General features: G+C 40.0%; 1 protein-coding gene across 11 annotated transcripts; it reads right to left on the bottom strand.

The window, feature by feature from the left end:
• Nucleotides 1–40639: 40639 nt before the first annotated feature.
• TBC1D1 (TBC1 domain family member 1) lies at nucleotides 40640–142813 on the bottom strand. Of its 11 annotated transcripts, none has more exons than XM_048303788.1 (22): nucleotides 142722–142813; nucleotides 133978–134492; nucleotides 93417–93950; nucleotides 90268–90357; nucleotides 89189–89293; nucleotides 88425–88557; nucleotides 86924–87015; nucleotides 85203–85313; nucleotides 82080–82208; nucleotides 79909–79995; nucleotides 78541–78830; nucleotides 76723–76851; nucleotides 74271–74390; nucleotides 72971–73110; nucleotides 62308–62493; nucleotides 58051–58212; nucleotides 56050–56208; nucleotides 50745–50989; nucleotides 50144–50303; nucleotides 45748–45917; nucleotides 42888–43058; nucleotides 40640–42437 (listed from the first exon to the last, which is right to left on the bottom strand). In XM_048303788.1, exons 2-22 carry the CDS (start codon nucleotides 134392–134394, stop codon nucleotides 42237–42239), a joined length of 3831 nt encoding a protein of 1276 aa, XP_048159745.1. In that variant the 5' UTR covers nucleotides 134395–134492; nucleotides 142722–142813; the 3' UTR covers nucleotides 40640–42236. The 11 variants fall into 11 exon arrangements, with proteins under 11 accessions (XP_048159745.1, XP_048159746.1, XP_048159753.1 ...); XM_048303789.1 differs by lacking the exon at nucleotides 142722–142813 and adding an exon at nucleotides 142247–142317; XM_048303796.1 differs by lacking the exon at nucleotides 142722–142813 and adding an exon at nucleotides 142064–142159 and having other exon boundaries at nucleotides 76723–76881.
• Between the last annotated feature and the right edge of the window lie 1366 nt (nucleotides 142814–144179).

Below are 144179 nucleotides of genomic sequence, written 5' to 3'. Positions count from 1 at the left end.
ACACTGATGAGAATCTCCTGGAGTAAAAGGCTAAATATAGTATTAGTGAGCACAGACTGTAATAAAAAACATGCAAGTGCCAATATGGAAAAAATATGCTTGGGAACAACCAAAAAAGCTCCAAAAATCAATTACTTTTGCACTGGCTTTGCATGAACCAACTAATTTCTGAAAGCAGTCTAGCTACATTCAGGCAGTATTGCACTCAAGCTAATAAAGCTTTGCGAGAGGCATGATAATAGGATAGTGTATGCAAATTTAAATCACACTGGGTGAATTCATTATAGTGCACAGCAAAACCCCACATCTGCACATAAGTCCTTCCCTAAGTTTTAAAAGATGGTCTAAGTGTGGAATAAACTTTGTGCTGATCAACCACAGAGAGGTTTTTGTGTACCGTTATCATCGTGAGAGTTGTATTTTAGCTGGAAAATTCACATCACTTTAAGGATAAAGCACCCATCTTCTACTGAAATCTCAACATCTGGACAGTGCAGCAAGCCTCAGGGCTCTTATCTCGGCTTGACTTAGTGAGAAAAAGTGTTATCATATATCCTAGGAGTTGGACTGCATTCATGATCATATTCTTTCAAAAGCTGAGAAGCTGCCTATTTTAATATAGAGTGTGGAAGAACAAAGCAAATCTGGTTACAAAGTGGTAACATCAATGAAGGATTAAAAATGTTATTCAAGTTCATTACCTAGATAATAACTTATTTAGACTTATTTCAGTTTTGTATAAGGCCTGCAGCCATGGCCACTAGAAGCTCCTCACAAAATGTAAAGTTGTGTGTAATTTTAAAACTACCATCGTTTGAATTTATCAGTGACTACTGTGCATCCAGTTAGCAAGAATGAATGTGGGCAACTTAGAATTAAATATATAAATTCATATTTAAATTAGCAGATTTAAAAGGCCTGATCTTCACATGAAGAAACCTACTTCTGAAACAACTGATGTGGAATTGGTCCCTCAAAATCTCTCCCAGACCCCTCTTCAGGCAGGAAACAGTTGCCTCCTGGATTTTCAGCCTTCATTCATGGGTGAAAAAGGAGGATCAGAAAAGGAATGGGATCTTACTGTGTGGTCTGGCCTGAAGCATCTTTGTGCCCTGGTAATGAGTTCAGTTCTGTTAATGGAAATTGAAAGACTTTCAGTGACTTGAACAGTGATTATAACTCAAACATCAGGAAGAAATAATGAAACTATATTCTGAGAACTTATAAAGTATAGTTAAAGGACCTGTTAAGAGATACTCACCAAAAAAGCCAATGTTAATAACTAATTTTCAGTGATGTCAGTATAACCTGCTTTCTGATAGTCTGGAAATCTGTAAAAAAGGTTGATTAATTCTGCAAGATCTAGTGGTCATTGTATATTTAGTTTAGTGAAGAATATTTTTACGGAAAATACTGCATAGTTGTGCAAAAATAGGCTGTTCTGTGAATATGTACATTAAAAATGCATCCTTATTTCAGATTTTAACATTTTTTCATTTTATTGTTAAGGCATAAATGCATCGAAATAGATGTTAATTGATAATTCTTCAGTTTTATTCCTGACTTTATTAGGTTATGTAGACATGGTACTTAGGAACATGGCTTAATTGTGAACTTGGCAGTGATGGGTTAACAGTTGGATTTGATGATCTTTAGGGTCTTTTCCAACCTAAATGATTCTATGATTCTACCTTTGCCTTTACAGAAATGCCTGCTAAAACAGACCTGTCATCTAACTCTGATCACTAGTGAATGTTTCACAGAGAAACAACCCATTTCTACTTTGATTATTGGCTGTGAAGCAGTTTTGTGCTCACAGTATATACCTTTTCCCCTTTATGTAAATCTACCTATCATTTATTTGCTTTGTCTCTGGTAATGCTGTTAAAGCAAAAGATATCATATGCTTAGAAACATAGAGCCTCCTTGCTTAAGTTGACAGCCTTCCTATATGAGTTTAAAATCAATCCTTCCTCAAACTGAGGATTAGCCAGCTACACAATAATGATCAGTTTTGTAATACGTGAAATATGCATCCAATCTAATAACTAAAGTCTGCCTAAACAAAAGAATGTGTTCAAAAAGATTAGTGGATTATTGAAGGCTCACACAGTCTGATGCCACTTTTCATGCTCCTTGGACAGCTTTTAGCATGTCTCAGCTGCTGCCAGTCAACACGTGCTCTTTAAGCATGGAAAATAATGCAGGAGTTTATAGGAGAGCTGTGCTGATGCTTTGGATGAGATGGCTATTTGCTGAGTGGAGTCATAAAAGGCTTTTGTTTTTCATCAGAAGGATTTTCTACAAAGCCTGGGAGAGATCCTGTGCTTCAGTTAATACATACCCGGTTAATGCATATCATCCCCGTATAGCTACTGACTGCAGCAGGCTTAACCAGCAGATGATGGTGCACTCTCACAGTTCCTTGTCAGTCACTGTACACGCTGCTCTTCATTCAGACTTGCCTTAGAAGCTGCTTCCAGAGGGACAAGATGCTGTCCAGGGCTGGCAGCTCACAGCAGCACAGATAGTACTGCTCAGGGTACATGCCCTCAGCCAGGAAAAGAGAAGGGCTTGCAGTGTTAGGCTAGCAAATACATGGACCAAATGATCTCTCATGACAAAATTCATAAAATTTGGTATTTGTACTGGAGACCAGTAGAATTACAGTACTCCTGCCTTATGATGTGTGGATAGTTCTATTAGCACTGCATCTTCAACAGATTTGATATACTTGGAGAAGTGGATCAATAAGCTTCTAAGCAATGGCAACTGTCTACTTGGTGTGACACTATCACCCACAGCACACTCAGATGCTGAAATATTGATAGTTTTGACAAGAGGCTTTAAAGGTTTAAGTGGTACACTCTGCCCTGTATGATTCATCTGCCTAACCAATTTTGGGAATTCTGTGTGGGAATGTTGTGACTATTCAAAAATTATTGTCATTAAACTTGAATTCTTCTTTGAAACAGGTTTCTGAGGACTAGTGGTACACACTTTCCAGGAGTCAATTTTCCACAGGGCAGATATCTAACTTGTAAGCATTTCAGTTCATAAGACAAACCCCTGTCATCTCATGTGTGGTATCACTAATGGACAAAATGTGCCTGAGACAGGTGTAATCCCACAGAGACAGATTTGGATGTGTTTTCCTTGTCACATTTTGCTGTCTTTCTGTATTCTATGTACTACTGTAGGTAGCTGACATGCAGGTCAGTTGTCATTAACTTGTCTTGAAACTTCAGGGTCTCAATGTGTTGCACAGAACCTGAAGAATGCTTGCAGAAGTCCTTTGCAGATAATCTAAATTTAAAGCCACGACTGTTGCAATTTCAGTTTCAGCTCCTGTCCTGCAAACCACTGTTGCATCAGGTTATTGTGGGAATATTTTGCTTTATTTCTGTGCATGACCACTTTGTCAAACATGAGATTTATTTAAATATTGCCTAAAGTTTCTTTTAAGTATTGCTTTCCACATTATTGTTTATTAAGATCGGAAAAGAAATACAACCACTTCTGCCAATACAAGAATGGGCAGGCTGGAACACAGTTTATTCTGATGCTATCAAGTTCCTGCAAATCACTGAGTGATTACCAGCTCTCATGCTTTCTGTATGCTGCTTTGAAAAATTGACTTCTGAAAACCTGTTTTGCTTAGATTGCCACAATGTTTTTGAATCTTGATTTCAATGTCAATTTTTAAATTTTGTCTATCTGTCTCTCATAGATGACTGAGGCTGTGGGCAGATTTCTTTCCCTGTGACTATTGCTGTGGGACACTGGAGTCTGTAACAGGTACTGTTACACAGTCTTTCAGTTGTGCAGTGAATGGAAGAATACATTTCTGATACACCTGTGCAGTTTACACCATTCAAAACAGTGAGGCATTCACCATTGTTGTGCTTTTCATTTCCCTGCTCCAAAGTTCAGTAAGAGGAAAGATTGCCATTAATTTCTAACTCCAAACACTCTAATTATATTGGCCAGCTAATTACTGATTAGATAAGAAAGTAGTCTCTATTAGACACATGAAGGTGATCACCTCTTATCGCATCCCAGGCAAATGCTGCTCACTGTAAGTGCGTGCTCTGTTGTCACCATCTTTAGTTCTCCTCTTCTTTGTAAACCAGATACTTTGAGCACTGAGAAGGACAAGACATCATTAACTATGATGAAATGTTGGCCTTTCCTATTTTGAAATGTCTGAGAAAAATGCGTGAGGATGGGCACTACCTTGATCCTGGGAACATGAAGATTTCTCTCTTCCAGTGAGCATCTTTAAGCACTGTTGAAGGGGCCACCACTTCCCCTGGACTGTAACTGTGGGCTCATGGACCCTGGTGAAGGAGCAGCCAAAGGTTTTGGTGAGCCACGTGTGCACCAGGCAGCACACACTCTTCTTGTGGTCCCAGAGGAAACTTTGCTGCAGCTGGAAGGACACATAAAGCAAAAGATAGTCAGTCACCTCCTCCTGGCATGGCATCTCATGAGTTCAATGCTCAGTTCCTGCAGATTTTCCATGGATGATGGAAAGCAGGCTTTCTGCTGCAGCAGACGTTGGCCAAGCTGGCTGCTCAGGGAGGTGACTGCTTCAGCACAATCCCTGCAGGTGCATTGAGGTGTATTTATGCCCAGGTAGCCAGGATCAGAAAAGAGGTGGGAACACCGACAAATGTTATCATTCCCAGATGAAAACTGGTCTGTAACTCCAAGTGGAAAACACTCAGTCCCTATCTGACAGCTATGAACTTTGCACTTTTTTCATACACCTTTTTTTGTGTGTATGTGTGAAATACCTACATTTTTTTCTGTTAAAAGTTTGATTTGTTAAAAATACAATTTTCCATCAGAAGTAATAAATGATGGATATGTCCTTAACAGTCTTCTTTAAAACTGCATAGACCCAAATAAAACATTCCTTGTGGTATTAGTAGGCTAATGCAATATGCTATAAAGGTCATATTTATGAAAGGATGTTGTATACTGCATAGTCTTGGTGTTGGAAATTAGCCCAAGCCAACTCTTGCTACACTAATCTTTCCTTATGCCTTGTGCTCCCTGACTTCTGCTGGATACTGACAGTCAATAAATAATCATATTCCCTTAAGTAGAAAAGTATCTGCTGTAAAAGTCATGTTCCTTGATTTCTGTTGATAACATAGGAATAAGTCCTTTAGCAGGCAAAACTCTGGCTCAAGTAAAGTTCTCATTTCCTGGGCACAAACTACATAATGAAGCCATTAATTGTAGACTGCCACTGAAGGGAGTCAAACCTAGTTCGCTCAGAAGCCACCTACAAAACATAAGGTGAGATTAAAACAATATATTGTGAAACAAGGTGAGACTAAAACAATATCTTCTGAAAAGTCTTTGACTTTTCAACTACGAACAGTACTAATTACAGGAGGGGCAGAGAAGTAAAATAATAGCAGTTACCCTAATTATCTGTAGTCTCTATTTTGTGTTGGATGGATGCTTTAGATGTGCTTACTATCTGTTTGATTTCATTAATGATACTTCATAAATGATATGCAAATAAAGAATGCAGATGGGAATGATTTCAGACTAAGTATGAGAATTTTATTGCTGACTATCAAAGACCTTCTAAAATGCTAATTTTTTAGACGTAGTCCTTTGATCACTACAGATAGTGAATGTTAATCAAATAAAACTGACATTGTTCTTGTGCTTCTAAATGGGAAGTGAAAAGTAGTCTGCCAAATTTTAATTGTTCATTTAGGCTATACTACTATCACTTTGCAAATCTCAAAGCCTGGTATTAGAGAATATCCTTCTTAAGAATAATATATTTCTGGAGACATGCCTGAATATCACTGGCTTGAGAGCACAAGTATTCCTCACTTCTGAGAGCTAAATTAATACTTCCTCTGAGTGCTGCAGCAAGTTGCAGTGCTGGGTGTATTGTGGGTTTGCATAAGGCAAGACTGGACAGAATATCTCTAGGTGAGCTAGTAGGTGGGTGATGTGGACTGCCACACTCCTCTGACAGGCTGATGGCAAGGCTGGGGCATGGTTCCCCCAGCTTTCACAGCGCTCTTTAGGTTGCAGAAGTGAGGCCACCACAACATGCCACCCACCATCCCACTAAGCTTTGGCCACTATGGGCCTTGCAAATGCCTCCTTTTGACACTCAAATCATGTAGCCAGCCAAGTTATGGCTTACCTGGGAAAAAAAAAAGCAAAATAATTAGGAGGGAAAGGAAACACCCTTGTTGTCTTCTGCCTAACAATCCTCTGATGGGGGAACTATAACTTAGCACCAAAGTATTAAGAAGCCTTTTTGGTTAGGTACTAGGGGAAAATAATATACCCTGGAGGAAAAACATCACAAGAAAGAAGAACAGCACTTTTTTTCCCCTTTTCTTAGACTCAGGTCATGCATGTTTACATTGCTCAGGTGTTTACTGTACTGTAACTTAAACTCTACACTAAAACTGAAACAATTATGAGATACTGTTTGTAGAATACCTTCTAACATAGACTTTCAGGTATGAATCAAGATACTGAGGGGGAAAATGCTTGTTCATTCCATAAATATTAAGATTTTTTAAAACATCCTTCCGAATAAAGCTCTGATAAAACACTTCTATGAGCATTTTTATCTGGATTTCTCTTGTCTTTTTTAAACCTCAGTGATAAGCTTCTAACCTCCTTTAGATGGTTTAAGAAGGAATAAAAAACTTTGCAAATGCATAAACTTATGCAGTCCTGACTCTACATCCATACATCAGCCCTTCCCCATGTAAAAAAGAGAAACTTCTCAAAAGTGACCTGGAGAGGGGCTTATTGCTGAGAAAGTGCCACCACCATCTTCTGGGGTCAGCATGAAGTTCCTTTAGGAAGGGGCCAAGAGCCACTTCAATGGCTCTGGAGAAGAGGTTCTCTCTGTAAGCAGGTTGGGTGAGGGTGAAAGGCAGACACATGGTGCTACACCCCTTAAGGTGCTGAGAATGGCTTCCCCACCCTCCTGGCACCCAAGCATGCATGTGCCTCACAAGTCAGGAATCTCTGTCCTCAGGTAAGTTCCTGCCTTAGGCAGGGGCAGGGAGCAGTGGAGAGGGAGCAATGCCTTGCAAAGGCACTCGTACCTGAGCCCGGGGCTGCCTGAGAGGGAGGCAGCAGCCAGTGTTGGGAGGAGGGGCCACGAAATAGGAGAGGCAGGAAAATTCCAGAGGGTAAAAGTTATGTTGAGAAGATGCAGGGACACATGTGGAAAAGACTTGGGCATGGTTCTCCCAGAGGTTATTATTACTATTTATTAGTTCAAGAGCAAAGAGCAAAGGCTCTTCTGTGCCTCTTTTCTTATTTCAGTGTTAAAGAGCCACTATAAGCCAAATTAATCTTTAACAAAGAATACTTCCTCCTGTTTTTTGTGGGAACTCTATCCTAATGATGGTGGTGGCTGGATCTCCCCTGAGCAGGTACACAGAGGGAGGCATAAGTCTTTCTTTATCAACCTTAGTGATACAGCCAGCATAGTCTTTTGACATAGTGCCTGGCCTGCAATGTGCTAAGATGAAACACTCCACTTTCCTGGACCCCCTGTGTTTGCAGGAGTTCAGATCTTGCCAGATAAGCACAAGGGGAACTGGAATTTCATAGAATCACAGAATGGTTTAGATTGCAAGGGGCCTTAAAGATCATCAACCCTCCTGCTATGAGCAGGGAACCTTCCACTAGGGTTACTCAGAGCCCCATCCAGTCTAGTGTTCAACATCTCCAGGGATGGGGAGACCACAAACTCTCTGGGCAATATTTTACTTCAAAATGGAAGTGTAAAGCCTTTTCAGAGCCTTTAATTACAAAACAAAAGTTGCAAGCTTATCATCAGAAGTGGGCTCTAAACCATTTTTCACAAGGTAGACAGAACAGACTCCTCAGAGTCCCCCTGAGGTGCTGCTTCTCTGCACACACCATAGCAGGATTTCTCTGTCAGAGATTTTGTAGTCTTCAACCTGGAGAGGAGATTTTGAATTCTTCACATACACTGGCAAATTTTACAGTCAGAGTAGCTGCTTAAAGTAAGGTTGGAAAAATCCTTCTTTTGTGTGCAAAATATTATTCTGCCACATACACATATGCACAGACACATCTCCAGCCATGGGGTGGTTCATTAGTCCATTGAGCCAGGACAGCATGTGGACCATGGTTTATCACTGTTCTGACACCAGCATTTATTTCTTAACTGGCAGCAGTGTAAGTGAATGTAGTTTCTTGAAAGGCTTGGCATTCATACTGTCCTTGAAAAGTCCTTCATCAGCAGACAAAGGGTGGTGGGTCTGATGGAGCAGAGGAGGATACCTTTACTGCATTTGGATATGTGCCATGGAAAGCACCCATGTACCATCAGGGAAGTACCAGTGCTGGCCCTGGGGCACACTAGAAAGAAAGTGCTCTAGGGAGAGCAGAATCCAGGTATGAGTCACTGCAAATGCGTGCAATAGTGATCTGGTAAGAATACGGCTGAACATGGGATTATGTGTTTTTCCCTTAAACATCTACGTTAATAAAGATGTAATCTGCATTAGAATGGGAAAACATGTAATAGATAATTAGATTATAATTTTCAAATAAACCTTATTTTGACTTAATGCACTGTACCTTTTACTTGCTGCACTGTATTTTATTTAGGTAGTGTTTAAGATCTCCCATAACAGACCAGGCATCTCTTCTGTGCAAACACAAACTCACAAGATTCCCTGCTTGGGGTCTGGGCCATTTTTTTCTCCTGCATATTTTCTAGTACAGCCTCCAGGAAGCTCAAGATTATTATGAAGATATAAAATCTTAATTGGAAGCAAATTTCTGTTTCCTCTTTTATTTTACTGAAAAAACCAGTGTTGTAGAAATCCGTTACTCCTTTAACCATAATCTATAAATGCTTTTAATTACATCACCTTTCATGGTATGACATTAATTACAATTACTTAAAATGCTGTACATGGCTCAGGTATCACAGAGAACAGTTTCTCCTGAAGTGTTATCAATAAAAGCATACATGATAGAGCCACAGATTTATGGCAAATAAATACTAATTTTACTTTTGCTAGACATTACAAACATATTGAGGTGGTTAAAAAAATTTAAAAGTATTTGTTGAAGGAAATTTCCAATACAAAGAAAAATTTTTTCTCCACATTACCGTTTATGGATTGTGCCCCACACACGACTAGTGCTGGGCAGAAAGATGTAAATACACCTGAACTCTCTTGAATAGTGTGAATGTCTTTCCTTTCCTCGTGGATCAGGTTTAAACTGGGTATAATCAGGTTTTCTGTGAGAAAATAATTATAAGAACCATCTGTATATGGCCATTTGGAGGAAGTAAAATACTAAACTTGTTTTTCTTGGATATTAGTGACAGTAAGACCACTTTAAGTCTAATTAATGATAAAGAATGATATAATGGGAGTAATTTCTCCTAATCACAACCATCCTAAAATTAAAATAACAAATTATGAAAAATATCAAAATGATTCCTTCCAAGTAATGTCCAGTAAGAATATTTTTGAGATTTCCCTTTTGTGAACAGAAAACACTGGTTTTTGTGTTACAGTGCTTATAAAATGGGCAAAATTTTGATTTAATTGTTCATTTAGAAGCGGTCTTGGAAGCCATTTTCAAGCAGGTGTATTTCTGTGGATTATTCCCTCAGTGTTGTTCATGACATACGGCATTCCTAAATGTCACAAATCATCCTGGGACACCACATATTGTGCAGTGTAGATTATTTATTTTGCTAAGTCCAGGTTTTTCCTTCTTAGCTTTAGAATTTGGAAACAATCCCAAAGGTAATAGGGAAGTTTGAGAACCTTCTCTTAAATATGCCTCTTGGCTGGCTCCCTTTCCTGTTTTCTTGGCCTCTCCAGGGACACATAATCAGTGCTACTCATGCAGTCCTTATGAGGTTGCCTACAGGCCTTCTCAACTTCTTACATTTCAGCCAAAAAAAAAAAAAATTAGCAGACTGTTTTGAAAACTAGGCTTTTTCTTTTAATTCACAAAGTCTAGCTGCTTTGCAGTGCTGGATAATGAAGCTGCATGTGGCTGCTCCCAGCTCTCCCACACCTGCAATGTGAGGGGTTATAAATCAAATGCAGTAGTTTACCTTGCTTTGCTTCCAGCTGGGTCAACCTCCCCCCAAAACAAAATTCCAGAAAGCAAAGAGCCATAACAATTGGTTGCTGCACATAAATGCTTCTCTATCATTACATAAAGAACTTCATAATAATCATAAAAAGCTGGACTGGTTATTCAGGGATTTCACAACTGGAGATAAGGTATCTAGGTTTGTCTGCACTTGGATATTCCTTTCAGCTATTTACCTTTTCTTATGATTTTGGTATCAAAAGGGTTGGTTTTTTTTCCAGATCCCTTCATTTACTAAACCAAACACAGGCCGAAAGGCATCGATGAAGTCCAGAACAAGATTTGGATTGATTTATTTGTTTATAGTCAAGAGGGAGAATGAATGCTGAATTTCAGCAACAGCTACATGTTTACGTGAATTTGAATCTAGCAAAATGAATGGCTGTCTGCCAATTAAAAAATTCACCTCTCTTAAATCTTACAGGCTTAAAACTCATTTGTCAATAATCTTATTTTATTTATGAACATGTATTATAAAAGAAGAACCATCATTCTTTATGTTTCTGGCGATGTTTGGGTTTCAAAATCTCACCTCTTGCTTTTACAGCTGAAATAAGCACCCTTTGCCTGTTAGATGATGTCCTCTCACATTCTGCCCTTCACACCTTCTCCCCACTAACATTGTGCAATACGTATCTTGAAAAGGATCAGCTTTGCTTTGAATGGAGCAGAAAGCCTCCTGAAAAAGTAGTATGTGGTCAGGTAGTGAATGTGTTGCTACATAATGTATGCCAAAGAGCTGAATCAAAGACATTTAGCCCTTTTGCTAACTTATTAGGCACCTCCTAAGCAAGGCTTTGGGCTTTGATCTTCCAGCCTTAGTGGCCTTTTACTATTGTTTAATCTAATTATATCAAACTTCACTGGAGCCAACCAGAGTCCCCACACACTGATCATCAAAAAGTGAAAGCACTGTTTTAATTACACACATATTCCTATATGTGGCCAGGTGTCACAGGTCTGGTTGTCACATCCTTCTACTATCCCAGACTCCTCAGTGCAGGAGTCTTGTCAGCACCATCACTGTGAATGCCATGATCACAGTTCTGGATATGTAGAAGTGTTACAGAATAACATAAAATTTAATGGAGGGTGAGAGCCTTGGTCCAATACTGCCAGATGAGCATCCTTCTGATGGCACCCTGAGTTGAGATACACATGACAGTTCCTGAGGTAACTATGAACAGGGATTTTATATAGTCCCTGCAGAAGGATCCTGTATTCCTTCAGAGCTTGTTTTGTGCTGTCAAGCGACTCCACGAGGGAAGAAATAATCTCCCTAATGCTGTGTTGCCAAATAATGTTCAGCTCTGAAAAGAGAAAGCCATGAGGAGAGGAAGTCTCAGGTGCTGGGGTCCAGGGATATGGAGAGGGTGACTGGGAAGAATATCCTACACAACCCAGGGAGATGCTGCAGGCCCAGACAAAGATTAGCTTTGATTTGGGAGGGGGTGTTGTTATCCAGTGAAAAGGGCATCAGACATTATCAGGAGGTCTGTATTGCACATCATATGTGTTGTTGCCAAGTGCTGCTGCTGTCCTGCTGTGTATTTCCTTGGATCATCCCTCACACTTCTGTTTCCCATCCCAAAGTCAGACAATCTGATCTGGCTCTTAAGGCTCTCCTGATGCACTGATTCCAGAGCAGTCCTGACCCCCACCTATGCTTCCACAGCAAACAAGGGTGATTCATGCCCTTCTGAATTCACCTGTGATAAATGCGGACATTTACAATGCCTTTTTTTTTCTGTCCGTAATCAATTTCTTGCAGGAATAGAAGGGTTTATCAAATAAATAGACTGAGAGTAAAACAGAAAAAATAATTGATTTTCTGGATTTTTTGCTCGTGGTGGAATTTACAGCCATCAGAGAAGTGAGCACAAAAACTTATAGATTTTTTTTTTTTTAAGCTTTTAAGTAATTTTGCTGACACTATGTAGTATGGAAATCTTCACTGATTCAGGAATTCCTTTAAAGGTCTTAAGAAATTAGTAAGTTGAGCTGAACTGATGAGTCTGTTACACTCATAATATTGTTCATGGACACAGAGGAAGCATACCTTATATAAGTAAATCCAAAACTTGTTAGTATAATGGGAAATGTATCAATCTAATTATAGAACTATTATTAGTCTAGATCTAATTGTTACTGAAATAAAATAATAATTCTTTTAGACAAAATCTCAATTATAGTAATATGGTCAGTCCCTTTTCTCAGGCAGCCAGCAATAGGACAAGAGGACACAGTCTAAAGCTGCGCCAGGGGAGGTTTAGGTTGGACATTAGGAATTTCTGCACAGAAAAGGTGATTGTGCATTGGAATGGGCTGCCCAGGGAGGTGGTGGAGTCACCATCCCTGGAGGTGTTTAAGAAAAGACTGGATGTGGCACTCAGTGCCATGGTCTGGTTGACAGGGTGGTGTTTGGTCACAGGTTGGATTTGATGATCTCAAAGACCTTTTCCAACTTAATCAGTTCTGTGATTCTGTAATACAACTGAAATCATAACACACACAGTTTTTAGTAGATATCCTTTTTCTCAGGGTAATCGTCACCCTTGTACTGCACCTTTGAGTCCTGAAGTCAGCAGCTTTGGGCTACTGGAGAGGGTGACACAGTAAGTCATCAGCCTCTGAAGACCCTCTTTGGGAGGAAGATTGTATTGATGCAATTGGTTTCTTCCTCCTCCCTCTAGGATCCACCTGAGGTACTTTTGTTAGTTTGCTAACATACTTGCACACTTTTCTTTTTTTTTCTTTGGTCTACACTGTCACATTACATCAGAATTTTATATATATGATGCCTTCTACATGGGTGAGTTACTGTTTCTTTGTTCTGCTTTCCCTAAATCAGTTTAGTGCAGCTCTACACTTTATCATCCCACATCAGCCTTTCCCTGTGTCTCTGCTTCTCAGGGCCTCTGCTATTGTATCAGACCTGTGTTTTTTCTCAATCATTGTATTAGGGTTGTAAATATTTTATTCTACAGGAGACAGCTGCTTATTACTGCTACCAATATAAAACTGAGATTGTACCATGCAATGATAAACAAATAAATTATCTGTAGATACTGGGTTAGTTAGAAAAATTGCTGCTACAGCCAAACTGAGTAAAACAAAGCTGCATGCAGATGAAGGAGAGAGGAACCTGACAAGGCTCAGTCCCAAGGCTGTGCAAACTCACTGCAAAAGTGATGGCCTCTCTGTAGCAATGACGTGGCCACATTATGGAGTTACATGGTTGCCAAAGCCCTAAAGTCTTCTTCTCACCGGTAGTAACACTGTCCATCTCACTGCAGCAAGCAGTGCTTCTTATGCAGTTGTTTAGGTCAGAAGGCACCTCTGGACATCATCTGATCCAATGCCCAGCTCAAAGCAGGGCCAGCTTTAGTGGCCTTCAAAAAACAACAGTGGCTCTGCTCTTCAGGGCTATTCTTAACAGTGGCTTTTCTCACCGACTGAAATCCAAGGTGTGATACTGTTGTGGTTTAACCCCAGCTAGAAGCTAAGCACCACACAGTCACTCACATCCATCTCCCTTCCCTGGCCTGACGGGGGAAGAAATAGGAAGGGTGAAAGTGAGAAAACTTGTGGGCTGATACAAAAACAGTCTAATAATTAAAATAAAAACAATTGTAGTAATAATTTATAATAACAACAACAATATTAATAAATTGGGGGGGGGGGGGGGGGGCGGGGGGCCAGCAGGGCACAGTGGGAGGATAACAAAGAGATAGAAAAATAAAGCCCAAGAAAGTCAAGAGAAAAAAATTGAAACAATTCCTCATCTCCAATCAAATGATGCCCAGCCATTTCTCAAAGGGCAGTCCCCCCACCTACTTTATTGTTGAGCACGATGCTGTACAGTATGGAATATCCCTTTGGTCAGCTGTGTCCTCTCCCAGCTTTTTGTGTACTCCCAGCCTACTCACTGGTGGGGTGGTATGAGACTGGAGAAGGCCTTGGCTCTGTGTAAGCACTGCTCAGCAGGAACTAAAACATCCCTGTTATCAGCACTTCTCAGCACAAATCCAAAACACAGCCCCATACCAGCTACTGTGAAGAAAATTAATTCTATCCCAGCCAAAACCAGCACAGGTGCCGTAAAGTAAAGAAGCCAGAGTCAATGGGCTTAATTTTCTATATGAGATAAAGTAAACCCCTCAAGCATCCCCAAACTAGCACTCTCAAAACCAGGTCCTACTGAATAGTCGTAACTTTAAAATATTCTGAATTTTTAGAAGTTGAAAGAATTTCAACTTTTTAAATCAACTTTCTTTATGCTATATTGTTGGTCTAACATTATTTTAGTTGAGCAGGGTGGAGAAGTAGGAGCCTGGGCAAGGTATTGCTGGCACACCTTGCCAATCAATTAAGAGGCCTTATCTCTGATGACACTGCACCTATTCCTGTGCAGAGCTGGAATTCCTTGTGACATGGGGTTTCCCAGAGGCTGGAGTGTGTCTGCTTGGGTGGAGTGTGGAGCCCAGCAGCCTCGGGGAGAGCAGGGTGGGGGAAGTGAAAAAGGAAGTGGATACTGACCTTTTGCTTCCCGGGGCCCTTGGTGAGCTGGGAAGAAATCTGCCGGTGAAAGGTGATGTAAGTCCAGGATCACCAAAAGCAGCTGTATTTATATGCTTATCTTAGAAGTACATGTTTTAAAGGAATTTACTCAATGTGCCAATCTACTCAGATGGAAATAATCAGCAGAAGTAGTGGTGTTTTATTTAAACAGTCGGTTATATTTCATGGGGATTTATATGCTTAAATAAGTTATAGAGGGGTTATTTGAGTGAACCAGCCAGTGGCTTGATGGCAGAGCTGAAAAAGAGCAGAGAGAGGCATCCTGCAACCCTGCATATTGAGCTGACACTAGGCCAGCGTGCCCTTCTCACTGTCCCAAGGAGAGTACTCTGTATTTCGAAAAGGAAAGCGAGTTCAATGTGGCAAAAGTAAGATAAAGTTCAAAGTCTGTGAGTTGTAGTGGAGCAAATACAGTCTAGAAATATGTAAAAGGAGGGTGTCAAGAGGATGGAGCCAGGCTTTTCTCAGTGGTGCCCAGCAAGAGGACAAGAGGCAATGGGCAGAAGCTGATGCACAGGAAGTTCTGCCTGAATATGAGGAAGAACTTCTTCACTGTGTGGGTGACTGAGCACTGGAACAGATTGCCCAGAGAGGCTGTGGGGTCTCCCTCACTGGAGATATTCAAGAACCATCTGGACACAATCCTGTGCCTTGTGGTCTGGGATGACCCTGCTTGAGCAGGACCAAATGACCCTCTGTGGTCCCTTCCAACTTGACCTATTGTCATAGGTTAGCAAGCATAGTCCCGGAAGGGATGTCCTTGCTAAGGGGTGCTTACAGTTTCCTCTGGGAACTGAAAGAACCTATCAGCTGGCCAGTTTGAATATGGAGAATTCTCTAAGCCACTTAAAGTTGTGATCACCTCTGTGATCCACATTTAAGAATAGGCAAACTCCCCCTCCAAGCTCTCTCTCGTTTCCGGCGCTGGCACAGGTGGCTGCAGGGCCCGAGCAGGGCCCAGTGGGCCCGGCCAGGCCCTGCTTGGGCCAGGCTGGGCCGGGCCACGGCCATCCTGAAGCCATGGACCTGTTCCAGCCATGGAACCCCCCCCACTGCCTTGCTGTGGGCAGCCGGAGCGGCTCGGCTCTCCCCCCTCTCCACTGCGATAAGAAAAATTCAACATTCCAGCTGCAAAGCTGCAAGGCCGAGGTGAGATTAACCCTTTTATTGCTGTGAAGAGCTGAAAACCTGAGGGAAGAGAGAGAGGAGATGCTTAAAGCTGAAATTCTGTTGTGAAGCTATGATATATCAGAGCATCCCATTGTAATTTCATGAAGATATGGGGGGTGGAGTGTTCAACTCGTGAGCAAAAGCACCTGCACTGAGATAGGCAGATGCTGACGCAGCTGTAATTTCATGAGAAGTTTGGACAGGGAGAGATGAACCAGATGAGGACTTTTGCTCCAAACAGGAAAGGAGAAAACCTCAGTTCCTAGAGATGCTCCCAGAGATAGTCCTAACGATGAAGATGATGAAGACCCTTTGTTCCCAGGGAAGGAGAAGGGCCTCTGTTTTTGTTTCTGAACGGCTCAACCTTAAAATTGTACCCCAAAAAACTTCAAGAGTGGACCCTCGAAAGCAGTTGCGGGAAAAGCTGCAAGTCGGGGGAAAGGACTCACACGCAGGCAGAGAGACTCCTCTTCCTAAATGGACTGAACAATATTTGGAAGTGGGCGGCTGTCTCGTTGTGATAATGTTTTCATAGCATGAGCAAGAAGAGACTTCTCTTTCTAAATGGACTGAACAAGGTTATTATGGAAGTGGTAAACAGACTGAACATCTTAAGGGTTGTCTTTTTACATTGTCAGTGGGAGAAGGGAGGAAGGTGGGGGGAGGAGGAGAGTCCTGAAGGTGTGGTATAATTTTTTTTCTTCTTTTAGGTCTGTTAATAAACTTCTTTATATTCTTTCAAGTTTGGTGCCTGTTTTGCATTTCTCCTAATTCTTATCTCACAGCAGATAAACAGTAATGAGTATTTTGGACCAAACCACTACACCTATTTTGTGGTTCTGTGGTTCTGTGAAATTAATTTCAAGCAACAATAGCAGTTAATCATGCAAAGGATTTAGATGCCATGAGCTCTTCGTCTCTAATTTTTAAATAAAGTTCCCTGCTAAAAAACATAAAACCATTTGGAAAATAAGTCATTCAGGCAAGGCTTTGACCCATATTGTTTACAATGTAAAATGAAAACTTTCCTGATAAACAGTCTATAAATTGACCTATACATTTCCCTCGAGTGCCAAAGTGACGTAGTCACTATTTAATCTCAAATTAGTAATTAATCTGATGTTGTTTTGACTTGTGGCAGTTTTTCTTGTAATGTATCCCAATAATTGAAATTACCATGTTCTGGGTTACTACTTGTAATATTCCAGGAAGTGAAATTACTCCATTTCTCATTCCTGTTTTTTTTAAATGTAAAACATCAACCTTGTTCACTTCTTGTCCCTCATTATGTTCTTAAATTTTCCTATTTCAGACTTCCTGTAAGAAAAACAGTAATGAATAAACATAAGCTATCAGCTCTATGAAAATCAGCCTAAATCAAGTAAGTGTGTAGACTAAGTCCTGATTGATTTATGGTAATGGAGAAATTTTTCATAACTCCAAATTAATCTTTCTTCTTAACACAATTCTATGTTGTTGTATCCTTAAATGACCTGCTGGTAAATAATTGTATATATAACCAAGTTCTTAGTAAGTAAGATATTAGCCATAGACATGTTTCTCAGCTTTGGTCCTTAGCCAGTTTGTTCTCAATTGTCCAGTACCCCAAACTAGAGATGACTGACCAAAATGTTGATAGTAGACCAGATAACTGGTCCTAATGTTGCACCATGCAGTCATGTGCTGCCTTTAAAAATCTGGGATTTTTGTTGAAAATTATGTGCATATTCCCATATATATTTCCCCCCAAAGCCTTATCATTCCGCAAATACACTGATGCATCTTCTAAATACTTTTACTCACTTTTGACTGGACCACAATATGATTAAGTGGTTAGAGTTACTTGTGATTGTACCGCTGGACTGTGTGGATATGGGCTGAACAAGCATGGACTGAATTGAAGGGTAGCAAGAGTATGTAATGAGATTCAAGCTAGGAAAACCATGAGTTCATTTGACTGGGTTGGGCCCAAGATAGAGAGGGGTCAATTGATGGATGCTGATGGAGGGGAATTGTCGGAGTATAGAAAGGTGCAACTGGGCAATGTTAGCTCAGTGGGAGGGAGCTGTGGGCCTCGTCCCTTCGAGGCTTGGGTCCAGATTTGTAAAGACTGTTTTGTTTCATCCCCACCATTTATTCTACATGTATTTCTGAAAGCCTTTCCTTTATCACTGGAAGTGGTGATATATATCACACATTTGACTTGCAAAGTAATCACCCCCTTCTTTATGCCTGCCTTGCAGGGCTCTTCCACGAACAAGCTCAGCCATATCTGCTGATGATCTATTTGAGGAAAACCTTTCCCAGTCCCACCCTTCTGGGTGTTGATAGGGCAGCAAATTAAAAATTCAAAGCCTCTGGCATAGGTGTGGCTGTTTCAGATACAGCAGAAACTGAAGATACCTCCTCCTATCTTTCTTTGATGTTAATCAGTTATCAAGACATTGGCCGGTTCCAGCACTCTGTCTAAACCAATGATGTCATTTCTACGAGTAGGCTTGAAGCCCTTGGCAAACCAGCCCTGTTTGTTTCCTCAGTCCTTATGAGCTCCGTTATTGCTATTCCTTATTGAAATTCAAGGCCTTTGGAAATTCAGTTGATGTTAGAGCCAAACTCAGAACTCTGAAGCTCTCCCTTTCTGCACACCTCTTGGGGCAGGGACCAGAGCATAACTCCTGTGCTACAGCTGGCTTGCCTAAGCACCACAGGCAGCAGCTGAGTGACCAGGAACATTTTCTGGAGAGTCACCTTGTCCTTGGCTAAGACATAAAATCTCTGTAAGAGATTATTCAACAGAATGTGACTGTAGTTGAAATATCAAGAACAGACATGATTAGTGGGTCAAGAATCTCCGACTTTTCTCCCTTTTATTTTCTCAAAAAATGCTCATGCATTACACAGAAGTCCTAAAGCCACTTGAATCCACTCTCCATGGGAAAGAGCTTCTCACTTCATGCCTTGTCCAGTGCCACATAAGTTTTTTCAGGCATATGATTTTATAAATTAACATTTATCAATCAGTTCATCCTCTCTATTGCACAGTATTTTACCATGACTGAGACATGGAAATGAAGAAAATCCTGTCTAATTCATACTTGCTCAGAGACCCCACCTGCTCTTCAGTGACTCCCTCTATGCAGCTTTTTTTTTCATACGTGCTGTCAGTTTTATACCCAAGGTAGTGGGAGAGTGCTAGCATTCCTCTCTCAGGGCACAGTCACAGGAATTCCCAGGGTGCTTACTGCTCAGAAATGGCAGGCATGGCAGAGGCTTACACACAAGACCAAGATGGAAATAAATGGAAAACTTAACATAGCTATAAATAGGCAGAGCTATTATTTAAGCTTCCACGTACAGGAATTAGCTGCTTTAAGGAAGATCTTTGGTATGAAAATTCTCTAGAGAGGATAACTGGAGAGGCCCCAAATAATCTTATTTATGTTTGCCAAGTGACAAAAGCTAGTAGTTTGCTAGTAGTTTAAAGGGTATTGGTAAGGACACCAAAAAAATAACAAAACGTCCTTTGAAGTCTAGTAAATATAAGGAGATAAATAATTTCAGATTATCAAAGATACTATGGGCAACCCCGTCTCTATGGGGAGAGAACATTTTTCACAGTAGTCACTACTGAACCTAGCAGTAAGATCTAGTGATGTAAGACTGAAGCTAGAAAATTGCTATTGGAAATGAGGTACAAAATTTTAATTGTGAAATTGATTAAAAACTGGAGGACCTCATTGTGGGTTGGGACAGATTCTTCAGTGCCTGAAGTCTTTATATTAAGATTGAATGTCTCAGAAACCATTTTGTTATTTCCTCTTGAGATTACTGGACCTTATACAGGAATCACTGTGAGAAATTCTATGTTCTGTATTTTGTCAAAGGTGTCAACATGGTCCCTTTTGACCTTAACACCTGTGAAAAAAATCATAATAGAAATAAAAGCTGTAGCATTTTCCAGGATAGGACAAAGATTGAGAAAGCAACCCCCTCCAAAACAAACAATGTAATTACAATGGCAGAAGAAGGCAGGTGAATAAAGCAAACTGGATCCACCAAATGAAAACATGATGTTGCTGTAACACTACCTTCCTTCACTGATCTCACCCAGTCCAACATTCACATAAATCAGGCAGGGGTGTGCCTGAGAGGCATTAGTTCACTGAAGACATCTGACTCAGGTCAGAGACTGCATGATAAACTGGAGCATGGCTCCAGGCACTCGCCTTGGGATTGAGCAGCAACCTGCACTGATATATATGCCCTGCTGAAATGCATCCAGATGATTTGGTTCACCAGGTCAAAATGATACCAGCTTCTCACCCCACCCTGTGTCCCACCTGGCTCATCCATAAGCAAGGCTTACCATTCCTGCATGCTCCTGGTGGCATGGGGCTGAGGTAAGCCGGCAGAAGGCTGCTGGGCAGCTCTCTTACAGGCACATGCTCCATTTCACTCAAGGCAGCAAAGTACACACACACGTGGCATTTTCAGAAAATCTGCTCCCTAAGTCAACATGAAAATCCCCGCTGACGTCAGCAGACACGGGCATAGGCCGCTGCTCAGGGCTTTTACACTCATTCACCCGTCCTTGTAGGTGGCAGAGCAGGACACCCTGGCACCTACATGTTCATCAGTGTGACACTGGTGTGAGATGGCAACACAGAGATCAGAGCCAGCCCTCAGCTTTAGCAGGTCTCAGCTCACCCCCAAAACAGAGGTGTGGAACAAACCAGTCAGGAACCTGCCCAGCTTGAGGGAAGGTGACCTCCTACAAGGTGCTTACAGCCTGACCACACTGCCCCGATGGGAGGAGACAATTCCTGGGAGATTCCTGAGGGAGAAATGCCTCAGGAGAAGCTCAGGACCTTACCACTTAGAAAAATTAGGTGAAGATCCATTTGTCTTACTTCATATGATAGAAGTTCATTTTTACCAATAATTGAAATCCATTTTCATATATTTTCTTAATAAAGATACACAGTGAGCAGAGCCTTTTTCCTGTGAGCATCCCCTTACATTTCCTCTGCAGCCAGTCAATCCACATCCTTTAAATAAAAACATTGACAGGGCAGTTGCAACCAGCAGTGCCTTTACATGTGTTTTCTCACAGTGCACAGATCAAAACCTCTTTGCTAGAGCTAGCTTGGGCTGTTTAGGATGGAAAGAGTTGTTGGGATAAGTATATACTACAGCTCTACCTTGCATCTCCAGGCAGGCCATGCTCTCCTGTCCCTCCTCCCCTCACCTTTCTCATGTCCTGGGGAAGCCTCTCTGCCAGCCTCCTCTGCTCCCTCACCTGACCCAAATCCCCACCCTCCTTCCTTGACACGATGCCATATTCTATATCCAGTGCACATGTCCTTCCTTCCCCTTACACAACGGTGAGGGAGGAGCTGTGGTCTGGCTGCAGACATCCCAGGCTGGAAATGTCTCTGCAAAGCAAGCTTAGCTTGAGATGAATGCTGTAGCAGTACCTCAGGTAAAATCTGCTCTTCAGATGCGATGGTCCCTTGTGGTCACTTCTGGAAAGGCAGCCCCGTGTTTCTGAGGAACACCCACCCGGGTATTTGTGTGAAGAAGATCTGGCTGCTCTTACCCACACTGAGAGATAGCTCAGGGAAGTGGTGGCTCTCCCAGCCAGGACTTCTCATGCAGCTTCAGACTGTGACAAGGTGTGAAACCCAGTCCTGAGAGGGGCACTTAATGACAAAAATCATACACTTAAAAACCTTTCAGACTTCACAAAAATAAGAGCAGTCACTTAAGTTACTGGCATAGATTAACTCTGCTGATGGTCCCTGGAAATGCCTGCATGACCATCTTGTCAATGGGAAATACTCAAAGCAATTTCACCTGAAATCACCCTAAGACTAAAGAGGAAAAATAAGGACAGTGGGAGGTGCATTGGCAGATGGATGGGATGTAAGGAAGTTATCATAACTGTCTAACACTGGAGCATGAGAAAGCACCTTTATACGCAATAGTACAAAGAAATTTCAACACGTATGTGATGCATGCCAACCAGCATTGCAGCAGCTGGTACTGGCAGCCTGGCAAGGAGCGCTGTGAGACACTCAGTTTCTCTAATAATTAAGAGCTTGCTCCTGCCAGCTGCCAAGCATGCCCGTCTTCTGTCCCTTTCGGCTGAAGGTAAGGACAGTCATATCTGCATGACAAGAAGCTTCGGCAGGATGACAGGCTTTGAGGGCCAAAATTTCCTCAATAAGATTGCATTAAACATTTACATGTTAAAAAAAAAAAATCTGGGACTAAAATTAAAAATCAACAGCTCTGTCTACCAATACATAAAACTCATTTTCTTACCTTTCTCCTGATCTGAGTTTTTAAAATATGCTGAACTGTGGGAAGCTGTTCCAGCCCTGCATAATGAAAATGCAGTTTGTGGAACTGATGAATTGCAGCTTAGCTGTTAAGTACAGGACATCCAGCCTTTACTGCTGCCACAAACCAAGTTCTTGGCAAAATTTGGCAAAACCAGAAAATGTTATACATGAGTAGAAGGACATATCTTGATTAAATACCTGAAGGAGAAAGCTTATCTTTATATCATGCATGTTCTTGTCAAGAACAGTCTGGAGAATCTGAGACAACCAATGGATTCCTAATTTTGAAATTATGTCAAATTCAGAATACAAAAATAGTAATAGGATGGTAAGATCATGTTACGGTCATCTACTGTACAGAGCATCCCATGGTATTCAAATAAATACAAACATTTTATAATCCCTGAGAATACATTTGATCTGTGGAGAGTTGGATAGTTTAAGTTTCTGTTAATAGCCCAGAATGTTTTTTATGCTGCAATTGAGAAAGTTTTGAAGTAATTGAAAGCAGAGACTACTTTGAGATAAGTAGGTTTTTGAACACTCTTGCTACTTCTTCCATTCATTGACTGAGTAATATCATTTGGCTGGGATATGGTGAACATCAGTCAAAATCCTGGAAGACCTAGATTTCACAGGTGATATCTGAATCATTGACCAGACATGATGGCATGTGACTGCAGAGACTGACAACGGGAGGAAACTGAAACACACAAACTTACAAAGCAGGAAGCTGATAGAGCAGGGAAGATAAAAAGGATATTGAATAATGTAGCAAAACACACAGACTGCAGAAGTAGAGTCATTCAGGCTGAAAACTTTGTGAGTTTGGTCCTATGACATGAAAGGAGATAATAGTACTGGGACTGGAGGGGAACCAGTTGCTTTTACTGTTTCAAAGTGATGTGTAAATTAAGATTAATGGAGAAATAAACTTCAATTCTTAACAGAAATGTAAGGGAAATTTTATTGAACAGGTCAGAGACACTGGGAACCACAAAGGAACTGATGAGAATACTTCTAAACATTGCTATCCCTCCACATTGTAGACAGTAATGGATGGTTGGATGGATGACAAATGAGAGCACAGTATAGTACAAGGGAGACACATCAAAGCTACTATTAAAGAAAGTGGAAGTGGATTAGCTACTGTCTGAGGAAATCAGATATCAGAGCTAGCAGTTAAGCCATGGAGTGGAGTCTACAGGGAACAGAGAAAAAAGGAAGACCATAAAGGTTTGTGCTAAAGAAAATTAGTCTGGCTTGGAAAGACATCAAACAGCACTCTAAGAAAAAGATGAGTTATGGATCATCTCAGAGGCCCTAAGAGTCTCCTAGATAAGTAATATTAGGAGGAGACTTGTCCAGTATGCCTTTAGACAAGTCTCTGTGAATTGCATTGGAAAATGGAGCTCTGTTAAACAGGTGGCTTACATGTGTTCTCATGAGGGTGACACTTGACTGTGCACTGATGACACATTGCCTGCTTAATTGATATCTGGTTGAAATATATGGCAACTGTAATATAGGACATTAAAAAAACACAATTTTTATTTTTTTGCACTGTGCTACTACACTGCTGATGGCTGCTGATGTCCAAGGCAATTGTTGTGACACAGACACATTTCAACTTTTTCTTACCCTGTCACAGCAGTGACCTCACTCAGCTTTCTTCCCTTCTCTCCTCTCAATGACTCTCCTGTTTCTCACTTTGTTCTACACCAGCCAAATTTTTTTCTCAGTCACTTGTCTCCCCTTTACTTTAGCCACTGATTTCCCTCACTGCCTTTATATATATTTTGTTGTGACCGAAAGGCAGGAACCACGAAGTGGACTTCAAGTTATATGGAGAGGAGGAACAGACACAAGTGGGGACCAGACACAAGGATCTGTATCTTCACACATGTTTTGTGGAAAATACAAGTCACTTCCCTTCATGGAAGGACCAAGCTTCCCTCCTAGGAATCTGCAGCAGAAATTGCTCTCAGAGGAGAAGAGAAAGAAATGTTCTGTATTCAGTATTGACACAAAGTTAGCTAGTAATTAGTGGGGGTAAGCTAACCAAAAGAAACTATATAGAGCACACACATAGCTTTCATGTCAACAGCCTTGCAGAGTGATTGAACCATGCCTAGTGCTTATGAGTCCAGGAGACTATCCATCTAACCAAAATACAATCTTTCATTAGGCAGGCTACTGGAACTAGACAGATGTGGAATTATTGACATTTAGAAACTCATTTTCAGAGACAGGCATCAGCCAGCAAATGGGAAATATCTAAGCCAAAGAGACTATTGTAATGTGCAAAATAAATAATGCACACACTGAATTATTTATTAATTAATTAATGGTGTCATAAACAAACTTTTACTGCTTAGCCCTTCAAAAAGTGTAAACTCATCTAAGTAAAATCCAACTCAAGCTAAAAGGAAGGGAAAATTATTCTGGATACTGAAAGGAGTGAAGTAAAAAATCTTAAAGAGCATTTTTGCTAAACTTCCTACCTTTGGGTTCACAGAGACTGGAACTACCAAAATACCGATGAAAACAATATCTCTAGTGTAGTGATTTATCAAAATACTTCACAAAGTTCTTAACATACACTGTTAAGAACACAAGTTCCGCAATGTCATTTCCATCTACTTATCCTAATATCCACTCATCTTTAGTTGCCAGTGACTTCACTCATGGCTTATTAGCAGTTCCTGCTTCTAGAAGCTTTGCCAGTAAATTGGCAAAGAGTAGCAGTGGCACAAATATTTGTTCATGCAAACCTTTTTTCCTTTAAACACACTGTTACTAGAATGAGGTTCTACAAGGTGTACAGTTTTCTTACCTCAGAGCTGCTTACAGAGAGTTAAGCTCTCTATCTCCTTGTCTGCTAAAATCATAGTCCAACCCAGTCCCAATCCAGTCTCAAAGAGAAATATCCTTCAGCTCAATTTTTGGAATCATGACTTTTGGCTGAAAATGCTTTAGGGAGTTCTCACACTATTACAAACTCACACAGTGATGCAGGAAAAACATTAAAAGCCCTGAGGTGAAGTAGACCCAACCATTCTTTGACCCCACTGAAAGTAAGCTTGCCACATGAAGACTTAGCTGTTCTGTCAGTTTCCTTGGCTTATTCCTAACATATTTTCTGAGGAATAGCATGTGATGGAAAATAGTTTCTTCCTCCCACAAAACTACAAGACTTTGAAATCTTTCCTATCCTGAGTTGGCCCAAACCCAAGACTTTCTGAAGCAGTTTGCAGAAACCAAGAGATGCCTCACCAGTCAGAAGCCTGGTCTGAGGTGTTCAGCACTGATTGTCCTTCTCCCTGGGCTAGCAAGCCATTTGTTCCACCTGCCCCAAGGTGAAAGGAACCATTAATAAAGAAAAGAAACCATTATGTCTGCAAAATGAGCAATTTTCTATAACAAGCATAGGAGCTTTCACAGAAACCACCCAAAACACATTCCTAATCACTCCCCAACAGAGAAAACACTTGGGAAGGAAAACAGTGAGTGCTGTTCCCTTGGCCTGGAGCTGGCAGGGTATGTATCCAGCCTTGGGCTTTTTTCTCATCCCAGAGGAGGGCTCTAATCCCAACCAAACGGGATGTTGTGACCAGATAGCCTGTTTTGTCTCTACAAACACTTCTCTTTCTCTCCCTTAAAATAAAAGTGAAGAAAAAGAAAGGGAGAAGAGAAGAGAAGAGAAGAGAAGAGAAGAGAAGAGAAGAGAAGAGAAGAGAAGAGAAGAGAAGAGAAGAGAAAAAAGAAAAGAAAAGAAAGAAAAGAAAAAAAAGAAAAGAAAAGAAAAGAAAAGAAAAAAAAAGAAAAGAAAAAAGAAAAGAAAAGAAAAGAAAAGAAAAGAAAAGAAAAGAAAAGAAAAGAAAAGAAAAGAAAAGAAAAGAAAAGAAAAGAAAAGAGAAAAGAAAAGAAAAGAGAAAAGAAAAGAAAAGAAAAAAAGAAAAGATTAAAAGGATTTGTTCGATACATACACGTCCTAGTGAAAGATTCTCAAGCCTGACCAGAGCAGGCAATATCTGATGAAAAGCATTTGGCTGCAGAATTCATGACCAACTCTGTTTGAAAACTGCTATTCAGAGGTAGCTTTAACCACTGCCACCGCTCTCTCTGGACTCCTCAGTGTTTGCTTTTCCATTGCCCCTGGTAAATTTGCACAAGGGTTCAAGGTCTGCAGCCGTGCGTGCACCCTTTGCCAGCCTTATTTCTGTGACGTGTGCAGGAAGCTCCAGGGTGACCTTTGCAGTCGATTTCGGTCCCCGCCGCCGCCCCTGCCCTCGGAGCGGCCTCCCTGCCGCAGCCCCGGCCGGAGGAGCGGAGCCGGGACGCGCCGCCGGGAGCGGGATGCGGGATGTTGCCAAGTGACTGCCAATCTCATGAAGCAATGCGGAGCTGCTGGGGCTGCCTGACCCTCCGGGACAGTTTCTGTCACTTGGCTCGCAGCACGCAGCTCTGGGCGGATATGATTTCTTGGCTTTGCCCCCAGCACAGCCTTCCTGCCAATTTCTGTGCATTTGCATTCTGCCGGTGCTCCCAACAGAAAAGGCACTGCTCCCACCAACGCCAGCCACATCTGCTGGTGGGTCACAGTGGCCCAATTCACAGCAGAAACCTTCCGAAACTTCAGCCTCCCCTACCGCACCTTCTGCATCTGCCTTGAGGCATCCCGTGTGGTGATCTCTCCCAGGATAAGCCCCTGTTGCCTTTGCCCCTCTCCCAATGGCACATTGCCCAAGCCATCATGTCTATAAAAACTCCAGAAAAATAATTTTATAGTCTGTGTTATTTGCTGTTCTAAAGGTAAGGGGAACAGCAAAGGAAAAAAATTCTACTTAATTTTCAGATCCTTGATAACAAAAACTTTGTTGAGTCTACAACTAAAGTATTAGGGAAAGACCATCAACAAAAGAGGTTTCTTTGGATGAACAGGAAAATCTGCAGGAAAAAAAAAAGGAGAAAATTAGAGTGGGGTAAAATCAGACAACTAGAGCGAGATGAAATCCACAGTGGGATCAAGTGGTTGACAGTGGTTAAATTAAGAAGACATAGCTGAAGAAACACAGTGTTTAGGCTTGATTTTAGTTAGTAGATAAAAGTAAGTATGCATGGAAAGTAATCCAAACTCATTGTGCACCAGCTGCTCTGAGCGAGTGCAGCAAGGACAGCCCAGGCACTGGTACAAGTTGTACACAGCCCTAGGGCACAGTCTATCCACGAGTCACTTCTGGCTGCACTTCTTCACACTACAAAGACAAGCAATTACATGTGCTCTTGCTGTTGCTCATATCTTTTTTGGTTTTCTGTCTCTTCTTTCTTTTCCTTAAATTCTCAGTCTGTAACTTAAAAAAAGGATGACATCACTTAGTAGAATGTAATTAGCGTAAACAAGGGAAATTGAATTTACCAGGAAATCCTGGTTTTGCTCTAATGCTTCCTGCCTGTTCTGGATATTAGGCTCAAAAAGATCAGAGGGAGAGTACCTGTTCCATCATCAGTATGTTTCTCCTAAAAATCACTGGACATAAAATGTATGCATTTATTTTCCTATCCAGCACAGGTATTAACTCATATTCTTACTGACTGGCATCTAATGGCATCAAAAAGTCAACTTATAAGCACATGACATACATGGTTTAGTCCCTTCCAGTTCTTCTGCAGGTGGTTTGCCCCAATGGCCTACACCAGTTTCAGTAGTACTGTCCTGCTTCCTTAGCCCACCCTTTTCCAGTCCTGCTCACATTTCAAAGCACACAGATGCTACAGGTGAGGCATTCAGCTCAGCTTCATCTCCTTTACCTGCTGCAGGGGGTTCACCTTGCTGAAGAGGCTTAAAATAGGTGAAGCAGGGATGCACTGGGGATAGGAAGTGAGGGAGCAGTTTCTTGGCATCTTTTGTAGAAAAGTGTTGCATTGGGGTGCAGCTTGCAGCTGGCCAGCTGTGCTGCTTCAGTGACCCATGGAGACTTGGAATGTACCTACCTATCTCACACACCAGCGATGGGACTGCAAGCAGGTTCCCCTGTGCTGGTTTATGTATGGGCAGCAATGCAGAGCAGGAACAGAGAGCTCCGCTCCAGCTGCAGAGTTGTCCAGAAACAGGTGTTTAGCCCGTAGAAAGCCAAGACATGAGGTTATGTTAGGCCATGTTTCCTTTTCCAATTCCATGAACAGCCCAAGAAATTTTGTTCATGTCACCCTCTCCCTGCACTCAGCATGGTTGCCTGTAGAGAGGCAGCACAGGATTTCATCACACTTGTTCTCAGGCAAGGTGATCTCAGCTCTATCACTTTGCCTTTTCCAGAGGTGTTTCCTGCTTCACCTCACCATGTGTTTTGCTCTGCACAGACTATGGCAAGATGCATCCTCTCACCCACTCAGTCTGTCATGCTGTGCTCCAAGGTGGTGTCCCTCCAGGAAGAACAGGCAGTGACATGGGAGAGTAATCCAGGAGACCAGCCTGTTTCAATCAGTCTCAGTCATGCCCCAGTGGCTCTCACATGCTGATGCTTTTCTCAAGGTGCCCTCTGTTCTTAAGAGTTATTCTCCTCTGGATCTGCCACCCCTGCTCACACCAAAGACAAAGCGAGGGAATTTTGGAGGGCACTGCTCAACAAAGCTGGGCTCCTGCCATGCTGTGTTCCAGCCCTGCCCTGCTCACACATCCCTGGCCAGTCACGGTGTGCTCGCACCAGGCAAGGGGTGTTTGCTGTCCAGGGATGCCCTGCCCAGCCTCTCACTGCTCGCTGGTGCTGCATATGTTTCTCTTGTTGCATGGGAAAAAGCATTAGTGTCCTTGGGTGTTTTTTTAATAGAAATACATTAATTTGGACAAAGGAAGTTAATCACCTTTCATTAAAAATAGGGATGACTGCTCTGCAGATCTAGCAGCAATATATATCTGTGGTGATTTAATGTTAGGGCCCACTCTTGGAAGAACAGCTCAATATTCCAGCTTTGTAAAGGTTAAGGTACATGTCTGATCATGATCCATTTAGAGAATATAGTTCAGACATCTAATACATAACCAAAAGTGAAAGGTATTTCTTAAAGTCTTGGGTGGCAAGCACTGCTGCCTATCCCTGTATCCTAGCACTACCCACATTCCCCCCTGCCCAGCAAGAACTTTCAACATTTTCTGCTACTACAGGTCAGCTTCTTTGTCCTGTCTCTGCCACCACACTCTGCACTTTGACTAGTTTTCAGGGCTATTTCATGGTTGGAGTGTCTGAGTAGGGCTAAGAACTCTCCAGCACCTGTCTCCCTTCTGCCTCTGCTTTTGCAGAGCATGGTGAGCCCAAACAGAATCATTTAATCTCGTTATGTTTCCACTACTGTGCTTATAAAGACAGAAAAAATGGGACATCCTCTTCAAAGCACTTGAAAAATCTGCAGATGGAAAGTTCTGTAGAAGAGCGGAGAAATGGAATAATGCTTTCTAACTAGCTCTTTCCTAACAGAGATGTAAAATTGCTGAATTCTAATTTGAAATGATAAGTTGGAAACATGAATTTTTTTCTAGGTAAGATTTTTTTAGATTGTCGAATTGCAACACCCAGTATTAAATTTCAAAACATTGAAAGATTATGAGCATAACAAAATGCAATATGACACAAACATCTTACTCATGTCAACCTAAACAAAAAATTTGCATTTTCGATCTTTTTCTCTGCATGTGTCTACAAACTGAGCAGTGACCCAGCAGCTGTGCCATGTGTCAGTGATGTGAAATGGGTTCTGCCCCTCACACCTGACTCAGAAGAAAATTGTGAGGTCAAGTATTGCCTCACCTCTGGGAGTCTGACATCCAAGACTTTCTGATGCCCCAGAATTAGATAGGACAGCAAATTCAAATTAGGAAAAAAGCCAGAAAAAAAAGATTTTCCAGCTCTTTTGTGTGTTTTCTCTGGAAAAAGCACATTTAGGTTGCTCTGCTAATGCTCAGGCATGTGCATTGTGTAAGGTTGAGTGGGCCTCGTGGGTTACTGAGCTGTCACCAAGTATGAACAGAAATTTGTATTGTGTATAGAAGATGGGCTGCCCAGAGATTTTCTTAAGGGCTTGTTCTGCAAAGTATGTCAGAAGGGCTGCTCTCTCTCTGTGTCCACATGATTGCAACGTGAAGAAACTACTGCTCAGCACAGCTAGAGGCTCAAGAGGGTTGTAAAGGTCATAACAATATAATGTGAATCTTAAATTATCTTGTTAAGTTTCCTAGTAGCTGTTTGTGACAGAATATTGTGATAAAGTCAGCATATGTGCTGTGGTGTGGTGCAGACTGGGTAAGCAGGATGTACTCATCCTTCTTCTTGGTCTTTAGCCTTCAGTGGCAGTTTTGGCAGAGACCGCACCATTTAGCATCTTTAGAAATAACACCATGTCTGCCTTTTCAAACTAAGGTCTTTCTGACTTGTATGATTGCCACTCATTTGGGGACTGAAATAGACACAGCCACAAGAAGGTGTCTTTGGTGGGTAGGTCAGCAAAAGCAACCAGGGTAACCAGTGTGGAATGCATGGGATGCCTGGCCTTCCTTCAGTTCCAATTTTGCAGCTTCCTGCCTGCACAAATGAATATAATCTGAGCCCAGAAGGATATCAGATGTGTTAGTGTGAGCTCTGATTAAAACTATTACCTCTCATTATAAATGTTGCCTCTCTAGATAAGGCAGGGGCACAGAAACTGGCAATGGGACTGCCCTTAGAAGTGCCTGCAAAGACTTCCCTGAGTGTGAGATTCATCTCATGTCTCTTCAGAGTGGGATAAACCTGTTTCTCTGATTTAAAGCAAAACTGACAGTTATCCATTATTCCATCCAGCGAAGAATAAGGAATATGAACCCAAACTTGAAGCAGAGGCATTACATTTTTCTCTTCCAAACCAAATGGTGCCTTTCCATAACTGTATCAACAGCCATAACAATCTCTGTAGCCAAGGCTGGATTAATTCGTTAGCATCAATTAATGGAATCACAATGCAGAACTACCAAAATCAGGCATTACTACTTTAAATTGAACCACTGTTGAATTTTCCTGGGTGGTACATTTCTTAATCTCTTGTTACAAGTGAAAGGTGAAAAGTCTTTTTTTAAACTTCGCTTTATTACTAAAAATAAAACTAGCATGGATGAACTTTGAAGTATATGTAATAAGTCTCATGTGATCAGAGGATCCAGTGTTGACAGGGACTCTCTTACTTTACGTAAGTTAAATGATGATGTTCTCAGGCAGTGCTAGTGGAGAGCATGTTATTGTTTGCAAACAGCATAAATCTGCTTTTGATTTGTAACATTGGTGGATCACCTCTAAGAAACAGACTGAGCTAATTTTAGGTTAGTATTTGTAATACATCAGTTCAGATCTGTCAGCACATTAGTAAAATTTAATGTTAAGGATTCCACTGAATTTCATGACAAATCCTAATACAGAATCTGGAAACCTTGGGTTTCTAAGGTGGAAACTGTGTTTAGCTTTAACACTACATGCTATTTAAAGACTTATTAAAACATTTTCCAGAGCTGCACTGGCCTGAGATATTGCCTGGGAGCGAGCTTGCAGCTGTTTGCTTGCAGCACACACAGGAACTGTGTTTCTTCTTGTGGGGCAAGTTGGCGCCTTTTTGTTTCATAGTGGTTGTGTTTCGCTGAATGCAAATAAATAAATCATGTTTGTGTGACAAGGGCGGCCCTTTGGTCCCGAGTGCAGCCCACGTTCTCTGTGAGCAGTCAGGAACCTGTCTCCTGCTTTGTTATTTACTGCAGTGGAGCAGCACTGCTGGAAGCTGCCTGGCAGTGCTGGCCTGCGCTCTCCTGTCACAGCAGCAGCACCTCAGTGCTGCAGGGAGCGGGGCTGTGCCGAGCTGCAGGGCCTGCCCACAGCCGCCACTGCAGGTACACCGCGGTCCCTTGGCTGGATGTGGCAGCCTGGCCAAACCCAGCCCCAGGGAGAAGGTGAAGAGCGGCACAGCTGCTGTTTCGCCCTACATCCCGATGGAGCCAGGGAGGTTTTCTAGTAGCATTGCAGAAGGGGTTTTTTACTCTTCTGTCTCCATTGCCATAAAAGGAGAAGAGCACTTTTCTACTCCTCAGAAAAACTGTGGCTAAAAACAAATGAAGGATTTTGAGTCACTCAGTAACAACGATGGGTATCAGATAGCATAAAGCAAAGATCACTCCGCTTGTCTTGTGCATTCTCTGTCAATTGATTCATTGCTTTCAGACTTTTTCAAACTTGTTTCATGAACTAAGACTTCCATGATCCTAGTAATTATAGTACACACAAAGTTTTCATCAAAACCTTTTCAAACCAAAAATTATTTATAATAAACAGAGACTTTTTTCTTCTCCAAATCATCCAAAGATAATTTCTTGGACAAATCTCATGGCTTCCGCTTTCTTTTGGAGTTGTTGGTAAGGAAGCTCCTTTAAACACAAACTGTTTGAAACAACATTACCATCTAGTGGAGAATATGATCCAGCACTGATGTGAATTCCTTAATGCAGAAATATATACATTGTGTGACTGTTTCACAAATGCTGAATAAGGAGGTCAATTAGATATTAATTTTGAAAATCAATGCTTGAAGTTATGTGGCTGGTTTAACAGAGGAATAAAAGAGTCTTTGAGTCATACTGCAGGTCAGTAATACTAAAAATACAGGAAATCAGTATAAGAATCTCTGGATTAGTTTTAGTTCCATAAGATTTTCAGAAGGACACTTTGATATTCATTCTGACAAAGCAGCTAAATCTATATCTGGAAAAGAGATAACAAAATGCAATTACTCTCTCTCTATAAATTATGTAAAATTAGAGCCTGAATTCAATCAATATAAATCAAACCCGAACTCTCATCTTTCAGGTTGGTGTAAACAGAAATCTTGAGGCAGACTCAGCCACGAGGCTTGTTCTGGAAACTTCATTAGGCCTCACCAGCTGTCTTTTCCTGCATAGATGATGTTTCAGAAGACACAAGCTTAGGAAGGTTTCTGACTGATCTTGATTCTTATAATGGTGTTGTGTCCTATGGAAACAAAATGCCTTAATGCAGTGGAAGTTACGTAATTGGGAATGAATAATCTATGCCATAGGTACAGAATAAATCTTGGGATGATGAAAAATGACTGAAAAGGCCTTAGGAGCCATGGCCATTGCCAGCAAATTTAACATGAGTTCTCAGTGGGTGCTGGAACAAAAATGTTATCTACAAACATGGAAATGAAGGACTAACCATGGGCATGCAGAAGACCACCAATGGACCATCACATACAATTTCTGTGCCTGTCTTCCAATAATTATGAAAAATGGAAGGTGGTACAGAAACCTACAACATAAATTGTCAGGGACTGATAAAATGCTTCATATTGCCTGCATACTTGTACTTTAGTGAGGAGAAGTCTTGAAGTTGACCTGAAAACACTCAAAATATGTCAACATGGAATGGTGTAGGCTGACATGAGCGAGCTCTTTCTATACTCCAAGCTTGCTGGGCACAGGCTAACTCCCAACTGGGAATCATGTGACTGCCTGAGTTTGGGCCTGCACTGAGCTCAAACTAACACACTTGGCCAGGAAGCGGAGCAATAAGGTGTGGGTTCTGGGTAAAATGACCTACCTCTTTTGGAAGGCTTAGTATATCTCAGATCACAGCCAGCTTTTTGTAAATCTGCTTCTTGGGAATTGTGGAGACATGCCTTGAAAAATAGCCAAGAATCAGGAATGGAAGGGAGGAGCTGAATTTGGAACTATTAATCGGGAATGGTACATGGCCTAACTTACATCCTTCTTTCCTGACTGAAAAAACAAGATCTTAATATGCATAAAAGCTTCCAGAGTGCCCATGCCCTTAATTTCCTTAGTGAAGAGTGTTGGCAGTGCCAACAACTTCTGGGCAGAAACTATGCTTGGTAATGAAGGAAATCTGGGAGAAAAAATCTTTTTTGGCTCTGAAGGGTCTTCAATGTTTTGTTCTTGTTTGGCCTCTTCTAGATCCAACTGTCATGGAAAGTGGAAGAGTCATCATCTCTTGACACTTGATGGCTCATATGCTGCTGGTTTTCCAGAATAGATGCTTTACCAAAATGCACAGGATTGGAGTCAGTACAGAGAAGGTGACTCTCGTGGACCTCACAGCTCCCAGAAGAAAGTACCTTAGTCCCCAGTGATGTTTTTCCTCTTGACTGTTTGGCTCATCAGGACAGGGCATTCAAGTGACAGACAACAGAGCTTGCAGATGTTTGGCTTTTGTCTGTGTTGTGTGCATGTCCCACCTTTATGTTGCAAGATAGAGTAGCTGGTGGGAGGGGAATACAGAAGAGGGAAAGTATACCATAACCTTCTCTCTGGGAGAATTTTTAGTCACTGCAGTAACTAAAAATTCCTGAAATTTATAGCCCACAGCAGTGAGCTGTTGCATGTTTTTTGCTGGGATCTCTCTGGAGGTCATACAAAGGGTTTGGGTTAATCCGTGCTGTCAGCTCTTTACTTCTGACACTCTCATTTCCTCCTTCTCTCACATACACTTCTGTTCCTTTAATGATAGAACTTCCTACTTCTTTTTTAAGCAAAAGCTGACAATGGAAGTTTTTATCTTTTGTTAAGGCATGAAGTTTTTTAAAAGGGGAAACAAGAATTTACTGTACTTGCAACACAAACTCAGCACATAATAATTAGCACATATCCACTCAAATGTCCAAATATATATTCCTTAATTTGTCCACAATTTTAAGCAACTGTTGCCTTAATTTGTACCTATTTAGTCATATCTTTTAAACATTGGCCCCAGTTAAAATGGTATTGCTTTCTGGAATTGAGATGCTGGAACAGATTATGAGAGAATCTGAAATGTTGGCTTTCTTTTTTTCTTGTAGACAAATGCTAATAATTTTGGATGCCTTAAAATGTTCTAAGGATAGAAGATGTTGTTTATGCCTGCTTGATGTAGGCTAAAACTAACTTATTTTTCCTACCCTATATGGAACTTGGCAGCTACCAGAGTATGGGTAATGGCTTGCTCTGGCACCTTTCATGCCAGCCAGCATATCTAAACCAGCATGCAGTAACACTGAAGTCAGCAGTTATGTATGACTCCGTCACTCTGTCCCGTGAAATCCTGTAGGAGCTTACTGAGCCACCTGGAGTTTCTGCAGCTACAATTTCTGTTCAAGCACAGTAAAACACCTACATATGTTCTGTCTCACCATCCTTTTTCTTGTTTTTCTGCAAAGTCAGTGCATTAAAGAAATCTTTCTACTCCGTTGATGTAGTTTAGCAATTTAATGCCAAACAATGAAGTTAAGGTCAGAAACACAACAGTCAAAAAATAAACCCCAAATTTGTCAGCAGTACCTTTCTCGTTAAACGTAAGGTAAGATGGCAGGTATCACCAAAAAACAGTTCCAGCAGGGGCCGTATGATAATAGACCAGCATCATGGACTGCCTTCGTGTAAGCTCCAGCAAAGTGACATATTCTAAGTGTCTGTGGCTGAACTTGCTACTTAAACTGTTATTTGATTGATGTTTCTAGGTACTACGGAAGCTTGTTCTCAGCATGATGAAGATGTCAGTGCATCCCAGAGATATGCCAGAAACTCTTGGAAGATATGGAAGATATTTTTGTGTTAACAAGTTTTCCTTTCTTTTCCATTCTAGCAGGAAGCAAACTTTTCTGACCAGGTGACTGTGTTACGTAATCAGGTGTTACTTGACTTTCTCCACTGCTTGAAAAGAACAGCACATTTTCTTCATCAGAGAAACCCTGCTGACACTGAAGCCTGCCTTTATGAGCTCTATCAGGAACTTCTAAAAACCTGAAGGTTTTCTGAGGCTTACCCCAACTATTTCACTGTGCTCAGATTTGTATTGCCTCTCAGTTCAATGGATATTTGCACTCACACCTCCTTATGGTATGTCAGACATCCTACTGCAGGTCTTGAAAATGTCATGGCTGTATCCTGTCTGGCCCTACATGCCATTCTTAACAGTCCATCTCTTTCCATTTTTAGTAAACATCTTGGTTTTTTCTTCTCTCAAAATGAGCATAATGTATATTAACAACAGGACAGGTTTACCGTACAGAATGTGCTTCAAAGGCTGTAGAATTATTCCATATTTACATACTAATTACACTGCTATTTTGCCATTTGTGAGATTTACTGCTCCTCTGTATCTGACTGTTACCTCAGTCTCTAACCACTGAAACCACCACTTAAGATCCCTTACCAAAAAATACCAGAGACAATTGGTGTATCAGGCCATTAAACACTAAACAACAACCGCATTTCAGGTTTTGTTTGTTTTGCTATCAGATTTTTTGTGATATGCCCTAAGAGAAAACTGTAAATAATGAGCTGTGAAGACATACATGTACCACTATTCCCCACCAAGAATCCATGGCTTAATGAGCTTAAAGTCCCAGCCAGCAGCTGACTCTTGAAGCTACTCAGCTCATTTTAACTAGTACATGGAACAAATGTTCGTTAAGTCATCCATTGCCTTGGCAATATCAAATCTTCAACATTACAAGAAATGTCATATCTACAGAGCCAACTATATCCTATGCATCAAATTCTGGAAAGATGGAAAAAAGAGACTGTATATAGCAGTATTATTAGTATTCACTCATCCTGTAGAAGCTTATGAAAAAAAAACCTAAGAAAACTGAACTTGAAACTTCTTAATGCTGCTTAAACAGTCAACCCCTGCCCCTCCTTCTCCCTCCCCCGCTTCCAAAAGAAATAGGACAATAGGATGGACCAAACTGTAGGAAGACTTTTCTTCCTGAGGACCATCTTGATTAGAATGACTTGCAAATAACTACTGAGAAATGGAAGCTCGCTGCCTCACTAGTAACAGAGGAGTGGACCCATACAAAAGATAACGATCATATTCTGCTTTTAGCTAGAAAATGAAAAATGTATTTCTACCTCCTTTGCAGACAAATAGTGTGAAAAGTTAACAAAAGGAAAGGCACTACAGAAAAGTGCTAGAGACCAACAGAAAGAAATAGGCATCTGGTTGAACCTAGGATCAATGGCTGTTGTCAGAACATTTTTGTCAGTTTTTCCTAATAAAAAAAGAAATGTAATGAAATTTTCCTAAAATCTCTTTGGTTCTGAAATGATGCATGAGAAAAGTCAGGGATGGGGAGCTAGTACAAGCTTCTCCAGAGCCCCTGTTTCAATCAATTCTGTTCTCTCTGCAAGAGGAGTTTCATCATCTTTCAGCATCTATAGCTCCAATGCTTTTCCACCACCATGCAAATAAATATATGATACAATTAGACAGAAGGAAAATGGCATTTATACAAAAGAATAACTGGAGTCTTGTACATAATGAAGTCCTTACTGATTTGCTTTGGGTTATGCTGAAAAGGTCTACTTTGAGGCACGGAATTCTTGCAGCCTCAGGTTTGTCTAGATGAAAGGAACATTTCTGGAAGCTGCATGAGCAAATGAGTACCTAGTGATCCACCTGAATTTAGGTCACGTAAAACTTAGTGGGTGTAAGCCACACATGTGCCTTCCGAAGGCAATGCCTGGATTGCACTCCCAATGATGGTCTGGCTGCCAGCGCTCTTCTCCCACCCACGCACCTGTTCTAGAAAAGTTCTGTTGAAGAAAAATTACTTCACATCACGGGGCGTGACACCATATAAATGCTGTGCAATGATCTAAGGTGCCTCAAGCAGCCCTGGCATTCATCCAGCTGTAGTCAAAATGTATTCTTTTCATTTCAGGCACTTTTTCTGGTGTCATCAAATTGTGTTTGCAAATATGGTGCACTGTTTGATGTGGAAAAGAATGTGAACATAGAATTTTGAAACACATGGAAGACTAGTAAGGACCGCGTTACACAGAGCAACCATTGTGCTGGAGGTGCCTAAGCAGGCTCTAAGAGAACAGGCTGGCTTGTTCAGGGAAGAGCAGTGGCATGCACAGACACCTAAACAAGCCCTGACCAGCTCCTCCTCGGAACCAGCAGCAGTGTAGACATGAAACCTGATCTGTGTGTTGGGGAGCAGCCAGGGCAGGGCTGCTCTGAAGGGGACAGTGAGCCAGGAGCTGAGGGTGACAGGCAGGCAAAGGGGACAACTTACTGACAAGAGGCATGTCCCACAATACCCCCAAAACACAAGCAAGGCAGGTCAACAGTTCAGGTGACCAGACAAGGCTTAGCTCAAGCAGGAAAGCCAAGCCCATAGGTCAGGATCAACAAGGGTATGTAGCCAGATGCAGGTGTAGCTGCAACATAGCTCAGGTGAGGACCAAGCACAAGAGACTCAGTTTAAATGCATCTCCTAAAAGATGGTGGCAGGGTGGGAAGCACCTGGCTTCTTCCAGCTTTCTGTTGAAGGGTTGCAAGGCCAGCAGGCATTGAGGCCCAGAGCTGCTGGAGGCCTGAAGTACCTCTAAGCCAGATGTCTGCAGTATCTTATTAAGCAGCCACAGCTTCAGGAGAGAGGGAAATGTATTGAGGGCACTGGCAGTATCCCATCTGACTTGGCTAAGAAGTGGTATGCTCTGCTCTCTTGACATACCAGGCTGTTTTATTACAGTGGAATTGCAGCACCTATTGTAGTGGGCTTGAAGTAAAAAAAAAATGGATTCATCTCCTTGCTCCACTGAATGGTGGAGTAAGATCCCAAAGGAGAAAAAGCACCGGCTATGTTGTCTTCTTTGCCATGCGTAGACTATTGTCCTTCATTCAGAGTCCTACTAGCTGCAGTTTTGTAACTTAGTCCTAAATAATGCAATTCTTACCAGATTATTATGTTTGAAAAAATCCCAAGAATAGTAATTGACTGCTATACTACAGTCCTTGCTGCTGAGGATTGCTGGCAGTGCTTCCATTCCAGCATGTGTCAAGCAAGAGCTGGCGGGTGCTGGGTACCTGCAGAGGAGGTACCTGGTAAGGACACAACATGTTTTGGTGGGACTGAGAGAGTTACTGTTGGGAGGGAGGAATAGCTTCCAGTAAAGGACAAGGTTCCAGTGGCTGTGTTTCCCATTTCACATTGTTTTTGCAGAGCATTGCCTGACATACCAAGTACACATTACAGACCTTTTGGAACAGTCTTTCAGAAAACCTGTAAGACAGTTTGGCACGACTTAGAACATCTGGATTGCACTGGATGTCAGCAACCAGTGAGAAACTGAAATATCTGGTGCAAATCATTGCACTTTTTTGTGACTCAATTCTCACTCTGAATAAGGGAATTTGTGCCTTTTATGAAAGTGCTTTGATCTTCCCACGATAGGCACTGTATCATTTCTCAGATTCTGTATTAAATAATGATTTCTGGAAATAGACAACAGGGCAAAATACAGAAGTACATCAAACAGCCAGAAGCTCAGGGAGTCCCAGGTACCTACCACAAACTATCACTTGCACTAGTTGGAGGAATACCAGACCAGAACTGGGTGACCATAACACACCACAGCTGGTCCTCCACCCATGCAGCACTGTTCAGTGCAAAGGTTTCAGAGATCCTGCCTTTTTCTTGCTGCACATGCCAACATTAGTTTTTCCACATTTCAGGCTAACCTCTCTCTGGACTACTGCATCCATGTAATTCACTAGCATGCTTACACTGTACCCCTTACTGCCTTTGTCATGCACCTTTGGAAACCTAAGTTGCACATACCAATGAACTCCTTCCTTCCTCCTTCACTGTTTTTTCTTTTCTTCAAAGATTAAGCATCACTGCTGGGGATTTTTATCTGTAGAAGCGATATGGAGAAAATGTTGATTGTTTCAACTTCGATTTTACAGGAGTGGTTCATTTGCTATTTCTGCTGAGGGATTCAATGTATGGATTTGCAGGTGGCTTTTTAAAAAAATATTCTCTGAATCAGAAATTACTGTTCATATGGAAGACAGTATATGATGACAATTTCTGGTACTCAGAAAACAGGAGATCTAATTTTACACATTCTTAAGGATACTCAGCTACAGCATACTCTGGGCTCTATTACTTCTTTCTCATACTTCTGGAAGGAAAAGCCCTGAGCTTTTACGAACTTGGGAACTTGTTAAGTGGTATTACTTCCCTCCAGCTTCGAGTCCAAAGCCTTTTACTGAGAATTTGTGTAAGTCCATTACTAAGTGCACTCAGATGAGAACTAGAGTCACTGTTCTCAGAAAGCATGACTGGTAAATAGATAACAAGCATCTTTACGCTTTTCTAACTATATAGAGGCAACTGTTTTATTGTACCAGGGAGTTGGATGGAAATTAACAACCACTGTAGATGGTACTGTACTTTTAGGGGAAGTCTCACACAGTTCTGAAATGGCACCCCACCAACTGTGGTTTTGTTTTTCAATGTCAAAAAATGTAACAACATAGATGTAGGCATAGATTATTATTATTATTTTTATTGCTCCTGTTAAAAAGTCAGTGTTTGAACTATGACACTATGATGTAAAAATGCAACATTACTGAGTGCTCTAACAGTATGAGGTCCATTATGACAAGATTTTAAACATGAAGCATAAGCTCCACTATGGATTTCCAAATTAAAAACAACAAGCTTAAGAGGTAAATGGATTAATAATAACTGATGTATGTGGAATTTCAATACTAAATGAATACAAAGTGGACTTGCAAGAATGAAAGATATAAAAATCACATCCTGGATGACTCTCCACTATAACAAAACACCAGTGCCTACTAACTCTGTGCTTGGGAACTGAACAAAAATATGGCAACATTCCTAATTCTGAAGCAAACCCGAACAACAGCTTATCCATGAGTATTATTGCACAGTGTTGCTTTGACTGGCTTGCAAACTACTTTTGCATTAAGAAAAGTGAGACTTACTTTTTTATTTACGTAATCTTATTTGAAATATGCATTGCAAAAAGAATGGTGTCCTAATTAGAAATTCCATACCCTTTATGAAACAGTTTAAGCATATCTGGCACACCATGAAGCTCTTGAAATGACTCTACTTCTTCAGAAAAAGTCTTAACATTTCTCAGAGGATGGGTGGGCACAGAGTAGCAAATAAAGGGAAAAAAAATGATGGTAGACATTAGTTTCTCAGCAAGAAGATGTTTTATATCACACAGCAGATCAGAAATAAATAAGATGAAATTTGAGGAGTCTGAATATAAATCCTTGAATGATGCTGCAAGAGTCACAGGCTTCACCAAATTAATGTCAGTATATTTTGTTAAGAATAATGTAGTTACTATATACAGTATGTTTATCAGATAATGCCAACTAACAATACACTAGATTAATGGTTGTCAAACAAGAAATATACTAAACCAACATATTTAAAAAAAAGGAAGGCAATCCCCCAGTTATGCATAGCTCCATATGATAATGTCCAGCTCCCTGGAGTCCAATGGATTTACAGCTTCAAGCATCAGGAAGCAGTTTTCTGAAGCGTCAACAACATAATTAACAGAACCCAGCCAAGTTGTAGGGGAAATACACTGTCAAAAATCTCAAGTCCAATCACAAATCACCCTGTAAATGTTACCACTGCATAGCTGCAATGGGGCAGTCATCCATTCAAAGGTTTTACACTGACGTATTTCTTCAAAAGACCTTCTAAAGGATGTGCTACCTAACATGGTGGTGATCCAAACAAAAAAAAAAAAATGACAAACCCAAAGCACTTAGGTTTAGAAGCACTTATTGAGGAATCCATACCATATTTACAGTGTATTGTGTATGACTGCACGCTCTAGTAAGTTTCTCCTGTTTACTATTTCTTATGTGGCATCTTACTCTTCATAGTATTTCTACACACTAAGAAGTCTTTTCCCCAAGGAACCAGCTTCTCTGATATGGAAAGCCACCATGCCCGTATCTTGCTTTGCTACAGTAAGGCATGTACAATGAACATAACAATGTCAAATCCCCATGGATCATGACAAAATGACTCAGTTCTTCCCTTTGTTTCTTGCTCAGCTTCTCTGCTCTGTTACAGCTGTACACATCAGTCACCATCCATGTGTTCTTGTCTAGAAAGTAGAGGCTTCCCATCCGTATCACCCAGCTTTTTTTGCATCTCTTCCACAGCTTTCAGCAGAGTTGCTCGCTCCTGCTCGAGAGTGAGAATGGACTGCTTCAGTTTGCCTTCATTAGTCAATAAAAGCTCTACTGTAGCTTCAAGGTTTTGGATTTTTCCATTAGCCACCTATCGAAGTAAAAAGGAGGGGAGAAAGGATGGGAAGGGAAAAAAAGGTAAATTCATTAATGACTGAAACCATCTTTATATTATTTTTTGAGATACATGAATACATATAAAATACTTTAGAAATTATGGAAAATTAAACTCAGAATATAATGCAAAGTAATGAAATTAGAAGGCTACCAAATCTGCAAATTTTATACCAAAGAACTGCAGGTTAATACAAGCTTCTGTATGGGTCAGTTGGGAGATATTTTTGCTCTAACCATTCCACTCTCAGAATTTCTTCTGCATATAAACTTTGAGGGCTAAACTAAATAAAACTTTTAAGTGGCTACATTTTAAATTCACTAGACCAAGCACCAATCCCTCCTGTGACGTGGTGTAGGACTCTTCTGAAAAGGTGTATAAATTAGAAAATTAGAATGTTAATCATATATGAAATATAACTTGTACCTGCAATTCTTCCAGGAGATCAAAGTTTTGTTTGCGCAAGCTACTGTTTGCCTTTTCTAATTTATCCAGTCTCTGATTGTCATTTAAAGATGAATCTATAAGCTCATCCTGAAGCACATGATATTCAACTTCATAAGCTTGCAACTGTTTGGCAATATCCATTTCAAACACCTGTTGTATATAAAAAAAATTATTAGGTGCTGTGCAGATCAAAAACATTGCTCTTTCAATGACTTAAAACCTATTGATCTAGATCTAGACTTAGATATTTAATCAATGCATACAAAAAAAGGACTTAGTTTTTGGCATTCACATTTCCTATTGTGGAAATGGCAAGACTGAGGCAGTAAAGTGCAATACATTGGCATTGGATCTACTTTGCTACTGATTTGCTGCCTGACTTCAGCAAAAACTACTTATACTAAAGGTTCCAAGGGTATGGACTTCATAGGGTATTCCCCTTTTCAAACTGAATACATCTCAGTTTAACATAAACCCTTCTAGACATACCCAGAATTAGCTGTCACTTCAGAAAAAGTGTGGTCCAAACCCACCTGCCACATGTACAAGTGTAAGGCTAAGTAAAATAAAAGCTTTAAATGAAAAACAGTAGACTTTGCTATCTTTATTTATGATTCTATAGTATTTTTACAGGCTGAAAGAAAATGAAATTATCTATACTTACACTAACACGCTTAACAAAAACGTTATGTAACATCAGACTAGATTTCTATTACAGTTAACCACAAATCACTGAAATGAACGTTCAGTCTTACACATGAACATTAAGAAAACCTTTTATTTTAAAAGCAGAGAAATAAATTGATGTGCAGAGTGACCCAAAGGAAAAAAACTATTTTCTTTTCTTTTTTCTAGGTTCTGGCAAGCATCTGCCTTCAAATTATTCATAACTATGACTCCAATCTCCTCTAAAAGCATTGAAGAAGGCAGTATATAAAAGGACAAGTGTGCCAATCACAGAACATAGAAGAAATAAAAGTTGATTTTTAAATGTATTTGAAAAATAGCCCAACAAGAAAGTTCCAGTGTTATTCTTAATTTTTAAACCTCTTGTACTTTATTAATTTTGAAAATGAATAAAATGCCAAATCCCACCTTAAATACCTGTTAAAAGTAACAGGAATGATTGCCTATTTTATTTATCTGCTCTGTCTACAAAACTTTAACTGTTGGTTAAAGAAAACATCAGTTTATGAAATGTTTCTGTCACATGTCACATGTGCAATAAAAAATTATCTCATAAATAGCAGCAGAAACATATATACTGAGCATCTAAGCACAGAAGGCCAAAATACAATTTTAATTCGAGTTTGATTACACATAGGGAATTTAAATTTTCTGTGAATCTGAGCATCTCTGGAGAAGACACCCTGTTGAAATTTCAATAAGACAAGCAGTGCAATTCAGCAGGGCAGAATGTTAGTTCCTCTCATGACTTCTACCACTTCTAGGCTCTGTACTCCCGAGGAGGGAGGGAAATCCCTGCTGTCATAACCAGACTATCAAAACTGAAAGGAGGGAAACATGAGGCAAATAAAATTTTGACTAGAAACCTAGAGAACTGAAGGCATGTTAAGGCAACCAAAGGCCATGCTGCAGAAGGATGAGGAGCATGGGGACTAACCCAGGAGCTCTGTATGGACTGTGGGCTGGTCAAACAGCTGCTCTCTTCAAAGTCAGCCCTGATCAAAGTGGGGGAACTGCTCTTCCTTCAACTCACTTCTACCTACCCACTTTAAATTTAGAGCATTCAGAGCTGCCTAAACAGAGCATCCCTCCCTCCCTCCACTCAAAGCACATGGTTTTCTGCAGGTCAGCTAAGCATTGCAAGTCTTTCAGCCTGGCAGGTAACATACAACCCACTTCACCCCCTGGAAATTCCTTGCTTTCCTTCCCCTTGCACAGACTTTCAGGTTCTCATCCCCTTCCTTTGACAGTAAGCACTAGGAGCAATTTTTCTGGCCCTAATGTGAGCGTGTGTCCCTGAAAGCTTTGCTGCCAGGGCTCAGAGGGAGCCCCTTGCCAGCCCTCTGCCGAGCATGTGCTGCTGCTTTCTTCATCAAGCCATGGGCTTGGATCTCCGGCAGCCCTTGGGGGGGTGTCAGCATCTGCAGTTCTGCACAGTACAGCCCCTATGTTCTGGACCACAAAGGGCCTTCAGAAAAACTGGCTAAAGCCCATCTTCTATTTGCCTGCTGCAGTTTAGATGTCAAGTGTAACAACATCTAGGGTTTTTAAACAGGCAAGCCTTAATTGAAATAATTTGTGATTTTTTCAAATTCCACAGGTATCATCTGGACTATTCTGCTAACTTAGCAACATTGCACCATTTTCCTTGTCTGCTGTTTAAAAAAATTGTATCAAGGGTTCCAGGTTTTGCTGTCTAGACTCACCACTCACTGCAAGAGTCTACACTGCCCCATGTACTCCTGACAGAATGTAAGGTGCTGTTACATACTGGGCCAGCACCATAAAAGCCAGTAGAGACAGAGTCAATGTAGGCAGGCTTCTAATTTCATTAAGTAAGGTTAACATCTGTGAGGCTCTTGTAAGTCAATTCTTGCTTCTGAAATGAGACTTGGAGGGCAAGATTCTTTGGTGAAAAAAAAATTAAAGTAATTTTCACTAAAGGCTTCATAAAGTGACAATAACCAATGGTTACAATACCATACAAAGCTACTATGTCAGCTTATAAGTCATCTGCTTCCAAAAGTTTTCAACATCTTCCAAACTACAAGAGAGTTCTCAGCTTGAAGTAGCTGTTCTGGTTTTTCTGTCGAGAACGTGTTAATAAGAGCATTCCTTTGCACACCTCTCATGTGTTCGGTTTATTTCATACCTGACTAATGGTCTTTTCCATCTGTACCAAACCCAAGTTGGGGAGAGTGCTTTTAATAAAATCAACAATAGTTTCTAGATTCTCATGCTGCAGAATCAAGGGCTTGTGGCTTCCCAAAAGGCTTAAAGCCACTTTAAATATAGCTTCTGATCCTTGAAGAAAGAGCATATCTGTGAAAACAAGGAACAAACAGATTATATCAGGCAAACACATCTTTTGACAAGAATATTAAAACAATAAATTGTCCAAGGACAACAACTTCTCATAGGAGTGACCCAGAGGCTAGATACACTGCACTGGACATGTGCTTTTGGCTATGGCTTTAAAAGTTTTATAGGATCAAGATTATTACTCTGAATAGCACACTTGACTAACACAATCGCTTACCAATTTGTTTAGTGAGTTTTCACAAAAAAAAAAAAGCAATCCAAGTTTAAGCTAAGTCTCCAATGAACTAGGTGGTCAAGTTTATAAGTGTTGCCACTTTTTGAGCATGTAATAGTTTAGTGGGCTGTTTTGATGTTCATAGGAATATAAATTTGAATAGAAATCTAACCCCAATGCCCTATAAAAATCATAATACTACAGGGAGAAAAACCTACACCTGAAGACACAACTGAAGATCTGAAATTCTGTTCTTCTCTCATCTGGTGGAGAAAGCCACAAAACCACAATACAACACTGAGCACATGAAGCTAAATGCACACTTTCCAGTAGCCTCAAGTTTCAGGTGCATGTGTTTATTTTTAGTATGTGTCTCAACCACTTCTGTTAATATGCTAATAACTATATTAATAAGTACCCTGAAATCTTAGTCATAGGGCTTAAGTGTAAATATTGCAGGTGGCCCTGCAATGACAGCACCTGGCATGCCAAGCACACTGAAACTACAGTATATAGTGACCTTTCAATGTAATGCCCATTCTTTCTTTTCCTTTACAAAGTGCCTATGTATTTATAGAGTAAAGAAATATAAGTCTGCAATAAAGGCGTCAGACAAGAAACCCAATCTGTATAAACAGCATTGCCCTGCATTTGACTTTTCTTCTACTAAAACTCAGAATCTGCTCCTAGTTTCACTGAGGGACTCACGGTGCTACAGACAGAAACATCTAACAAATGAAACAATACTGATGGAGGTGAAAAAGGAATAGAAGATACTGTGGGGTTTTATCATATTTCCTAAATATAAATTTACATTGAAAGGGCTTCTCTCTTGTTCTTTCCCTGCTTTGGATTGTGAATGCAGCCACAAAAACAATCAATCACATATAAAGTAGCACAGTGACACCAAAAAAAAAAAGTATGTCTTGATATTAAAAAAAAAAAAAGAAAAAAAAAAAGAAGAGTGAAGAAAAGAGATAGAAAAAACCAAACATGTTGTATGGGAAACAACTGCTAGCAAAACTGCAGGTAACTCTGATATAGTGAAGAACCTATGAAAACAGTTGTTAACAGCCTTTCTTAGTAAAACCAAACTCTTATTTCCAAATTTGTATCATAATGAAATTCCCCTCCTGAACACTCTAGCTTGCAATGTTGAAGCCATAACTCATTTCACTCTCTCCAAGAAAGAAAAGCACAAGTAAAAACTAACCATAAACCTCACACTTTGTCACCGTTTGTCCCAAAAGAGGTGTAACATTTTTCAGCTCTGTGTTGAGCTGAATGTGAACTCCAATGGCAGAAATGATTAAAAAGTGGTAACAGAGCAGGCATCTGCCTCAATTCTCTATTGAAACTCAAAACTATGGGAAAATGATTCATAGGGAAAGCTCTATATTAGGACAGGAAATACTGAAGATCAGCTAGGAAACAAAGTGAAAAAAGCAGAGCTAAAAAGAAAGAGTTTTTATGATTCAGCACCTGCCCCTTAATGACATGCAGATTAACTCAAGGTGACCTAAAAGTTGTGAATGAATGTCTGTATGACTGAGCTACTAAAACATGGCTGAAACCCCTCTCATGTAAAACAGCAAGTACTTAACAAAGACCTGTTTGTTATCCACTCCCCATGCTTCATGTTAAGTGGGATCCCAGCCAACAACAATACAGTGAAGGTACCCAAATTAATGTCAGCATGACTGGCAGCCTATAGGATTAAAAAAAATTAAGCTTTATCTACAATCTTGAAACAAAATAAACACTATTCTATCAATTCTCCTCTATTAATAAGTAAGCAGGGGTACTAAAGAACACATCTTTCTTAACCCCGTACTTTCATCAGTTCCTGCTCAGGAGAAGTGTTGAAAGTTTGGACAGATAAATAAAAACTTAAAAGGAGTTTTGTTACTTGATTCATAAAACAGTCTAACCCACTTCTTTTACATATTGCCTGTCAGATGCCTGCAAAAAGCACACTCTATGGAAATCCAAAGGAATGGTCTGTAACAATTGTATCATTAAATAGGAGTGGGCTAGTTTCAAACACCAAGGGTTGAGAGATAATATTAGAAAATGGCAGTGCAATCTCAGACTGTTAGTAACCTATACATCACTTACTTCAGCATCAACGTTCTTTCCTCCCAAGGGTTCTTGTAAGTGAGCAAGGAAAACCTATATATGTATATTCTGCAAAAGTGTGTGAAGACATAGGTCAAAAATTACTGGATCCTAACTTGCCATGCTGCTAATGACAGCCGACGGCAGAGTGACAGCTCAAATATTTTTTGTTCAAAGTTGTGTTTCAGAGTCTTTAGTATGGGTGAGGATGAGATTTTACTTTCTAATGTAAATAAATGTCCAGTGTTCTCATCCTACATAGCTCCAGTAAATACTGTTTTAAGGAAATTACTAAATACTTTGAAACATTAAAAACTGCAAGTGTTGGTCACGTTGAACTTTCTCCCTAAAAAACATCAGAGGTTTTTAAGAGGCAACAGTTTCTTTCACACATGCTTTTCTCTTCTTGATGTAAAATCAGACGTGTGAAGACCACGTATCTGTACCTTCTATTCTAATGCAAAGCCTTTGTTTTCTAAAGCCCTACAATCCTCCAATGACAGATAAAGTACTAATCTGTCTATTAAGGCAGAAATCCAAACATACTGAATACACAAGGCACTTTTATAACCTCACTGCAGTCAATTGTCCCATTCAAAGACACTTCTTACCATGTACAATACTATGAAAGATTAAGAATAACAAAAAGATGAACTGATTATAAACTCAGAATATGACACTTGTATACAGCACTTCATTTGATTCCTACAGATTATTACTGTCAGCTACATACTTGCTGATGTACATTAACCTTCCAGGAAAAAAGCATGCTGTTTTCCCTAGAGTTTGGATGTTAATCATGGGACATATAGTTCTACTCTACACACCATCCTTTTCACTGGGAATTTTTCTAGCATTACTTTTAGCATGCCCTTAAACAGAAACCAGCCAGGATTCTTGTTGGTTCTTCTTGAGCTCTATATTCCTATTTGTGGTAGACAGGACCATATTGTTTTTAAGTCAGGAAAGTGTCACTATTAATGTGCTAATAAATAATTTCTTCATTGCATCTCTTAAATGAGACTGACTAAAGAAAATGAAACTGGCTTCTCATTAGAAGAGAAGAACTGGGGAGAAAGCTCCAGTCCACCCCGCTCATTATGGACAATCCAGTACCACATAATGAAGTTGAAAAACAAACAACTGAAAAGGAAACAAAGCATCTTCTCAAACACCAAACAATCTATGAAATATACATCCAGAAGATAGCATCAAGGTAAATTCTTAACTGGAATTTAATTTAAAAAGAGAGCTTCTGGAGATTTTAAAAATAGGCAACAGAAGTGACTTTAGAAACGAAATCCCCAATGATTCCAAACATTTTTGGAACTAAAATTGTCAGGATAAGAAACACTAGTTTAAACATCTTATATTTCTGCAATTTGCATTTACACTGCAAAGGCCATCTCTGTGTGTGCTTTAAAACATACCCCTCAAGCTAATTTTCTGCTGACACTGCTAGAAATGATGATAATGACTGCTGGAAATTATGACAGTGGAGTAAATGGATATATTTCTCAGATGATGCCTTTGTTACATCTCTTTTCAGCTTGAAAGTAATTCATTGTTGGTGTTGGAGTGTCATTGTTATGACACAATGCCTGCCTTCATGGCATCAAATTTTACATCCTCTCTAAAAGTGGTTACAAGGTGGGGTAACAATAAGGATGAAAAAACATTAGGGACTGTTGTTTACTTTTCTCCTCTCTCTTCCAGTTTTACTGAAATACTGCACACTCCATAGGATGATCTCTGTTGTTTTTCTTCTGCTCACAGTAAGCAAAATACTTCTCCTGGGTGTCTGAAACAGATTGGATAGTAATGCTGTTCCTAATAACAGGATTCCAAATATAAGACTTCAGAAAGAACAGAGACAAGTTTTATGAAGAATTACCAAACACTCTGGATACAAATCCAAGGGGAAACTGGGAGGCAAACATGGTGAGAAACCAGGGAGCAGCATAGAGGCTGGGGCCAATCTCATGTTCCTCCAGGTGGTTATAGAGATCTCGATGGTAGTCATGAAGAAGTCGAGACAATTGGTACATCTGGATCTGCATGGAATAAGAGCAAGAGATTAAAGATCAACATGTTTTGACATTCATAATAGCAAAGTCCATGCTTCATACTTATCAGAAACAGAGAAAGATATTTGTCAATTGATGTTGGGATAAAATTGTGTGAAAACAAGAAATACTCGGAAGCCACCTAAAAGACACAGGATGGGTCACCTGTGAGCCTACAACAGGCTCATTTGCAGGATCATTTGAACCTCATTTGAACGCAACAGAAGTCTTCCTATTTATGGTTTCTGTAGTTTCCCCAGAAGTATTTTGATTTGAAAATAGTGCATTTAAGATGATGTATTCTTTTCCTAGATTATTCTTCCCTATTTTTGAGAACTCAATTTAAGTTTAGGTTTTGACAATGCTAGCTGTATTGCATTATTATTATTTAGCAGCAGCATCCTTTACTTAAAAAAAATGAAATCATACCTGTAAAATTGTCATGTCAGGACGATACTGTTTTCTCAGGCCCATGTCAAACATGAGAAACTTCAGCATTTTAAAAGCATCTTCTTCACTCATGTGAAGTAATAGAACTCCTGCTACAAAACTAAGGCCCTGGCAATATCCTACTTCCTGGTCCAGAAGTGAATAGGCTTTCAAAATATTGTAGAGTGACAGCTGCCCAGCTCCCAGCTGTGCTGAGAAGTATGGATGTGTCGGAAATGTGCGCCCTGTGAAAACAGCTGAAGTTAGTGACCTAAACTAAAAAATAAACAACAAAACTCTCCAACCCATGTCACACTGTCAAATTAAAGAGTCTTTCAAGAATGTGGATTCTTTTGAGAAGTAGATTTTGAGCCAACCCACAGGAAGACCATAAAAAAGTTAACGATACAAAGCAATTGACTCTTCCACTCTACCACTGTGTTGTTACAGTCATTGTGAAGTTAATTTAGAAACTGTCAGGGGGTGGGGAAGACCTGTTGTTTGGAACAGCTGAATACCTGGTTCTTAAGACTGGTCCCTGACTAGTTTATTAAAGCTCTTGTAGGACCTGGTCGTCTGTAATAGTGACAGACTTGATTCAGTGGCTTGATGAGTCACCCAGTTCTTTCTTGATTAAAAAGTGTTAGCTTTTAAACAACTATTAGGATCCAGGCACAGACTTAGAACATCTGATCTACTTGGGTTGAGCCGCCTTCCCTTTACTTTTTCTTTTTGTCTTTTTCATGTAAGTGTGTCTCTTGTCACATCTCTCCTTGCCTTGGTCCCTAGAAGTCTTATGGGTCCTTCCTCCTTTCCTGCACCATGAAGCTCAGACTTTTGCATGCGCTGATCCATTTCACCAACATGATAGAAAAATCCCCTTTTACATGGGGTTGGTTGTTCTGCCCATGAACACCAACACAAATGACAAGTGCTTGGAGAGTGGGACTCAGATGTCAGAGCAAAATTTTCTCTTGCTAGCAATGGGCTTTGTCTCTATTCCTCATGTCTCTATAAATCCCAGCCTAAGGTAAACTATACTAATTGTAGAGCTGTAAGAGCACAACAGAGCCATTTCTAGTCCTCCAGTTCTAGAACAAGATGATGGCTTTCACCCCAGACTGGCTTATCTGTAAACTTTCATACAGCACTTGGTGTCCTAAAAACAAACCAAACCAACCAGGTAACTTGCACAATCAGTTTGACCCACAACATTTACTCAGTGAGTAAAAACTCAGTTTGCCTTTTTTTTTTTTTTTCTGCAGCCTGTACCATACCAAGAATTGTGTAGCTATATATAAGCTACGATATATGCTATATACATATTATGTGAGAGCACAGCTAATGGAGGCAGCCAACAGACACAGCCCTTTGTGCAGCCATTTCTGGGCTTTGTTTCCTTGAGCTATGAGCATATGGAGACTTTGTCCAGGATCAGCACGGGACTCCTGCAAATGTGAGGGTACTGCTGCTGGCTGGTAAGGCTGGTGCTGGTAAGGCTGATGCTAACCAACCTTTGTCAGTTGCCCTTGATGACAGGGTGCCTGGAGCCTTTGTTCCAGCTGATCCCTTATTAGGGAGGGTCACTAATGACCTGGGCAATGGGGCAGAGCACACCCTCAGCAAGTTTGAAGATGATAGAAAACTGGGAGTAGTTAGAGATACACTTGCTACCATTCAGAGGGACTTCAACAGGCTGGTGAAATGAGCTGCCAGGAACTTCATAAAGTTCAACAAAGTTAAGTGCAAAAATCCTGCACCTGGAGGGAACAAATGCATGCACCAGCATTTGCCACCCATCCAGAAAGCAGCTTTGCAGAAAAGGACCCAAGGGTCCTGGTGGTCAGCAGGTTGAACACGGGCCAGCAATTTGCCCTTGTAGAAAAGAAGGCTGATGGTATCCTGGGCTGCACTGGGAGTGCTGCCAGCATTTGGAGGCAGGTGATCCTTCCCCTCTACTCGGCACTGGTGAGGCCACATCTGGACTGCTGCGTCCAGTTCTCTGTTCCCACTACAAAAGTGATATGCCCATACTGGAGAGAGTCCAGCAAAGGGCCACTAGGATAATGGAGGGACTGGAGCATCCCTTCTATGAAGAGAGGTTGAGAGAACTGGGACTGTTCAGCCTGGAGAAGGAAAGGCTCAGGGGGATGCACAAATACCCAGTGGAAGGGAATGAAGAAGAAGGAACTAGGCTCTTCCCAGTAGTGCTCACTGACAACAAGAGGCAGTGGGCACAAATTGAAAAACAGTAAATTCCACCTTTTTTTTTTTTTTTTTTTTTAAATTATAAAGGTGGATAGACATTGGCACAGGCTGCCCAAAGAGGTTGTGAAGTCTCCATCTATGGTCATACTCAAAATCTGAGCAAACATGATCCTAGGCAGCCTGGGCAGCTCTTGCTTTGAGCAAGGGGTATTTGGACTAGATGATCTCAAGAGCTCCTTTCCAATCTCAACCACTCTGATTCTGTGAACAAAGACATTAAAGACTTAACCTTTAACCTTTACAGATTTTTAAAAAAAATCTTCCAAAGGCAAATTTTTCACTTTTAGGAAAAAACCCTCCCCCTATCAAACTTCCTCTGAAATACCTCAACAGAGGTATTTTGAAATTTGAATACCTCTTTTGTTCTAGTATTAAGTGGAGCTTGTTTTCTGGTTGCCCACTTGTTAAATACCACCCCACCCTTTAGCTTCTGGAATGCTGCTGCGCTGCCAGATAATATCAGAACTCCTGTTTCAAGACAAAGCCCGGGGTAGAGTCCTTCCGCCATCTGGTAGCTGCTGTAGCCTGTCACATGGGACATGGCACTCAGTCCTGAGTAGGTCTCCCTGGCCAGGGTGTCAGAGTTGAATGTTACAGAAGAAGTATTTCTAGCTTTCAAATGAGAAGAAGCTTGCATTCCTTTGCTTGAAGGACAAGCTTCTACAGCACAGTCTAAAGGCAGACCTGCACTGCCTCACTCAGCCAGCAAAGCTCATTTCATGTAAGTCATGAAAAAGAGTTACAAACTCAGCAAGAATAAAAATGCGAAGAAGTTCTAAAAAGCAGTAAATGGAGGAGGAGAAGAACTGCTAAACTCACAAGCTGATGTGTTTCTGGGTGCTCTGAGTTAACTAAGAATTTTAGCCTTTATTTTGGAGCAAAGGTCTCTGGCCCTGCTGAAAAGAGACTCTAAATGAACTGTGATACCTCTAGAGGCCCAGAATGTGAGAGTAAGTACCTACTACTTTATTTTTTTAGATGCAATAAAACAAAACATAATTTTATACCATGTTCAGCAAACACCCAGTGATGGATGGTTTCCTACACTGATAGCACTGTGACATGTAAACTGGGCCAGCAAAGCAGCTGCTATACCTTAGCCCTGCATCCACATGCACACTGCTGGCGTCAATCTCAGGAAGCACTATTTACATCTGAGGATGCATCAATTCAACTAAGTGCAAGCAATGCTATTACAGCTTTGGCTCATACTGTATCAACAAGACCTATTTAGCCTAATTTGGGAAAGGTTTTTAGGTATTACAACCACATGTTGCAAGAACATAGTTTTTTTCTTTCAAGGTATAAGTGCATGCTTTCAGAAGGATTCTTAAAGATTTTTAAGAAAATGCTTCTGATAGCCTGAAGGAATGCAAGGCAGAACATGCAAATTCCTTCTAGCTGCCTATCCAGTTATGCTGTCGGTTACCGTGCAGCACAGCTCTATTTCAGTGTGAATCACTAGGAAGTCTTCAGCTTCCTAATTCATCTTATGGTTATGACAGGACCCAATCCCTCCCTCAGCTAATGGGCTGGCAAATAGCACCCTGGCAAAAACAACACCTTGCTTGAAAACCACCACGAAGTTACCAATTTGCCAACACATGCAGTCATTTGTTTCTACGAGAAGAACACATGGCTAAGATGAGAAAGTATTTGTGCGCAGAACCAGGCAGAAAACATAAACAGCTTGCCAAGCCAGTAAGCCCCAGTCTGCTATGTGAGACAACCAAGCTCAGACTGATAGTGCTCCCTACTGTCCAGGAGTCATCCCAGCACCATCCCTCTGCTGAAGGTGTTCAATTAATTGACCCAGCACAAAACTGTTCGCCTCTTACTGAACCACTTCAGCGTCCTACCCTTCACTGCCAGGGCTACCAATACCAGCTGTGGTGGAACAATAGGTATTTGCTAGCAAATGATCTCTGGCTGCATGTAAATGTCTCTCTCAAACACAAAAGATTGTTGTCTGGCACTGCTCAGTCATGGGGAGTTCCTAGATCTGGTGTGAAAAGTGTGAAGGGAAACAATTTGCACACATCCACTGCCTATTCCCAGCTGGCATTAAGGCTCCTTGGCCTGTTACTTTCCCAGTGCCAAGCTGAAAGCAGGCAGGTCTGCCAAGTAGGGGAAAGTGAAGGTGACATCCACCACCACCCTTTCCCACCTCCGGTCACGCCACTTTCTGCAGGAACACACCTGTTCCTTCTCATTCCTATGTATTTTCTATGCACTGCTCTGGTATTTTGACTCACTTTACTAAGTGTTGCAGAAACAGAGAAAATACCCTCTTTGTCATCTAAAGCTTAAGTCACCATCTAAACTCAGCAAATCTTCTCACAGTTTAGTACCCACTGAAGACAGTCAGCATGTTGAGTCTTTAATAAAATAATAAATGTGTGCTCCCAGACAGCCCTGGGTATAGGTAATCCTTCCTCATCAGGTAAGAAAGGGGGTACATTCATTAGCAGTGAAAAATGCTTAAATACTGTTTGAGTAGTTATAAAGAGCAGAATTATGATGGGATAATTCTGTACTACTGCTTTACAGAAAAGATGTAAGAGAAAATAATGCAAAGGGTAATAATCATTTGGATCAGACCAAGTACAACTTTTTCCATAAATTTTTAGCATTCCTTCATATGACATTTGGTTACTTGCAGTGCATAATTTCCTTTGATGGAGTTTTTCATTGCAAATTCTTTTAATCAAATGTAGTGATAATGCACTTCTTAAATTGCCCCACACAGCTCCTCAGAACCAAAATGCCAGTGCTGTGCTCTGGAAGACATTGATTCTTTGCCTTTATTAGGAAAGAACATAATGAATACTGAGTTCAGTGTGGGATTATCCCACACACAAGAGCTGTGATCCTCTTGGAAAAGCATCAGCTCCTGGTTTCTCACACCAGATTAAAAGCAGTTCTTACCAACAACCTATTATTAAACAGTGAAAGGCTTTTTGTGTGTTACCTTCTTTAGGTATCTTACAGAGATCATAAACCCCTTGTTTTAATTTCAGACCACTACTGTACTTACCTAGGTCAATAAGAATTGCATGCTGTTGGGAAGTTAGTTGTTTTAGGAGTTCTTTATAAGGTGTGTCCTTTGGTTGTTGTTTACTTGGAAACTGATGTTTCAGATGGTATTGCTCTGCTAGAAACTTCCATATCTCCCCACGGTGGTGACGTGGTACTCCTGAGTAGAGAAAGCAATTAAACCAGTAATTTGTACTCCTACTGAGGGTTCTGCTATAGTTGAGCTAACAGGACTGAGGAACTGAAGATCCCTATCTGCTACACAGGCAGGCAGATCCCTATTGGTTACCTCCAGTGGACCACAGAAGTAGATAAACTACAAGGCTTTTACTTCCTCAACCAATAAAAGACATCAGCACCATAACAGGAGAGATTTAAGGCAGAAAGAAACACCATGAGCTGCCTAAGATTAATGCTTACATCTAGTCTGAGAAGCACTAGAACAGGCATCAAGAATTGCAATACTTGTCTCTGAAAAGTTGTATGTTTATCTCCCATTTTTCCATGCAAAGTACACAATAAAGCACTGCAATAGAACTAATTGACAGTTTCACTGTCAACATAGCATGGACTTTGTTGTTACAAGTATGTTTTAGGAAGGTGGGATGCACACGTACCAAAAATATAAATAAGTACAAATGAGATGTGATATAGAGACTACAACACAAAGCAGATAATCAGCGGGCAAGTATTGTATTTCTAGTTTTGCTATCAGCTTGCTTAATGACTGGTACACATTAAAATGTTTTAAAACTTGAATTTATTTCTCTGTAAAGAGGGAGGATGCTACTTAACTATTTCACATAAGTAATGATAGCCTTCATTTTTAAACTGTATGTAAAGCTCTGAGAGTATAATTAATTCAGCACAAGGCTCTCACTCACTATTAAATCCTCTCCACAAGAAATCAATGCACTTTCACTTGGGAAAGTATTCTGTCTAATCCATAGTGCACTGGAACCAGATATTACAGTTTGAAGTAACTCACAGCTTGACGTTTTTAGGACTGTTTTTTTTCTTTTGGTATACATGTAACATATGGAGGACAATAACCACAGGAGAAATCAAGACTTGCTCAAGCATACAACTTACAAGGAAAGATAACAAAACATATTAGGATTTGATATTGTTAGAAATCTAGACTTATCCAGTCATTTTAAATGGGCACTTTGGTTTAACTTGCTGGTATAATTGCACATAGCCTGGTGCAATATTTAAAATATTGAACTTCTGACAGTGGTTAAATCTTGACACTTTCTTTACATGTTGGAAAGCTTTGTATAGAACTATAAAAAGCTCCTTGGAGTAGCCATCTTCACCATCGGCTCCATACAGCGCTCAGCCTAAGGCCTTTGGGTCCAATCATGGCAAATGTAATATTGAGTAATAGCCCCATTTCTTAGAATATTTAATAAACATCCTTAGGTTATATTACTTTTGGTGCAGTGGAGATAGGGATGGTTGCTCAGCCCTGCAGTTGCGAGGAAGACTGTAAGTGGTGTTTGCAGCGAAAAAGTGTTCTTGAACTCAGAGAAAAGGCAGTTCTGCAGAGATACCCATGCCTACTGTTTGTGCACAGACACAGTACACAGGCTGGAACAGAGAATTTCCAGAAAACAATGCAGGGCTTCTTCAGTTATTCACACAGTCATTTATTTGCATTATCCAAGCTTTTTTTCTTTAATTGTAACTTCTAATTTATAAAATCAGATTGCAACAATTGTAATACACTGAGGTAGCGTACAACTCTCCTGTAAGGGCAGATGTTACTCAAAAATGTATGCTATAGCTCCAGTATACAACTGCAGCTACCACTGAAAGGGACTGGTACTTGCATTTGCATGACCATGATGGTACCAAAAGTTGTTACTTGTTTGGTCAGCAGCCTGAGAACAGCACTAGAGAGAATCTGGTTATAAGGAGTGATTAAGTGGCCACACTATTCCTTTTCTGATACTATTTACATGCATTTCGACAACTCAAAAAACCAAACCGTGTTTACCTTGCCCAACAGCAGAGTGTATTTTTTCCACATCAAATTTAATCTTTGACCTTCCAGGTGTACTCAACATTTTTTCCCAAATCAAAGTTACATCTTTTAAGCATGGTGTGATTTCTTCGTAGTCAAGTTTCAGACGTCTGTTCTGCAAATTGTTTTCAGATGCTAAAAAGTGATATGAATGTAGCAGTTAATATTGTTTACTATTTGTAAAATGGATTAATTTAACTTACGACTTCATCGTGCAATCCACCTGAAACATTATGTATTTAAACATTAGTGATTGTGGGGTTGGATTGGTTTGTTTGGTTTTTAAAGATATTACATGCAATATTAATTATGTTTGGCCAGGTAAATTAAATTCCCTACTGCTAGTCAACTCCTAAATATGAAGAAACATGAGAGATGATGACTAATGAAATAAACATAAGATTTTCATAACAGGAATTTTCATTTTCCCAGCTCTTCAGTGCAGAAGACCTTCAGCAAATAAAAACACAAACCCAATTTAGTCATCTATTTGTTATGCATACATTTCCATAATAGTAATGACAAAGTAAAAAAATTACTTTAAAGGTGATCATTCACAGATTTACAGATTACATAAAAAGGAAAGTTCAAGTATAGAAAATTCCAGAGCCCTGGACGCAAATAGGGCTATAAGCACTACATTTATGTGCGACTCCCCTGAAGTCCCCAATGAATAAATAGGAACAAAGGTCAATGCATAACTCAGTCTTAAATATGACAGTTTAGATCATCACAGCTCCTGGAGCAGAGATTCACTGTTGTACTGGTGGTTTTCCCACATTACAATTTATGAGAATATTGCACTGTATCTTCATGTGTTATCTATAAGGGATTAAAAAAAAATTTAAACAATAGCTGGGAAAGCATCAAAAAACCATGGCAGAAATGAAAACAATTCTGCAGCTGAGTGTAATTCCAAAGTTTAGAAGTGGAGTGAGAACTTCAAAGGGAGTCTTGGTAAAGCTTTTAAATTTTTTTTTTCTGTGGGGGCATTTTAGTACTATAATGTGCCTGGAAAACAGGATTTATTAATGGTAATCATGTAAACTAAATAATAAAGCATGTTTTGTGCCAGTAGATGGATTTGTGCAGCTAACAAGACTGAAAAAGTAGAAGAGGAGAAAAAGAGGTGTAGTTCAGATGAGACACAAATATGTCAGTCATTTATTCCTACAAGGATGAAATGATAAAACAAAATGCTATAAGGAATCCAAGACTAAGCTAAAAAGAGAGCACTAAGGAGAGACATAAACAGTGGGAAATTTATGGAGAAATTAACAAAATAGGTTTCAATTTTTTAACTAGGCTGTAATGTGGCTGAGTACTCAATGCACCTAGTTCCAGGACAAGAGCAGCTCTCTACTTGCAAAAAATGAGCAGAGCAAAAGTTCAAAATATGTAGAAGTCTGGAAAGGTTCTACAGTATTAAACAAAAATTAAAAAATAATTCTCCTACAAATAACACAATTTTTGAAATAGTGTATCATAAAGTGATCATGTTTATTAATTAATTTGCCATGATGTCAGTACTTCTTTGTTGTGATGATGCATTACTGTAATGGTAACAAGATACTCATATTTTGAGGACATTCTGCCATATATCATAAGCCTGCTGCTACTTTGGAGGATTTCACTTATGAATTCACAGAATCACTCCTATCCATTTCAGTCTTGAGACAATCTATGTTAAAATGTTGTTATATTATCTTTTGATAGTTTAACTCTCTATTATTTGTATTTTCAACTCCTTTATATAAATTTACTAAACAGTTAAAGACTGCCTGAAATTTACATTTCATAATGACACTATCAAGACACTAAACTCAACTTGTTCTGAGAGCTGTATCTGCAATTAAGGTTTTTTAGATTATTGAATTCTGGGAGTCACAAAGGGTTACCTTGTCCTGTACTCCCACTGACTACACAAGCTTCTAGATTTTAGAAACTGAGAAAGAAAAGAACTGTTTGTATCTGGGAAGTACACCTCCTCATCCTGTAGTTGCTTTCATATGTGAATGACTTTATTCAATGAGGTTATTCATGTGAGTTATGAGATTACCTAAGTGTTTGCAAGATTCGGATCTCAGAGTATTTAATTTTTAATTCAGTGATTAACTACAGATCCATGAAATACAATTATAGCTGCCTATCCACACTGAAAGTGATTCAGTCCATCTAAACTATTTTTCAACCTCTCACATCTTTGTCAGGTCAAAACCAACATATTTATAAATCAGAATATTAAAAACCCGCAAAACACAGGTGGTATTGTATGAATATAACTTAAAAAAAGGGCATTTAAATTTCAGCCTAATTGAAAACGAACTCAGAGAAATCTTTCAATGTTTCATCTTCCGCAAACAAATGTCTTCTGGTGCTTGGCAACTTCTCAGACTTTTCTGCTTTATATTCAGTCTTCGTATGCTATGTGCAAAAATGTGACGTGTGAGGACTGAGGTGAGAATATGCCTTTATCAACAAGCTTATTTAGATACTGACACTACCCAGTGTCAGTATCTACATAATTCTAAATAATTCCCAATATCACACATAAGCGCAACTAGTAAAGATGCTGTGCTCGCTGCAGCACAGTCATCTGTTGTTTTCAAGTATTGTCTCACCATCTGAGCTCTTCATGCAGCAGCTACCTAGGACAACTTCCTCACCCTTCAGGGCGTACAGCACAGCTGGGCCTTCAGTTCTGCCAACACCCACCTCATTCATTCACTAACTGGCTTTTTAGATATGCTCATCTTAATGTATCTGTGATGGTTTTGCAATTTTTTCTTTTGGGGAGACAAAATTGGAGCACCTAGGTAAACTTACTAAAATGTGTATGGATATTAATGACCTGCACTTGCCAAAATTTGACTGCAGGCTGTAGATTCAGATAATTTGAATACAAGAGAAATTTTAAAAATATCAGGAGTATAAATACACAATACAGAGAAAATTTATTTCTAAATGCCATTAAAACGTTACAGAAGCTCATTTATAACAGCACTGTTCTAAGCTTGAAGAGATTGTATAAATAATTTCTCTCAGTACCTCTTCTCCAGATGGTCTCAGCCTCTGGCCAAGGACTCTGTATATTTGGTATCCATAGCCATATTTTATTTTACTGGATTAGCTAGTACATTGCTGGGAACATGCTTGTCACCTGTGGGGTTCTTAGGAAACTCGGGTGTCAGGTGTTCTTCAGATAGGGTTGAAACAGAAGAGCTATACTGCCGGGTGCAAACAGCCTACAGGTGGGCCAAGTGCTTTTGCAGGCCATATCCAATATTCAAGAGGTGTTTTGTCTTTCCAGCCGCATGTCTTAGCCTGAGTTTAAAGAAGGATTTCAAGTTTGGTGTACTGACCTTTTCACACAGCTGGGCCCTCTCTCTACACACTTCTTGGAAGTCAATCCTTCATCAAGTTTACACAAGAAAATGAAGAATTGCCATTTTCATGCCAGGTACCTCCCCTTTTGAGGGTTCAGGTGCCTACTCCCTTCCTGAACACCTAAAATCACCCAGATAAACATTTCTGTCCTCATCATTCATATCTTCAAAGGAGCAGCTCTCAAAGGCAATCACTTGTGATTCTGCATAACAGCTGTTCTTTATATGTAAAAATTGCCACCAAAATGGATTTGTCACAGCTCAGTCATTCACAGAAAAATTGTGGTTAAGAATAATTGCAAATTACAATTTCTCGAGTTCCTTCTCATCACCCTTTGGACTGATCTAAGTCATTACTTCTCTACAGAAACCTTGCCTGCACAGTGTGGGTACTACTGCAGGCACCCATAGTTCCAAGTCCACAACCACCTCTTTCAGAACTTCCTTTGAGCCTCAAGACTGGCTAAACACAACGTTGTAATGACCAACACTTAGACAAGGACCTGCGGATGTGAATGTAGAAAAGAATTCAGTTCACGATACTGATCATGATGAATTCCTTGCAAGAGCTTCTTGGCACAAGCCTAATAAACCTCAGCCATGGTAAACCTAAGAGTGTCACTTCAGATCAAGTAAACAAATAATAAGGTGAAGTAATGAAAAAACTTTCATCCATTGTCACCTACACTAATGAGTGCTGAGGGAGATGTTGCTAATTTGATTTACCTATACGCTCCTAAAACATTTCATTAAGGCTTGGTGCAGTCCACTGCCAAAGCCACAGAGAAAACCAAAAGGTGAACTTGTATTGCAGTAGGGTGTAGTACCCAAGAACTTCACCAACCTTGTAACTTCTGGTTTTCTTTCTCCATTCTGAGGAGCAGTATCTGCTGAATAATGGCTTTCTTCCACAGCTCACGAAGCTCATGGGGTGACCGTTTCCTTTCTTCTTTCACTGGCCCAAAGGGGCCATCTTCACACACTGGTTCCAATGGGGATCTGGGTGGAAGATCTCCCAGTTCACAGTAATCTTTAAAAAAGAGAGACTGTTGTTAACTACTTGGATATCACGAACAGGTGAATGAAGGGACACAATCTGAAAGACTGCACATATATACAAACACACACACATCTGCATATATACACTAACTCATATATCTATCTGTATCTAGATACACAGATAGATAGATAGATAAGAAGTAGCAATACCAAGCAAGGTTTCCTAAGTGACAGTTTCAAGCGGACTTACAAGCTGCTTCACAATGATAATCATACATGCTAAAGCCTAGAATAATTTTTTCTATAACCTGGTAAAAACATTGTACCACACACCAAGACCACATCTTGCTAATTACAACTTGACATGTAGAGAGTTGAAAGGAAAAGGCAAGTCTGAGAAATTACAAAAACATAACCTACAGCTGAAATGTGGCATGACTCAAATAGCAGATAAAATCAAATATAGCACCCACATAATTTGAAGAGTAATCTCTAAAGTGTGTTTAACAAAGAGAATACACGCCCTTAGCTGCACAAACAAACCACCACCTAAGGCCATACAATGGGATGATTACCATTTCTTAAAGTAAATAGGCGGAAAGAGAGAGAGGCACTTAAGACATGTTTGTTTTCACTTCTCATTTTTAACCATATCATAACCTTCTGAACTTTTCTTTTGGCTTCAGCTGGCCTACCACAAAATATATCATTTTGTCAAGCATGCAAGGTAATTCTAAGACTGAAAACATTACAAAAGAAAGTGAACATTAAATAAATCTCAGGCAAATTGAAAAATCATTTATTTTTAGGGAAGGATGTATAACATTACTTTAAAACAAGCAATCAATGTAAGAAGCACAAGCTCTTATACTTTGTTTTCTTAGTACCTGCTGTAGTATCACTTAATTTTATTGTTTTATACAGCTTCTCTGGAGGCTCAGTAGTCTTTGACATAACCTGTATCTAGAAGAAAAGTTACTCAATTCACCAACTTTAAAAAATGGTCAAAACAACCAATCTCTTCCTACCAAATCCCACACAGAAGGCCATCGCAACAGCACTTCTTCACCCAACTGGAATGGCTATGAAACGGCTCCCTGACCTATATATGCAAGACAACGCTCTAAAGTTAGTGCAATGAAATCCATTCGCAATCTCGCCAGCCAAGGACAAGTACATCTGTGTGTGCTATTTCAAACAGCTCCTGCAGAAGGAGCATTCCTGAAGCAATTATTCTGATGGCAGCTCAGGGGTCCCCTTCTTTATCATTGCCTAGCATGGTGGTAAAGATCTTTAATTAAACACACACAAATCATGTCATCTCGTCAAAACTAACAAAATAGGAAGGTTTTCACCCCTTCAAGTTCTGCTCAGACTGTCACTATACTTTGACTCACGCAGTTCGTACGCAGCTATTCTTTTCTTGTTTGTTCTAAGGCACTCGCACAACTGAGCTCAGATGACTAAGAATGGAAATGTTCACAGCTGTTCACTTCTGCTTTTCTAAGTCTTGCCACTGTCAATCTTCTCCTCTCAAAGAGTCAGAGAGAAGTAGAGTGGGTCCAAATACCACCCGCTTCCTTATACATTTATTTGCTTGCCACCACAGTTAAAGTCTAGGGCTAAAATATACATATAAAAATAAATGTAACATATTCAGCTAGCAGAACAATTTAAACCTTTACAACCTTGCACTCTGGATATAGGTGTGGATACCCATACTTCTAGTATCTACAGCATTTGAAAAAACAATGAACATCATGGGAATGAGAATTAAGCAATGGTCAAATATTTGACACTTTAATGGCAATCACCATTTGTTGTAAAGAAAGTAAAAAAACCAACAGATGCACTCAGAAATACAGCTGGTTATGAAAAGTATCAATACAACGAAGAGACTGTATTGTATTCATTAAAAGAAACTGGGAAACATTAATTTTTTTTCTTTACAGGTAAACTGAAAGACTTCAATGGGCTAAGATCTGCAATTATAAAAGAGATACAGGCAAATGACAGCAGGCAGAGAAGGCACACCCAGTCAATAATTCTCAACATGTACTGACCATGAAAGGAAAATTATTTTTATTTGATTGCTGGTTTTGATGCAATTGTTGGTTTGGATGCACATGCTATACTGTCAACAATGTTCTGTACATTTTTGTGTAGAATTTCTAAATATAGTAGCTTTTATCACAATTTGCCTTAGTGCATATTAAGAAATATTTAAAGGGAAATGCTGTTAAGGATAATGCTGGTAGAATTCACTTCATTTGATTGAATAAAATAATAAAGAAATAAAAAGAGAATATTCAAGGGAAGTTGTTAATTTCCTCTAAGGCTGCACACAATACTGACACCATAAGAAAGAGGAATCAACAGAAATGGTCACCATTCACCAATGCAAAAAAGTAAAAGTGATCCAGATAGGAAACCCCTTATCTACTGTACGCTGTCTGTGGTCTATTCACATCTTACATTCACGTTCCATTCTCACAACATCCACTACAGAATGCAGGCACATCTTGGGGCAAACAAGTCTCTTCTCTACATCCTCCCAGTGGTTTATGTATCTCTTTTAGAGTCAGATGTGTATTCTGATTTTATGTATGTATATGTGCACTAGTGTGTTAGAAAATAATAGACTATGTCCAGATACAGTTTATGGCTAACTACTTGCAAAAAAAGCCCTAAAGCCAAAAAAACCCCAGGCTGGCAAAACACATGCAAGGAAATGGATTAAACACGTTGCATTCCTAAAGCAAGAATGAACACATTCAACATCTAGAATCTTCCTGTCTTTAGTGTACACATCCTGCTTCCCCAGGACAAATTTTAGGGATTGGTCTTCAAGTACCAAATTCACAAGTTTATCAGAGACATTACTCACTTGTCGTCCTCCAGTGATCAAACTGTGGCAACACCTGAACTGCTGCAAAGCATTAACTACTGAAGACCATGGTCCTGCTTCCATTTAGGCTGAAAATTTCCCATCTGTGGCTGATTAATCTGATAAAATCAGTATTCATTAAAAGAAATCATGCTTAAGGCTATAAAAGAAAACTGAAAGGTTACAAAATTATATAAGCTGAACAATTATGATTATCAACCCTACCTCTAATGCTTCTGTGAAGAGTCCTAGGATTGATTTTGCCTTCCAAATGGCAGCTCCTTTTCTATTTTTTCTTCTGCTTCTTATAATTTGTGGACATTTAACAGAAAGTCTAAAGTCCACTCTGATAAAGTGCAACACATTGACAAGCTGCCTTCCTTCCTGTCTGCACACTGGCATGAGGCAGGATTTGCAGAATGCAAAACGAACCTGTTTAACTGCTCAGGTGGCCTGTCGGAAGTCTGCAGAGTTGCATCAGCTGTTTGGCTGGTAAGGGAGGGAGGAAGGTGGAATGTGAAGGCAATCCCTCAAAGCAAAATAAAAAACTCAGACATTTGGTAAGTCAGCACTAACCCCTGTCCATGAACATACAAGGTGATGAAGAGACATGCCACCCAGCTTCCAGATCCAGAACAGACAAGAGCAAAAATACTGTAACAAGGAACTGAGTATTCCATTGTTATGCACCAGGGATCTGGAGGATAGCAGAGAAAGAGCAATTCAACTGCATGTAACTGGGAGCTCCCATTCCACTGAACCAAACTGCCATGTGTTAAAGTACGAACAATGTGCAGCCTTCAGAACTTTTATGAGATTAGTAAGTGCACTTAAACAGGATCTGAATGCTTCAGCACACACTGAAATACTGCTTCCCTGTTCACCTGCCAACTTAGTCAGCTTTTGTTGACTCCTATTCCACGTTTGACCTGACCCCAACTCCTTTCAGATATATTGCTTCCTTTCCGGCAGCTTCCATATAGAATTCTACCTCCATACATGCTACTCATAGAAGCCTACCGCACTTCTGTTCTCTAAGGTTCAGGATTTGGCAAGTTGACTCGATAAATATTAATATATTTGATCAATGGTAATTTTATGGTAGTTTTCCATTTGAGGTTCATTCTTGGACTACACTTCAGAACTATTCTTCTGCACAATGAAATTTTACAAGTCTGTGAGTCAAATCCAAGCATTCTCTGAGAAACTGCACTTCACTGGGAAAACCACCATCTTTCCTGGGCTTGTGAGAACTTTTGCAAAGTACTGAACTGTAGATGACACTGCTCATGAACCAGATGGAAATGTTGCTCAAATATTCTAGTGCATCCATATGTACCTCAAAAGCACTCCTCTTATGCTTCCACCACTTATAATACCCAACAAAGGACAAGGCCAGTAGGAACAATGGGCTGAGATGGAATTTGTACAGCTGATTTGTTCTTTTATACTCACTGTTGGCTTTACATGGCAGTGCTTCAACCTTAAGGTGCAGAGTATCCCTACACTCCAAAAGGATCAACAAATGAATTACACAAAACTCTTATGTGGAAAGATGACACAAAAAACAAAGTACAAAAGATTAGGAAGGAAGTATCATGATATATTACTACCAGGGACCACACTAAAGAAAGTTTGTACGTGGAAAGCTGGTGAATGACCGCAGTAGTAATTAAAACAGAAAATATCTGACCGGAAGTGATACAAACAGGAATATTTCATTTGTAAATGACTAAGAAAAAATTAGTTTATCAAATATTTTCCTAATCAATCCACCTCAGTATTAAACAAGGTTTAAATGACGAACCAACCTAAAAGCATAAATTTAAAAAACATTCTTTCAGAAGCACTTAGTCTAACCAACCTCAACTATCAAAACCAAGACAAGAAGATTCATCTTTGACTAGAAACTCCAACACTTCAAGTAGAAAGGAAGGGCTGGTAGGGAGGAGGCTCAATAATAACGCATTAACACCATCCGCACTAAGGAATTGTTTACACATGGCTCTCTACATGCAGTGTTTACCAGTCGCATCCATGCTCTGGGGTTAAAAAGTCAGACAAGATATGGTAAGAATGTGGACAGAAAATCCATTAAGCCTTTTATTTACTGCATTATGTTATTTTTCTTTGCTGCAATTTAAACTTTACAAAATTCAGCTCGGTAAACAAACAAGAGAATTTCGCAGTCACTTAAGATTCAATTGCCAAAAGAAAAGACATCAACAACATCCTTAGTTCTCTTCAGATTTTCCATTCGGGTAGTGCAACACCTTCTTTCACACAGAAATAAAGACGAATGCAAACTTCTATAACCAAAGATTTAATATTCCTATTATTTTACATAGCTGCCTGGAATATTTAACTTCAAAACCAGATGTGGTAAAATGACCAGAAGCCTTCTGTAATCAGAAAGCTTCAGATACAGAATCACAAGAAGGAACAAGTTCTCATCTGACATACAACTTAAAGCAATGGCTGAATAAGGAATTCTTGAAAAATTGTGTATTTCAACACTGTTGATTACAATCAGCTCTGAAAGATGCTTTGGACTTTGCTTTTCTTGTAAAGCCAAGAACTTCTTAGAAAGCACTTACTACCACCAAATTAACCTCATTTCCTAATATTATCAATCCCCGAGAAAGGAATGCCCTGATATTTCAATGGGCACAGAAGCCATCAAACATTAATTGTGTACTTACTGGTTACTTACTAGCCAAACTCCTGTGCCAGAAATCAAGACTGAGAGCACATATTTGCTCTGAAAGGGGCAGAACTGAGTAATCAATTATAACCAACTGGCTTTAATTAATAATAATTTTGTCGCTAACACAGTATTGGCAAACACATTACAAATAATTTACCCCATAACCATTCTAAGCACAGAATGCTAAAGCAACAGTTTATAGTATTTGCAACGCTACTACAAAATGATTTTTTAAAAAATTTGCTTAAATAATCAAGAGATATAGTCTACACCACAAAACATAAAGAGATGGGTAGGTGCTAACTACAGCTGATTTTAAGAAGAACAGCTCTTCAAACTTTTCTTTAGCACTTAGGATTGAACAGTTTGCCTCAGACAGAGACCCAAATAATTTCAATTAATGAATCAAGTTCATTTTCCTGTACAGATATTTGTACTTTCTAAACCATTTTTTTTCCTGCAAGTCAAGCTATAAAATAAAATGTAGTTGATTTTTAAATTTGGATTTATTTTCTGAGTACTTCTAAGTGATACCAAGCATTTCACTCCTCTGAATTTCAATTTCTTTCACTGCTCAACAGGTTACTTCATCACAAATTGCCCACCTTAAAACAAGTCACCCATTCTCCAACCTAAAACTGACACAGCTTTCACAAAAATCTTGTTGTCTACTTCCAACACACCTCCCTCACCAAGAAAGCTCCAACAAGCACCACTATTTTCCCATTACTTCCTTCAAAAACTATCCACATCCCCCTTAAATGCAGCAATTGACTTGACTGTGCTGGGAGTTTCTGACAATCTGCAAAACAGCTCTCCTACTATGACCAATTCTGAACAGTCAATATGTGAAAACTGTATGAAAATTGTCCACTGCACAGAGATTTATAGATGCTGAATACATGTACGTGAATATCTTGTTGCACTGCAGTGCAAGGTGAACTTTCATGATCAGTCTACATTGAGTCAAGGACGTTCTGCTTCTGAGCAGGTTAAGGGCACCCACCCTCACCTTCCAGACACTCGCCTCTGCCTGCTCTACTGCTCGTGTAATACTGTGAGTGGGACTAGAAAACTGATCCAACTGAAATTTAAGGCCTTTGAGTGTGTTCATACTTCAGCTGGTTTAAAATTATCACTGAGTTGATGTTCTCTTCACCTTTTTACCAGTGAAGAGAGAACTAAAGAGTCCTAAACCATTTACACAGCAAAAAAAAAGTGGCTCTTGAGTGATGCTACAGAAGTAGGAATATCTGCCTGCAAGTAGGGTGGGGAGTTATAAAGGTAAAAATCAAATAGCTGAGGAAACACATTTATTACTTAGAATGTTTAAGACAGTGAGTAGGAGAGAGAACTTTAAAAAAAGAATAATGAAAACCATCTTTCAAAAAAATATTGTATTGTAACAGATCAAAGTGTGATCCATTTTGTTAGGAGATTCTGCTTCCCTTTTTCCATCTCTCCACTTTGCAGGATTCAACACTCATTACACTCTCACAAATAAACAGAAAAAATATCCGAGGATGAGACACTGTGTCTGAAGGTGCCAGTGAGAGAAACGCTGCCCCCTGGTGCTCCACACCACTTGCAGCATCACAACCATTCCAGGGGAAGCTGCTGACAGCAGGAGTTGGGGCTAATTGGATAATTTGAACCGTAGCTTGCTACAGTGGAACTGGCATAATTCAACACTCCATCCTCCAGCTACCAGCTGTAAAGTATTAAAAGTCTCTACAGATCATTTCTGCATGGGTATGCAGAAAATCCTTTCTAGAACTACAAACTGGAGATCAGCCTCATTTTCAGGCTCACCAGGGATCACCTGGCTCTCCTGCCGGGCAGCAAACTGCATAATAGATCTCTGATGTGCTTCATGGTAAAGTTATGTACAGAAGCAGGGGAAAACAGTGTGGGAAAGGGAAAGTGGCAGGACCAACAAGCAGGAGGAGGTGGCTGGAAAAGGGCGTGTATGTGGGACATTGCTTCCACAACAACCAAAAGTAATGGTTTCTCTACAAGGCTTCGTGTTGTCTCAGCATGCTTGCCTTGCTGAGCATGGCTACATTAGTCCAATCATCAGGCAAGACAAGAATCTCAACTGGCAAGAAAAAATGGCTTTCCAGCATATCTATTTGCAGTATTTTTCTTCTACTGATTTAGGACTGAACACCCTCCTTCATGTATAATAAATCATTGCTTTTAAATAATAGTGTCTGCAAAACAAACTGCTCTCTGCCTGGTAATTCATGATGCAACTCCCAAGGCAGAGCCAGCACGCATTTTGCTCCACTCGAGTTACAGAAAATGAAGTTTAACTCAAGCTATTTATGAGCACTTCCTAAAGAATTAAAGGATTCAGAAGTGCAAGACAGTGGGACTTCAGTGCTGTTCAAGCCGCTCAAGCTTCATGTGGAAGCTCAGGATAATAGACTTTTATGAAGTTCATTACCTCAAAAGAGTAAGATCAAAATTTCTGCAAAAGCTATGTACCAGTTGTCTGGAGTTTATTTTTTTAAAACTTTCAGTAAATATGCCTTCATATCCTGCTGTGTTAACCACACAGAGAAGCAATGAACATGATTGATCTTGAGATTCAGCTCACCACCTGCCTATACAAATGTAATCACAAATGTCAGAGCCTAGGTTTTTCTGTGAATATAAAGCTTACAGTTGTCTCTGGTTCTTGTGATAGCTTGTACATTCTTCTGTGCAATTTACTCATTACAACACAAGAGAAATTACAGCCACAGAGAAGTTTCATTTTGTTGACAATGCCTGCCCACATGTGGTCAAAACAATGCACAGTTCAGGCACCCTGGTGGATTTTACCTTTAATACAAAGTTTAGTAAAGCAGCCTAGGCTAAACTTAAAAAACTGTATCATCTCTAAGTCACAGAGATCTGGGTCTCTTGGCTGACTGACTTACTAGCTTTTAAACACACCCCTTCCCCAGCTTTTTCCTTACTCCTCTCCTGAAGAGTACCCTGGAGTAGGGCATTGGCCACAACACCTGAAGGGAGAAATTGGTCAATGGAGTCTGAGTCTATAAAGGGAATCCAATAAATCACAGAAGTTCCCTTATTTCCCTCCCTTCATGCTTACTTTTGCAGAACACGACAAACCATGTTATCTTTAAAACCTTCTTTGCCCTCTGTCCAATTTGGCTGAAATTGATCTTTTGGTGATACATCAGCTGTTTGTACAAATTAGAGGAAATCAGTCTAAAAAGAGTGAAAAAGACTTAAAAAAACACAGATCATGACAGAAAAACAAGATGATGAATGATAGGTATTTACTTTTATCACAATTAATTTGGAACTAGAGGGGTTACTTAATTAACTGTGGTGGTGAGTCCAGTGTAAGACCAGCTGTACAGTAGCTCTCTTTAAGGCTACAGAGACTGGATAACAAGTGAGTATCCTTCACTGCCAGAAATGTTCCAGGAGATGCATAGAAGTCCAAACAGAAGAACCCAGTATTTGCTTTAAGTATTTAAAAAAACCGCGCTGACTCTGAGTTTTCTTCTGTTCATAAATTATGTACAGTGAAACAAATACAAAAAAAGAAAATTAATGAAGAAAAAGGCCAAATATTTTAAATTGCTGCTCCTATTAATAGCACATCCTGTTTTTCATTTTGGCCACTCTTGTTTCTCCGACTATTCTGCTTACCCAGCTGTAGGTTGTTAAGATTGTATCTTGCAGCTATTATGTCTCAGAGGAAATGCTTGGGTAGGCAATTTAGGTGGATTTCATTTAGGTGGATTTTAGTATGGGAAGGTTTTGTGGCTTTCAAAAACAAGTAAGACCATTTCCAGTCACAGAGAGATGCATCAAACCTGTAAAAACAGTAGTTTCATAGAACAGCCCTTCACATGCCTTTAAGTACAAGAGAGCATTTCACATGTATGTTTACACAACATGCTCCTGAGATCACTTCACTTTGAAGTACACTAAATTTGAGAGGCATCTGTGCCCATATGCAGCTTACCTCACTGACAGTCAAATTGCATTGCAAGCAGTACATTAATGACAAGAAACACTTCTGTTACGTGCCTACTCCAGTTAACCAAGGTCTCACTTCAAGATGAAAGAAAAGTATCTCAGTGACACTAGGATGGTTGCTTTTTACTACATTTACTATAAGGTACTGTTCCTTTCTGTTTCCTTACACTTTCTCTTATTTCTGATACAATGGCCTTAGAGGTAAGTCAGAAGTTATAGCTTACAAAGCTCATGCTGTGAAATTCAAACTTTAGTGAGCCAGAGGATTTTCTCAGGCATTCTTGGCCCCAGCATGTTCTGTACAATCTGGCTTACATAAAGTGAATGCACAAAATGATGCACCTGCATGCTTATGTGCAGTGATTTTCTTCTAGTCTGTGGTTCTTCAGCTCTACAGAATTTCACAAAATAATTATGGCAACAGTGGATAATTATGACTCAAGTGGCAAATGTCACACACTGGAGCAGCATACATGAGGACAAAGTATGCACTACAGAATTCAACTGAGATCATAAAAGAAATGTAATTCCTGCTGGTACACCTGGAGTTTTCTAGTCTGTAGTTCTGTACTCCAACAAGGAAAGATGAAATAGAAGCATCACCTTTTCTTCAGTGCAATACGTGGTGATGCATTTTTTTCCCCAGGACTCATTAAAATAGTACACATAAAAATAATTTCTTCTCTGGCTAGTTAACATGAGACAGCAGCAACAATGTTACATATGAAGCTGAAAAGTAAAAACTCAACAGCTAATGAGCTGGGTATTACCAAAAAGTAGGTGGTAAACTGCAATGACAACACAAACAGAACACCAGGCAAATACGTCCCCTAGGCAGACACAATGATTCACACTTCACACACAACATGCACGAGTAAGCTCATGGAAGCAAACAAACCCAGGCTTTACCATCGTATCGGCTGGGAGAATCACACGCTTTCTGAGGGGTGGCCACTCGCAGGAATATCTGCTGCCTCCATGAATGCCTTCGAGTCCGTACAGGGCTGTCCGCATCAAGGGCCTGCTGGCCGTGCTTGGATTCGTAGTCGCTAAAAGGGCAGAACACAGAACAGTCTGCGAGTAGGTCACCTGGATCTGCCAGGAACAGTGACACAGCCTTCAGTGAACACATGAGCCACTGTCTTGGGAGTGCAGTGTGCTGTGCACATGCTGGGGCAAGCTCTCAGTGTTAGGAAGGTGAAACCTGCTTTGTGGCAGAGGCTTATACATGGCTACAAACAGCACTGAGGTTCACAAACAGGGCCTGACAGCTCTGTACAGTCTACTCTTTCCAGTTTTAATTAATTTTCAGTTCTCTTTGCAGCAGTATATTAATCAGAACACATTAAAGATACATACACAATAATGTAGTTTTACCATTACACTATTTACACGCCATCCACAAAATCTAGCAATTATTCATAGGAGACACAAAGACTTGCTGATGCCTTTTATCAGTACACATCAAGGAGCTTTGTAAACACCAACTAAACTTTCAACCTTCTGTGCACTGAGTATGCAATATATTCACTCCCAACACAGACTGGGAGAAAAACTTTTAACTTTTGTGTTAGCAAGTCTACCTCTGAAATACGCAAGGAACGGCATCCAAGAACCTTGGATATTACTCCTTTGATGTCATCCACACATGCCATACAGAGGTTTTTATTCAGAATACAAAATGAAATAGTGAAGAACAATACTGTTTTCGCATTAAAAATCCCACTAATAACTTTCATCTGTTAGAACTCTAAACTATTCATTGCTTTATTCTAGCCATTAGCTAAATGGTTACATGAGTGTTTGTAGAACCTGAAAGGGATAAATGAAATCCAGATAGCTCTGGCAGCAACAGGGGGGAGCATTTTACAGGTCATCCTTTCCTTCCAATTTGAGGACACTGACATTGCTTAGGATGAATCATATATTCTCTTAACTGAAAACTCCCCTTTGTCAGGAATAATCACAGAAGTACATAGATGGAAGCTGCATGAACATTACAACATCAAAAATGCCTAAGATCTGCAATCTTAATGGGAGAGTAGTCTGGGATAGCTTCATCCTTTTGACAGCAATTACATGCAGAATACACACAAGTGAACCATTGCACAAATCAGGTTTTGCAAGTGCAAGAAGCATTTGAAGTACTTCAGACAAAGAAATCTTTGAAAACACAGTTTTACCTCCAGGCTTTAAGAGAGAACCCTACCTTGTTGTGCTCCTAAAGTCAGAGGTGTTATTTTCATCTACAGGAGCCAGAAATTTTAAGAAATTTGGCACAGAGGAGGAAGAATGAAGCTTTTTCCTTAAGGCAGTACGGTAGGAGATGCTGAGAGTGCAGTTGGGAAAAGTATAGTTTAGAACAAAGAAGTATAAATCCACAGAATAAAAATAATACACATTCCTAAGCTTCAAACAAAAGGCAGCTAAATCCTGAAGGTCTGAATATCAAGGAAATCAAAGTCAAAACTAAAACTGCTAACAAAGTCCTACTGTGAGATATGTATTTGTTTGGGCAAAGTAAAATGTTCCAATGTATATAAATGTACTTCCAGTAAAGTTATTATTCTTTGCTATATCCCAAGATTTTTAGTGCATATTTCAAATAAATTCCTTTAATCTAGTAAGAACCAATTCCAACTTTATCACATTTTCTTAAATAGCAGTTTCAATGACTGACTAAGTCTGGGGGAAAAGATCAGGAACAGCTGACACTGATAATCATTGTGCTGGCAAATGAAAAATAAGACTTTGGCAAAAACCATTTTGTAAAGCATTAACAGGGTTTTATTCAGACAAACTTGGAACTTTTAACTTAAAAGCTAAGCCTTCTGACTGATCACCCAGGATTGTGGCTCTATTTATGCAACAGACAGGAGCACTAATGAAATTTCATCAACATTCTTCTGGCCAACATAATTCTGCTTGTCTTTTAAAATAATAAGTCTGAAACATACTCAGAGGAAGGTTAATAGAAGGAAGTAAGAACAACTCAGATAATGAAAAGGTTTTGCATGGAATGAAAATATAGAAAACTACTTGGCTGACGATACTAGAATACCTTCTCTCAGATGAGTACACAAAACCTCATGAGTAGGAGAATTAACTCCTGAAAAAGTAAGTTTAAGAAACAATTGTTTCTGATAAACCATAATGATATATCTGGATGGCATTTAGCACAGTTTCCTGAAAATGCGAATGGAATGGGAGGGGGGGCAGAATACTCTGGGATGATCACTAGCATGGAGTGAAGCAGGTTCTTCAGTTGCTGGTATTGAGATAAAGAAGATAAGGCTGTAGCATGGTGCGCCCTGCAAACAGGGTTCACTTACAATCACATTGTAAATCAATTACAATTACATGGTAATTCCACTTACAGAATTGGGAAGCTTGACTGTATTGATTTAAACTCATTAACCCATTTGACATCCCTATCAATTTCCATTTTCAGTCTTGTTGCTTAGATGTTCAATATGGTATATCCTTAAGAGACAGGGAAAGGAAGGGAGAAGTTGCAACTGTGTGTACAGAATCATTACGAAATCTACTTGGAAAAATCTGCTTTGAGAATTTAACCTTCAGAATTCAAGTAAGTCTTATTAAATTGAAGAGTGAAGAGGATACTGCAGACTCACATTTCCTGCCCTGAGCTATATCATACTTCTGAGGTAAAGCTGAATTAAGAGATGCTAGATAGTACTCAGCAAATACAACTGAAGAAACTGGTGAAACAGCATCCTTAGTTGAGTATTTTCTTAGGTTTAGAAAAATCAGCACCTTGGGGAAACAGGAAATGTTCACATGAGAGAACAAAAATGAACAATAAACAGCAACAGCAATAAAAATGGCCAGTGACTGTTGACAGTGCTTCCGAGGACATTTGGTCTCATTAGCCTTTTGAGCTAAAATAAGCAGTTTTAGTGCAAGGGGTTAAAAAAGGCTTTCACAGTTCATGATTTTTAGGGAGCTACTTAGTTTCAGGTTCTCAGGGAAACAAAGTGTTAATGTCCTTTTCTCAATGCTCTCTCTCTGTATTTTAATTCTAAGAAAGCAGGCATGGAAAAGTATAATCTGATACTGCTGCAAGCCACCAAGACAAATGATGGGTTGATGGGTTGGGGTCTTTGTTTATTTGTTCTTGGGTTTTTGTTTTATGAGGAGTGGGGATGGTGGTGGGGTTGTACGTGGTGGGTTTTTTTCCTATCGGATCTCCATCCTCCTGCTACCTTCTTGCCCCATTTAGTTAACTGAGTCTTTAATGTCAGGCACAAAAGAATAGTAATATGCTTTTGTGTTACCATCAACAAAGGACAGAACCAAATGCTTCAGGAAGGACAGAGTGAGCTCACGTGTTCTTGGCAACTCATCCCTCACACAATTTAAGGAGTGCTGCTGTCTGCTGCATAACAACAAATTGCTTTGGAACAACTGGCTCTAAAGAAAGAGCCAGTGTCTGAAAGAATTTTATTGATTAAAACAATAAATTATGTAAGTACTAGCTCTACATTCAGTAGTGGAGCAATTAAAGAGCTCCCTCTCCCGTAAAAATCTACCACCTTTGGTCTATATTAAATTATTTTAATTATTTACACTATAGAGATTCATATTAATGACATAGGAGAACAAACCCTACCCCAAACTATTTGCAGGTGCCAGCTCACCTTTTTTGTGCAAAATGCCCACTTTGTTCTCCACTTGAATTATGCCTTAGATATTTAAAAAAGTTGGGTGAAGAAGCCGAGGGATTAAGACGAGCTAGAGTAGGAGAATGAGCGAGTTGACCAGAAGAACTTTTAGATTCGCCGACAGATTCGTTCAAACCATATAGTGGGGATTCCAACCAGAGCGATGGAGTTGAGGTAGCACAGAGAACAAAACAGTAAGAAAGGAAAGGAGGGAAAAAAAAATGAAATCCCTTCTCTTTGAAAGGGAGCTGGCATATGTAAACGAGACATTTCCTATGTTTTTCACAGTTAATGCCGTAACTGTAAGAATGTGCACATTTTTTTAACCCAATCAGCAGAGTCCCAAATACACATTTACAGGCTTCAGCAAGACATTTCAGACTAAATTAAAACTTACCAAAAAATGGCACTAACACCCCAATTTCTTTTTCCTTATATGTGTTTCCCCTTGATTTCTATGATAAAGTCAGGCATATGATCAAGAGTTCCAATGAATGACAAGTGAAATGCTACAGGATGAACTGAATTTAGTTCTACTTTGAAAACAATTTTTGAATTGAGGTAAACTATTCAAAAATACCCATAAAACAGGAATTGTTAAAAATCTATAATTCCCGTGATTTTTGGGAATTTAAGTATACTTGTCTCATAAGTTTTCAATTTCCTCTGTTTCTGTACATTTGCTATGAAATGGAAGCAATAGGGGTTTCTTTTGGGTTTGAGTTATGTCAGGGAACAGGCACATTCAGGCCTTACTAAAAATTACATAACTAAACCCAAACAGATACAACCAAGGAAATAAAAAATATACTTAATTTCTAGCTGCATACCTATAGTAAGATAACAACTGACTGAACAAGAAGCTACAAGCTCCAGGTCAGCTCTTGTGATGATAACAGACCATCAACAAGTCCTAAATTGCACTACAAAAACATTCTAACACTTTAGAATTAAAAAGGTTCTAAAAAGGGACAAAAAGGCAATCCAGGTTATGTTTCCTTTCAAATATTACAATTCTCTTTCTATTCACTGTCACCATCCATTTCAGGCATGTTCGTTTACTGCCCTGCCTCCTGCAGGAAAAAGTGACCTGGAACACATAGAGATTTCCTAATAATTTGTGTAAACGAGCAGTTTAGGCAGTAAAACAGAAGCCTATGGACAGAAGTGTTTCAACAGTAATTGGAAAAAGCCAGATAGAAGGATGGGAGAAAACTGCCATAAAGTTAAGAGGGGACTAGAGATGCAGAGGCCGGCCTTTGAAGCAGGACAGCTTGAAGAATATTCATATTAAGGCAAGTAGTAGTTTGTTTTTGTGAGTAAAATCTAGATAGGCTCATTGAAAAGCTAGACAGGAGCCCCACATCTACCAATAACTAGGCACTTTATGTCACTTTTGTGGGCTATTTCAAAGTTACATATGAATTCACCAACTAGTAAGGTTTTCAGATCACAGAAGCTATTGGATTTTTCTCTGTAAATAGAAAACAAGAAGTAGCATTTACTTATACTGCTCACAGATCAAAATAACAAAAATGATTGCTTGGACAAATACAACCGAATCAAGTAGTTTTGTGCCGTGTACTGTGGAACTACACATTTCACGTCTTCTCTCCCCTCTGAAGCACACAGAGCTAAAGGTGTTTTTAAAGAGAATACCTACAAACCTCCAAGGAGTGACACACTGCTGCGACACATCTCTTATCTGTTAAGAGGACATACCTGGTATGTAATTATCATCCCCAAATATGCCCTCAACAAACAAAATCATAGCCTGCTTTTAATAAGGCTTACTTTCTTTTGTGAGGAGTCTCTGTGCTCACTGAGTGATACCTCATAAGTTTCCTCTGAGAAACAGACGGTGATGTTTCGGCAGGTCCCAGAGATTCCTGGCTCTCTGTCGGTAAATGACTGAGTGTGTTTGCTCGCCTCCGAAAGCTCTGCTGAGGCAACGTAACAGACTGCTCAAGAGAGGAATCCTCTGAGTCACTGCAGAGATCACTCACTGATCCACTGGTCTTGACAGCATTTTCTGCAGGAAGCGTAGGAAGTCTGTCTTTCTCCTTTTCACACAGTGGTGATTCCTAGCAGTGCAAGAAATAAGGTTTTATCAATATGTGGGCTTAGAATCCATCTTTGAGATTGTAGTACCATGTCATTGTTCACATCCCACAGAGACCCGTTCAAACATGCACATTTTTATCAAGCTAGCTCAAAGAAAGATGTTTGATACTCTATGTCTTTGTTACTCATCACTTAGGCCAACAAAGCAGAGCCTTTATTTTGCAGAGAAAATTGTGAGTAATTTTGAGAGTAATTGTATTTGATAGTATGTTGAAAACAACACAGAAGAAATAGGGTCAGAACAAAAGGGTGAGTTTGGCTAACAGTGAAAAGGGTGGCATTGCTGAGTACTGTATCTTTAGCACCCCATCTAGCCACATCATATTACTCTTGTCTACCTTCAGATTCACACAAAGAACCTATGACTAGATGCCTGTTTCAATCCCAAGCCATGCATTTTTTTATTCCTCACCTTGTGTGTTTCCTGAAGAATCAGTCATTCTTTCAAAAACATAAGCAGAAAGAGCAGACCCTTGTTTACATGAAGTCAGGAGTCTGCAGGTGAGCAGGCATTACAGCAGAATCAATAGCTGTATATCCAAGCCTGCAGAGTGTTATGCTGCCTCCAGGGAAGAAGACTGGCTTCCTCTATGCTGTCCATTTGTAGTGTTTTATACAGACTAAAAGCTTTCTAACCAGACAAACAGGAAAGTTACTGTACTTCTTGTTTTAGTTTTATGTTTCTTATGAATACAGTCATGGTATGAACTTTCAGGGCTAAAACCAGTCGGATTAGGATTGGCAGCAGGGTCATTAGAGCATTTGTTTTGCGGCACACTGTTGTAAAATTCAGATGATGTTATATAATATTTTATTTCGCATATACTCGCATATTCATACAAAATGTATGTTATATACAGTACAAGGTATTTCTAATTCAATAGCACTTCTCTGGTTTACAACACAGGGAACAGAATGAAAAGCTTGAAAGTAACTTGAAACATTTCACATCTGACCATATTTCATACTTGATTAGTTGTTTCAGGGAATATTTTTTGAAGTGCCTAAATATGTACAATTATCCCAGGCTTTACTTACTTTATTTGTGCTGCTTAAGGTACTGGACACAGAGCTGTCCAAATCCACAGAACCAGAACTGTCCAGTGGACTTCTGGCTTTACTGCCCTGTAGAGATAAAGCACACCAGCAGTTAAGATGATGATATATGGGGCACACCAAAGAGATTTGGGTAGCACAGTTGGGATTTGTGATTTTCACAGACAGCATCAAATTTAATTTCGTGAAATGATTAAAAATACCCTTTTCCTCAAAGGGAAACAGGAGCTTCATTCACATAGTCTCTGACAACTTGAAGGATCCTGTAGAATTAAGGAATTCTCATGGGCAATGATGTGCTTTCCATGATAGGTACATAATTACATATTTCACATGTACTGTAACTGTTAAAGTACCTTCTGTATTAGGTACTTACAAAGATACAGAGAAATGAAAAGGATGTCTATTACAAAGGACTAACCCCGTATAAATTTAATACGCAGCAAACCATAATTTCTTGTATTATTATTTTAGTGCCTACAAATCAGAAAGCATAAATATTTCTGTATCATCTGTCAACAATATTTTTGTATCATTTGTTTGAGCAATGCTGCTGTGTAAACAAGAAAAATATCACAAAACCTAATGATGAATTCTTATGTGCTAACACAATTATGGAACTTGTATCTTCCTAACCTTAAATGGTATCATTTCTTAATGTTCTGAAGTTAAAGCTCATGTTCTCTTTGAAGTTTTATTCCAGGTAAAATATAAAATGTTGTCATTATTCACAACAGTGACTATCTTTCTTTGAAGTTCAGCCAAAACTTCTGGCTTCAGATCTGATCGAAATTAAGAATTTCCATCAAAACAGCAATGACAGTGAAAATGCAACCAATATACAGCTGGGCTTATGTGATGGCATCTTATACCAGTCAGGACAAACTGGAACAAATCAGTACAGTCCTACATTTAATGTAACAACACTGACATCGTGTTTCATATCCCGAGCACAGCCGCAGCAGGATTTTATAGGGGTGAATTCTAGAAATGCTGTCTGGGAAGTAACGAGGGGAGATATGAAACTAAAAATTATCTCTATATGTAAAATTGTAACAGGAAAACCATGTTTTTGCTATTATTTGTCTTAAGAAAATGGGTTAGATATGATGTCTGAAACAAGCTTTGAAAACCTAGTTTTGTCACTACAAGTTGCTTCTCCATGAACTGATAAATTGTCCTAGGTATTGCTTCAATGTAACTTTTTGCTGACTACAAATGACAATGTCCAATTTCTGTTCCTAAATATTTTTATTTGGCATTCTGTCACAACCCTTTTGTTTTAAGGGAGAAGGTCTGATTTTTTAATCCTTTGTCAAGCAGAAGTCTTTCCAAGCCTTCTACTGCTTTCCTCAGACTTTTCTCATGAGGTGCAAAATGAAGTATATTTGAATGAGAAGACACTCCATAGGTTTAAACTGTGATTAAACTTGACATCTGATTTAATTACGAACTGCTGCTGTTTACTTTAAACAGCTAATTTCAGCAATCTGTTCATGATAAACATTTTCACAGAATCACAGAATTAACTAGGTTGGAAAAGAACCACTATCCCATAGAAGCTCAAGTTTTTTCCACTAATCAGTATTTCCAGACACTGTCTACAGAGAATTTTACCAGATGTAATATTGCATAAATGCCTTCATGTTCTTAGTGCCATTTTTTACATTCTTCACCTTCAAATAATCTACAGCATTTAAAAGTTCAAATATCTCACTATTCATCAGTTCTATGCTACTAATAAACACATCTCATTAGAAATGCTTAGTCAGTTCCTCCATACTTTCCTCCTACGTAAAGAGGAGTGAACAATTTTAATTACTGTTTTAGTTTTCTAAATCCAAAAGAGAAATCAAACAATTGTTGCTTTTCGTAAGTCCTCATGTTCAATTTCATATTAATTTTTTGAAATGCCTACACATACACACTTTTTTCATCTAGGAATCAGTTCACTTCATCCAGGACTTGGTATTCTCTCTACCAAAGCCCTGCTTTTTTTGTCTTCTAAAATGTACACTCAAATGTTTTTGTCACTGTGACTTTAATAACCTTTGGGCTACAGCCTGGAATGATAACAATTAAGACTTTTCTATCACTCAAATAAACAAAGCAATGACATTACGTTCAAAGACAACAAACATGAAGATACTTACACGTGATAAAATACTCTCAAAAGATTCCGTAAGAGATCTTTTTGCTTTGTTCTTTAACATATCTAATCTGAATCTCGGAGCACTGCTGGACACTTCATTTACAGCATTCTCAGCCAGAGGTTGTGAAGCCTGCAAGTTTTTAAAAACAGAAATGCAAAATACTCAACAGCATGGAGAAATCTCAGTGAACAGTCTGAAGACTTCTGTAACCTGAATCAGTACTTTTCCTGGTGTCCTCTGCTATTCATACCTTTTTCTCTAGTGATACCGGTACTGAAGTTTAACAAACTATCCTAAAATAAGAACAGGAAATCTCTTAAAAGAAATGTGTTGAGTGAACTAGCATTCTTCAGAAGAATTGCCATTTTGATAGGGATTTATGGCTCTGTTGACAAATTTTCTTTAATGCCAACGTAGAATTGTACAAATTCTAAATGTTTAAGTGTAGCAGATTAGAGATTTCTGATGGATTTCCTTCTCTTCAACTAAGAAATTAATCAAAATCTCATCATTAACAGGAACTCCCAACTTTCTCCATTGTAGTAAAATGGGTCATTCTAAGGGCCAGGAAAATGTGTAACAATCTAACTCTTCTATATATTTCACCAGTAGAAACATTTCCACCTTAAAGCTAACAGTTAATTGAGAATTTTGCTTCTTAAATAAATATTTCAGTCCATTTTTAGTGCTGGTGAAGATTAATGTAGCAAACAGGAAAATTATATTATGATGCAAATATTACCATCCAAGCCCAACACCTGCAGTAGAAACCAGAGCCCAGTTTTCAGTGCTATTTTGGGGGTTTCATCTTGAAGCTGACAGGCGCCGTAGCCCTCTCTACTTGTCCCTAAATTCAGAGATCTGAATGATTGATCTGTGCAATTATTAGCAATTATTAGCACATGGGCAGCTGAATGGCATATTATAACCACCACCAAATTGTCCTGTCTAGGTATAATTTTAAAGCATCCTATTTCCAGTATGCCAAAGTTACAGGCTCATGTATTTGCTTTTTGCTTTCTGTCATGGTTATGCCAGGACAAGGTTAATTTTTGCAGTAGCTGGGAGGGGGCATGGCCAGGACCTGAAGGGTATTTTATACCATCTGTCATTGCTGGAGGTAGGGGGAAAAGGTCCCTCTTCCAGGGAGAATGGGCCCCTTCCAGTTGGAAAAATGTTTCAGGAGGGAGCCTTCCAGTACTGTCTGTTATTGGCAGGGTGGATTCTGTGTGAATAATTTCTTTGCTTGTACCCTCTGTGACTAGTATTGTTGCTGTTACTGGTCATTTTCTTACCTCATTGCTATTTCCAGTAAATTGTTCTTATCTCAACATGTGATCTTTGCCTTTTGTGCCTCCAATTGCCCTCTCCATCCCACCTAAGCAGGTGTCTGGATTGGAGAGTCTTGATGGGGACACTGCATGGGGAGTACTATTCCTAAACCCCGACACCCTCCCTCATTCTCCAAGTGTAAATCAGATACTGCTTGCTATTACATTCTTATGAAAAGACACTTATTTTGAAGTGTTTTTGTTAAACAAGATCCATGTACTAGTATCACATTTCATCTTTTTTTCTCCCCTGATTTAAATATATTAAAAAAAAAGGGTTTGAAAAGCATGAAAGTGAATATGCGGAACAGAAGGGAACAGGGACATCAGGGTGCCACTGCTTAATGACTGCTGAGACAAATAACAGAGTATGTGTTCAAAGGTATCTGCTATTACACAGGTCTGGAGATAAATTATCAGAGTAAATATAAAATGTTATGCTGAGACAAATGATAGACTGAGGGGAAGTCAGCTCTCTTCTTAGAACACTGGCATCTTTGCAAGTGTCAGATTAACCAATTTGGTTTCAGGAACTGAGCAAACAGATTGCAGCAGGCCTTATAAATTTTCAAATCACTGAAGACATACTAAGATCTTATCTTGCTTTGTATATCCCTATTTCCAAGCTATTTGTGACTGACAACTATTTGATCATCAGCTAGCATTACACCAAATAAAAATATTTCAGGTATAATTATAGACGACCTCAGGCAATGTTTCTTCTTCTTATGCCAGAACAGAAATGCTTTTTTCTTAAAAGCATATTTTTGGTGGGATGCCCAAGACAATAAATCAGAGAATGAAATATGCAATTTTCTTTCTGTTCACTCAGGGAAGTCAATAATTAGCTACTAAGCCATAAAAGGAGAAGATATTAACAAAGTGAAAATACAGTAAATGAAGATTTGCTGCTACTTTCCTTATTTCTTCATGGGTCTAATTACCCTCCATATATTCACTTGCTAGTTTATATCACAAACAGCTGACAGCAGTCATCACAACGGAATTACCAACCAAGAGTAGAGGCACAGTAAAGACTTTTAAAAGGGTCTAAATAATTGGAACTGAAAGTTTCCAGAGAATGGATGGAACCCTTTTTTAAATACTAACCTCCTTGACTTGTCTCAAGGTAGCTACTCACAAACGAAGGCATCCAAAATCACTAATCCCTTTGGAAAAACCTTAACTGTGCTGTATAAATAGCCAGTTAAACAGCACTGATGGAATATGATGGAGAATAAAAGGTAGCTCATCTCTTTGGACATGAATGAGAGTCTCTGCTGCTGTTTCTGCAGCAATCTTCCTCATCTTAAGGCCACTTCAAATGGTCGTTTGCATGTAAGAAGTAACTTTCAGTCTTGAGTAAACGGAACAGGCTTTATCAATGATCAAATCCAATGTGTTGTCATTACACTGACTCAACACTGACAGTGGGATGACGAATGCCACAGATCAGCTGAGAGCAATCACAAATTCATTATACATTCTCTCACATGTATTGAATTTTCATTGCAGTGAGAACAAATAAACAAATTAGTAGTCTGCCTTGTTTGCACCTCTGTCTCCTAGGCCTGAAATCAGACTGTACCAGGGACCTCAAAATCTGAGATATCTGTTTTGGTGCATGACAATAGTCTATGAATCATAAAAAAACACAGTATTTACTATTACTTACACACTGAAGTTTCAAATTGCCAGTGATGGAAATTTGCCTTTGGAAAGATAAAAAAATCAAAAGGAAAATTTTTTCCTGGCTTCCCCTTACATGAACTAAAACTGAATGATTACTTACCTGTTTTGCTTCTCCAACATGAACATGGTCCTTCTGTTTTTCTTCATACATGTTTCTCAAAACAGAGATAACCAGCTCATTCTCCTTTTGTTCATTTCTTGGTCTTAATTTCTGTCATTGAAAACACCACAAGCACAATAACTAGACATTTGTGTAACAGTTAGCAAATATTTACTCCTTTCATTTGTCACTGTAATAAATCATCAATGTAGGAACAAGTTTAGTTTGTTAATGCTACTACTCCAGTCCACCAGAGGACACCACTGTCCCAGGCAAAGCACCAATACAGACAGAGAAACACTCGACCTCACTTCATACATGACAGAATTAACAAGAAAGACGAAGGACAACAGTACAGCTGTCAAACTGCCACAAGCAAATAAAAGCTTTAAAAATATTTTTGCCAATTTTCTTTTGATATAAAGAAAACTGAACCACTGTAGTTCTGAGTTTGTAGCACACACGGAGTACTGTCCTAGAGATAGGATTCACAACACTTCTAGAAATCCTTCATACTGGACATCTAGTTTTTAGGAAATGACATAGGTCTTTTATAAATTAGTGCAAAAGGTGAACATATGTGTCTGTGCTGCATTTTATTTAAATGTGAATTATTATGAGAGAAGATTTCAAAACAATTTATTACAGAATTTAATCCCAGAAACCTAACTTTTGAAAAACATACACTGTTTTAAGCCTATTGATACAATGCAGAGGATACAGTATGAATTAGTTAATGTCAAGGTAGCACATTAGATTACTAAAAGTACCACAGGCAGACAGTTACCTAAAAATGCAAATCATGGTAACAATACATGGATCTGCAAGAATGCAACATTCCAGGCTGTCCAACTGAGAAAGTTTGCTGAGAAAGATGGGCAGGAGATCTGTACTTTACCCTTGGTTTTAGCTAGTTAATCGTTTGCAGACCCTCACCAGAAGCAATTAACAGTTTCCTGTGACTACTAGAAGCTTTAGATTGTGTGCAGAACACTAAAAGGCACCAGTGCTGCTAGCTGCTGTATGCTAAGAAAGCACTTAGCTCATGGAATTGGTCCCACACAGTAACTTCCAAATTTGGTATTGTGTGATAAACTGCCACATGGAAACACACAAAGAGACTGAAATGACTCAAGAGAGGAAGGAAACATTACTTTTTAAAAAGTCTGAAATTTCTTAGTCTTCAACAATGTGTCAATCCCAGTGACATTTCCTACAATGCACATCATCTGTTTAAAATCCAGCTATGCTTTCCTCTGTTCTAAAATAGATTTAATCAAGAAGATAGAAAGTTTAACTTCTTTAGTTAGTTTGACAAGAATTAAAATCTAGGATAAATTTTAGGCAAGAAATTTTCTGATCTGGGAATGTTACAGTAATTTGTTTTAGTCAAAGTAACAGTCTGAATGCCCTCATAGTACAAGTTACTGCCTTCACCCACAAAAAATGTGTTCAGTTTTACTCAGTCAGAAGGCAACATCTTCATGGAAAGCAAGGAGTATCAGGGGAAGAAAAATGAATAAAAGTCATTTTCATCAAAAGATAAGTTTTTAACAGCTCTAGAAAAACAATGCTATTGAAATTAAAGCACAAGCTGGTTAACAGTCTATTAAACAAAAATAATGAATGATTCACAAAAAATGAAAATAACTTCTGTGCTTCGCAGAGATGTTAGCAAAAACCACCAATTGCTTTAAAATCTTGTAGGAAACAAAGCTTACCTGAACCTCTTCAAAAACAGAGGCCTGCTCCTGGTTATTTAGTGTGGTTAGATGCTTTTGTAGTTCTAGTTTAGTCTTAGAAGGGTGCAACCCTACCAAGAGGAACAAAAAAGAACAAATTACAGGGTCAAATTTTTCAGAATTAATCAATCACATATATATGCCCACAATTTAAGCCAAAGCTTGTCAATTATTTGAGCTGACCCATTCCATGATTTCATAACAGGGCATTAGAGAGTACTCTACGTTAATTTAAAGCTACTACTAAACTCATGTCTTTAAAACATAGGACATGAACTCTGCAATGAGGAGATTTACTGAGCACAGACCAGGATTATACTCTTAGCTGAAGATTCCATTATCACACAAGATAAAATAAACCCACAATCTACTGCATTTTAGCAGACTGCTTCATTGATGCTTTATGCAGTGCAGCTTGGATTTTGTTTACGGTATAAATATAATTCCCTTTCACTTTCTCCAGTTTCTATGCTGTGGTCCCTTCCGCAAATGAGTAAATTTATTGCATGTTAATGAAGTTCTTGCTTTGCCTCTTGGTGAAAACGTTTTTTAACAGTCTAAAGCAGACTACCCTTTCATTCAGGTTATTTTTTCTGTTCTCATCCTGGATTAAATTCCTTTCCTCTATTTTCTGCAGAAAACCAGCAAACCATCAACAGTATTGTGCACTTCAGTTTCTGATCATGAAATATCTCCCTCAAAAGCAGACGACACAATTAATCACATGGCATGATTGAAGGCATTAAGGATCATTTGCCTTTAAGAAACTTCCCAAAAATCACAGCTAGCTGAATACCAAAATAGAGTGAAAGTAGTTTTGGAAGTTCTCCAGTTTCATCAAATTAATACTAGACAGGTTTTATTCCAACAAGCCACTGTCATGTGATCTGACAAGCTGCTGTTGCCCTTTATTCACCCCAAACATCACTTAAATGAACAAAATCTAACTGCAAAATTTGCTGAATGTAAAGAGGTTTTTTATGTCTTGAACTTCTGTTCTGGGTGACAACTACAATTCTAATTTTTGCATTTTCATGAAGGAGCATAGATCAACACCCCAAACTGGCATACTGTTTAGTTCCTGCTTAGTGATAGCATAATGCCAGTTTCTGAGTGGATTCAATAGGTCACAGTTATTGCAGCATCTATCCTTCAGAGGTTCCTCATCTACGATGTTCTGCATTCTACATGGCTAATAGAGCCAAACAAGCTGCAACCCACTAATGTTTATTCTTGCAAATAGTTTCCAAAAGTTCAACTAAAACACAACAAAGGAGCTTCACTCTCGTTAGGAAATTCTTATTACTTTACGGAAAACCTGACACTACAGTCCTCTAAATAAAGGTACTGGCTTTCAACTTTCCACCCCAAGTCCCAAGCTCTTTTTAAGCATTAATTTCCTTAGGACTTTACATACAAGACTGTCCTCCAATGAAACTGTTGGAAAAAATATTCAACCAGAAAGTTCTTTAAATCTCACCTTCTATCTTTTCACAGAGTTTATGCAAACTTTGCATAGGACACCCTTCACAGAGCTGGGGCTGTGCCTTGGAAGTTTGTTGCACAGCAGCCACAGTGAAAGCCTGTTTCAATGTCATCATGATTTCATCAACCTGAAGAGAATGGCATGCAAAAGAACAGAATTTCACTCTTCCACTGAGCTTCTGTTTTCCTTAACACAAACATAACAGTCTTTTAGAATGATACTGCCCCTTGCCTGGCAATGTGCTTATGATTAAAAGGACAAGCTGGTCTCATGTCATTTCTGTGCACAAACACACAAGCAAGATAAAACTCATCATGAACTCATGTCTCTTCCAGGCCACCCAATTTTATTACTGTGGTCTAATAAAAGATCCTACCCTCTATCAAACCCTTTTTTGTCTATGATATAAAAGCTTACTGCAGTTGCAATGCACTGGTCTTACCTAGTGCACGGGACCGTAGTCCTGATTTTCAGAGCAGGTGCCCTATGAGAAAACACTCCCCCAAAAAGAGGCATAAGGTCTAACGTAGTTTGTGAAATGAAAGGAAGATGTATTTGATTTTAAAGAGGATTTTAACTTATAACCTCAAAACAAATGAAAAGGTCTTTTGCAGACTGCTATGTTAACTACATTTTTGAAATGCTTGTATTTCCGAGTGGAATAGGATTTGAAGACATTCAGCAAAATACAGAGCATGGAGCAATAGAAGACTTTTAGTGCCTAATATTCTATTTGGCTATTCTTTTCTTTCACTTACCAGTGCTTCATCTGTACACTGAAACACATAGCAAACAAAGTGGAAGCCTCCATTTTCTGAAGACTCTCTGCAGATGAACCCAAAGTGATCCACATGTCTAATTCCCTAACAAAGAAAAAACAGCAATGAAGCAGTCATATCTACTTTCAGTGTTTTGTACCTGTATTTCTTTCAGGAAGAAAAGAACAAAACAGCATTACATATAGGTTTATCTCTGTTACAGCTACATTAAAGACATCTGGCCATTAAAATTCCGTCCTGTTATAGAACCTATTACCTCTGATCATGGAATATTATGAATCTTCTGAATTTCAATTAAGTCAGACATTATTTGGTTTTTTGTTTTGTTTTTAATGGATGAAGTATAAAAGATCCATATAACAGACCCAGAGACTAATAAATTCTATTCAAAATGTATTTTACTCTGACATTTTCAGAATATGTGCCTGTATGTTTAGTGATGAAAGCTACTGTCAACAAAACCAAAGTAATTTATGCAAAACAAAACCCACAAAACAATCCAAAAAAAGTCAGAGGCAGAAGGACACAGAAGCAAACTCTGTGGCACAAGGAACATGGATTAATAGTGAATGAGGAGTCTCTGAAACATGCTTGGCCTTAGTGCATCACATATACCACCTCTACATGGCAGAAGACTGTACTGGTTTAAACGCATGCAACTTATATACTTGAAAATAACGTATTTTTAAAGTATTTTTCAGATTACTCTTACACACAATTCTTCTCCTTTCATTCTCACTTCTTGAAAAATATGGCTCAGAGATCCCAAGATTTGAGTAATGGTGAATCATGCTCACTGCAATCTCAAACAAGAGTGTATTCCTGACCAGTGTGCTCCTTCTAGCTAATATTATTCATCCACTGCATAGAGAAATGAGTCTTTATCTCAGAAATCACAATGCAAAGCACGAAAGAAGAATGATGGTTTTATAAAATTACTGATTAATTAGCAACTTTTCAATAGCAATCACTGAAACTGCTGTTGAGAGCATGAGCATTCACAAGTAGAGAATATTTAAACAATAAAAGAAGAGAAAAAGAATACACTACAATCTTACCTGAGAACAAAAAGATATTTCTTTAAAGCTTTTCTCAATTGCGACTTTTTTTGTGTCAGGACTGATTAGGTAAACTTCAGACTGGCCAATCTAAAAAGAGCAAAATAAATTGCAAGGTCTAACAAGTAACATTACACTTCCTTTTGTCCCACTATAAAAATGTTTCCTGAATATAGACCTCAAATTTCTTTTCTACCTGTATATTTATACCAATTGGCATATTACTACCAGAAAGAATACTGAAGCAACACTGATTTGGCATTGAGAGCTCTGCACATTATGGTACTGAGGTTTAAAGAGACAAGAGACTGAAAATAATGTTTAAATAGATGAGAGCAATGTTGTATCACAAATAACCTATTTTGCACTGAGAGAAATAAACTCACACTCCCTTTTCTTATTTTCTGCAGTCTTGGAATGTACCACACTCACAGAAGCTACTTAATGAGATTGTTCTAAAATTTAAATCCAAGTGTGTGCCTCTTCCCGTACTCCACCTAATCATTTTTTAGAGTTTTATTTATTTATTTAAGGCACATGTAACATTTAATTTAAAGCCTGTAACTCAAAAACGACACAAATGAATTTACTGGAGTATATTTTCTAATGTAATTTAATCTGTAGGCCATTTGTACAGTCAAAAGATGATGCTAAGTATTGATGGGCAAACGGCATTTTTAAGGTGAAACTCTTGTTTTCATTTTTTCAGCTTCTGGCAACATCTTTGTAAGATAGTAACAGAAAAATTTAAATTCCTCATATTTTCTAGCATATCAGAGACTGCTAAAAACAAGTATCATATCAGATTTTAGGAAGGCAGGTGGAATTTGTATCCACTCATGAGCATGACTGAGAGAAACCTGCTTCAATCACTACCAACTCCCAAAAGATGCATATAAAAACATGAGCAGCACCCATATAAGTGTACTTTCTTAAGAAAGGGGTAAGGGACAAATCTTGTGTGTGAACAGATCAAGTCAGATGTGCCACCTCTCTATGCCTAAAAATGGTCCTGTGCATTCACCTTCCACCTCTTCTTTCACTTCAACCAGTCACAATGGTTTTCCCCAGGTGCCTGCTGGCTTCCTTGTATTGTCCCTGGGGCTGTCTTTGCATGTGTTCATGGGGCTATACTCAGCTGTCTCCTGATTGCTGCTGCCTTCCCCTCCCTGCAGCAAGAGGCTCCTTTTTATAGCTCAGTCCCACATAATTCTTTCACACTTGGTCCCTGGGCAGTAGCAATCATTCGAAGTCAACTGAACAAGGGGAAAAAATCCCAACCAATGAACCTCTTCCCCCTCCACCCCAACATACAGCTAGAAGAAAAACCTAAAAATATCTCCTCCTCCCTGCCAGATCCTAAGAAACTGGCTAGGAAAGCAGTTTTTCAGGAAAATGCATGAAAATCAGGACTGTTTGAATCAGGTGAGGAGAGCTGGTAGATAACTAATCTGAATATTTTTCACACCTCATCAACCAATCTTTGCTTCAGTCCTAGGGGAAATCCAAGTAGCTAAGAACATACCAACCATTTTTTTTCCCCTCTGGATATTAAGTTACTTGTAAGCGTTTCATATGTAGCCAGACACAAACTGATGAGACCCGAGCACGCTGCCCGCATTCCCTTACTCAGAACCTGCTGAACACCGGGGACAGGAAACCAACAAACTCAGCTCTGCCATGAGCTGCTGCTTGTGGACACCGAAGGCACAAACTAGAGTTACTTCACTTCCTTATATTCAGCTGAATTTAGGTTGGCTGAATAGGAAAAGAATACAGCTGTACATACTAAACTAAACAATATTTTTCCCAGGCAAAAAGCAACCCAAAACACAAAGCCAGATCCGCAAAGCCGCACAATTTGGAAATGTGCCTGCCACCAGGAGGTGACTGATGTTATATTCAGGCTGAAGCTGCAGGTGTCTTTGAGAACTGATACATCTATTTAATACAAATTAAAAATGCACTCACTGGAGTAAGAGGATCTGGACGTACCTAGCCCAACTATAATTTCTCCATTTCTAAAATATGTGCCATGAATTAATAATGGAGTCATGATTTATTTAAAATTAGGCATTATTATTACAAAGGGTACCTATATTTTCTATGTGAAATGCATGCTCAGGGGAAGAAGGTGGCTTTCTTTTTACTAGGGAAGAAACATCTCTCCATCTTTTTCCACTCTCTGTCTGATGTCAGTCTGCCACAACCAAACAGAAGCTTTAATTCAGGTATAGCTAACTACAACATTTACTGCATGCAATTTTTTACAGACATAACACAGTGGCAATCCTTCTTAAGGATTCTCTTTCCCTGCTTCAAAAAGCCTGCTGTAATTGCACACACTGCACTCCATTACTGGCCTTAAGAATGCCCAACTCCAAGAGCAGCTGACATATCCAAGATGACCTTAGGAGAGTCAGCCTTTGCAGTATCAGCTCCAGGTTTGCATTATGCTCAGAAGATACAAGCTATGTAAAAGCTGTTACATAGCTTATCTATTGTGAGGATTGCAAGAGGAACAAATACCACATTCCTTACTTGCTTCTCAGTTCTTGGAAAGTAGTTTTGCTGCTCACCTATTAAGGCAAAGGCATTGCCAGCCACACCAAAGCAGGGCAGGAGTGGAGGCACGTGTGGAGTAGCATAAGAAGCTATTACGCTACTACTCCATCATTACACAGACATGTTGGCAGCAGCAGCACCTTCATCAATTACACTGTTAATCATGGGGCAAAGTCTACTAGCTCTCTGTCATGGTTTGGTCCTTCTGCTCTAGTTACAGGTAATTCATTCACCTGGAAATTTTTGTCTGCTGTTACTAGTTAGTGTAAGTATACATACCATTCTGCAATTGCACAACTACTTACTGACTTGCAGTAACTTTCTAAAAGCTTTCTTTAGAAGCCCAGTGTTTCAGGAAGTACTGTTTTAAACTATTTAATATAAACTTATTTTGAATATGGAAACCAATTTGCACTAACAAGTAATGCTCTCCAGAGAAATAGGCGAGTTTCAGTTAAGCTTTGGTAATTGCAATTAAGTTATCAAAGAAGTAACTGCCATCTGTCAGAACATCTGCTTTGGTGTTTTCCACTCCAAACTCCAAGATGTGAAAACGCCACCAGAAGCTGCAAATCTTGCTTTACCGTAAACAACATAGTCCGGTTTTCTGCAATGTCAGTTGGCTGCACAACATTGTGTCCATAGATGAGTTGACTTTTTAGGTTCAGTGAAATTGCATCTTCTTCAAAAGACCTGACAAAGCTGTTACTCCTAAGGCTTCCCTCTTGGAAATCCTTCTTAAAAGCAAAGGAACGAAGTCCAGGCTGAGAAAAAGATTTCCTAATTGGCCTTTTTTCCTCCTCTTCACTGACCAAGGGCTGGAATACAGACCGAAATTTGCTGCTGAAAGAGAAGCCTCCAAAGTTATTGGAAGTTTCATGTTGCTGGGATGATGAGTTGAAATCTGAATTTTTTGTACAACTTGCACGATTAAATTTCTCAATGCATTCATCTATGAGTGCTGGAGGTGCATTTTTATGTGCTACTGTTACCCGTCCACAGAACAGCACCTCAAACTTTTTGGCAAAAGGGTCTTCAACATCTGAGAGATTACTCTGAAACTCTTCTTGACGGGCAATTTTTCCAGCTTGTCGAATAGAGCTTATAATCTCAGGCACCTATAGGTGGGGAAAAAAATACACATTAGCATCCGGTGCTTTATGACAAACAAATTGCAAAATTAAGAGGCTCCCTTGTTGTGATTTTCCTGGAATGGACACTTTGATTCAGTTTCAAAAATAAAAGACCAGTTGAAGTGATCTTGTATTTATTCAAGAGACACATTATAGCAGTTAAATACTAAGAGGAATTTCTGATTTATCTCCTTGCCAGGAGTTCACCATCACCAACACTTTGTCAAAAGAGCTTTGTCCCTTGATACGCTCATCATCTTCAGTAAAACATTTGCCCCTGAAGCAACCAGTATAACATGACAAATTCCATCTCAAAATGAAAGACAGAAGTACTTCAGAAAGCATATGAGAAGCCATGGACTAATTAACTGGTAAAGTTATTTTTTAATCTCTGTTATTTTTCACTTCCTTCTCTTACTCAAACACTCACGTCATGTAGGTTAACGAGTCTCTTTCAAATTTGCTTTCCCCTTCATAATAGCATATTACATTGTTATGGCAGTTTGGTGGGTTTTTAAAAAAAATGTAAATAGCTGTATTTTTTAATAACTATATTAATTATTTTAAATGTTCATTTTTATTCTAAACGAGTGTCCTAAGTGACACTCTTAAGTAATACTACCTCACATACAGTATGACTTGCAGGGCATCTCCATGAGACAGCAATCTGCTACAGGTCACAGATGTTGTAATTAGAACCCAAACTGCCATGTGACACAATTGTGGTGACAGTAAACGGTCTCAGTTGCTGATATGGTTAGAAGGTAGTGATATGCATATGCTGTCTGCTAAGCTGCTGCGAGGCCAAGGCCTGGTTACATCACACTGCTTTGCTTGAGCCAGGAGATTAAGGTTCTTCTGCAGTCTGTGCTGCTCCTGCTGTAACGAAATATGTGAGGCCACCATCTATATCTATGATTACAACTGCTAATTCTGCCAGCTGTTTTATTTACCCAGGTTACTTTGAGAAAAATCCATTCAAAGTTTGCTAATTCCCTGACAAAACAGATTTCCCCTGTCAAGCATCAACTGGAACTTTCTTTACTTACAAGTATTTGATTGCATATAGTACAGGATGAAGTCCAGGAGCAGCAGACTAAAACAGCAGCCCAGATGAACCATCTCCCTGATGAGAAAAGGCATCCCTAAACCTAGACAATATTTTGGAGACCTGGACTCTGGTTTTTCTCAGACATTTTTATGGTTATCTATTGCTTAATCATAATGCAGTAATGTCATAAACCAACTGACAAAACAACAAAGGACTTCAAGGGAAAAAAAATTGACCACTGAAAACTGAATTAATATTCTGGGTGCTCATAAAGACCTCAGTAGGATTCCTTTTATAGACAAGGAAACAAAGATAAAGATATGGATAGGTAGGTAGATAAGTAGATAGATAGATAGATAGATAGATAGGCACACACATATAACTAGCGGATTTAAAGCAGTAAGGTACATATTACAAAACAAACAAGGAACTCGGGAAGCATTACTTCACCCTTCAGTGCAAGGCATGAGTCATCAGCTAATCATTCAGCAAAGACAATAGGGAAGAATGGGCAAGACAAGCAGGGTCAGGAATTCATAAGTCCATTCTCCGATATGTCACAAACCAGTTGGGAAGCCTTGGGCTCAGGCAGCTTTGTGCCTAACTTCTTAATCGTATACAAGAAGAACATTAAGGATCTAACAAATCTTTAGTACCTCAAACAATATGCATTTGCTCTACAGTGAGCTTAAGGTCTACCTCAGTTTTATTTACCCAATAATCCTTCAAAGAAACAATTGTTAGTGGCATAACATATCAGAATGACAGTAAAACATAAAACTTCATTCTACCCATGTTTGAAGCTGCAACTGCTTTAGCAATTTTTAATAAACATGTTTTACTCTTGTGAGAGTGTCTGCACTCACCAGCCACAGGCAATTTTACTACTGAGTTGCCCAGGATACATGCAGAGACCAGCAATCCCAACTCCGCTTTTGCTGAGGCTGCAGAGGCAACAGCAAAGGACTGAGACATTTTCTGAACTCTGCTTACTTTGGTAAAGCTAGGAACATCAGCTTTCACCCAGGCAAAGAGGGCCACTATCTCAACACAGTTAAGCTCCCCCAGCAACACACATGTCAATGCCTATAAGCACAGTTTCCAGTAGTGCAGGTGCTGCAAGGGTTGCATCTGAGCTAAAGCCCTGACAAGGCATTAGGGATCCAGCACATACATGCAGTTACTGAATTTAACTTCTTCAATGTTTTCTGTTATCAAACACCTTGGACATTGACAAAATAGCTATTCAACAGTGGCTATACTTTATATACAGGCAGTGGTTAGGGAAAGACACTACATCACACAGAAGGACTCTGCAGTAGTTAATAAACTTGTGTCTGAGGAGACCCAGCAGGCCTGTTGATGAAAAATCAAGAGGAGTATTTATTTATTTATTTTCACACATGCTAGGGTTTGAATCATGTCATTGATAAGTAACAGCTGGCTTCCGTGCTACACTTACTGAAAAACACTGACTCTTCTGTTCTCACTTACAGACCTAAAAAAATTTGCAGCCTGCTAATAAAATTTTATTACTTCTGATTAGGCAAATGATGCAGCACCAGAAGCAGCAAATCACCACCTCACGTTCCTGTGATGCTTACGTATGTTAAACATTTATCTATTTTCATTAGTAAAGACAAGATCCATGATGAATGAAAAAAAAACCCAAAATACTTATTTCCCTGGAACTGCTCTTTGCCTGATCAAGATGTGTGCTCTTTTTATCTACCTGTACCACTCCAGACTTTTTATGCAAGTATTGAAAATGAACAATCCACTTGCCCTCTGTATCCTCTGACACTGGCTCTCCAAGTAAACAGACCTGGATGCTGAGTATATAAAAATGAAGTAAACAGTAGTTATAAATAAATATATTATAATTATTTCAGGTTATTAGAATGAAGATGAAGCCAGAAGTTTATTAACCACAGCTGGAACATTTCCAGATTAAGCAGCATGCCACTGGGTGATCAGTAACCACATCTCTTGCAAACTTCCCAAAATTAATTAAGATGTAAACAGAATCAGGTTTTATAGCTCTTCAATTTGTATCAAAAAGCAGCAAGGATGAAGTTGCTCCTGAATTAAGTTAATGTTGCTTGGAGTCTTTTAAAGCTTGTGGGCTCTTTCTGAACATAAGAAAGAAATCTTTTTTTTATTACAAAGGTGGCCACAAGCTGGCATGGATTGCCCAGAGAGGTTGCAGAGTCTCCATCCTTGTAGATATGAAACTCTGACTGGACATGGGCTGAGCAGCCTGCTCTAGGTGATCCTGCTTTGAGCAGCAGGCTGAACAAGACGACCTCCTGAGGTGCCACCCTATGTCACCTTGGTGATACAGGTACCAACTGCTTTTATACATACCTATTGGTAATTGTGCCTACTGATCTGAACTTGCTAAGACAGTGGGGGAAGACTGTTGCACACAGGTATGATTTCTTCCTGCCATGCAAATTCTCTTTTCTAGCATACTTCTATTCTTAAGTGTTTTCTGACTTGTTTCTTAATATAAATATGTAATTAGTGGATAAAGATTGTTTCTGTAATCAGAAAAACCACTACTGCTGACCTAAAATTATTTCCCTAAACCCACAAAACTAAGTATAGAACATCAGTGTAAGCAACAATGAAACTTTACCAAACACAGAGCATTACCTTCTTATTACTTGAAGCCAAACAAGCCTGCTGAACAGAAGACACAACTGAAATGTACTAGGGAAAAGGTTTGTGTTTGGAGTGTCTGAATTAGATACAGAGAAAAGATCATGTATCTATAACCATTAAAAATAACACTGGACTTTTGGGTTTTTTTGAAGCATACCACATTATTTCTGCTATCATGAGAATGTTTACTTTGCAGAGACAAAGCAGGGAACTGAAATGCTGAGTATTCTTGTGGCCTGACTCATGGGTATTCAAGCAAAATACAAACCAACACCTAGGACTTCCTAGTGCATGTTACTCATTTACAAGACAAATAACTACAGCTTCTATGCCATGCACCAAATCATGACAAAAGGCAGTAATTTTTAAGCATGCATGGGTTTGCTGCATCTGAAGGGCAAAGAACAGCTCTTTCCCCTCACATAATTTGCAGCTGCATTTTTACCCCTTGAAACTAGCAGTCACCCTGTAAGTTTACATACAAGCATGTAAGAGGTCAAGGTCTTTATCCTGTCAGTAGTATTAAGAAAGAGTTAGGAACTATTTTAATGAAAAGAGCCTAGTAACAGCTGAATGCAACAGCTGACTTTTGGTAAGTAAGACCAGACTAAAAAAATATTCCTCTTCTCTTTTATACATAGTAGATAAGAAAGCAAAATGTGCCACATAAAAAGGACTGCTAACACATCAGCTGGGAGGACTAGGTGAAAAAAGTGGAATAATTTATTATTCTAGATGTTATGTAGTGTTTATACCTGCAGTATAAATCTACCAGTTTACACCTACCCGTCTCTGCATTAAGGCTTCAGGTCAGTGAAGGGCTCAAGCACTGGCTTAACGATTTCAAGGACATAGGTAGTTTTGTTTAACCCAAGACAGACCTGTGCTAACAGGAATTGGTCCTATGCAACAGAGTCCAGAAATTTCTGGAGACTGAAAAACATTAGGGTCAGATTCTTAGGCTGAACCTCAGAAGGCCTCACACCACCCCAGCTAGAACAAAGCCTCAAAAATCTTTCACAAATCTCTTGAAACAAGTAGATGTTTTGATTGAATTTTGCTAGCTTACTCAAGTGTGAGAGGACATTTGAATTATTTTAAAGTGCTTTTACTTGCTTTTTTTTTTCTGATCAATAGAGCAAGCTCAATAAAATGTGTCAAGAAGTCTAATACTGTTTGCTGTTAGTATCTTTCCATCTTTATTTTAGTAGAGAGTACTGCTACAGAAAAGACAGGGTACCCAGCTTTTTAATCATGGGAGAAGCTATACAGTTGTATCAGGACACATAGCAATATTTTTGTCACCCAGAAGGTATTACAATCATGGAATATTTTGTAAGAGTAGTAGAATGAAGACATTAAAATAATTTTTTAAACATACACAACACTTATAAAGATAATACAGCACAGTATTTACTTGCATTTTTTAAAAAGACTGAATAAAAGTTTTTAGTTCAGTAGTTTGATATGTAATAAAAAGCAGTTGGTCTGTTTCTTGCATGCTGGTAGCAAAATAGCTGTGCAGAAATCAATGCAGATCAGCATTTCCTGTCCTTACCACTCCTTAACCCACAGTAGCGGTCAACTGACTTCTTGAACACTTTTTTCCACCCATAGGATTTAAAGTTTGGCATTTTTAAACCTAAAGCATTTTAATTAATATCTTTCACAGGTACTCTTTTTTCTTTTAAATTGTGGTACTGCACAATTTCTCCTTTCAAAATCACAGAATAATTTAATTTGGAAGTAACCTCTGACAGTGCAGTCTCCCACATAAAGCAAGGCAAAAACTTCAAACTTTGATGAGATGCTGGGGGTCACATCCAGCTAAGTTCCAAGTAGGAATACTAAGACAGAATTTCCTTACTTTCTGGCATTAGCAGAAATTCAAGGTAGGCAAGAGTTATACACTTTTGCAGTTGATTTCTATTTCAGTGAAAGGCCTTTTGTATTCAGGTCTTATATCAAGTGTCTTCACAGGGCTTTTTTTCTTCTGTTGTCTTGCTTAGAGACTAGTCTGCAGTCTCTTACACCTCCCTGACTTTTTCCAGTCATTAACTTCAATTCTTGTTTTAAAACCTTTTACCCATTGACCCTTAATAAACGGTTCTATGGAATACTTTAATTACCACCTTTCTTCATTTGCTATTTGTTGATTTTTATTCCTCCCACAAAGCCACTTTCAAAACCAGATTTAATTCAGAGAACAATAAAGTTACAGCTCTTTCAGTCCTGTCAGTTTTTCTGTGCATAGTGAATGCACCAGGGGTAGAACCAAAGGGACATTCTTACCAACAGCTCCCTAAGTACAGTCTGGCAGGTGCACAGAGAGACAATTCACTTTTACTCCATGACTTCACTCCTCAACGTGTATGATCCAAAATTTTCCTGCTGTATCCTCACTGCTCATGAAACACCTATAAACTGTGCCACTCTCAGCAGCTTCACCAGCCACACATGCTGGTCTAGCACTTCTCTCTATAGCACATAAGATGCACTGGGTGTCTCACTTAACCAGAGAACTCATGAATGTCTTTTGAAAAGGAGAACAAGTTGGAGCACAACCAGAGGGCTGGGAGAGGTAGCCAGGGTAGCAGCCAGCAGGACTAACCACACTGCAGGTGTGCTGCTTAGGAAGGGCTGTGAAACCTGCAAAAGCAAGACAGAGGTGCTGTTTCAGCCTTAATAAGGGAGAATTCAACAGCTGAATATCACCATGGGCCCATGAAAGGAAGAACAATCATACACATGCCTACTCGTGGGCATGGTTTGCTCAGTAAGGTTCGAATTGGCATTACACAGAGAAAGCGGTAAGTGAGGGTGAGGAGACTAAGACTCAAATTTTGAAGGCATGCATGTAAGAAGCTGATGAATCTGCACTAAAATTCAAAGGCTATTGTGTGGGAGGCAGAAGAGAGTCATCAGTTTAAATCTAGTTCTGTTTGACTTGGATGAGTGGACGAATGCCACTAGCATCATCTGAGATGACTCTGACACAGCACCAAGAGTGGAGCTCCATGTAGCCAACACATACTCTTACAGTTTATACATTATCATAGAAAGCTGTAAAGGGGACTAGACTTCCCACACACATCAAGTGCTACCTCCAGAAGACTGTTGAAGTACTGCAGACTGATGTCATAAGTACTGTATGCCACTTTCACAGTATCACATTCCTTTTAATATTACAGACAAATCTCAGCTCAAGAACATTCCCCACGAATCCTCAGCCAGACAGAAAAGAGTACACTTGCAAAATCATGCGAGTTTGAGAGCACTTAATGTAATTTAAAGAGGCACAAAAAGGTTTTCTTTCCTTTCGGGAAAAAAAAAAACCCAAACCAATATTTGCAGAATCTGTTCATAGAGTACCGTAATCAAGCTCAGAAATAGAATTTAATTGTACTCAGTGTTCTAGTGAATTTGGGCTGTTCTGTTTTGTGGTGGTGCTTCCTCCCCAAGAGAGATGCATCATGTTGCTGACACACTTTAAGGATTTTTCTTACACATGTGTTCAAGACATACCTTATTTGAAACCTGAAATACAACAAAAGCTGGCTACTCTCCATAAATAAACTGCCATGTCCTAGATTGCTTCTTACTTTTGGACCCTTCCCCATGAAAATACATGACCCAAAAGCAAACTGCAGTGGGGAAAGTCTCCATGTGCTTTTAGACTATCTCCAAATACAACAGCACCTGACTGGCTCTGAAGGGGGCATTCCTACAAAATCTGCTTCTGGAAGAATAGAAGTATACTCTACCATATACCTGGTGGGCTTAGTACATGGTGTTCACTAATTCATATTTGCCCAGCCCTTTCTGTCCTTAAAATTAAAACCACTTCTTTTCATTCTGTACTGCTTTATCAGCTCTTCCATTCAGTACCATAAACTTGTAAGGAACAATGTCAAAAGATATTTCAAATAAGGCATTAACATCTTCACAGGGTTATCTTCTCCATACTTTGTTTCAAAGGTTTCTTTTCACACAACTTCACATAAGAAAACAGCATTTTAAGACATAAAAGTAGTTGCTGGCCATACCTACAGGGTTCCTGGCTCACATTTTACAAGGTGAGTACTGAACAACGAGGCAACACCTGTTGTAAGCAATAACTAGAAATATCTGTGCTCATTCATTATCAACAGAGATTAAATCCTTTTTTTTTGGGAGAGGTGCAAGATGGAATTGCAAGCAGCTTCCTTCACAGGGTTGAGACAGGCCTGGGACTTTACTGGAGGCTATGGGGTGGGAAACAGAAGGAAGCCTATTCTTAGATAGCTATAAATGGAAAAAGAGAGCAACGGCATTTTAAAGCTTTCAGGACAAGAGTTCTTTTCTGTTTTGATTTTTTTTGAGGCGAGGGAGAGAATTTGTCTTTTATAACTGAAAGGCAATAACACGATTAAACAGGAAATGAGGTACTAAATTTTTTTTTGAAAAATTATTAATCAGATTAAATTTCATTTGTACAATAGGATACAGGCTCTCTCCCGGTCTCCTTTGCTCTTGGGCTTCTGGCAGTTATCAAAATGGTACAACTGGCAAAATAGGGGTTAACAAAACAGACAGAAGTGAATACAATTTCTTTGCAATTAAAAAAAAAGCCTGAAATTCTTCTGTCCTTTTTATCAATATGCAACTCCAAACAAGAAGGGAGGAAAACTCCATTGCTGATGTGTCTCTTTATTACAACTACAGTTATTTCTGATACAACCTTCTTGATAGCTGACCCAAATGCATGTCAAAATCCCCCTCCCTTCAAAATTTATTTTGAGAGTCTCATGGAGGAGGGCAGAGAGGGGAAGTCAGCCTATGGATGCTTTTGATTGAGTGATGTGCAAGTTTTATCTGCAGCAGAGTGAAACACCATCCCTCTTACTCTGACAACAGAGCTGACAGACTTCCTGAGGAAACAGACAGCCACACAGACCTTCCTCCTAGGGCTGGTGGGAGGCACAGGGACAGATGATATTTTTAATCAGAAGAATCTTACTGGAACATTAAACTTATAAAGGCCCCAAGGGAAACAGAGTGAAGAAGCTGATCAGCTTTTTCCACCATTCTGCCTGACTGGTAAAAAATCCTGGTGAACTAACTTGCTTGTGGATGAGCACACTTGCTGCTTTGTCATATAGTAACAGATTTCATCTGCCTCAGGTCAACTCACAGGAGAACAGGATGGGAAAGTAATGACTAAACATCCCATGAAAACTACTCTGACTTTCACTTAAAAGAGCAGTTAGTTCACCAGTTTTCGTCTTTCTCTGCTGTAAAACAGAAGAAAAAATGCTGACTGAATTATAACAACCTACAATAAATAATTTTTATATGACTCCATGCTTCATAAACAAAACCACATCAGCTGCATGAACTTTGTCCACATATAAAAAATATGCTTTCGTCTAAAAAAAAATCAGCCTTCAATGACTGTACGTCAAGCAGAAATGTTGCTCTCACAGAATGACAAATTCTGTAGGTTATATTCCAACGGGACATACCCAAATCTGAAATTCCAGCACATATTACTGGTTCAGGTTCTGGGTACATAGCACCAGTTTTAAAGAGAGGCCCCTTGTACATGCATAATTGTCTAAAACGCCAAAGCACTTCTACAAATTTCCTTTTCCATTACTTGCATCTGAGGACATTGGAAGCTATAAAAAGTACCACAGAAACAAAACCAGCATGAAACATTTAGCGCCAACCATCCAAATTTCCATGACAACAGCTTCAGTGAGCTCACCTCATTGGTACTACAGCAGCAGACCAATAGTTCAGTAAATGTAGAGAGGCAACCGTTAAGATCGGGTAAAAGTAAGATATTTGGCTACAGAGCTCCTTGAAATAATCACATAAACCCCCCAAAATGTTTGATTGAAAAAGAAAGGAGCTGTTTAGTTAGCTCAGCTTTGCATTTTCAGAAGCAGGGAGTGCGCCTGTGCAACTATGCATAAGCAGCCTCTTTTCCCCAAACCTGCAATTTCACAGAATATCTGTACCTGAAAATCCTGTTTGGTAGCTGCATATCAAAGGTTTCCCCTGGAAAAAAAACCCCATGCTTTTGATTATAGTGATGGTGCTACAAGGATATAAAGGGAAACATTCACATGTCCAAAGCTAGCAACTTTTGAGTTGGGAAGAAACTTCCAGATACTCCAGCCATGAATAATTTTTGGTTTGGTTTTAAAATGTGATCATCGACACTTGTGCTTACACACACAGTGTCCTGAGAATGGAAGACAACAAAGACTTTTATGCTCTCTTCACATTGCTTCAGTTAATAACAGACAGAAGCCACAGAAATTCCAGATAACCTCTTCAGCCCTGAAATTTTCACTCATTTAAACAGAACTAAACATCATTTTGTGATAAATTTCACTGCATGTGACTTCCAGTCAGAAGTGTTTGGATAACGCACATGATGTGACTCTTGGGGTGTCTTGTGCAGGGCCGAGACTTGGACTTCATCCTTGTGGGTCCCTTCCAATACAGCTTATTCTGTGATTCTGTGAAAATGCTACTATTGAATTTCTATATTTATGCATTAATGCATCTCATGATTAAGTATTGTAACTTGGTTAAAAAGCAAGAATAACTGAAAACAATTCAGATACAATTCAGTACAGTTAACTCAGTGATAAAACCAATACACAGTAGCTAAAGTCATTCCCTTGCCTCACCTTCTGCTCTCTGAGTTCCGGCTGCTCTTCCCAGATCTATGGCCTCACCTCCCCATAGAAATTAGTAAGCATCTCTTGACATATTTTGTGTATCTTAACTGATACATAAAATACTACCAAAACAGAGGCTGAGAATTTTTTTCCTCTCAGTCACTGGCATCCATAAGTATTTCAGCTTGAACAGTTGATCTGTAAAGGCTTCCAATGGGAAAAAAAAAAAAAAGCCAAGATGTAATTCCTTTAATTGAATAATAATTGTATAATTCCATTGAGGATTTACTTGTTAAGTCATTAGTCAACCTCTGTACACCACACATAACCTCAGCTCCTTCAAATTCAAAATAAAATGGTTCAAAAGACTTCTTAAAGTACTTAAAGCCTTTATTAGATGGTACAGTAAAAAAGTTCCAACAACCCGTTAAAGCAGAGGTTTTCTCAGAAATGCTGCTGCTTCTACATTAAGGATGATGGGAAATTACAGACTGTAAAGAGGTTCTTTACCTGACTTTTCTCTAAGGATATTTATGGGATCCAGAGTGGAACTGCTGCTTTGGTGTTCTCAGAAACACCTCTAGTACACATAAAGACTGCTTCATTACAGTAGCCTTTCAAAAAAGTCTATGACATGAAACAGTATTTTAAATCATGAAATGTAAGGCAAATAAAGTTAAACTGCAGTGCTGCAGATATATGTATATATGGCAAAAAATCCAAACAAACCCTTAGTTGTATTATGCATCTTTGATAGGACCTGGGGTTTTCCCTGATCCTGCAGAATTTACTAGCAGTTTTGCTAGTGGTTGGCTCAGAACGTGTTAACCACATGAAGACAGCAAGCACCAACTTCCAGAGTGCTTTTCAGCAAAGAAAAGCAAACAGCATTTGACTAGAGGCTAAAAGTTCTGTTTTGAATTGCAGAGGACAGAACTTGTACAAAAGAGCAAGCTCAGCTACCTTGTCGGGCTTGGCTTGTTAAATCTGAAGGTCAACATGAACCTGAAAGAAGATACTCATGAGAAATATTTCAGAAAGGCATAAATGATTCAAGAGAAAAACCTTGCTAAACTGCAATCTACATGGCCAGGAATTTCTCTGTGGAAAGCTCTACTCCTTACTAAGCACCCCTAATGTACCTGACAAATGCAGAGGACACTGCCCTACTACACCTGCGCAGCCACATAAAAGCCATGTGAGTGACTATATTCCAGCCCTCTCCCACCAAACGGGGAACATCTAAGCAGAGCAGGTGCAATTCGAGCCTGGCATGCAGAAAAAGAAATGGAAGGATGAAGAATAAAAGAAAACCTTTCCAAAGGGAACTTAACTGCTGAGTAACTGAGGGGTTTCGCCACCAGACTGACTTCATTTCAAATGCTGAGCGCATATTCCTCAGTCATCACCCAGGCCCCTGCAGGGAAAGGCAGGGAGTGACTGGCATACAGAAAACAGTGCATTTTAACTGCTTGGTATTTTGTGATAATCTGCATTTATCTGAAAGCTGTCAATTGGTAGCAACATTTTACCCCAACATAAACTGACCTGGAGAATCACACTGAGCGGAAACATAGTGTTCTGTGACAAGGGCATTGTGCAAACTTGGGCACCAAAACACAGCTCTGGCAGAAATCTGCACTTTCTCTTTGCTACGTTGCTGGCATCCAGCCTGGGAGACAAGCGAGGGTCTGTCCTTTCAGCCCTACCCACAGCATCAATGGCTTCAAGGAGATTCTTCCACAAGGAAAACTACGGCTTTTGAGCCTTCCCTCCTCAGCGATTCCCAATTCTTGCCTGGCACTAGTTCTCTATTAACTACTTGATTCTTGATACAGTATGCAAGTATTCAAATTAATTTACCAAAAGGGTTATGAGGGGTAAATGCACTAGCACAAACAAGAGTTGCACTCCATAGAATACCACCACCACTTACTCACCTACCCAATCCTAAGTAAGATGGGCTTAAAAGTAAGACAGGTTTAACAAATGTGTAAGATTTTTTGCTTTAGACAGTGTTAAAATGCCTGGTTATGATGGCTCCTGAAGAGACCAAAACTTGATTTGTTTGACTAAAACGTTAAGTCATTCACTGAGGGATTAAAGATGCCCAAAGGTGCTCAACTTTGCTGGAAGCTGTTGGGAATAAAAGAAAGAGGCATGTCAGTTAAACTGGAGCAAAACAACCTCATAAATGAGTGTGATATACCCTAGAACAGACCAGCAAAAAAGCCAAGATCATCCTTTCAGAACACTCTTAAAAAGGAAAAAAAAAGCAGGAGGGGATTTCTTGGCCATCCTGATTTTCAGTCTCTCATTCCTCTTCATTCCTTTGCAGAAGGCAAATTAATTTCATTTGTAGCTTCTGACCTAAACTAAGAAGTATATTATTATTCCCATGCATGCTCCTCCAGAGGTCTACTAGGCACTGTTTATAGAAAATAGTAGGAATGATGGCAAAACACCAGCAAGATCAATTCTAACACAGCATATAAAGCTAAATTAGGATTACAAGAAATATAAATGAAATTTCCAATATTATTATGATTACTTCTTCAGTAATGTTTCATGGCACATGCCAAGTAGCCATGGCTCGTTGCACTGAATAGGATAGAAACTTTGATGGCTTGAGAGCTTCCCAAACTGAGGAAAGCTCATAGGCCATTCTGACTCAGAAATCCTTGAAGAAGACCCAAGCCAAACTAAAACTTACTTCTTGTTTTGTTATTGGGAATTTCAGAGCATCTACTGTAAATACACCCTAAAATCTGATTTTCACAGGAGAAGGGATCCAAACAATCAGCTGCTCAACTCAAGGTCCAAGATTAGCCAACCCAGCTCGGGACAGCTACACTGTAACCCCACCCTTTTTTGCCAGTGCTGGTGGCACATAGTTGGAGGTTCCTCAGGCTTCAGCAACACACTCTTGCTCTCAGTTCCCCTTAGGAGGGAACTGGGAACAGGCCTTTCCCTAGCTGAGAATCTGAGGACACATTTGCTCAAAATTCTCTATTTATACAATTTCTTGCATTAAGAACTGTTTCTATTTCTTCAGCAATCAATTCTCTAATTCTGGTTGCTGTCAAGCTGCTTCGGAATAGAAACTTGCATTATAAAATTAAGCAATTTGTAAGGAAGTAAGACTAATTTTTTTTTTAACTAAAGCTGTATTAAATATAGGAACAGAAAGAAAATCCCTTTTAACACTTATCACTGTATTAGTATCTCCTACTAATTAATTAATGATGTGCAAGTTTACCACTAAAAATCTGCATGTCTTTTTTTTTTTGAGACTGAAAGCTCTGACTTTTTTCAACCCCACAATGATTACTTTTTGTAGCAGTTACTTCAGTGACCTAAACTGAATATGAACAGTCTTTGTGTATCTACAAAAGCAACTGCATTTTCTACTCAGAACAGTGCAAACAGTTTACACTTTCAAGAGACTATGCTTTTAGGTGCTTAGTCAAAGGTTTCCCTTAAGTCAGTTGTCTAACTTTGTACCAAACCATGCAGGAAAAACAGGTATAACTATTCTTTTTTATTTAAATAATTTTAGGAGACCAAAACAAGTCAGTACTTTAGAATTCATTATCCACAGAGACATCATTCAGGGGTTTAGCCAGCATCCATATGGCCAATGGGGGCAACATCAATCTACGTAAGACTCAAGTAGAGCTTTATCCTCCAGCCCAGAATGGGCCCTATGGCTGAGCCTGGCAGCACTGCAAAACTCAGCCTGAAGAGCCTGTGTGTAGGTAAGAGGCAAGCTGGATAAAGCTGCATGTAAAATGTGTAAAGAAGATATATTAAAAGGTAATATTTATACAAACACCAGGAAAACCGATTTTATAGCACATGGGAGTAAATTCCTTCACATGTTGCTTCATCTGCAGGCCTGGCGACTTGCATGGTGAGTCTAAACACTTACGTTGCTCAAGTGGGGGGTCACTCATTTTTAAGTAATAGATGCAAGGGGACAGCTTTGCTTCGAGGAGGGCAGTTTCCTCCTCCCCGCCTCCCCTGCCCCCCCCCATCCCACAGTCTTTCCCTGTTCTGGAATGGGCCACCATCTTATAAAAACTGGAAAGGCTTGCATTTGTGTTGAAATCCCACAGCAACAGCTCCTACATTTTTACTGATCAAATTTTGGCAGGCAGGAAAGCTTTCTCTATTCACAAGCCTCATTTGATATGTCTAAGTACACTGCTTTGCTTTCCCTCCCAAATTAGTGCTGACAATTAATGGCCATCAAAAGAATAAAACTAAGTAGTTGTGAGGAACCAGCATTGAAATAATTAGTTTTGAAAGCCCAGAAAGCACTCCTAAAAGCAGTTAGAAGTGTGTTTGTGCAAGAGCTTGTTTCTCTAAAAACACAGTGAGCTCCGTGTGCTACAAGTTCTGACCTCTTCCAAGACCAACTCCTCTCCGACCAGCTGCCTTGCCCAGCTGACAAGTAAACAACGAGGGAAGGAAATGGGGCATCCCTTGGGGGCATCCTTGAAGTATGTACTCAGCGGCACCGCTCATCTTTAAGAGCAGCCATCTGTATAGGAGACCGGCACATTTACAGGAGTCGGCACGGACATCAGCCGGTATCGTTCCCGCACATAACACGGCAAACCGGGCCTCATGTTATGCATGAGACAGAGCCTGAGACATGACAGCAGAGGCAACTACACGTGCTCCACCTAACAGGTCTTCACCCAGAGAAAAAAAGGCAAGTGGAAAGAGAGAAGGATACATTTCGATTTTTCAGGGTGTGTCTAAAATTCAGCAGTCTCCTTTCAAGACAGAATAGAGCAAATCCTTCTATCTGAGAATTTGAACAAAGGCAACAGTCACATATCAAGCAATTCCCTCTTACCGTCTTCCCAGGGTTGGTATTCCACCTGTTAAATATTCAGGAACAGGGAAATAGAAGTAATTAAGCAACTGACCATTTACACCTGACAACAGAGAAGAGCGAACCAGGTTTTATGTGGTCTGCCTAGCAGCCTACGCTGTCTGTTAAATTTCAAGATAAAGTCTTTTTCCTCAGCTAATTCATTCAAGGAACCTACAATTCTTGCCTGTCATACAGCTGTTTCACACACTTGTCCTCTTCTACACGTTAAACTGTGCCTCGAGACAGAATATCATTTGCAACTCATTTTAAATTCAGAATGACTGTTCCATTGGAATTTTTTTAAACAGCAGCTCAAAAATATATTCTAGAGATCTTTAACCATCTTTACTGCTTTGCATCCATATGTAATTTCAGTTACAGTGGAAAATCCTACTGAAGCCCTAGACACACAGACGAAGAAGCCACCACAACACATGCTTTACCACAGTGAAACATGTAAGTGTCCCACTAAAATCCAACTTATTGTTCTTCATAAATTAAGAGCATGACAAAAAACAGGGAAAAAACGAGTCCAAAACAAACAGTGGGAGCGCTGTTACACATTCCTCAGAGTACACAAGTAGCGTTAGACTCCAACAGGCACTAAGATCAGGCCTTCTGAGCAGTTTTAATTACAGCTCTCCCCTTTTGCAGATCCGCAGCAACGTTGAACAAGTCAGCCAGACCTCCAGCTTCGCTTTTAGCCCCTAAACCCAAGCCACGTCTGACAGCAGGTTACCTTTACTGGTCACTTGGAGTGCCCCTCCTTTTCCCTGGCTGAACAATACAGCAGGGCTCTGCTCCCTTCCCAGAGATGACTGACTTGCCTTGAAATTACACGCGAATATCTGCAAGCCCTACGGCTGGACTTTGCTGCCCGAGCGCGGAGGGCGGCGGGCGCCGCGCCGCCTACCTTGGCCACCCAGCTGAACAATGGTGACATCCTAGGGGCTCCGGCGCGGCGATCCCTGGCTCCGGTCGCTCCTCTCCGCCTCTCCCGCCCGGCGCTGCCGCCGCCTCATGCGCCGGGAGGGGACCGGCCCGCCCGGCCTCCCGAGCTGTGCCGGCCGGCGGCACCGCGAGCGCTCCGCGCGGGGACACTGCCCGTGGCGGCGCCGGCTGCAGCCGCGGGCTGCGGGGCGGGAAGGGAAGGGAAAGGAAGGGCCGCGGCCGCGTCCCGCCCCCGCCGCGCTCCGCCTCCGGCGGGGCTCCCCGCGCCCGGGCTGCGGGCCCCGCTCCCGGCGGGCGGGAAGGGAGCGGGCTCGGGAAGGGAGGGGGCTCGCCCTCCGGCAGCGCGCCCGGCAACGCAGACAACCGCCGGCGGCCGCCAAGCGCTGCCCGGCCGCGTAATTCAGCGCTGACGACGGGATTCGTAACTCAAACTTTCTGCGAACATCCCGGCATCGAAGTCATTCCTCACATTAAAGGATCGAGGGAAAATCATCTGTTTGAAACCACTGTGAAATGTTACATTTCCAGTCTGTCTTGCCATTCGTGTTAGCTAATGCCATTTGACATCACACGCTAGCAGCTCAACTTCCAGAAATCAGACTGTCGTAGAAGACCAGACAGTAGTGTACTTGTTTCCGGCAGGTCCTGGGATGTTACTTGCCACTCAACCAGGAATGCTGCTCATTCCTGTCGTTGCTCCGCCTGAGCCGGCTGTGAACATCCCCCTCCTCTTCTCAGTGGCCGTAGGGCTGCCCGAAACAACTAAGTTTCCTGAGTTTGGAGGAAGGTCACAGAACTAGGAAAAGAAAAAAGGCTTGGAGTTCACAGGAAATAATCCACTGGGTCCTAAACAAAAAGCCCTTTATTTTCTACCACCTCACAGAAACAACATGAAGAACTAGATTTGCACACTTGTAACAGGAAAGCATAGGGGTCTGTTCTGCACTTCTCAATAAAATTCAACTGGTCAAAGTTAGATGATGAAGTGCCAAATTCAGCTCTTCGTTTTGCCCAAAGACACTCTGACCAAGACAGCCTACTCCACTGGGATAATGCCCTGCATATGCTTGCACTTGCACACTTACGGCCAATGGAATGATCTCTGGGTTAGAGCTGACACTGCTCCAGTTGTTTGAGTTATTAAATGAAAACAGGAGGGAAAGAGTGACATCCACACACATGGGCTGGGGAGAAGTAAAGCCAATCTCGCAGGTCACCAAGGCAGAAAAGAGGTTGTTTTGGCCCTTGCCCTAGACTGCATGATACTGCAGCCCTGGGTTTGGTTCATGCAAAGCAAGCAAGGCAGCAAGCTGCCAGAGAGCTCTATCACCTCCTAATGCTGTGCTGGTGAGTGCCCTAGCACTGGTGTATGTCTGTAAAGGGCCACAGAGGGATGAGAGGGCAACACAAAAGCAGCTCTTCTCAGGCTGTACCTAAGCTACAGTTCCTGAAATTAAAACCTTAACAAATACATTTCAGATCTTCATAAAAGGACAATAGAGTTCAATTTTCTAATAGTTCTATGGATAAAGACAAGTCACAATGATGGCCAATGGCTCTCTCTGTCATTATGATAGTGGCCATGGACATTTTGATTGTACAGATGTTCTTAGCCATAAGCCCAATAAGTGACTAAATTTGACTGACACCCATTCTGGTAGCAGTCTCTAAAGGCTTTACTGGTATGATAGAGAAATTTTCACTGCTGCTACTGTTTATGATGTACAGAGCACATACATGAAAAAATTACATCTGTTCTCAGGGCCTTAAACTCAGAACCTGACAAGTACTATCATCTGAAGTACAGAACCAGGTCTGCTTTTATTTCATAAAGCAACTGAGGGCAAGAGCAAGGCAGAATGCTCCTCATTATGTGCTGCTCATAGTTGTACAGTATAACCACTATATTTGATGGTAGCCTAAGAGTCTCAAGAGTCTCATTTCTCTAACGCTGACTGTGAACAATATTACTTCTAAATAATTATTTCTTCCCCTTTCTCTGAGGAGCTGCCAGCTTGGGAGTTTTTCCAGCTCCCCCTTCCTGACTGGCATCTTTACACAATTTTAAACTAACAATACACACATCTCCCCCTGAGTCCACATTAAACACTGATGTCAGTCAGGATATCTGGCTTCTCGCCCTGTCTGCAACTGGCTCAAACAGCCATCTCCAGTGTGTAACTTCACACTACTTAACTTCCTACTGTTACATGTAGGTGTTACAGTGACATTTGTATGATTTCAAATGCACTCTGAAAACTTCTACATGCTTCTAGAGGATTGGGAAGAAGCGTGGTCTTGTGGTGAAGACTCTGAATTAGGAGAGTAACAATGAATGAATTCTAGCTTCTGCTGTTAACATGACTTTCAGGTATGCTACATAACTGCTCTCTCTGCTTTAGTTCATCTGTTAAACAAAGATGACAGATGCCAGCCTTGAAGGAAGGAGGAGTGGGCACACTTTGGCATTTGGGAAACAGCTGGAAGTGAGGCTTAAGTGTTCAGCTATAAAAACAGTTAGGAATGCATGAAATTCTTCAGTGTAAATGAAAAGGTCACTGTGTTGCTTACCTTCCAAAAAAGATGCATTTAGTAATGTAGTGGGAACAATAACTGCATTAATTTTTCAGGATGTTCAAATTTCTAAAAACAAAACCTCTGTATTTCAGTATTTTAAGTTTGGCTTGTGTAGATAACTGTATCTCCAAAAATACTACATACCCATTTTGGGAAAATGGAAAAATTCAGGGCCAGGGAGTAATATCTGTATTGCATAAACAGTAAGTAGCACTTGACACCATCTTATCCAAGTGTATGATCTCTTAAAATCAAAATAAACCTCTCAGTCCTATAAGCTGTTCCATGTTATCATGGAAAGTATTAGCAAAATATTTGTGGCTGTTTTTAATACAACAACAATTACAATACGTCAAAGCCACAACTTAAAGCTTACATCATCAGAAAGGTGATCTTTCTGTTTTACAGATTTATGTTTCCTACATAAATTTACACATACACAAATACCCTCATCATTTTTTCTCCAACAAAGTTTTCTCCATTAAAAGAAGCCATTTGGAGAATGAAAGAGAGATAAAAAGAGAAAGGAGACATAAGGAAATATTAGGAAGAAAGGAGGGTGCAGTTGACCTTTTAACTCAAAAGAGGAGTATTTCTGACTCATTGTCCTCTGATTTCAGCTTTCTCTAGGATTAATTAATGTAATAAATATTTTTGTGACTCTTCACAGTGTGTCATCACTGAATAATGTCTCACAAGAACTTGCATTAAGGGTATAGCCACAACTGTGGTACCTGAGAACTGGCCTCTCCTGTTGCTTTTGTGTTAACACTAGTGGTGGTTTTAAAGCAGACGCCATTCCCATCTAAAGCTTTTTCTTCTGAATTGTACTTAAACATGTTTTGGCAGTTATTCTTCTCATGAATTATCCCCTCTGTCCACATTCACTTACAAGTTTCACTTGTCTCCTTCCTCCCTGTACACAAGAAGGTCTTGATAAATTCAGGTGAAAAAAATGCAAGAAAAAAATATGACTGCCATTTAATTATCACTTTCCAATATTTGGTCTTTGTTTAAAAACACCCACAAATTTCATCCTTTATCACTTATTTCTCACCATTCTTTAGGATTTCCGTCAGTATTGTCTCATCCTTTCTCATTCCAAGTGTGATGGTTTCTACTTTATCAGAGAAAAAAGAGAGGAACAAAGTAACTACTGTGAGAGTATTGTTTGTGATGCAAATTCAAAATGTAATAATGTTTTGGTTCTTAGATGCAGCTGTAATAAAACACACCAAAACAGAGATGTCTAAGTAAGCACCAGACTTTTATGGCACCTTCATATGATGCAAGATGCAAAAAATTATTCAACTGAATCCAGCAAAGGAAAAGAATAATGAATCCTCTGCATTTCCTCCTATCCAAAGACTCAACCAAGCCTCAGTGGCTTCTGAATAGATACTGTGGTGAAGAAAAGAATAAGCTTTGTTACTTCTTTTGTCTAAATTATAAGCAAACATTTTTCTCAATACAAAATAAAATATTAATCATAAAACCAAATTACTTCACCAAACCAGATCTGTGCCAGCCCCCTGATGAAAGACAACAGCAAGACCTGACACCTAACCACAGACTGGCAGTGGCTGTTCCTTTAATTCAAAGTGCATAAGGAGCCATGCTAAAGATGAAATCCAGCTTTCACCAAAGCACCTGGGATGTCTTTCTTAGTGGTTTCTAGTCACTCGGTGGAAACAGAAATGACAATGATTTGTATAATCTTCTTAGTACTGTGAGTGAAATGTTCTGGCTATTTGCTAACCAGTAGCAAACACGAAAAATGCTGACATTGGGCCAGTGCCCAAAGATAACTTGCAATTCACTCCCTGTGTGGCAGACAGAAGAGTTCCTCACCAGAGTGTTGGGCACTGATTCAGCACCAGAGTCCTTTCCAACCTCTCCTGTAGGTTTAGCTTACTTATAATTGTCTTTTCCACCACAAAATTTGTAATTGCTAAAATGCTTTGATGTAAGTGATATTAGGATTTCTCGTTCAGGAATGAAAAGTTGTGTTGGTGATGGGCTATCTGTCCTCTTCCCTACCACCACTATCCCTTCGCTATCCAACAGCGTCAGAGCATAAAAGGTTACCATGTGCTGAGGCTCATTTGGGATCCTGTACCTCAGCAGGAGGACTGAGGGAAAGCAAGATGTGAAGGGAAAGGTGATTCTACACCTGTAGGAGAGAAGCGTAAGAGCACATGGGCCACGTTGCTCACTCAGCAGACAGTGGAATTGAAGTCCTCCTTGGACAAGTAATATCCTAGAGGCAGAGTTAGATCAACTGGAGAGAGGTCATGAGAGTATTAGATGATAAAATACCTTGTAAGGTTGAAGTAGCTTTCCTGGTTGGCTACCATTATCTCCAGATTCTTCCCCATGGGTCTGTTTTGGACAAAAAAGTATTTAGGTGTTCTTCTTTTCATTTGAAAAGTTGTATCTAGAGAAAATGGTTTTGCTCTTCTTATGCCCTGTTAGAAGGCAGTTGTAGGTGAGAGCAGATGCTGGGATGATCAGTCAGTTATCTTGAATGGAATGGATAATTTCTTACTTGCTCCAGAAAGTTCAGAGTGGAAGGGTTTTGGTGAAATCCTTAGTCAAACAAGGGACTGGAGAAAATACTACTCACAGCATGTGGAACTCATCATCCTGTAAAGATAACCAAGGCTATACAAAATCAGCGTAACAGTAACACAATCTAGCTTTAGGGTCCATTAGTGTCCATTCATAAACATTAGGGTCATCTGATGCAAAATGCTCGTCTGGACTGAAATCATAGTGCCGCTTCAAACACTTCAAAAAACATTGATGAGCAAACTTTGGATTGGCAAGCTTTATGCTGGATTGAATATTTTTTGTCTTCCCACAGACAGAAAATAAAGCTTAAAGCTGCCAAGAACTTTGCCATGGGGTCTGACTAATTCCACTCAAGCATAATCATATGTCTGCATTTGACCAAGATGAAATGTGCACTGCTGAGCGATCTAATTGTAATCAAATGATCAGATCTCTATAAATGAGTGAAAAAACACAGCCTGAATCTACAGATAAGTCCAAGTAAGACTTATGAAGATTTCTTGTGAAGAGATCACTTTGATCTGGATAGTTGGATGCAAAAAACCCACAAGGATGATGCGGCAAATGTGCAACAGGGAAAACTCAAAGCACGGCAAGGAATTGCCACAAAGAGACATCAGAGGTTCCATGCATTTATTCTGTCTAGTAATGAGGGTTTTGTGGAAGCTGTGAAACTAGCAGGAAAAGCAGAAAACAGGCAGAGCAAACTAGGAAACTGCAGAAGCAAATCACAGAGCTCAAAGTAAATGGGGATGCTCCCAGTGTGCAATGACAAATACACAGGTCAAGCCCTTGAGATCATCAGCTAAGTCTTGACTGTAGCTAAAACAGCTGGAAATCTCCTGTTTTTCCTCCGTGTAGGGCAGTAACTTTTGGTCTTCTCAGTGTCACCAAACTGAGGGATAACTTAGCTGAGCTCTCCAGAATGCTGAGGTGGCTCTGGGGAGAGAGCAGCAAATGCCACAGGGATGACACACACCTGCATGCACACCCAGACACAACTGGATAAACTATAAAATACTAATTATGCAAGAGTGCTTATTTTAAAAATCATGCAGCACTGGGATGCAAAAGATGTGAAAATCAAATTGCCATTAATGTCCCCTGGCACTAGATACATGGCCCTGAAAGGACTTTGCACCCTTTTCCATCAGCTTCCTGCTGCTTCCTTGTGACAAGCACTCACAGGTCTCAGGAGAAAAAAAAAAAAAACCTCTTAAAGTTTTAAAAACATTTTCAAAATGCAATTAATTAAAAGTTATACTTAGAGTGTTTGTTGATCTTAAAGCTTATATGATTAACTCAAGTCAGATGGGAAAAAACCCAATTCATTTGAAGGTAGGTCTCATTTCCTTTGCAAAGAAGCACTACCTCACAGTGGGAAAAAACCCCCAAACTACTAAGCACTTCTACTTCCAATAATAGATAAGTTATAGAGTAAAAAATGTCTAGAAAGTATTGAGGAAAACCATGAACAGAACATGACATGTCTCATTTGACTGGTTAAAACCCAAACATAATTTTAATTTTATCAATTCCCCATATGCTATGGGAGACATGTATATTATGAATGCCTATTTCCATTACATGGGACTTCATGTTAGTTTAGTTAGTCCACATTTACTGTAGCCTACTAGAACACTCTAGTGATGAGTAATATAAAATAAGCAATTGTATGCATTGTTTTACAGAGTTATAGCCTAGCTCTTTGTTCACATAATTAACTATAGATTCATAATTAACTATAGACAAAAAAATAGTCCCATTGCCCTAGGCATATTATTTTGTGAACTTCAGTTGCAACAGTAGGAGACGAGGGAAGTATATTGAGTTCCACAGTATGGAGAGCCATGAAAAATAGCCAGTCTTCTCAGTTCTCCACAATTAATAACTTAATGAAATCTATTTCTAACAGCATTGATTTCTCATCATTCAATTCAGCCACAATCCCCATAGACAGTGCACAGATTCTAATGGGCTTATACTGTAGTTCACATACTCTAAAACAACTCCCATTTCAGTGAACTGAAAAAACTCCAACAGTTAAAATAAAACTTTAAGTGTTAACTATTCTACCCCCAAACCAAAATATTCTTGGTTTTCCTGGGAATTGCTTAACAATAAGAGCTATCAGTTCAGGCTTATCTCTCAGTAGGTGTAGGGTCCAGAACTTACCTCCAGTCAATGGAACTATATTGCAGTTCACATATGATGAGAATCTGAGTGTAAAAGCTATTCATTTGAGAATTGCTCCCACCAAAATCACAGACCAAGTTGTTACTATATCCTTATGGATCTCAAGCATAGATAAAAAGAGGAAAAAATACCATATTGTCCTGTTCTTTTCCAGAATCAAGCTGAAGAAATTTTAATTTCTGTAATGTTGCCCTCATATCATAAGCCTCCCTGCTCCGGTGCTCTTGGACAAAACCCTGGTGGGAGAACTGCAGCAGCCAGATGAGAACTACAGCAGCCCCTTGCAGTTGATTAAGAAGTGCACTCAGCTGCCTGCCCAACCCTTGCTCTGCATCACTTCTCATCACCAGCCTTCCATTTGATTGCAAGCTGCAGCACAGTCCTTCCCTAGATATTTCCAGTGTAATCTGAAGTTGAGAATACCACTGGAACCTACAAGCATAATAATTTGCATGTACAGTAATTTTGTATGGAGCATATAAATCTACCTTTTTGTTAAATTATCTGTGATTTTTATTTTGTTATGTTGTACTGTTGATTATATTCCTTCTCAGCTGTGTTGCAAGTGGAAAACTTTATCAGCAATGTTCCCTTGCACACATTTTTAACTTACTGTTTCTAATCTCTCCCCTTCCTACCCTCTTCTGCAGGCTTATTAACCCATTGAGTGTATCTTTGCCAGTGATGTGGACTCCTTGCCTTTGTATTTTTGGCTAAGTCATACTGTCTTTCAATTACAGTGAAAGCCACAAAAAGGCAATAAACCATCTTTAAAACCAAGATTCAAACACTGTCTTTACCAATCTGAAAAACCACTTTCCCCATGATTCAGCTGGCTTTTCATTCAGAAATTTGCAGTTCCAGGTTTCATTACAAACAACATTGCACATTTAGTTATTTTAAGACAATTCTGTTTTAACTCCTAAAAAACACACTGGAAAACATTTGTGAAATACAACACACAATAGAGAGGCTTTTAAAATACAGCAACGGGATTTATCCTTATGGCTCTTTTGTTGTTTTGATAAAGCTGCATCGCTTCAAAGGGCTCAGGATATACTACTGTAAGTCACCACTGCACATTTCAGCCACATGTGCTGACTGCGCTTCCGCTCCTCTGCCACAACCATGGAAGACTTTGCGTGCTGAGTCAGCCATCCACAAACACGGATCCACACAGACCAAACGCAGTCCCTCACCACAGGTTGTGTTAACCATGTCTTACCACCAGAGATAGCTGCATCATTTCATATAAGACTCATGGAGTTGATAAAATTTGGAAATGTGTACGTATTTTCAGAAATAAAGTCTAAAATATTATTTGACATGCAGTACACTACTGAAATACATAAATAATCACGGGTCAGTTCTGCCATTTCCTCCTTTCTGGGTATTCTTAGGACCAATAGGGAACTCTGGCATTCCAGGAGAAACCTGCACAAAGCTGGATGGATGGGCTGGACAGCTGAATTCTTCACTGAAGTGATCTGGCAAGCTCAGATACCACTGCAACTTGCAAGTCTGAGCTCACGTATTTGAATAGTTTGCAAGACTTAACTCACATACTTGAATGTGTCCACAGGTGCAAAGAATGAATAAGTGAACCTCAGAAGTCATCTGAGCAGGTCTTTTAGAAACATAGAATCAATTTAGGTTGGAAAAGACCTGTAAGATCATCAAGTCCAACCACTAACACAGCACTGCCATGTTCACCACTAAACCATGTCCCCAAGCGTCACATGCACACATTTTTTGGATGGTGATTTTACCACTTCCCTGAGCAGCCTGGTCCAATACCTGACAACCCTATTACTGAGGAATTTTTTCCTAATATCCTATTTAAACCTTCCCGGGTGCAATTGAAGCCCTCTCCTCTCCTCCTGTCACTTGTTATGTGGGAAAAATGGCCAATCCCCGCCTCACTACAACCTCCTTTCAGGTAGTTGCAAAGAGCGATAAGGTCTCCCCTGAGCCTTCTCCAGGCCAAACACCCCCAGCTCCCTCAGCTGCTCCTCATAAGCCTTGTGCTCCAGACCCTTCACCAGATCTGTTGCCCTTCTCCGGCCCAGCCCCTCAATGTCTTTCCTGTTCTGAGGGGCCCAGAACTGGACACAGGATTTGAGGTGTGGCCTCACCAGGGCCGGGTACAGGGGGACAGTCACTGCCCTGGTCCTGCTGGCCACACTATTGCTGACACAGGCCAGGTGCTGTTGGCCTTCTTGGCCACCTGGGCACAGCTGGCTCATGTTCAGCAGCTGTTCACCAGCACTCCCAGGTCCTTTTCTACTGGGCCGCATTCCAGCCACTCTGCCCCAGCCTATAGCACTGCCTGGTCTTGTTGTGACCCATGTGCAGGATCCAGTACTTTGCCATACAGTTGGCCTTGGCCCATCAGTCTGTCCTGTCCAGATCCCTCTGCAGAGCCTTCCTGCCCTCCAGCAGATCAACATTCCCACTCAATTTCGTGTCACCTGTGAATTTAGTGAGGGTGCACTCAATCCCCTTCTCCAGATCATTGATAAAGATATTAAACAGGACATTTCATCCAGGGTATATTAAATTCTCAAGTGTTCCATTGCTTGCAATTATAATTTATGAATAGAATGTAGGCCAGCTTTAGTCAATTTTCCCAGGTTTTTCTCTTAGCATGCAAAAAGCTGTAATATACAGTCAAATAACGAGAACTTAGTAAGAATCAAGTATTACTTCTCTCATTGTAGATCCAGAATATCATCCCTATATAAATGCTTTGATTTCACTCACAACTCCAGTTAAGACAAAAACCTGGAAGTCTAAGTCAACTGATGTTTCAAGCTGGCATCAAGACTTCCAGAACAGGCTGACATGCCTTGTGCAAACATATGCACTTAAAGTCAGGTCACTGAGGGTTATCTGGCTAAGGAAAATTTGTCATGTATCTAGGTTTTATATGGCTTGTTGGAAGTACATTGTCTCAACATGTGCAAAGGGATTTATCCTGAGACCTTGACAGTTTCTGTTCTGTAACTAACAAGAAATGTAATCGGAAATCTGTGTTTTGTTTGTTTCAGGTTCCTGGGAACTCTTCTGCCTTTTACAAACCTAGCATGCATATGGATGGTCTATTAAACACAAAAACTGAAACAGAAGGAAAAAAAAGACAACTCTGTTCAAAAAAAAAACCTTGAAGCATGCCTTCTGCAGTACACAAACTCCCTGCAGAAAGCCCACTGAAAACCTAGTAAAGAGGAAGCCTGCATACACACAATACACGTACTCTGAGACGTAAAAACTATTCATCTGAGAATTGCCCCCACTAAAATCACAGGCCAAGCTGGTACTATATCCTTATGCGTCTTACGGATGTATCTAGTCCAGTACACACTTAATAACGTACATGTAAAGAATATTGAGAAGTCCTGCAAGTTTCTAGAAGATAAACTTCTGTCCTTACACACATAAAGATGTATTACAGCAAGCTCCTAACATGACTGAGAGATAATGTTTTCATACCTATCAGTTATTCTGCTGAGGGGAGCTGAAACATCCCAGAACAGTGGCTGATGTCAAACACTAACCAGTGTTAAGTACATCTTGTTTTGTGAAATTAAACTCCAGAAACAGCAGTATTTCTGTTCTACAGATTTTACACACTGCTGTTTCTTGTTGCATAGTAAAACACAAACTCATTCAAATACTTTTAGAGGCATTGCAAAAATATTGAAAAAAAATCCAACAAAAAACCAAAACAAAAAACCCACCAAAAACCCACTAGGAGAACCCAAACAGAACTTCAGTAGGATAATTCGGGAAAAAAAGAAAAATGGAAATTCCAGTACTGAAACTTTTTTATTGAAAGTCCACCAGCATCTTTCAATGGCTTTCAACCCGTTTTACATTAAGCCTTCAGTACCTCCACGGTAAGGTGAGCAATTCTCCTGCTGGCGGAAAGCAGCAGCAGCAGAGGTGTAAACTGTCACAGCAATCGCAGTATCTTACATTTGCTCCAGACAGCCACTAAGTGGCACTTGAACACCTCATCTTGGACTCTGGTGAATCTGCGAGCGTGTGAAGGGACGGGGGGGACAAAAGGAGTTATGCACTCTGGGGACTAATCCCTTTTAAGAACAATGAAGTCCTCTTCCTGCAATTAGCAAAGCTTCCTAACGGCCTGGCCACGAACGCTGCTGTCAGGAATGCTGTACAGTGCAGAGAGCTCCGCAGAAGCAACTGCTTTCTCTCCTAAATCCCAGTCCTGATTCGGGAATGAGAGTGCCTTGTTCCAGTGTGTCAGTACCCACTATTGTATCACTTTGAAATATGCACTTAAATTAACACGGTAACAGCTTCTAGAAATGCCTCTGAATTCGGCTTCAGTGAGAGACCTCTGAAGGTACCAACGCTATTTGTACTTGGAGATGCACATTAGAACACAGTTTTCATAGTCCTCAGAGAATTAAAAGTGATGAATGGGGCTTTGCTCTTATTAAGACTTAAGTACATTATTGCTTCATAGACATATGGCATACTGCTATTTGCATTTTTAAACAAGGAAAGAAACCTAATTTTAGTAATAGTGGTGTTGAATCAACCATGTTAATAATCCTGAATATATTATTGTATTTGAATTATAATTTTTCTTGTTGGTTTTAAAAGTGCTTCTGTTTCATTAAAAATCTTTCTAAATGAATTAATTACAGGTATTGGAAACCATTTTTTTCCTACATGAATAACGTAACTGTCATTGAAAAAATCTAAGGATAAAACCAAGCAGAATAATATATTAGGTATTATAGGTGCTAACCAAGCAAGTATCTACAAGCATGTTTAAAGTCATTATTGCAAGTATGTCTGTTGTCTTCAAAGGAACCAGCCTCAACTTAAAGTGCAGACAGATTTTCAGCATCAAAGACTCAGAAATAAGATTTATGTATAATTTGCTTTCTGACTCTCAAAAAACACCTCCATTTCAGTTAGCCATAGGTTTAGATGGAAATACACCAACAGATACTCACTGCAAGCTGTATTTTACACCTTTGTGCTGAACATGGCCTCCAAAAAGCTCAAATTAGGAGTTATAAAATTCAGCTTTTATTCCCTCTTCCTGTGCAAGTTCTTAACATTGTAAGTAGAAGCACAGCATATAAGCAAAAAAGCAACTCAACAAACCACATCATGATTACTAAAAATACAATTTTGAAGCACATTCTGCCTGTGTGAAGCCAGTTTTGTGGGATTCTTTTAAAGGCTGAAACAAGAAGCTTGCAAATGTAAAGTGTTCCATCGGTTATGCAGGACTAAACCCAATGCAAGAGGAATCATCATCAGTGAAGCTGTTTGTATGACTAGCAATAGATCTCAATTACTGTCACTCTGGGAAAAGTGGGGGGAGGGTGGGAAAGAAAGGAGAAGTCCACATCAACCAGCAGTTTCATACAAAGGACAAACCAAGTATAAACTGGCATTATCCACTCAATCCTTGTATCAGATCCTCGATGATCAACCTTTAGGGCAGACACACATATCCATTTAAGCCTGTATTTGTCCAGTCACACAAATCATTCTTTAGGAGAATATTTCCCACAGCCCTTCCCATAACTTGACGTCCACAGAGAGGGTAAAAAAAACAGAAATACCAAACAACTGTGTCTAAGCAGGCAAGGAAAAGCACTGATTTTATGACAAGGATTTTCTACCATTATTCACTTTGACATATAACAGGATGGGAGATTGTGCTGCTAAAGTAAATACAGCAGTTATATATGCCTCCTCTGCTTTGGTTTTCTGCTCCACTACAGCCAAAGAGCCCCCATCTGATGACCTTGGGGGCACAGCATAAATGTCAGCCCAGGAAAGGCAAAACTCTAAATGAAAAGCCAACTGCATGGAAACATAAGGAGCTATTTCAGGAAGGTGATTACTCAGTACCATAATTTATGAATTGGCATCTTCATATTTTAATGGGGATGGCTTGCATTTGTCTTTTAGGGCCATTTTAAAATCTGGAAAGAAGAAAATACAGCTGCCTGAATGTGAACGTCCATGTTTAAGTAGCTCCAAGCGAGCTAAAGCCCAAGCTAAGTGAAACTTGGAAAGCACAGAAAACATAGAAGGTTTTGGTTTTACTAGTCTTGAGGAAAGATGACTGATGTCAATCAGACATGAGCCAGAACCACTCCTGAGTCTGTCTGTAGAGATCGTACTAACCTGCATGACAGATACCGGCCTTTGTTTGTTCATGTATGTGACAAAGACTATCTTCTCACATTTGCTAACTAAATTACACTGTCCTCAATATGCTATTGTACTGTGTGCCACAAAAACTAACACTGTTTTAGGTAAGACTGATTTTTTAATAAAACCTGTTCTTTTCAAAGCAGGCTCCCCCCCCCCCCCCCCCCCCCCAATAGACACTTTCTGGCTTCAAATTGTGTACAACTACCATTGTACCAGGTATCCACAAAATTAATTTTAAAACCTCACAACTGTGCATACTTTGTGTTACTTAAGAGTGTTAAGTAATTAAACAAAAAATTAAAACCATCTATTGAGTCTAGATTAGACTTTCTGACTTGAGTTTGGAGATCAATAAGGCAGCATTCAAACTTCAAAACTTCCTCTAGTCTTAAATCAACTTCAACAGGCCACAGCAGAGGATAACTGCATAAAATATATTGGAGTTCCTTCATCATTAAGTATTTCTTTGTATAGTAGTGAGCATGAAGCTTATACTCAATGTTGCTATAAATCAAACAGTATTTTCTCAACTCTGTACACCCAAGTTGTATTTCCACACTCACTCTATTTCTCACTCAGAACTTTTCCATGGGCACAAGTCTTTCAGTTTGGTTTGGGTTTTTTTATTTGCCCACCCCTGTCTGCTGGCTGTGTGTGTGTTTGAAGCTGTAGGACTGATGAGGCTGCAAGGTGATGAGGACACCCGTTCACTTAGTTTGTGTCTTGCATCCAACACCTTTGCAGAAATCAGACTTTACCACAAGACAGCAAGGTGAGCTGGATAACTTTGTTGCTATATATTTTGTTATTGTTACAAGTTATGAAGCTGGGGAATTTAATATGATTAGTGCTCCGGTAACGTGGATAAAGAGTCTCTCAATTGAAGACCCACACTGCACTTTGAGAACTGTGTGGATTCTCCAAATTCTCAAATTTTGACACTCATCTTTCACACTAAGTTATTTTCAAGCTTTTAAATCAAATTTGAAGAATACAGCAGCACCAAACTCCTCCAAAGTTTAAGCTGGTCACAGAGGGTTAATCTACTTTTTGGTGAGGGTATTTGGTGGGGTTCACACCCCAGGGCTTAGGTGGTCTGCATCATATTTTACATTAGCTTGGCATACAGACCAAATAAGGGGGGGGTGTGGGGAAGACAGGATGAAGAGGGTACTCAGAGCAGAAAGAAGTTATTCCAGCTAAAAAAAGTAAAATAAATAAAGCACAGGATGAGTATCAGAGACTTAGTGCCAGAGTGAGGTTGAAGACATAAAAATTAAGAAATTGTCATGTGACAATGTTTCACAACACATTCAACCCCTCAGGGGCAGGTTCACCAGTATTTTAAAGACAATTAGGTGCAAATCATGGAAATGTACTAAAAGCCTTCCAATCCCATCACTGTGACAGCAGCAGACACAAGACTGTAAGAGGATATTTACCAGCCCACAGGTTGTTTCCATGAGGTTTATGCCTTTTTAGAGCAAGGCTACTTTGGACTCACTGGGCATGTATGTAGTGATTTCTTCTCACAGATTACTAGCAGAAAAGATTTTAAAGTTGGTGACACTTTCACAGAATATTCTGAGTTGGGAGGGAACCAGAAGGATCACCAAGTCCAACTTTTCAGTGAATGGCCCATATGGGGATTGAATCCACAACCTTGGTGTTATGAGCACCACGCTCCACACAAGGTGGCTCTGTGTACAGAGGCCAAGGAAGCCTGCAAGTCTCCCTGTGCACCTCCATCCTTATAGTCCTACTTTTAAGATCTATTGCATCCTACAGAGAAAGAACAACAGGTTTCCTGCTGTGCAGCCCAATCCCTTTGGAGTACTCCTGGTGTGGCACTCTATTTCCCTCACCTGCTTATGAAAGCACCAGGAAAAATTTGTCCCAAATTACTTTTTGTTCACTTTAGTTTCCAAATTTATGTCAACTTGAAATTTGACAAAAAACGTCTACGGTGATCTAGCAAGGTGCACCAACTTGGTTTTGCAGCAGAATGAAATTGGTTTCTTTTACCTTAGCCCCTAAAGCAGCTCAACACACAGCTGGACAAACATCGCCACCAGCACAAGGGGAAACACCAAGAAAGGACATCAAGGGATGGATCATAAGAGAAAACAACAACAGAACTGCCTCTTTTGACAGAGGACAGCTATAAAATCTCCTCAGTGTACCATCATAAATTACACTTGAACTAAGACCCCACAGCAGTTTAAGACTGAATGAATTGGGGATCTGAGGCCCGGCCTTCTCTCTGCTCTAGGTGGTGTTGCTCTGACTCTCACAAAGGTGCACATTAAACTGTTCCGTGATCATGTTAAGATGCTGATTTCATTGAAACTTTATCACTTTTCCTTTGAAATATTCAAATTGCTCTGAAACACCTCAGTGAGTGATACTACAGTATAAAGAGCAGGGGGAAAGGTAGGCATGTGCAAATCAGCAAACAAGGGAATAAAAGGCCACTGAAAGCTGACTCAAACTAGGTTAAGATGTTAAGAGTGAGCTTCTCTTTGGAGATACGTAAAGGCGCTCTTCTGTGTCAACAGGAGCTTTTTGAAGAAAACTCTACTATAGCTCTGGAGGATGCCTAGATATTCACAGTTCCAACTACCTGTGCTGGACATCATAGGCCACAAGTATCAGACCTTGTAAGACAAAAGGAATGGTTAGTAATCAGATGAGAAGCCATCACAAATCCACTAATTACGTGTTAGCCTCAGTTCTACTGTTTTGTATTTCTGCTGCAATCCCCAACAGAAAAAGTGAAGGAACAATAAATAGCCTTCAACAATAAATAGCCTTGGCATGATCTCTGACCCTAAAATAAAGTGCATGTAACATCACAAGTAACACACAGCTACTTTCAGTATTATTTACATTGAAAAATACATGAAAAATATAATCTGATACAGTTTACTATACAGTTAACTATTACAGTAAGATAAGAAATCACAAGAATGTATAATTTTTATGTTGTCGCTGCTGCTGTAAGAGTGGGAATAGGCAACTCTTTTTACCAACCCTGTGATTAATTTAATCTTCCTTGGTCAGACATTATCTCTGTAAGTCAGAAAACAGCACTGGTATTACACAAACTACTTCCTCCATGTAGCAATCACACAAGGTTTAGAGAAGTCCCATAATATTTTTTATAAAATGAGAGTGAACACACAAGCACTTAGCTGATGCAGGATGCCACAAAGTTACTCTAAGGTTTGACAAGAGCCCCATAAAGGCTTGGACTAATACTACTAGGGACAGGGTCACTGGCCACTGAAGTTCCTTAACAGAAGAGCTCACATACATGAATTGTTTGAACAGATCCCAGGATAGAATGGGTGTCATCACACTCACACTCAAGAAGTCCATAAAGCTTGATTAATTGTGAGAGTATTGAAAGCACAGCTGGTTGTTTGCATTATACAGGATACTCTGTTAGGATTTACACAGCTAAACTTTGACCTACTTTATGTACTGGACTGTGTATGCACACAGCACAAATGTGTATTTGATTTTTCATTTGTTCTGTTGCATTTTTTTTTTCTTCTCTATTTTACATTCATTCCTTCAGTTAGTATTTGGGAGACAGGAGAGATGTCCTAAACCAAAAAGCAATGCTAGCAGTTTGCAATTACACAGATTCAATAAAAAAACCCCAAAGGTGCATAAGGAGGCAGAAAAAAAGCCAAATTAAGTTCTTACTTGCACTGACATTAGTCCAGTTACTTAATTTTGTTTCAGTGTTTTATGACTTTTGCAAAAGAAGAACCATGTTTTTCTCCCATTAGGCAGTAAAATACAGAAGAAAAAGGTCACTTCTATCTTTAAAATTATCTTCCCTGAATTCTTTTAAGAAAGGGAAATGGTGCTATTAAAAAATAGATACTTATGAGGCCATATCTTAGAGTCTAAAGTAAAAACAAGTTGTGTAAGAATCTACAGTCATGAAGCCAAGCTTCACAACAACTTCTTCGGAGTTCGCTGGGCCTCCGCCATTCCTTTTATAGATGAATAATGTGAAGTTCACTCACAAGATCAGCTCTGTGCAGCCTCACAGCGAGCTAAGTGTTGATTATCTGAAACCAGCTTCTTCAGCACATAATCAGATCATAAACAACATGTAACAGAGTGCTGCATTCCAGGTAAGACAGCGTGATCTACTTAAGTGCATAAGCTATTTTAACTCATGAAAGTAGGTGAAGGTTGTTTAAAAGCATAGTAACTGTTAAAGCAACTGGTGGACAAAAAAACCTGAAGGCCTCTGGTGACAGAAGACACCACAGTTGTAACCAGAAAGCTCAAGAACAGGGCAAGTGCTACATTTCAAGAAGTGCCTCAGTGTAAGGAAATGGGTCTTATCTGAGTCTGCTACGGGCCAGATTTGGCACAGGTGAAGCCAATCAGCAGGCTCAGGTTTCGAGCAGGTGTCCCAGTCTGCTGCAACCATACAGACACTGCAACTCTCCTGGTAACACTCCTGCAGTTGCCTGGACCAAAAGCTGTTCCTGATTGATGAAACTACAGAGAGAAGATTCAGAACCACCACACAGACTTGTGCATATCTTGTGCAGCTGTGATCCTGTTTAAATCAAAGGCAATATTTTTCTATTAAGCAGAAAAGAACAGTTCTACCCAGAGTTTTGCCATTAACTGCTCTGGTAAACACAAGCATATATTACAGACTGTTATGACAGCTTGTGTCCAGAGTCTTGGGGACAAAAAAAAACCCCAAAACAACCCACACAAAAATGTAACCCTTTAAAAATGTGAGCCAAGCTTTTTACATTTCTTCATACTCTAGTTCTGCATTGGTAATGTCACAGAAATATTTTCCTTGCAAGACATCAGGCTCAAGTTTCTAGGCTCAAATTCTCTAAACCTCCAGTTCATATCACAGAATAAAAAAGGGGAAACTTTCAAGCATTCTGAGCATCTCCTTCCCTAAAAAAAAATTTTAAAATGACAGTGCTGTCTGCCAACCTCTACTGTGCATACAGGAATTTATTTTACCCTGTGATCAGGAAGAACAGGTGGATGATGCACTCTATAGACAGCTCAGAGCATCCTCACATTAGCAAACCCTGGTCCTGATGAGGGACTTCAACCACTCAGATACCTGCTGTAGGAAAAACACAGCAGAGCATAGTAAACCCAGCAAGCTTCCAGAGAGCCTCGATAAGAACTTGCCAATCCAAGACAGAGACATGATTAAGAAAGCCAAAGTCCACCTGGAACTGAACGTAGCAAGGGTTGTCAAAGGCAACAAAAAAGTCTTTATAGCTACCTAGGTGACAGAAGACAGACTTGGGAAAATGTGAGCCTGCTGCTGAATGGAGCACAGGACATGGAAAAGGCTGAGATACTAAATGTCCTTTTTGACTCAGACCTCTGTGAAACCATTACAATTAGAACTGTTATTCTTCATTTACAATAAATATAAAAGTATAATAAAGGACAGCACAACCTTAACTTGCCTTCAAGCTAAAGTAGCTCAGGGCATGAGTCAGATAAACTAGTGACCTGTGTTCCATTTGCCATCCCAAACATCAAGAAAGATTAAACATACCTAAGTAAAACAAATCATTCAATACACCAAAGAAGGATCAACATAATGACATCTGGAATTAGTTTTCCAAACCAAAATAAGAACAGAAATTATTCTTCCTCCGTAATGTTTTGGCTACTTTGCATCTGCTGGAGGGGGATACCCTGCTACAGTATGCCATTAGCCTCATGTTATTTATCTCTTTCATTTCTTGGAGTGAATGATGTGCTAAAGCAAGGCATGGTACAGAAGATAAGCTGTTTGGGGAAGAATGAGCTCTGGAAGGAAACAGCACACCTCACCTGCAGTTCCAGTTTAGAACTACCACATCTCAAATGTAGGACTAAAATGCCAATAATTTTTAAAGTATATAGTTTTCAACAACAACAGTGATGTCAATAGGATCACAATTCTGTAGTACGTAAGCAAATGTCAGACCAGAGGCCACTGGGGAGATAGGGAGGCTGAAGCATGTATGTTTTAATTTCCATCGTGCTCCTAACAGTATCCAAGCACTCTCACCAAGGTGTTCAGCAAGGCTGAAGTTCTTATACTGACTATTCTGCAACAGATTTCGTGGAGACTTAATTTTTCCCCATCTTCCCCCACTATTACTTACCACAGTACATATTAGACCCATCTATGGCCTATAAGTAGCCTTCGCAAGCTCTCCGTGGGCAATATAATTGAATCCAGCTCCATTCTGGAGCACCTACAAAGAATATGCATTAATGATTCAGCCCTACCCTCAGGCAGAAATTACTCAATCATGAGGCCACATCAGAAACTCTGCAGATGAGGGTGTAGGGATAAGAAACTCCACTATCTGTAACAAGTGGAAACTTACTGAGGTTATAGATGAAGGAAGGAATGCTCCAGATCCCATGTCTGCTTGGAAAGAAGACTCTAATCCATAAGAGAAGCTCTCTCTAGGCAGTGTAAACCCATCCTTTAAGCACGAAGAAGAGTGTAATGATCTCCATATTCACATGCTAGTTTTCAAGTAATGTCATCTCACCCTTCCCTACTTACTGCTATCCAGCAGGGAAAGTGAGTCGCACATTGCCATGATGGTACAATGGAAATAATTATAGAAGATCCTACAGGAGAAAGACAAAGATCACAATGGGGCACGGCCTTTTCTTTCACTGCTAAAGTGCAGCATAGTAAAGAATTCCTTGCAAAGAATCCTGACGTTACTTAGTATTAACTATCTAAGGATTTCTTCTCTAAAGTGGAGATGTTAGTAATGCAGCAACAATGAACCCAAGAGCCTCATACTCATGTGCAGGGAAAACATTGCATGCATTCCCACACCTCCATCAACTCTAGAGCTGAGCTATTACCCAGCAAAAAATCATCTCCCATTAACAAAACTCTCATATTAAACAGTAAAATAGTCCCTCACTAATCAGATGTATGTTCTTGCTCAATTTGTATATATAAAGGAGTACAACTACAGTTAATGGACTGCAGTCTATCTGCAATGCTGATGCTAAAAGCCTTACCATTCCTGATTTCTGTACTTTCTACCACCTCCAGTGGTATGCCTCTGTCTGCATGTCTTTCAAGTTTCTTGTCCACCTCTTAAAGGCCTGTCCTGGGTTGCAGTGTATTCTATTACCATCCTCAGGAGCCGTTGAAACCAGGTGGGGCAGTGTTTCCTTGCCTCCTCCCCCCAGACTATCTTTCTGTTAATTGCCCATCATTGTCCTGCCGCCTGACTCAGAGATAACTCCCTCCGGACTATCTCCTGTTAATGAGCCTAATCAACACTTTGCCTCATGACTCGTTACCCCATTGTGAGATGCTCCGCCCAGAGGGAGGGACCAAGCATCCCATCGTGGATATAATCTGAGGCTGAACACCAGAGACACGGGCTTCCCACTGGATTTCCAGAGGACAGGAGCTACACAGCCACCATTGGACTTCCTGAGGAAGAGCAGACTGTTTTACTACAGGATCACTGCTTCAGAGGACTGCAGCCACCATTCTACCAGACTGCTACCACCACCCTGCCTAACAGGGTGTCAGGTTGTACCTTGACTCTGTCAGTTTGACAGTGTTTTCTTTTACCTTTTTTTTTCCCCTTTTCTTTAATTTCCATTAAATTGTTATTCTGACTTAGTGCCTCCCACTGGTTTGTTTTCAAACTAGTACAAGGCCTTAATTGTTTAGTCTTCTACTCACCTGCCTCTGTCTTAACATCCTAATCTTCCTACTGTACTTCTTCCACAGACATACTTCTGCCTCCTTTTATTCTACTCATCTTAAGGTGAGGATGTGCCCAGAACTTAATTACAAAGCCACAAAGTACCTTCTACTTCAAATCCTCAGTCAGACCTGACTTAATCCAAGAACTCTTTGTCAAATACAACCCTACTACAGATTTATATATGTAGACAAAAAGAATTGTGGCTCTTGCGGTTTACAATATCATTGTAATTAGTAATTATCACTAAGAAGACTGGATGTCCAGGATTGCTGGGTAAAGATTGTTATGAATATGCAAATTCTGTGACTAAACATATCTGGACTGCTACGATTCTTTTACAGACCTGAAGCAAATAGGAAAAAAAAAGGCCTCACAAACAAGAGTGCCAGCACAGGAGTCTGCTGAGTGACACAGACTGCAAAAGTCCCATTTCTAAAATTTGTTTCTTCTGAAATTGAACATAAACTGCAGTAACAGTGCTAAATTCTTCATCCCAACTCACTGCCTTTTAACAAACAGCTCCTTAGTTTGTAACAAAGGTATATGTGCACTCTCTATCCTTTCAAGTTGGGCATCTGCAAAACAGGTAACAGTTCACTCCTGCTGATAAATACACAAACATCACTGAAAAAGGCATTATATGACAATATTCAGAGCAAAGTAACAACACCCTATAAAGCACAACGAACTTACTTAATATGTGGAAATTGCACAAAATTTAAGTAAAAGAGTGTAGTGGTTTGGTAAACCACGACAAAGAGGCAGGGCCGCACTTCAGATGGGAAGAACACTGGTATTTCCATTACCCTTTTATTAAAACATAGGTCCAACAAATGCTGATTGGATGTCTACCTAGACTGCAAAGAAGTCAAGAGAAACAACTCATGCATTCATGGCAAGTTAAGAGACCAGGTGGAAGGTTGTTTTTGAAAGGATAGATATCTGTGTGAATCTAGAGCTAAGTAGTTAAAACGGGCATCCAAAAATTTGGGGTGTTGTCTCCAAAGACATACAAGCACAGCTGCAAATTTAACTAGAGACTTACTTTGTTCTTGATCATTTCAAACATGTCCATGAATTTGATCAAACACGAAGAAAAAGTATCTGAATCTTTTGCTGGAAAAGAAAATGCCTCAGAAAATGTACTGGGGGTGATCAGTGCTGTGTTCTCACCATAATCCTGGAAAATCACAAGCACAACTGAATGCATAAGCAAACTGAAAAATGCATTCACCAGCTGCTATCCAATGCCAAGTTTTGAAACGTCTATTCCTTATTTCTGCTCTTACATACATAAACTTGGTATTCTGCATTTAACTTGACAGGATTTCTCACTTGAATGCTTATGATTTACAACGTATTTTCCTTTTAATTTACTGGAACTGGAGTTTTATCTGGGGGGATTTAACTAAAGCTGTTTCCATATGTTTTGAGATGAAAGCTTGAGACCACAGATTTGGAACTGTACAATGTTTTGCTCTTGGGCAGGTTGGCATAACTCCCATGCGTGGTGTATATTCACATAATACCTTCAGGGTTCTTCAGCAGGACATCTCCTGTGAGTCAAGTGAGCATGCTGCTTTCCAACATTATAACTAGAGTCAACACTCAAGAGGTGAAGGATACATCACCAGTTTGTCCCCAGTAGCTCACAATAACTTTGTGTTAAATCCTACTCATTTCACTCATTCATGAGAGTTAGTGTCTCACATTACTCTCAAACAGAAGAGATCGACAATTTTAATGCTTCCACTTTTTCAGCAAAGACACAAATGGTTAGGAAATGCAAACTAAGCCAAATCTCACCCACTGCCAGACATGCACACCCAATTCCTGTCTCACACCATGCAGCAGCAAGCCTCCATGTCACAGAGGTGCAGAGATTGTGCTTTTCTCCCAGTCTCCAACCCTGCCTGCCAGGCTCTGTGAATTACAGAGCTAGGAAAAGGTTTCCACAGGGTCATATGATACATATGGAGGTTCCACACTACCCTCTCCTCTTTCTGAGAAAGGAGGTATCCCTGTTTCCCAGTCACATAGGTCTCAACTCAGGAAAACAGAAATTTGAGAGGTCTGAGTGCGGGATTAGATAAAGTTCACAGTGACTCGAGAGTGAAATCCTAGCCCTAGTGACATCAACAGAAAAGCTCTCACTGACTTGAGGGCCAAGATTTCAGCCCATATCCCAAACTGAAGTGTTTTTTAAGCTGATGAAATTCAGGCCCTGATCCTGTAGGAGATGTATACACCTTTCATTTCACATATTGAGCAGTTCAAATTCAATTGAACAATTAACATCAAATAAAGTCAGTCAGTAAGTTTTAGTGAGATCTAATCTCTAATTGTAAGTACAACATTAAGGTCTTACAGTGTAGTGAAAGGATTCAAACAGCACAAAAGCAACTCCAGGGATGCTTGCTTTGGTTCTTTTCTTCTTACTTACTTTTGTCTGATCATCAGCTTTAAATACATAGCAGATACTTTGCTGATTTGCTGCTTCATCCTTTATCAGACAAGCAAAGTAGCTTGGATCATGGCTGTTGTGAATCAGTTTGTGGACCTGCTGTGGCTTGTATTCAAACACACTTGAACAAATTAGAGGGTCCCACTGCTGGGTTTTCCCTGTGTCTGGTTCACATCGCAAACTGGCTGGTGAAACACAAAGTCGGATTTGGCTGATGCTGGGTTCTTCTTTGGAAGACTTTGCACTGAGCAACCGGATCTCGGCCACAATCCAAGGCAGCATTGACATAGTGGTTAGGGAATGCACTGGGAGAGAACCCACGAGCTGGAGACTGAAACTTGCTGAGAAATCACTAGGTGTTTGATACTTTTTAACTTTGAATGTTATTGGCTCCATTTTACAGTCTTTTGGAAACCTGGACTAATTCACCAATATTTCGGTTCCATGGAATGACATTATCTGGATGGCTCCTTTGATTAGGGAACAGAAGAGTTCTGAAAGGAAAAGAAACAGTTATGTAGGTGCTGGAACTCTATTAAAAACCAACTCTCAATTACACAAATAATTAGCAACTTAACATCAGAAGAGATCTACCATGGCCTAACCAGCAAGTTCCACCTCTCTGCATTGGCCCTTACTGCTTCAGGTCCAACAGACATAACTGTAATAAATACATTGCTCAGAAGAGAGTCAGTCGTGATTTAAAAGTTGCTTTATGACCTTAGCTCAACTATCTAATGAGTAACTAAATTACAGCGCACATTCTTTCTAGCCTGCGTCTGTTTCATGGGCAGGTACCTGTAGATCACACTGGCCTATTTCAATCCTATTATCACAGGAAGAACCCAGCTGAGCTATTCTGACCTTCATGACAGTTGAGGTCACTGCTTGCTAAGACACCTTTACATATGGAAAAAAAAAAAGTCAACTTGACAGCTTTCTTGTCCATAGGTGGATGACTTTGAATTTAGCTACTAACATGGAGCTGTTTCCTTAGTATAGCTTGCTAAGTGATTATTGGTTGTAACCAAACAGATTTTTTCAATAAATAACACCCTAGAAATCACTGTCATCTACAAATGCTAGCAGCAGACAACTGAGAGATCTCTGAAAAACCTGTCAGATAGCAGTCATGAGCAACAGTCCTTACAACATTCTGGGAAGAACCAGATGACAATCACCATTCATAGTTGCATTTTAACGCTGGTCAGCCAGACGGGAATACTTAATGTTAGCCAGACTGACACTGTATCATTTTTCTTCCTTAAAATACCCAATGGAATATACCAAGTGACACACAACTCTGTTTGTGTTATACCCAGCATCTACTTCCTGTTATACCCAGCATGTTAAACCTGTTAAACCCAGCATGTTTAACCTGTTTAACCATGTTAAACCTGTTATGTTAAACCTGTTATACCCAGCATCTACTTCCACTACTGTTACTATGTATTGGTACTTTTAGTAATGAAATCCAATAATTGCATTTATTTACAAATTCCATTTCGCAAAATGCAGTCTATGAAAACACATAGATTGGCATTTGATATACTACCCTGTTTTAACTCCTCTTTAATTGACCTAGTTTCAGCTGTTACATTATATTGTGTGAGACTGACACGAGGCTGACAGGCCTGTAATTGCCTGTGTTTGAATACCAGGACACGAGTTTACCATCAGTCTTACGAGAGTTTCCCATGATAAGACCTATTAAAGCCAACATAAATAGTACCAAGATATCCTTACAGAACATTTTAATTACATTTGAACAAGTACTGAATAAGTGGCATCTGTTTACTGTGACAAGAGTACTTATCTTTGTTCATCTACAAATATAATCAAAACCAGCACTATTTTTCTCATGAGTTTCTATTAAACTTTGTCCTTCATTTGCTCTTGCAATAATATTTTCAGACTGAGTTTCTAGCAGTCTTTCGCCTTGTTGAAAATGAAAGGAAATTTTAGGATTAAAAAAAATCCCAAAACTTTTTTTAAAATTTCAAGATGGAAATTAATTTTGAGCTGTTTAAAATGCAACCAATCTATAAATGTCCCAGGGGGAAAAAAAGTTTCTGCAGTAATTGGCAAACTGTAAAAACAAGAGAACTGCAGAAATCATCTTTGGGTATATTTACTTTTTTGAAGCTTTTTCATCTTTTGACAAATGAGCACTGTGGCAACATTATCAGTTCCAAGGATAGCAAATTTAGCAAGAGCGCAAATTTTCAAGATACTATTCAATGAATTAATAATAAACAGCATTCTAGATGTGTAGATCATTTTTTTAAAAGTCTTTCCATAAACCTCTGGGTGTTTATCTGCGCATGCGAGGTGTGGGAATAAGGGCCATGAAAATCCAGAATTTGTACATCTCATTTCAAGTATACTACAGCTGGGTTTTTTTTTTTTTTATTTCACAAACAAGCAAGAAAATAAGCATCTTTTAGATTAATATAAATGCATTACATCAGAAATGAAATAGCACTAATCTGTGGCAGGGGAGGTTCAGGTTGGAAATCAGGAAGAATTTCTTTACTGAAAGGGTGGTAAAGATTGGAACAGGCTGCCCAGGGATATGGTGGAGTCACTGTCCCTGGAAGTGTTCAAGAAACAACAGGATGTGGTACTTGGTGCTGTGATCTAGTTCACATGGTGGCATTCAGTCAAATGTTGGACATGATGACCTTGGAGGTCTTTTCCCACATCAGTGATTCTGTGATTCTAAATGAGATAGCAGCTTCATGAAGCATTTTTACACCTTATCAACACAGACTGCTAAGCACAATTACCATGATAGTTTTCCATCTGACAGGAATCAAAATGGTCTCTTCTTTGACAAACTATTACAAATTTTTTCTCCTTAACAGCAACAATGAAAAATAGTTTAGCAACTGCAGGGAAGATTGGATTCATTCATAACTACCATGGTGTGTAGTCTAAACTACATAAAAATCGAGGTTTTAGCTTTTAGTGCTCTTGTCACTTAGTGGCATAGATAATAATCTTGGGATAAGAAAGCCTAAGAAAACTTCATTCTTAGTTGAAAACAGGAGAACTGAGCTGCCACACAGATGATGATGTATCCAGCCACATACTATTTGTAGCAATTTCTTATTTGTGTTTTCTGAGAACCCTTCTCAAAAAAATATAATTAAAGGCATGTAAAAATACAACAAAGTCACCCTCGTTTCAATCAACTTTTCAAGAAAGAGAAGTTTCTTTTTGATTACTACCATCTACCACGGTCTTTTACCCCAGATCTACGAGGCAATGCAGCCTCAAATAGAAATGAATATCACAATATAATACATTATTTTGCATGCCAACTCTAAGGACTGAACAGTATATTAAAAAACCCAAGGTTGATACTTTGTCATACTTAAACAAATATTGTACTGCTGGAATGTATTTAATATAAATGCGAAGCTTCTTGGCATTCATCTGTTTTTAAAAAAAATAAACACCTTGCAAAGTCAACAGCATAAATAGTTTCTGCATTTGTTATTTCCAAAGAAAAACACTACTAAATCAAACCAAATAAGTAGAAGTCAAAATGCTAGTTTTTTCCCTTATGTTAGGAGGGGCTGAAAGTGCAGTTTCTCAGACCACAAATTTAGCAGCATCAGAAAGTCTCCTTATCCAACCTGTATCGTTCTGTATGTTACTGTTCTGCATGTTCCATCTCCCTTTCCCAGCCATTCTTTCTTTGTTTCCTCCTCCTGTCACTTACCATAAGCAAATCCCACCAGAAATTATGCCAATTTCATGCTGCTGGTATTAACGTCCCTCAAGTTTACACCAAGGACCAGGTTTTCCTTCAAGACTAGGTTTTACTTCAAGACCATGAAGTGTTTATGTACGTGCTTAATTTAAACCTAAAAATAGTTTTGTTCTTCTCAACAGGCCTATTCCCAGCCATAAAATTAAGCACACATTACGGACAAAGAGTAGCCATGGTCTCAGCCCATCCATGTCTGCCCAGACTCCACTGCTTGGAATTTTAGTGCCCTTACCCATCTCTGGTTGCCACCACTCAGTTCATCCCTTCTGAAAGTTGGCTCTTCAGGTGCCATAGGAGTTTACGATACATACTAATACAGTAGGATCAAACAAGTTTCCTCTTCCTCCCAAGTGTCTGACCAACTCTTGCTTTTTAAATGCTTATTTCACCTTTAATCCAAGAGAGAATAGGAAAGATATAAAAATAAAGCTGTCCACTAGTTTCCTTCCACCTCAACTTTGATGTTCCTTTGGCAGCTCTAAATGCCATTCAGCTTCATTACTCTGGGCTTTGCTCAGCACACTGGAGGTCTCCAGTTGTTCTCCCAGTGCTCACAGACATAACTGGGACAGCTCCTCTTTCTCCCCTCCACCAGCATCTTTTGAAGGATCTTGGTTGCCCTTGCACTCAAAACTGAGAACAGCTTGAGTGGCACTCCTCAGCTGAAGCTTTGCTGCTGAGAAAGATATAGTTTAGAGAATATGAACCTTAATGTTGCTACTGTTTAGCCTGCTTTGATTCAGCTGTATTTGCTCCATCAGCATAAAAACAGCCAGTCAAACTGTAATACATAAGATATTTACACAAACCGCATTAATACATCAAACCCTGCCTTCTATACTGGGGGACACCAGACTGACTCATTAATGTGGAACATACACATGGGAACACATGTGTGCCCTTTGTTCTCAACTTCTCTTTTGCTCTGATCAACCCAGCCACTTCTCACAAGTGGGGAGCAGGCTTAGAAAGCATGCAACACTACACGGATAGTCCTGTTCTAGCAAAATCTGATACTCTGCTCTTTAAAACCCTAACCTAATTAAAAAAATATATATATATTAGACTATTGCTCTCCAAAATCAAGTTGCATTCTCACCGTGTTGTGGCACAACACGGTGAGAGATACCTTCAGAGAGAAGTCAGGGTGATGGCAAGACAGCATGAAAGGCACAGCTACACAAATTATTACTTCTGCCATTCTGGACCCCAAGTTTTCCCCCTGTGAAGGTACATGTCTAAGCAGCATTGCATCATGCAGGACAGCATTCCTCAAAATTCACCTTCTCTCAAGAGAGCAAAGACTATATCACAAGGAGAAAGTATTGGCTCCAGGTGCCAGTTGGTTAGATGGGGTCAGGTAAGCTTTGAAGTTAGGAAGGAGAATCATGTGGGGTTATTGTGTTAGTAACCTAGGAAGGTGAGGCACTGAAAATCAGGTTTGTGCAACTGGGGGAACACCAGGCAGATTTGGGATAAACTCAAACTAATACAGAAAAAAGGCAAAGAGAGGAGACAGAATGTTCTAAACCAAAAGAACACACACACACACACAAAAAAAACAAAAAGCAGAACCTTTGACAGTGGTGAAATGTTATCATTCTTTTGTCCTTTCCTCTCAACCAGACTAAATTCAATACAGACATGCAGCCAAAAGTTTTAAACTATTGTTCAGAACATTGGTAACTACAGACCTAAGCAACCCTTCACTCTCCTCCAGCTCCTTCCCTGCTTTGGTAGCAGCTGGAGTGCTGGGACTCACAGCAGAACTGATGAGTTTAGAAGAAGTGTCAAGCTTTCACACAGCAGTGAATAAATGAGGAGTTTGACCTGGGAGCTGAACAGAAAGATGCCATCTTCCTCAATCTTTGCAGTTCTTCTGAGAGACAACTGTGCAGTTACTCCACATCAGGCTTGGGACATGGCAGCAGCTTTAGTTTATGTAAGTTTCTCTAAGTCAGTTTTTCTCCTCAAGAAGTTAAGCAAAAATTCCAACCATTCTGCAAGGTCTTATGAAAAACAGCTGGTCTTAAAGAGCACAAATTTGTTCAGCTCTTCTCTGCATGGCATTAGCACTGAACCCTGTTGACAAATGGAGCCAGAGGCACTGGTACTGACTGCACTTCACCACTGATTATTTTAGCAGAAATATCATACTACTTAAGGATTATGAGGAGCCCTGGCCTGCAGCCAGAACTCTGGTACACTAACCAGAACTAAATACCACTTGTCTCCCTCTCTTTCTGATCCCTAACTGAAATTTACATTGTCTTTGCTCAAGCTGACAGATTTCTCTATCCAGCTGGCAGGATATATAGACAAACACGAATATATATAAAGTATGTCATGACACGGTCACTGCTAAGAACAGTTTTCAAATAGTTTTTATTTAATTCAAACTGGCACTTGGAACCATGACACACCCTTCTTGTTGCAAGGATGTTCTTTTTATCTCATAGCTACTTACTATCTGCTGTTTCCTTCTGAAGTTATGGTCTGCTGTGGGCAACAGCATGTGCAAGTCCAGAAACCATTCTGCCTCAGAAATCAGTTTTCATTTCCATTATTTTTTCATTAAATGCTGACTTTTAAAAGACTTAATGCTTAAATACTGTTAGCACCTCCAGACTGGGTGCTGAATAACATTCAACCATACACTCTGGTACTGGTTCCAGTAATAAACACACCTAAAATATTTACCAGTACAACCAGCATTTTTATCACTCCTCAAATAAGTTTAAAAAATAGACTGTTAATTTAAAAATTGCAACAAAATGGTAGTATGATCTTGATTACAAACATACACATTTATAATCAACTATCTAGTGAAGAAAATAGCTGACTGCTCCTGCCCTTAACACCTGTTGCTATTTCCTTAATCAAGTCCATGGAAATTAATATGCTGATGATTGAAGTCTTCTGACTCAGCCTCATACAGACCTGAACAAAATACTGAACTGTTCTACGACTTTAATATACTAAAAGAAAACCCCAACCTTTGTAAAAGAAAGCTTGCTAGGTAAATTACATTAGGAATACTATTCCTTTTTATTCAATTGCATATCTACAGCCAAAATGCCTGCATTCAACTTTGCAGTTAACCAAATTACAGTGAAAAAAGTGTCAAGTCATCCACATATCACTGAATATGTTTCACATTCCTTCCATCCTGTCGTTTTTCTCACCTGCACGCATTTCTACTTTTGTGTATTACCTATGATTTTCAGCATTCCTATATAACAACCCGTGACAAATTTCTATTTCAGCACTTAAAAGTGTTAAAAGTATAGACATACGCATCAGCTCAGAGTTATTCGCTATTCAGAAAATGTATAATTTATTAATTTTGACCCACGATGTTCCACTCAATCTCTGGGCTTAACGCAGGCACAAATCCCACCATCTGCACTACTAAAGGTTCCTACAGCAGATCTGCCATGTTAGCCTCTCTCCCAAATAAAACACAGCACACAAAGGCCTCAATCTTTTCAAACTGCGCTATAAATAACCACATTCGTTTCATATCTCTCGTGAACGCAGTGTCAAGAGATCGTTCCCCTGTTGACTTAGTCCGTGAATTTAAAGGGCCGTAAGAACGCCGCGCCGCTGTGGGGCGATTGAAAGTTACATTCGGCTGTGCTGCGGTAGGTTCTTCCCCAGGGAAGAGCCGCTTTGGTGCTCTGAGACGGAGCGGGGTCTGGGAGGAGTTATACCCACCGATTTTGCATTGATGGGCGAGGAAAGAGCAGACAAGAGAGAAGAACTAAAGGCACCTCAGGTCACTGACAGATTAAATTCAAGCAGATCTTTTGGTTACTGTGACGAGGAGCCAGCTCTCCCCGACCCCGCCAGCCGAGAACAGCGGCACCGGCGCCCCCGTCCCCGCTGCGCTCCCGCCCGCCCGCCCCGTCCCGCAGCAACGCTGCTCCCACAGCCAGAGCTGCGGCTTCGCCGGGAGCCCCATTAGGACCGACGGCGCGACCCTGCCGCGGGCGCCGGGAGGGCGCAGCCCGCCCTTCCCCGCCGCGGGCACGGAGCGGGGCCCGGCCGGACCGCCCGGCGCCGGAGGCTGTCGCCGCTCGGAGCGCGGGTGCCGCACTCCTCGCCACAGCTCTTCACTTCCTCCGCGCCGAGAGCTGGTCTTCCTCCTTCCCCCCACCCTCCCAAAACGCTGCTCGGCCCCGCCAGCGCCGCTCCCCCGGGCCGGCCCGCAGCGGGGGCACGGCGTTCCCCACGGCCGCCCCCTGCCAGGCCTGCGGCTGGGGCTGCCCGGGCGCCGCTTACCGCCGCAGGATGTGCTTCCCGCAGGGAAGTGCCCTCGGCGGGCAGCGGCCGCGGGCTGTCAGGCGCGTTCGGGCACCGCCCGCGCGGGGAGGCGGGCGGGGCCGGTAACGGGCGCCGGGCCGGGCGAGGGGCTCCCGCTGCCTCCCGCCGCTGCCCGCCCCGCCCCGCCCCGCCCCGCCCTACCTGCCGGCCGGCCGGGACGAGGAGGGACCCGCGCCGCACACCCGGCCGGGCCGCTCGCCGCCTCTCTGTCCGCGCCGCGCCAGCGCAGGCGAAAATAGCAACAGGCGGCGGGTCTCGGCCCGGGGGGCGGACGGCACGGGCGCTCGGCAGAGACGGCGGGCAGCCGGCGACAGGGGGGCGCCCATGTCGCGACAGCGGGCAGCTGAAGCCCCCTCCCCATGCCCGTTAAGTTCCTCTCGAAGAGCATTTCGGTGACCCTGCCCCGTGTGTCTGGCACAGCCTTTGATCTCCCGCGGAAAACATGTCGTTGTCGCCTTGCGGTAGTGAGCCCGGGCGGACGGCTGGGTCAGCTGAAGTGGCGAGCGAAGTTTGCTCACAAAACTGGAACTAGCCCAGCTCGTGAGCTCTGAAGCGGCCAAGTCCCACTCGGGTGTGGGCCCAGCCCTGGCTGCAGGGCAGCCTTTTACGAGCTCACCTGAGTCACGTTGACGGCTTCCTCAAAGAAACCACTCTTGCATATGTATAAGATCATCGTAAGAGTTGGTATTAGTTGGTCTTCCAGTTGCCAGAAAGCATAAGGCATGAATGGATCCGGAGACTTAATTATACTCCTCTGCAAGTGGAGATTAAGGCACCCTACATCCCCGTTGTGCAAACCACTTTTGCACTCAATTAATTTCAAGCCTTCTTAGCAGTAAGACCACTGATTTACTTACTTTTAAGCCTGTGCACATTTGTAGACTAAAGGAAATCTGCTCGTTGCTGTGAGGGAAAACAGTCAAGCTGTTAAATGCAAGCACAATGTTGCCCCATATTATGAAAAACAAGTCAAATTTCAGTATCCAAGCACATCCCCTACTTCCAAAGTGTAGATACACATGAAGATACAAACTGCACTATGTGTTCATGGCCTTCGGCATCTAGGTGTACTTCCACAGGATCGCTGGTAAGTGAATTGAGCTTGCAAGTAGCAGTTCACTCAGAGAGCATGTCCCCAGTCTGTGCTCAGGTCATGATTTGCTGCTTCTACTTCGGACATGGGAATAGGTACGAGTGCTTCTTGTTTTTCAGTGACATCTCTACGGTCCTTGGAAAGAGGAATGCCATCTTCTTGCAAACAGTGCCTGTCTTAGTTTTTAAACCATCACACCTAAGGACATAGCTCTTACTCCAGTTATCACCCAGTATCAGTACCTGAGTTAAGTTTACGTCCTTTTGCTCATTTTAAGCCTGACTGAGCATTGCATGCCTCTGGTAACCATGCTCCAGCAGAAGGTGAACTGCAATTCCCACCCAGACAGCTCTGGCACTTCAGCCGAGGCTCATGCATTCCCAAATTACCAACTGATCATCTCAGCAAGACTTTTTTTTACTGCTCCACTGTTGCCTTTCAGAAAAATGCAATGAAACAGATAAGGATCCTCCTACAAGACTATTTCTTGCTCCTTGGAAAATCCTTGAACAACAACAGAAGTCAGTACTAGAGCATCACATTTAGAAATACTTTCTTCTCCTCTTTGATACTGGGAAAGAAGTCAGCCTCAGAATGTTCAGCCTGCCTGCAATGAAAGTTACCTAATAATCAGCTTTCAGGCTACATTTGACAGCATTCCTTCTTTGCTTCCTGATGAAACTGTTACTTAAGTAGGGGCAAAAAAAAGAGAACCACAATGAGGGTTTTATGTTTCAGTCCCTAAAAATTAAATGCTTTTATGTGTTCAAAGACTGGGATCCCAGTATTCATGTAAAAGCCATGAGCACCAGACTTCCTAATAATTTTCTATTTTCTGAAAGAGTAGGTCTCTGTTTTTTTTTCCTTCACAGGTTAGATTTTCTTTACAGTAGCCTATTAACTAAAACATATACCATCACATTAACTTCCTAAGACTGAGGAGGAAAATGAAGCTGCGCTTTCCATATCCTGTGAACATGA

Source organism: Corvus hawaiiensis, chromosome 5, assembly GCF_020740725.1.
Source record: "Corvus hawaiiensis isolate bCorHaw1 chromosome 5, bCorHaw1.pri.cur, whole genome shotgun sequence".
Taxonomy (NCBI): domain Eukaryota; kingdom Metazoa; phylum Chordata; class Aves; order Passeriformes; family Corvidae; genus Corvus; species Corvus hawaiiensis.
This window is presented reverse-complemented; position numbering and strand designations above follow the sequence as displayed.

Bases quoted from the DNA above. Each gene is read 5' to 3' on its own strand.
- TBC1D1 (XM_048303796.1), bottom strand. From the start codon at position 134,394: ATGGAGCCAATAACATTCAAAGTTAAAAAGTATCAAACACCTAGTGAT. The intron at 78,831-79,908 runs GTAAGTAAAGCC...TTGCACTGCTAG, and splicing joins CCTTAAGCAGCACAAATAAA to GAATCACCACTGTGTGAAAA. The intron at 58,213-62,307 runs GTTGGTGAAGTT...ATCACTTTTTAG, and splicing joins AGAAAACCAGAAGTTACAAG to CATCTGAAAACAATTTGCAG.